General features: G+C 44.5%; 1 protein-coding gene across 2 annotated transcripts; it reads right to left on the bottom strand.

Annotated features, from left to right (window-relative positions):
* Positions 1–2,465: 2,465 nt before the first annotated feature.
* Positions 2,466–109,903, bottom strand: Sertad2 (SERTA domain containing 2). 2 transcript variants are annotated; one of them, XM_021648467.2, is made up of 2 exons: positions 109,330–109,903; positions 2,466–7,664 (listed from the first exon to the last, which is right to left on the bottom strand). In XM_021648467.2, exon 2 carries the CDS (start codon positions 7,658–7,660, stop codon positions 6,710–6,712), a length of 951 nt encoding a protein of 316 aa, XP_021504142.1. In that variant the 5' UTR covers positions 7,661–7,664; positions 109,330–109,903; the 3' UTR covers positions 2,466–6,709. The 2 variants fall into 2 exon arrangements, with proteins under 2 accessions (XP_021504142.1, XP_021504141.1); XM_021648466.2 differs by lacking the exon at positions 109,330–109,903 and adding an exon at positions 23,152–23,455.
* Positions 109,904–144,179: the final 34,276 nt, after the last annotated feature.

Consider the following 144,179-nt stretch of genomic DNA (forward strand, 5'->3'; position numbering starts at 1 on the left):
CCTTCTGTAAGGCTTCCTCCTCCCCAGCTCTCTGTGCACTGGTTCCCTGGGTACTGGAGCCAACTATCTTTTTAGAGGCACATGTCCTTACTGAAAGCCCTGAGCCCGTCTTGTCTGCCACTGACACACTCTTAAGGATTGTGTGGGTTGCAAATATCAGACGTTGGCAATGTGTTTCTGTAGAGGGCCAAATGGCAACTCTTTTGAACTTTGAGTCAATGCAACTGTACCTGCTCAGCTGTGCTGTGGAGGAAGACACCAGCCCTAGGTGACACAGCTAAAGAAGACATGACCGTATGTAGGACCATGTTACCACTTACTGAAACAGGCAGTGTGTGGCCTGTGGGGTGAGGTGTGCCAGACACCTGGTGAAGAACTCTCTGCGTTTCTGTTCTTCAGAACTGCAGTGTCCCAGAGAAAGGCTGCATGCAGCTCAGCTGAAACCTGGGCGGGATTTGCCAGGGGCCTTTGCAAAGCCTGGAGGGAGCCCTACAGGAGCTGAACAGGAGACTAGCTTTCATGAGGGGGATGCGGAGATGGATTCGTAGACAAGCATCTGAGGCTGTTCTGCAGATGGAAACAAGGGCACCAAGGTGGGGTGTGCTGGTGTGTGCCAGATATGGAGCTATGCAGGTGACGGGCAGGAGCCCTGGAGCAAGCAAAGTGGATGAGGAGGGTGGGTCATTTGAGTCGGCAGAGTGAATAGCCCGCCCTGCCCCACCGCCTTCCCCACCCTGTTTTCTCTCTGTTTTTAAAGACAAGGTCTCATGAATCCAAGGTGGAACTCAAATCTTGAACTTCCCATCAACCCTGCCACTTCTTGGGGGCTGGGATTTACGGGTGCATACTACCATACCCAGTTCAAGTGGTGCTGGGGACAGAACCAAAGGCTTCCTGTACTCTTCCCAGTGAGTGGTGGCCCAGCTTCTCCGGGGACCACATGCTGGGAATAGTTCTGGGCACAAAGGGCCCTTAAGACATTCTTACCTTGCTCTGGTCCTGCCAGTATCTTCAAAGGGCTTTAGGGGCTGCGGCTGATCTTGTCCTTGTAAACCTGGAGGTCGAATGGCTTACCAAAGTTGCACCGCCAATAAACAGCAAATGCTAACCATCTCAGGTTTGAAAAAGAGACCGTGGTTTCCAGCTGCCTTGAGAGGTCTCCACTGAACCTCCCTGTCTGCCAGGGAGGGCTTCCAGGACAAGGACCCAACCCAGGCAGCCTCAACATGAGCAGCTATTTTTCTGGAGGTTAGAAATCCAAGATCAGGATGGGAGCAGGTTATTCCTGTGAAGGCTTTAAGGAAGGCTTCCTGCATCATCTCTAGTGGCTTGCTGGCCACCTCCACTATTCCTTAGTTTGAAGAAATACCGCCTCATCTCGGCCTGTCTTCCACAGCATCTCCGTGTCTGCACAGCTGCCGAGGCAAGCTTTCTAATCTCACTCATCTGTAAGACTGTTACTGAAGGAAGCACATTCTGGGGTCCTGGAACTTAACCTCTGCAGAGAACAATTCAACCTACGGCCCTCCCCGCACTCTCCATGTCCAGAGCCGACTTAATGGAATAGCTATTTTTCAGGTCTCTCATATCCACCTCTGTGGCCTCACCGGCTAGCAGCGACCCAGTTGTCAAGGAGTGTCTGGATATACCCACTCCAATTAGCCCCCGAGGATGGTAGGGTGGTCCAGACTAGCCTTAACACATGATACCGAAACAGGAAGATCAGTGACAAATGATAGCAGCAATAGTTGCGGGTGACAGAAGGTACGGGGTCAGAGAGCTGGAGAGACAGGAAGGTGTCAGGGGCAACAAAGAGGCTAGAATTGAGGCAAAGGCTTACTGTTTGCTTTTTGAGACAGGGTTTCTCTGTGCCACAGCCCTGGCTGTCCTGGAATTCTCTTTGTAGACAAGGTTGGCTTCAAACTCAGAGATCTGCCAGCTTCTGCCTCCCAAGTGCTGGGATTAGAGGTGTGTGTGCCTGGCTGGGGCAGTCTTACTGCCTGGGAGCTGAGCTAAACCTGAGAGGGAGGGGCCAAGTGGCCTATTGGAGAAGGCCAGGTCCCACAGAGAATGGCTGACAGAGAGAGGCCCAGTGCTGAGACAACAAGTTCCGGTAGCCCTAGAATTTCAATGGAAGCCCAACAGTTGGAAGAGATAGGGGCTAGCCACAAGTTTTCAAGTCCTGAGTGTGGGTGGGAGATCATCTCAGGTTAATAGTAAAAGCTCTGGAAAAATCCTGATAAAAATGATGTCTGGTGAGAGCTGGGTCAGAGAAGGAAAAGTGGGCCAAGAAGGGATGGAGAAGCGGGGGAGCAGGAGGGCACGGTGGTCTCGGAGACTAAGAAGGCTCGGGAGACCTACAGGACTTGCGTGGAGCACACTGGGGCTGCAGCCACCATGGTGGGACCAAACAGTGACAACACAAGCCTGCGGTACTCTCGTCAGAAGAAAACTGTAGACACGTCTCATCTTTTAACTGTTTATTGTATAATATAAAACTACAAAAGACTGCTCATTTCCATGTACATTTAATCTGTCCAATTGTTTAGAATACAGCCTGAATGAACCTACATTGAACACAGCCCTCTGGGTTCTGATGTGACATCTGTAATATTGCATAGAAAAGGCACAGCTCTCAGGTCTGTGGGGAAAGGTCACACCTCCTTCCAACAAAAAGCCCTCCTCAGATTCCATGCACCCAACATGTCCCCATGTACACTTTCAACACTTTAGTTGTACAGACAGACTACTCTTTTCTCCCAAATTCCCCAAAAGAAGTCCAAAATTTGTATTGGCTTTGTCTGCAAGAGCATTTGATCCTGGCTAACTTTTGAGAACCATGTAGACTCATTCTTGGAAGCACTGGAAACAATCAGGTACACAGGCAGTTGAACGCCCTGCTGGCATCCAGGTGCAGGGCAGCACAGCTAGGATGAGTCAGAGATGCTCTTTCTGCTACTTTCAGAGATGTAAAATAGTCCAATTTGTAAGAGCAAGGTTTCAAAATTAAGACAATTCACAGAGTAGAGGAACGGTTGCTGCACAAACAGTCTTTTTTTTTTTTTTATTTGTCTGTCATTTAAGAAGGCTGCCCTTGCAGTATTCATAATTCATTGTTTACTGCAAAGGCGGTAATAAATTTAAGCTTTAAAAATGATCCGTAAGTTGATACTTTGGCTCTTTGGAGCTTACGTCGTTGATTGACCTCAGGATGGTTGGGGCTATGGCAATAAAAAGCTCAATTGCTAAGAGCGGTGTGGGAGGCTGTGGCCACTTCTCACCCTTTGGTATGAAGGTGGGTGCCTGTGTGTTGCCCCTTCTGTCATCAAGTGAAAAGTGCTACTAAGAAAATTTTAAAAAATTATCAACCCTTTTATGCTTGATTTTCTTAAAAATTTGGAGGTATTAAAACATTCCTCATCCACACCTTTTGCATATTTTAAATAGACCCATATTGGAGATGACAGTAAAAATGAATGTGGACTGTGTATCTGATGAAAAGACAGGGTGGGGGCTGGCTTGGCCCCCCTTTTAATACAGATTTACATTCCTACAAGAAATACATTCCTACCATACATCCTGCACCATACCACCCAGATGTTATTAGAGTGCCACAGTAAAATAAATATATTCACACAGAAAAAAAAAGAATAAATAACTTATGGGGAAACCATTACTTGAAGTCTCTCAGGATCCTGTTCTCACCTTGTCAGGCCATTGCACATCACTGCCCATAACTAGCTCTTCAGGCCTGGGCACCGCAAGCTTCTGCCTGGCCATGCACGCCACAGACTGTCTTTGTGAAGGTGAGACACTCCTGTCAGGAAGTGCCTAGAAACACACCCCACACTCAAACTGGGACTCAGGCACCTCACTCCGGCTCCAGCGCTTCCCTGTTGGGACACTGCTTCACAAGAGTAGGACACAAAGATAGTCTTAACTCTTGATGGGCTTGCTCTCCCTGAAATGCGCCATTAGCTGGCCATGCATGTTTCAAGAATAAGTACTTGCCGGCGTTGCTGGAAGTGGGTGTTTTGGTTTTGAAGCCCAGCCTTACAAATGCACTAGAGTCAGAGAACCAAGTTTGGGCAATGTTTCTCTGTGCTTATTTGAACTGTTGCCCAACATATGGGATTGTTTAAACACACGATTTGCTAATCCAACAACAGTACAGTTGTTCTAAGTTACTGTAAATCAGTTTTTGACAATGGCAATCAACTGCTTTGTGCCATTCTCACTGGGAATAATCAACACTACTGTATATGCCCACGGATGCAGATGTGTGTGGCATGTGGCCAGTTCACAGGTCCTCCAGTTCTAAAACACAAAGCACGGGCAGACAGACCTGCTCTCTACAAGAAAGAAAAGTTCTTAGAGTGGACAGGCACAATGACACCTGGAGCATCTGCACAACCCTCACCTCTTCATATGGTCCCTGGTCCTACATCAAAGGAAACACACACGTGTAGCGGTGAGAGGTGTGTGCGGAGGTGCCTGAGGGAGAACACGTACAGATGGACCAGCTTCTTCTCACTGCTCTACAGAGCTGACAATCAGCCTTTCAAACATTCAAGTGGGGAAAGGGTAATAGAATATAAAAAGATATTAGTCACACCATACATACATCTTTTGCTTGGATGAGCAGCTCCTTCATCACACACACATTTGCTTGCCATGCGCATTATAAAAATAAAACTATCTATGGCTTGTTTAAAGTGCCATTTATAAACTTATCTTCTTAATTGGCCAGAAAGACCCAGTTTTATCCATGGCAAGAAGTGAGCAGAACTGGTGACTGTATACTGACAAATGACCAACAAAGACAACAAAAACAAAATCCCATAATTTAAAGTTTTTAAATAAATATAAACGTTCTATCTAAAGAAGCCATCTGCACACCAATATACGATGTAACCTGCACTCAGCAGCTGAAGTACCGCTGCAGGGAAGAAAAAGCTGAACCAGAAAGGCCACCTCAGCAACGGCCAGGATACGCTGAAACTATTACCACGGGCGGGGTGGGGAAGGATGACTGGAAATAATGAGCTGCTTAAGGGGCTGAGCGACAGGGGAGGGACAGAGACATGTACAGAAATTCCTGTCTATGTATTTGGGAATAACAACTCGGTGAAGTGTAGTTAAATTAGCAGTTAATTAAGGAAAGCGACCATACTGGACACCGTGCCATCAGGTGGCAGACTGAGGCTCTGGCCACAGATGTTGGGAGAATGCATCCCGGCTGGCTGAGGTGAGCAGAGCTCACTGTGGTGATCATGAAGATGCCATTTGCAGCTCTTAGCAACAGAGGGAACAAAAGCCCCAGGGAAAGGACACTGGGAAGGGCAGTTCTGCAACATGATGGATGCTTTCTGGAGAGTTTCTTCTTTATGAACCCTAAGCTCTAAAGCAGGGCTCAGCTCCATGAAGAGGTCAGTTGCTTGTTGTAAAATTTTGTTATGTAAAATTGTGGTCTCATCACAAAAGCTATGCCCAAAGGGAAAGACTTGGGTTTTCATTAAAAAAAATAAAATAAAATAAAAACAATGAAAAGAGCAAACTTGGCATAAATACAGTCTTTTTTTTTTTTTCTTTCTTTCTTTCTTTTTTTAATCCACCCCTACCTTGAGAAAGGGTTCTTACTGTATAGCTCTGGCTGGACTGGAACTCACAAAAATCCACTGCCCCTGCCTCCCAAGCGCTGGAATTACAGGGGTACGGCACCACAGCCGGCCATGAGTGATTCAGCCTCTGCTCAAAAGAGGGAGCTGAGGAGCCAGGCCACACCAACAGCCATCTCCTGGCCAACTGCTTAATGCGAGTTTGATGAGCACACAGGGCTCTAGCTTTGGGAGTCACGGTGCTGGCTGCCGGCAGGTGACTGTGCCAGGGGCTGGTGCTTGTGAAATTTGGGTGTCAGATCACCTGGCCCTTTATTAAAGCGCTGTGTGTATTTGCATTTGGGGGCATCAACTGCAGATGGATTTGATCCAATTTTCTCTTGCACCATACACATATAAAACATTACAACTCTATAAAAGTACAAGTACAACTTGTACATCTTACGTTTGCAGGAACTATGTGAGCAAATCCTATCAAAATAGCTATCTCATATGTATAAACAGCATTTGTTTTTAGAAAAACAATATCATAAACTGCAGAATCTGTACAAAAATATAAAATAAATTTGGGCAGCAGTTTTCTAAACAGCCATGTAAATGCAACACTTACGAGTAGTTAATGCCTCTAAAAAGGCTGAATTGCCAAGTCAACTTACATAGGGCAAAACGCCAGAAAAGGTACTGAGATTATCCAAATAATAGAGATATAGATTCTTTTTTTTTACCTCTTGCAATAAAACTTATAGAAAAAAATAGACAAATATGCACATGCAATTTACAGCTTTTCCAACTTAATCCCTTGTGCTTCACTTGAACTGTTCATGTTCACCTTTTAACATTAGCAACACAGTCTTCAAATGTCTTCTCTCCTACACCAGGGCAGTAGGTCTCTGAGGAACCTACCCAGAAGAGTGTATTAAAAGTGGTCATACTCAAATGAAGGCACTCCAACTCTGCTTGAAGAAAATACTAGTGTGATACTTTTGTAAAGTGTTCTTCTCTGAAAAAGGCAAGCAAGGGTACATGCACAGTGCGGAAAAAGTGTCTGTCAGGGTGGCCGGGGTGCTTGCGCAGTCACGGGGTCCCAGGTCTTAGGATCCAACAAGCACCTCCATGATGTGGTCTAGCTCTGTGAGATCCATTTTGAAAGGCTGACTTGGGGCGACAGGCTGATTGCTGTAGGGAGCTAGGGTCTTGAGGAGGTCATCAGCTGACACAGGGGCCATTTTTGAGGCTGTCCCCGATGCAGATGTGCAGGGGTCAAAATCATACATGGATGTGTCAATGTCAGCAAATAAGATGTCGTCCAGGGTCAAGTCTGTCAGGAAACCCGTGGACGTGGTTATTTCAAAATTCCCAGGCAGAGAGTCCATAAATCTTGAGTCATCGGTGCGGCTTTCCTGGGGCCCCTCAGGTTTTTGGGTGCTGGACTCGCTGGAGGGTCCTTTGGAGCCATCAGGTGCTGCAGCGGCCGCCGCGGCCTCCGTGGAGGTAGATGTGGGACAGAGCTCCTCGATCTCGTCCAAGGCGGAGGAGAAGCTGTCCTTTTCTGGTGGGAGGGCTGGAGAAGAGAGTCTGGTAGGAGCTGCAGGGTGCACAGCCTGCAAAGTGCAAAAAGTGTCATCGTCATCCTCTAGCAGGGAGGCAGGGGTGAGGCAGGCCTCCAAGGGTGTAGTGCTTCCTAGGTCACAAGGGTGAGCAGGAGCCGAGGCCAGGTGGGTGAAGGCAGGTGGGGCCTCCCGGTAGCTATCGCTCATCGAGTCACTGGGCTGGGAAGAGGGGCTGAATGCAGGCCTCAGGCTGCCTTCCTGCTTGAGTTCCTCCTGGATCCGCCTCAGCATGTTGTTAATTAAGACAGTCTTGTGCAAGCTGGGCTCTGTCAGGGGCCTGTGGTTATACAGTTTCATAAGGGAAATGTTGAAGATAGTCTGGCGCTGTAAGGTGTAAGACACCCTGGACGGACCATCGGAGGGGGACACGATTTTGCCTTCCAGCCCATCTTCATGCTCATCAAACTTCCGTTTTCCTCCTTTCCCCAACATATATCTACAAGGGAGAAGACAGGAAATAGCATGAATCGCACGAAGGCTAATTTTCCCCATGAGAATGCTGACTTGGGTTGGGCCTTGTCAGCCTAGTCTCTAACCAGAGTTACTGGGGAAGACCCTGTAGGCAGACAAGTAGGACATCTACCCTTGTGTGCCTGCAGAGCAATTTTTGCCACTAGGTAATCCTGGCCAATGCACTGTGTGAGTAATGCGTACAACATGACACGGGGAAGTTAGGAGTTACCATGGCAACCATGATTTTTACTTTCTCAGCTCATGTGCTTGCGTTCGCATGCCTAATGTTATCACACAGGTTCAATTTCCCTCCCCCAAATGGATGTATTTTTAAAGCTCAAGAACAGACAACGGCACGACCTCAACAGGCAGAGGTGTCATAGATTACAGCTCCAGCACAACTCAGACAATCGAAGGCATCAAGTTGGAGATGGGAGCACACATCATTTTGGTAGAACCGCGTGTGCTTTCAAAATGTTTTCTTCTTGCTCATTATGCACAAAGCCTTCCTTCCTGCCTCCGGTGCGCATGGCTGAAGCACTGTGCTAAGTGACCTCGGGGACTGAGCTGCCACTGCCTTTCATTCTAGACTAAGTGGTGGAATGCACGTTTCCCAGCCTGGGCTTCTGCATGGCTCCATTTCCCAGCACACACCTGTGTATGGATGTGGTTGCTCTCAAGGGAGCCCGGCTACTAGGCACTGGAGTCATGTCCTAACAGCCACCTACAGTGTGACTCCAGAGATCCCTGGGTATGTGAAAGATATAAGGGCTCTCCCCCAGACCTGGAGACTCTGGTCCCTTTGTGAGCACTGCTGTCTGGCTGGTGGCCCTTCCTAGTCCCCGCACTCACTCAATCACCGACTTTCAGAGCTTCTGCTATGGATAAAGCACGCAGGACCAGCCTTTGCCCACAACGTTTATTTGTTTTTGTTTTACCCTTCCAGGCAGGCTTTCAATATGAATTTTGGATTGCGTTACTGGATGGAACTCAAAATCCACACACCTCAGCCAACCAGGTGCTGGTTTACAGCCACACACCACTATGCCCAGCGCAAACCGGCTCTCCAGTTTCCAGCAGAGGGAAGAGCTCTCCTTCGGCTGTCCTGTGCAGTTCTCAGTAAGCCAGGACCACTGCTCACTCCTCTCTGTGAGTCTCAGCCCTGGACCCACGTGAGCCCTCTCCAAAGGCTTGGTAGTCACTCCATTTCTCCTCTCACTGCTTATAGCACCTCTTCATCCCTTCACTAATGCACACTCCACATCCTCAGTCCCAGGTGGGAAGGGTCACCACATGAATTTCCTCCTGTGTGGCACGGCACGAGCCTTTTAAATTTCAAACCTGATCCTAAGGGAAGGAACTGATACCCTTCACTGAAGTTCCCTTCAATACTCTGTTTAAAGGAAAGCCATGTTGTCCACCCCACAAAGCAGACATACAGGAGGTGAGTCTGGCGCATGACGAATGCCTGACTTCTGCTGCAGCCTATCCATGCCAGCTTCTGAAGAATGTGGAATTACTTGTATGAAATCGTAAGCATTAACAAGGTGGGTATCAATCGTAAGGACCCAAGACCAGTCTTGTGAGCAGCATAGTTGTTCTGTGAGACAGGAGGGTCTATAATCAACGGGCTTCTCTCTCGCCTCTCAGTGCTCCTACTGTTCAGTGGGCCTCAATTTAGGTCTACTCAGCATCAGACATTTCCTATTTGGAGTATCTGTACTTGTTAAAACTTGATAAAGTGAGAGAAGTAGGTTTTGTTTTGCTTTGTTTTGTTTTTGAGACAGGGTTTCTCTGTATAGCCCTGGCTGTCCTGGACTTGCTTTGGAGACTAGGCTGGCCTCTGCCTCCCTGAGTGCTAGTATTATAGGCGTGTGACACTGCGCCCAGCTGAGAAGAGGTAGTTTTATTTCACTCTGCAAAACACAATACATCAGAAGCATTACCAGACACTGGATTTTGAAGAGATACACAATTACGTGTGTATCTGCTTACAATTTGAGCATATATACTCCCAGGGGGAAAAATGTTTCTTTGGCTGAAGAGCTTGTAAGTGCGTTTAATTTGCACACAATATTATCTGATCTATGCTATGTTATCCTGTGATCAGGCCACTTAAATGTAAGTTCACAAATATGTACATGCACACCCTAGACCAGCATTTCTCACACTATGGTCCACAGGTGGGGCTGGCCTGTGAACTAGTACCCATTCAGATGAGGTCAGCAAAGACACTGGATTACTTAGGGAGTTTTACGGCAAAACTGAAAAGTAACTGTTAGGTCTGCAAATCTAATCCTAACAAGCCCAGCTTTTACAGGAGCTCTTTCTCATTCTTTAACTTTATTTTTCAAATAATTGTGGGTTTTTTTGTTTGTTTGTTTACTGAAATTCACAAAGGACTGGTGTGATATCAAGACAACCTATCAACACAGAAGTTTGAGAAACACTAACATACAGCTAAAATCAAATAAAAAAACATATCGCCACTTAACACTTCTACTGATTTTCTAAACAAAGATAACCTTAGGTGACACCAGAGTGACTTCCAGTCACTAATGTAGCACTGAGAAAAGGCTTGTCACCAGAGTGAAATGGTATCTCCTACAGTTTCTGTTGTCTCCTCCCCCCCCTTTTTTTCTTTCTCTCCATGTATTTTTTTTTTTTTAAATGAGATCTCTGCTGACTGGTCTAAACCTCTAGACCTAGTAATCTGCCTTTCCTAGCCTCTTAAGTCGCTGAGTTACAGAAATGCACCACCATAGTACTTTTTCAATAACATACTTCTTTTGAAAAGAATTTAAAATTAATTATTATGCTGGATGAAGTGGTACATGCCTTTGATCTCAGCACTCAGCGAGTCAGATGTGGGCAGATCTGTGAGTTGCTGGCTAGCCAGGGCTCCTTGGTGAGACCGTGAGTTGTGTGTGTGTGTGTGTGTGTCTGTGTATGTGCATATGTGGAGGAGGGGATAACCTGGTGAACTGAGTTCTATCTTGCCACCATGGCTCTCTCAGAAAGTACTCCTGTGCCTTCTTGTTGGCTTAATAACACATTTCTTTTGGAAATAATTGCCACTTCCACAGAAGTGATCACACCTAAGGGCTGGAGAGATGACTCAGGGTTAAGAGCACTTGTTACTGCTGAGACCCAGGGTTCAGCTCCTAGCACCTCCATGGTGACACACTTCCTGGCATTCAGCGGAAGTCCCACAGCTGGCAACATATGTGGAGAGAACTTCAGACACTCCAACATGAGTAGCAGCTAACTTACAACCAGAATGAGCCATCTGGTCAGAGCTGCATGCTCACCCCGTGGTTCAGGAAAACCTGTGGAGAGGTTTCCGTAATGCTGCCTGGAATTGGAGGGTGCAGAGCCCCTGTAAGCAAAGTCTAGCAACAGGACTAGGTAGACAAGTTGAATACTGGGTCTTCTTCATGTGTGTAAATAGGAACCTTTGACTTACTTTCATTTTTTCTGTTTTCTGTTGAAGCAAACAAAATTGGCTCCACACACCTAATGAGATTGCAAAATGCACACAATGTAGTTAAGTCATAAAGAAAAATAGAAATGCAACAAAGCCAAAATGAAGAGTCCCATAACTCTGGTTAACACAAGGTAAGAGCCTTGCAACAGTCCTTTCACTCACAGGGCTTTGTATAACCAGGACCTCCTTAAACACAACATGATGCAAAGGTAAGGCACGCACTCACGCATGCACGCCCTCAAGAACTAGGCAGCACGCAGCCGGGCGCATGGTCCTTTCTGGCCACTGCGCCTGGCTAAGGCCAGACTAGGCCAGGGTAGCCAGCTCCTCAGAAGCCTTTTTCAGACACTCTGAAAAAATAACAATGCTTTTTAAGTGCTGTTGGAGAGGCACGTGACCTCTCAAAGGCCTCACAAGGGGGCAGCCTGCAGAAGCAGTAGCCAGAGCTCATTAAGGGATTCCTGGGTGAAGGGCTCCAGAGTCACGGCCCTCTAGAGACTGCTTCCCGGGCTCCCTGGGCTTCAGGGTTTCATGCTGTCAGAGATCGCAAAGACCCAAATCCAAGAGCCAAATCTTCTAGTCAAAGACACAAAGAGCTGCCAGGGGTCAAGGCTAGAGGCACCTACAGGGTAATCAGGTGCGCGGCTCCTTCCTTTTCTCCCATTACCCAGGCCTAAACACTCTCAACACTGCTCTTCTACTGAACATCCGTTGACTCCTCTGTAAGGCTGAGATAAAATGTGGACCCTTCCAAATTGTTAGGAGCAAATTCCTGACATTCTGCACTCAAATCGAGGCCTGGGCTCAAACTCAGCCTCTCTCATGCTGGGCATGTGCTCAGACACTGAGCTACGCCCTCAACCCAGTCAGTACTTTGTAAGATTGATGAGGCACACTAAAATTTAAAAAAAGAAAAGAACAAATACACTGGTAAGAGAGCAAACAGAAATGACCTGTGTGTGCACCAGACTTGGCCTCTAACGTGCAGCTTCTCACCCAGAAAGAACCCTAAGGCCCAAAGCTACGTTCTGCTTAATTAACCCCAGCACCAGGAGGCAGGAGCAAGTGCACCTAGGTCTCAAATAACAACAACAAACAGCAACAGAAAAAGGACTATGTTTTGTTGAGGCCGATGTCCCAAAGTAACAAGTGTCAGTACAACTTTCCTCAAAGGACGAAGGTCTAGACTCTAGAGGGTCAGAAAACTCTCACCTGCTACCCTGCTACCCAGGGCCCATCATTCCAGCTCCTCCATAACTTGCTCGGCAGGGATGCGAGAGACCTCTGCAACAGGCCTTGTGGTCCCATTTGCATGCCTGTCAGCTACCTCCAGACTCAAGGCCCCCAGAGGCACAAGACAGCCTTCTTCACCTCAGGACTCTCCGTTTAGGGGCCCTTCCTGACATCAACATAGTCCTCAATAAGTGAACAGTACGTGGAACAAATGAAAAGAAAGGTCTGTGTGTGGACATCTGTGACTAGAGCCTATCAGGGAAAAACAATGGACCTGAGAGCAGAGTGGGACCGAGCTCTAGCCTGCAGACCCCACTTGTGACCCCCTCACATTTACCCTCCCTCCCACTGAGGTGAATACCAGCTGTGGGCCTCCACAGGTGCTGGAGTTTCCAGGTGAGGCTGGACTGAGGCTCTCTGAGGAGCAGTTTCCTCTGGTCCTCACCAGGCCACCGTGTGTGTGTGTGTGTGTGTGTGTGTGTGTGTGTGTGTGTGTGTGCCATCTCTTAGAAGAGGAAATGCAGATCATGGGTCAGTTGTCCACAGAAAGTGCTGATGATGGTTTTTGTCCTTGCTTAAACACACACACACACACACACACACACTTTTAACCTCTGAACAATCTCTTCAGGCCCATCACATGGCTTTTCAAAAGTCAATTGCAGTGCCAAACTAAACCATGAGGTCTTCAGGTGGACCAAAGAAGTTACAAGCGGGGCTTGTAGCTCTTGGGGAGCTGGCCACATACTCTGACACATTCCTTATTTCCCTGCACAGGACCAACTCATGTGACTACAGGTGCTGACCCCTGCCCCAGGCCTCTATACCAACTTACTACATTGCATTATTTTTTTATTGTGTACGGATATTTTTGCCTGCATGTGGGTCTGTGCACCATGTGCCTGCCAGGTGCCCAGGAATGCCCAGAAGAGAACATTAGATCCCTTGGAACTAGAATTATGGACAGCTGTGAACCACCATGTGAGTGCTGGAAACTGAACCCAGGTCCTTTAGGAGAGTAACCAGTGTTCTTCAGTGATTTCTTTTTTCTTTTTTAAAGATTTATTTATTATGTATACAATGTTCAGTCTGCATGTACACCAGAAGAGGGCACCAGATCTCATTAGAGATGGTCATGAGCCACCGTGTGGTTGATGGGAATTGAACTAAAGACCTCTGGAAGAGCAGCCAGTGCTCTTAACCTCTGAGTCATCCCTCTAGCCCCAGGACCCCAAATTTACAACTTTTGAAGAAAAAAGGGAGTCAAGGGGAAAGAGAAGGTTCCCACAAGAACGTCAGAGACTTCTCATCTGCTTCTGGTGCTGCCAGAGCTTTAGGCTCTTGACTTGGAAACCATTTCTCTTGGGTCAGTGGTAGGGAAAGGATGCTCCTAACTCAGCCGCAGAGACGGTGGAGATGGCAGGAGAGGCCTGGTAAGGGGAGATTCCTCTGGCAAGAGAATACAATCTCTACCGTAGTAGAGTGGGACCTAATATCCCGTTGTGTCTGGCCAATCACCAGGTCCAGGGACTACTACTAGGAAGGTTAACTCACACCTTTAATACCAACACTGTCTTGTCTACATAGGTAGTTCCTGGCTGGCCAGGGTTACTTGCCTGTTGAGACCCTGTCTAAAACAAATGAACAGCCAAAGATATAGATAGAATTTTTTTTTTTTTTAATGAGATACTGCACTTTTCTTTGCCATTCCCTTCCCCCTAGCCTAGTCCTGGCCACCATGAGGTCACTGGGTCTGCCACCATTTCTGAGGCCCAAGGCAGAAAGGCAGAAAGGTACTTCCTCCCCACCCCCTTCTCTTCCATTCTCCTCCTGTGGGTAGCTGCTGACATTTACAGCTTTTCTGCACTTAAACTATTAAGTGTCCCTGAGCTTCTGGCCAACTCATTCTTACATTCTTTTACTAATGAGTCTAAGACCCCACGGCTGGGGAGGGGGAAACACTCCTATTAAAGTTGGACAAGAAATTGTTCAAAAACAACTTTTAAAACAGAATCCTCTCAGTTCCTCGTCTTCACTGGCCTTTGAGGTGAGCTTCTGTCTCCAGCAGAAAACTTCTACAGCCTGGCCTTCCCTGCAGTGTGTCAGTGTTGTGATGGCAGCAGCTGGCAGTGAGGAAACGTCCCATCCTGCTTCAATGGGAAACCACACTCACCGGCTTCGACAGCACCCCACAGCTAACATGCTACCCATCCCTGAAGAACACGCCACACTAAGAGACCTTCTAACACCCTGCTTCCCTTCAAGGCACAACAAAGCAGCCAGAACAAAAAGAGCTCCCTGCTAGGCGAGTGGTGGTCAGGGAAGCTGGCAGAGTCAGACCAGCTCCAGGTCCTGGGCTGTGGTTAGGCGTGGGGGGGGGGGGTCCATGATGGGTGGGACTGGCATCCAGCAGTCTTCAGACACCAGTGACAGCCCCTAGCCCGGGGGGGGGGGGCAAAGGCAACAGTGACAACAGTTCAACAGGGAAAGAGGCTCTGCCACTCACAGCAAGAGAAAGACAACAGCACCCCCACCCTCTCCGCCCATGCTAGTGACAAACTGATGCCGCCGGGATCCGGAAGATCTTATTTTTAAACTAAAGCCTACCCAGGGCTTCAGGTCTCTGCAGTAACATCCATGCTAATTGGTAAGTAAGACAAAGCCTCCCTAACAAATCAGCGAAGTAATTATAAAGCCACTCACTAGATCAGCCAGTTCCCCCGTGCTCGCTCGGGCTGCTGTAAGCCGACACCCGCCCGAGTCCCGTAGGCCAGCCCTGCCCACCCAGCCCGCTGGCTGCAAGCTCCCAGGCCTCCTGAGGGTTGCCACAGGCCAGGACCTAAGCTGAACTGGCCAGGAGGCCAGCCTCCATGCACATTTAGACAACTTTACCATGTGGGGTTGCTTTCTAATGTCCACATTTTAACAAATTTTAGCTTTCCTCTTAGGATTCTCATGTCTCTGTTAAATTGGACACAATTTCCAATGCTGGTTTATCAAATATAATCTTTTCACCTGAAAACAAATGGAATTTTATCAGGTGACAAGCAATTACACTGAGTAAACAAGAGTCAAATTCTAGGAGTGAATGCTTCTTTAGAATAAAGAAAAGAGATATGGCAGAATAAAGTATGCTTTGTTGGTAAAAATCTGGAAAGCAAAAATGGCTTTTAGAACATGTCAATAGTAGAACATGTTTCTGATGCCCTGACTCACTGGTTTTCTGCCCCCTGGAAATTTTAGGTTGCTACGCCAACCCTAGTGAACGGAGGGTACCAGTTATCTTCTAAGAATGAGGACCCTAACAATTCCTCTATTTCACCCAATAATTCTGGCCAAAGGCAACTTCTGAACTTACAGTTTCATAGACACACACCCAACATAATTTCAGGCCTCAGTTTGACTAGAAAAAACTCCAGAAGCAACAACAACAGCAACAGCAACAACAACAACAACAAAACGGTCATGTAGATAAAGCAAATCAACAGTGTTGACACCTTCAGTGCTGATAAGGAGCACAGCACTGTACTTTGACTTCTAAGTCTGTCTGGAATTTTCCATACAATACATCGGTACATGTTAAAAATAAAAACTCTACAAGTAAAAAAAAAAAAAATTAAATAAGCACACCAAATTTCTTATATGAAAATTACACTAATTCTATTGGCAGGTTTGCCCAGATGAATGTTTTATGTAAACAAGCATGCCCAAGGCAAACTGGAATCCTATAAATGCTGACAGACAGCACCACATCCACCCACAAGGGGGCGCCACAGAGCAGTAAGGAACCTTCCACCTCCATCTCAGTTCCTACCTACACATTTCTCCAAGAATTTCTATTTCCAAATTCCATCTCCTATTCAGGTGTCCTCGGCAAGCTAAAAGCCTTGCCAAGCCCAAACTAAATTATATTATGCAATGGTTTAACCTTTTATTGCCTATATATAAGTAACATCAGTGTTTCAAAAACCATGATTAGGATCCCTGGAGGATTACTGAAGTCAGAACAAACACAAAAACAAGCATGAATCCAAGTCATGAAGTGTGGACTAGGAAGAGGCAACAGTTCAGATTTCTAGTGGGCTTCTGAGGTTGGCTTCCAACCACACAAAAAATCTTCCACATTTACAACTAAGAATTTTATAGTAGAGCCACTTTCAATAATGCCATTGCATCTTAATCACAGAAAATTAGTTCCACAGACACACTTGAACAGACAATGGTCCAGGTAGTTGTTGGAGAAAACCCTTCACCAGGAGCATGGAGCAGAAGCCATTTAACTGCAAAGTGTAATGCAGTTAACTCAGGTCACACTGAGGCAAGGTACTTTGTGATAGTTGGGATTCTCTCCAGAGTACAAACTCAGGGGCGTGTTCAGTAATAATGCTCCTAACAGACGAACTAGTCTCTTTCTTCCAACCGAAAACCAGTACTCAGAACCATATATATTATAATTATTCACACCATAAAGCTTCTTCATAATCATTTGGTATCCAGGGGACATCTTCAGCATCCCAAGTCTAGCATCTCATGGCATTAAGGAACCCTCAGCTTTGACTTTCCCCATAGGACAGCATGCCAGGGAAGCTGATCCAACTCTGCACCCTCCCCCATTCCCAGGCACAATGAAAATATTTTTTTTCTCCTGTATTTATAATTGCTTAGATGGGATTCTGGTTTCAATCCTCTTGTAGCATCTTTTCCCCAAAGATACCTTGTTTTTCCCTCACATAAGTGATCCTTAATAACAATGTCAAGGGAAAATTAAAAAAACCTGAGTAGAAACCAAACGATTTGTCAAAAAGCATGTAGAAAAAAAAAAAAAAAAGTGACCAGGTGTATAAAACAGCCACATCAACACAATAAATAACTTTACAGCCAATTCAGTGAAAATTAAAACTCTATGTTAGTAAAAACCAAAGGTTGCTTTCCAGGTTAGCTAACTACCTTATCATTAAACAACACTGAATAACAGAACCTAAAAATGCAACCTCAAGAAATGGTTTTCATAGGACTGTTTCTTAAGAGTTGAAAGATTAAACTGGGAGAATAGAGGATGAATGAGGCCATGCAAGTATCCTACCTATTCAGAATATTTACTGTAATTGCTTTACAAATTAGGTTGACAGGAGCTAGAGAGACGGCTCAGCAGTTAAGAGCACTAGATGCTCTTCCGGAGGCCCTGGGTTTGATTCTCAGCACCCATACAGTGGCTCACAACTATCTGTGAATCCAGTTCCAGGGAATCTGACATTATCTTCTGGCCTCTTTGGGTACTCGGTATCCATGTGGTACACAGACATACACACAAGCAAAACACCCGTACACATAAAATAACGAAATCACTTCAAATGGAAGAATTAGGTTGGTAAGGTTTTACAAAGACAATTTAAATTTTGTATCATATACTTGAATAGTTCACTCAGTACAAAAAGGTAATGAAAATACAAACTAAGCTGGGTGATGGTGGTGGTGCATGGATTTAATCACAGCACTTGAGAGGCAGATGCAGGAGGATCTCTGTGAGTTCGAGGCCAGCCTGGACTACAAAGAGAGTTCAGGACAGCCAGGACTGTTACACAGAAACCCTGCCTCTAAAAACAAAACAAAACAAAGGAAGTGAAAGAAAGAAAATACAAACTAAAAGGTAGTGAATACTTTGTAGATATAGTGGCCATCAATACAGTAGTCATTTTTTTTTCCAGGCTGTTTTGAGATAAAAAAAAAAAAAACTCCACCCCAGGACCTTGGATATTCATAATAACTTAACTGAATTTTAAGCAAAGCCATTTAGCTAAATACAATCAAAATAATCAAGGTGTCATATGCCATATTAAGTGTAGGAAATATTTATTTCTAAAGAAAATACTTGAGAGGCTAGAGAGATGGCTTAGCAGTAAAGAGGCTGACTGCTTTTCCAGATGACAGAGGTTCAATTCCCAGCACCCATATAGCATCTCACAACCATCTATAACTCCAAGTTCTGACACCCAGATATACATGCAGGCAGAACACCAATGCACGTAAGTAAAAATAAATTAACAATTTAAAGAAAATACTTAACATCACACACACACACACACACACACACACACAAATCACTTAATAGTTTGTCTAGGGTCCAGGGGTAGAACACTTTCCTGGCATGCCTAAGTTCTATCCCCAGCACTGAGGAAGAGTGACAAACACATACAATTTCAGAAAAGCTCACCAGACATCTCACCAGCACTGAGAGTAAAAAAAAAATCTGCTGAAGTCACAGTACCCAAAATTTGCCAGATAGGCTTCTAGGAAAGTAAAGAAAGACCCAAAGACAAAGAAAGACATATGTAAGCACAAAATGTTGCAAATGTCCTCTTCAAAAAGCAAGAGGATTCTGAAGAGCTAGTGTGACACAGCTCCCACCTGAATGCTAGGATTGCACGCAAACCTGTTCTGGGTGCAGGGGCGACCTTGGGACTTTCCGATTCTCTGCGCCTATCTTGGGCAATGCCTCTCCACACGGGGCGGGGTGCTCCAGCACTTTACTCCAGGTTCGGGAGCAGCATGGGCTGAGGTGATAAGCAGCCAGAGGAGAGCAAAGGGCTGAAAGGCAGAGCTGCAGGAGGACTTTCACTGTGTTCTGTGTGTACTCTACTGAGCCCATCCGGTTGAGAGAGCCCACTGCAGGCACAAGAATGAGTCAGAGTCAGAATCCCTTTGCCTTCACTATTCTAAGTAAAACCTTAGGAGAGAGAGGAAAAAAAAAAGTGTGGTTTAGTGGCTTCTATTCAGTTAGTCACTTATGAAGAGTTTTAAAGGTAAAAAAGAAAAGCTTAGATAAATTAGGAAACCGGCAAAACTACAGGGTTTTGTTTTTTGGGTGGTTTTGTTTTGTTTGCAAAGACAACGGTAGTATTGCAGATGCTGAGTTAAGAACTCGAGTTTGCTGCTACTTGGAGTTACTGGAGAAACAAAGCTGCCTTTGGGCACCTTAAACTAGTCAGACTGGCTGTAGCAGTTGCACAGCCTGCTGCTGTGTCCTCCGCCCTCTCCCTCCAGCCCCCACCCCCACGGACCCACAGTTCAGTCCACTCTGGAGGCACCAGCCCCACCTCACTCGTCCCTGTGGCCGCCATCCCTGCTGGCAGGCAAGGCCAGCTCCACACGGCAGTACTGGGAGGGAGAGGTCCGGCAACTCCATTCTGAACTGAACGCTGACTGCCATGCGGGCAGAATGCAGCTTAGGCGACAGATTTCTAAGACAGATCTATAAAGCTGTGGGGCTTCCTTGCAATATACCATGTGCTTTCGGCTGAGTTCAGACGGGCAGAGGATCCCAAGAGGAAAACAAATGAGTCTTGCCAGCTTGTAGGACCCTCAGACTACTAACAGCCAGGTTTCCAGAAGCAAGTTTGTAGGGTCCAAGAACGTATTCGTTTTGTCCTATTAAAAATCATGTATTTAAAAAGATACATTGCTGTTTTTATCTTGAAATGTAATTTATACATTTTCAAAGAAAATTTTTAGACAGCCAAACATGTTTTTGTCTCATGATCTTGGGGGGGGGGGGGCGCACCAACAAAGAGTCTATTTACTACCCAGAATAGGAATGCCGTCTTATTAGGCTGACATATGCCATTCACAGATTCATACAAAGGATGAACTGCTAGGCAGTGCTAATGGAGAAAGACACAGCTTCACACAATGAGTGATGGACGCTCCGGGAACAGTTTTGTTCAGAAGGGTTTCCCAGTATCTGTGCAGGAAAGAACTTAGCCTTCAATACTAACTACATTGGCTATTTAAGACAACATTTTTTTTTTTCCTTTAAAAAGCAACCCAAGTTTGGTCAGTCATTTCTTTCCAAAATATTAAAATCTAATTAAATACCCAGGCACTTGTTAAACAAAAGTCACACACAGCCTGTTAAGTTTCTACCAAATGTTTAATAAGTACTTATTAGCGACAAGGTAGAAAATGCATTACTTGTGCACAAACAATGGCCACAGCACTTTTAAACCTTCAAGTGTTTCTAATCAGAATTAACCAATAGCTCAGATGGTAAAGGCACTTGCCACTCAAGCATGGAGACCAGAGTTCAATCCCCAGAGCCCATGGAAAAGCTGGATTGCAAACTGATTCCACAAAGTTGTCCTCTGACCCTACATAAATCTCCCCCATATACACACACTAAACTTACAACAAAAAACAAAAAACCTACTAGGAAGATGTCTGACAGGCCATTTTCACTTAAACTGAAGCTTGCCCTCTGGTATCTTTAGCACAGGTGTGATCTTTGGACTCAACCATCAAATACACCCCCACCTCCTGCAGCTAGAGCGCTCTCTCTATAATACCCAAAGACAATAAAGAAAAATATCCACAACTGCTAAGTTTAGGACATATTCTAAGTATACTAAGTTCACCCTTCTCAACACTGCACTTAGCTGTCTGTAAATTATAGTGGCTAAGCAGTCTTCATTTTGGAAACATAAATAAAATTAGAACAAATCTCATACTTTGGCTGGGTGGTGGTGGCACACACCTTTGATAGCAACACTTGAGAGGTACAGGTAGGCAGACCTCTGAGCTTGAGGCCACCCTGGTCTACAGAGTGAGTTCCAGGACAACTGGGGCTACACAGAGAAACTGTCTCAAATTTCTAAAAACAAAAACCCTTATACTTTTACTCTAGTGTTTTTTAATAAGAAACCACAGCAAAACAAACCTGTAAAAATGAAGCTTTTCCCTTTCTTAGCTTCTAGAGTGTAACATATTTTAAGTAAGGACACTCTTGAACCATGTAACTTTTATTTTGCCATGCCAGTACTGTTTAAAATAGTGGCAGCCATAAATATCAGCCATTACAAGTAAATTTAAGTGACTTAAAAACAGAAAACTCCATGTTGTTTACTATGCTCATTGATAATAATTTAATCTTAGTAACTGGGTAAAATTTGCATTTCTGTTCCTTAATTAAAATTTTAGGATAACTCAGCAACGAGAGTGGAAAGATTCTCTAAATCTGAGTCAAAACTCTTCTCGGTTCTTTACCAGAAGATGGTCTGAGCAGCTGTTACCTACAAGTCCGTGACACTTGCCTGACAGTAAAAACTGTTCCTAGGACACCTCCTGCCACCCAGGGGATTGTCATAAAATGTGAGTCCCCTCCCCTACCTGTTGAAAGAAAGTAAGGAACAGAGTTGAGTGGAGAGGGGGAGGGGAAGCTCTCAAGTTCATTTCCCAAGATTTCTGACCTGAGTGCACACATGGCTGGACTATTTTATTTGGAGAGGAAAGACACCTTAAAGAACATCTAACCTGTGCACAACACACACACTCGCTGGCCAGAACATACTGTGTAGACCACGCTGGTCTTGAACCCCTCCAGATCTACCAGTGCTGGGAGGAAAGGCTTGCACCACCACATCCAGGCTCTCCTACACGAAGACACATTTATCAAGTTTTACAAAGTTGTCAGCAAAGGAAGGATCCACAAATATTCTCGCTCATGCCAGAGTTGGGGTCTTAGTATCTTCACCCTCAAATCGGAATACAGGATTTGATAGGGGTGGGGTGGGGTGGGGAAGGAGCCACTAGGTGAGGTCAGCAACTCCCCCACGGCAGAACCCGGGGCTCTCCAGCGCTCTCCAGTGTGGAGACCTCCAGGGCTTAAGCGGGCCCCGGCCCACCTCTCTCCTGTCAGTAACAAAAACTACAAAAAGCAATTTTGAACAGTTAGGGCCTTGAAAACCCTAATGGTGACTACGACTTCCAGGCTCTTTACAAGGGTTCTGAACACTCCTTAACCTATACTGGGAAATCAAGAGCATGTTTCAAGAACAAAGCTTGAAAACATGAAAACCCTGACTCTCCCGTAGGGTTTGACCAACTCTACTCAAGTGAAAGCTGATTCTGAGGATGAGCGTCTTAACCTGCTGACTGCCCTTCTCTAGTCAGTGCCTGTAAAACCGACTCTCCACTCCTCAGACTACCTAGATGTAAGCAAAAAGTTATTCTAAAATAGACCTTCTTAGCCCTTTGCGAAACTTAAACACTCAACTCTCAACTCTATTCCTTGCTACTATTTCTGCTAAAGCTAACACAATTTATGGTTAAGAAAAAATAGGAACAATTCAGTACTTTCTTTCTACGCAATGGTCCTCTGAAGGGTGCCCAGTGTCAATGGTACAAAGTCTACGCGCAGGGACAGCTGGCTCCCCTCAGCGCCGCCTGCCCCCCCCCCCCCCCCCGTCATAGGCGGTTACAACCAAGATGACTTGTAGATTTCTAATTTAAAAACCAGGGAGGCGTTAAGTTTAATATACATTTGGGTCCAAAATCAATTCACTTGGGCACGGAAGAGGGTGAAGAGAGCTGTTTTAAGGCAAAACCACCGGGAAACTCTCAAAACACAATAAAGCAAGTTGGATGCAAACCCAGACACGGAACTCAAAAGTGAGGCAGCCTCCCAGCCTGCAACCCGAATCTTACAGGGAAAAAAAAAAAGTCTCGCACGTTCTCAGCACCACAACCACCACAGCGAGCACACACACCCCCGGCTGTGACGGCGACAGCTCCCGGCCCGGGCCGCCCCGCTCCCGGCCCGGGTCCTGACAGCCCCGGGGTCCCAGGCGGCCGGCGGGTGCGCCCCAACCTGCCCGGCCCGGCCTCCTCCGCCTTGGGCTCCCGCCTGGCCCAGCCCAGCACCGCCCCGCGCCCGCCGGAGCCCAACCCGGGGGAGCCTCCAGCTCGGCCGGGAACTCACCACAGGCAGGTCCGCCCGGAGCTAGCGCATCGGAGGGGTTTCCGCCCACCCCTCAAGCTACGCCCGCTCCATGCGGGGCACCCCGCCGCGGGGCCGACGGTGGCTGGGCGCGCGCGGCGAGGCCGGAGCTACGACTCCGGCGTCCTTTGCCTGCGCGTCGGGAACATTATACAATGGTGGAGGAGGCGGCGGGCAGCCGGGAGGAAGCAGGAGGCGGGCGGAGGGGGACGCCCGGGCCGAGCGAGCTGCGGCTCGTGCTCCAGCACCAGCCGTGCAGGAGTGACGTCCGTCTGCGAGCCTCCAGCGAGCTCCGGCCAGGCCCCGCAGGCCCCACCCTCGCCTGGCCGGGCCCCGCCCTGCCGGCCCCGCCCCCGGCGCGCGGGCCCCACCCTGCCCCCGCCCACCCCAAACCGCAGGCCCCGCCTCGTCCCCGCTCCACAGGTCCGGGACCCCGCAGGCCCCGCCCCCAGCGGGTCCGGACCCGCCTCAGGGTCGCAGGCCCCGCCCCAAACACGCCCTCCACGGGCGGTGCCATAAATGCAGATTGCCGAACGGTGAACGCTCAGGAAGGGGCAGGCGGGCGCCAAGCTTCGCAGCCTCCACTGTGGACTAAAGGGTGAAATAGAAGAGGAAGAAACAGGGCGCCCAAGCCGGAGGGCTACTGCTACCACTACCAACCCACACACAAACTGGAGAACAGGCGGATGACGGAGCGGGTGGTGACAAAGGCAGCGGCGCCCGTACAGTCCGGTCCGTAGAGGAGCGCAACCACAAATATGACAGGAATTCGAGCTATTCGGCCACTTGGGCTGGTTGGCGGGAGGGTAGGGTCCACCAATGGCCCTTGGAGATGTCGGAATGGGGAGGAGGGGTCAAGGGCTTCATCTGGAGCTGGCTACAGAAAAAGTTCGGCCTACGAAATGGGTCACCAAGGAGTACCTTTGGAGCCCGACAGACCTGAGTTGCGTCCTGTATGGAGACCAGCAGCCAACAGGAAGGAAACAGGCTTGGAGAAGATGGAGAACCAGAGGCGTCGTCCTCTGCCCCCAAGTTTCACGATTATAGCCTTATCTTTCCCTTAAACATAAACAAAACAAACAACAAAAAAATAAACAAAACCCCGCACAAACCCAATGTTTGTAACTCCTCAAAGTTAGGGAGCTTTATATTGTCCTTAGTATTAGCATGAGTGCATTTGTCTAAGTTGTTCGAATTTAGGAGCACTAAGGAGCCAGGGACATTTATGGTTGCCTTAAAAACCACATGTACATTCTGCATGAAGATATTACAGACGTAGTTCTGGCACCTTAAAGTTTTGGCTGCCACCCCAATCAATAATTTCTCCTTGGACCACTTTGCTGTTTAATGGTCCACTACACTAGTTGTATCTAAGGATAATAAAGCTTTAAGACCTAACATAAAGGTCTTAAACATCAAGACAGACTTAGACCAACTCAAATCATATTGTAATGATTTGTTACCAATCAAGTTGATGATCTTATCAAAATTAAACATGAGCTAGTACCAGGTGTAGGATCCCTACACTAGGTAGGCAAAGGCAGGCATATTTCTTAGTTCAAGGCCAGCCTGGTCTACATAGACAGTTCTAAGGCCAGCCAGGAGGACTTCTCAGTGACCACTTGTCTCTAATGATTGTAATAATAATGTAGGCTTAAAATGCTAAAGGACAATGTCAGGCTCTATCAATAAGAAAAGTAAAAAGGTTTTTTTGTTTTGTTTTGTTTTGTTTTAGTGAACCCTTGGCATTATCAAACTCTTATACAGATTTTCCATGAGTTATCACCAATATCAAAAGCTAATTATATATCTCTTTGGCAAGTCATTATAATAGCATTTAAAATTTTCATCACATAAAGCACGCTCATGGCCCTATGAGGTCTTGCTCAGTTTATCCCTGGATGGCATAAAATTCTCAAATACCTTGCTAGAGAGCCAAGATCATTTTCCTTTCTAGAGCTCTGCATTTGGAGACAACACTAACTACTCACAGCTCCCTAACCGCCCACTCACTTATACTTTCAGTGCTCACTTTAAGAAACAGCCATTGAAACAGAAGCTGCAATAATCTCTTCCTGTGATGTCTTTGTGGGAGGCCAGAGGTATTTAGTTCTGTTGAATTTAAAATGAATTGAAACTGTTATTCATGAATTGAAGTTAACAAAAAAGATACAGGATTTTATGACACTTGGATATTTCCTAACAAATGACCTCCCAAATACAGTGTTCCTGTATGAAAGAAAAAAGCCAAAATGAAAGCGACATCTTTGTGTGTCCACAGCACATGGTTGCCTGAAGTCTATGCTGTGTGTATGCTCAGTAAAATTTTGAGTCTGGAAAGCAGCCCAAGGTTACTTCTGGGGTGAGCCGCTCTCCAGTCATATTTTTGAAGGCTATTAAGCTCATCAGTGCACGAATTACACTTTCACTTTCCTAGATTTTAAAGCCTGGTGTATTTGCCCAATTAGTCCAAGTGTGAAGTGGCAGCTTCAACAGCTGCCAGTGTGCCCCAGCATCAGGTCTGTCTATCTGCTCCTTCTCCCCAGGCTAGGTTCTATGTAGGCAGGCACAGCAATCCAGCTAATTCTGCCTAGTCCCAGACATTTAAAGATAAAGGAAGGTTCTCCTGTACTTAAAAACAAAACCGAAAATCTTATGAGTAAACCATGTGTATGCCCTGGTCCTGTGGAGGCTGGAAAATGGTGTTGGATTCTCTGGAACCCGAGTAACAGAAAATTGTGAGCTGCTGTGGTGCTGGGAACCAAATTGGAGTCCTCCACAGAATTAACAAGTGCTCTTAACTGTTGCGGCATCTCTTTAGGGGCCCTTCCCTGAACTTTTGAAGTATACAGGCTGACTGAAGCTTTTGTTTTTGTTTGCTTGTTTGTTCCTTGAGACGGGGTCTCTAACTAGCCTTGCTAATCTTGGAACTATGTAGACCAGGTTGGCCTCAAACTCAAAGAGATTTGCCTGCCTCTGCTGGGATTAAAAGTTGTACGCAACCATTCTGGGTCTGGTGTTTTTCTTTTTTTAAAGAAAAATATTAGTTATTTCTATAGAATGATCAAGAAATGCTAAGTGAACCTATAAGTTTGGTTTATATATTTAAAAAGTCCACTGAAAATAATCTCAATCTTAGGGCTTTATCAAGTATTCACAATTTCCCCATCACAATTTAGTCACATTTAACTATTAGGAACATATCTGTTGGGGGAAGAGGAAAAGCATTCCTTTTCCTCAGTGCAGAACTGCGACAGCAAATTTTGAAAGCTGTGAAATGCTGAGCTCTTCGAGAGAGGCCCTTCTCTCACAGCAGAGCCAGGGGTAATAGTTTACAGTCCCTGCTTCTCCTTCGAAACTCTTGTGACCTTATGTTCTACAAAAGTACTGCACAGACTGAAGGGTGCTCTCAGCACTTAATTAGCATGGCCAAAGAAACAACGCATTAATCAGATACATGAACTATGGAACAAAGACTATTTATTTATTTGTTTGTATCTATGCCTGAGGTTCTGTGTGGAGATGGGATGCTTGGGCTCACCTTGGGCATGCACTCAGACCACTGAGCTATAACCCCATTCTGAGGAAGAAAGACAGGCTTCAAAAATTTTACTCAGTTTTTCTTTCAACTTAATTCTACTCTAGATTTGATGCTGAAATACTGGCAATCATTCATCTATCAACATTCTTAGTCTTGGTTTTAAAGTCAAAAAGGACAAATGTTTCCATTATTAAACCACTGTATAGAATATACTGGTAAAAGATGAGACATCAACTGTAGACTTACCATACTAACAGAAAACTTGGGATAGATTTTGAAAATAGAATTCTGAAGTCACATCCCTTCTGTGGCCAGCAGGGAATTCATATGGGATGTGAAGCTGGCAAACAGCAAATCTCACAGACCACACAAACTAATCTACACTTGCAAACTTCACTCTGCCTCTTCTACCTTGTCAGGCCTTTCCCTGCTCCTCCCTCAAGCCTCAATTCACACAGCAGAGCTACAGTCCCAAGGTAGGTTCTTCTCTAAAGGTTACCACATTGCTATAAACTGAGGTGTGATGGCCACCAGTTACGTTCACATGCACTTCTATTGTTTTTTATGGTTTGTTTGGTTTGGTTTGTTTTTTCGAGACAGGGTTTCTTTGTGTAGCCTTGGCCGTCCTGGACTCACTTTGCAGACCACACTGGCCTCGAACTCCTACCTCTGTCTCCCTGGGTGCTGGGATCACAGGTGTGTACCACCAAGCCCTGCTCGGCATTTCATTTTTTAATTAGAGACCTTAGGCCTTTTTCTTTTCTAAAAGTCTGACAGTGTTTTAAATCCTAACAGAGAACACAGTCTTAAAGATAACATTTGAGAAAATAACAACAACAACAAAACCAAAACATTACCCATTTCTTAATGTAGCAATGGCTGCTGGTCTCCACTCACTGGCTCCATATTGGGGGGAGGGGGCTGGGTACAACGCACCGGATCCTTAGTAGGTAACTCTCTTCTCACCTGCTCAGAACATTTGGATTCCACAGAATACCAACGAATGTCAGAAGGGGCCAGCCTCAGGCCCTTTCTTGTCCTGGCTGAGAGGGAGCTTCTTTTTTTTTTTTTTTTTTAATTTATTTATTATTTATACAGTATTCTGCCTGCATGTGTGCCTCCTGCAGGGCAGAAGAGGGCACCCTATCTCATTATAGATGGTTTGTGAGTCACCATATGGTTGCTGGGAATTGAACTCAGGACCACTTAGGAAGAGCAGCCAGTGCTCTTACCCTCTGAGCCATCTCTCCAGCCCTAGAGGGAGCTTCTTTACAGAGAGTCTGAAGATGTACAACTTCATCCCTGAGCTACTACTGATTCATGACTTAAAAATTTAGTATGTGTGTGAGGCACACATATATGGCCCACATGTGGAGGTCAGAGGACAACTTCTGGAAGTCTGTTTTCTCCTTTCACCGTGGGATCGTGTGGTCAAACTCAGATGTCCCAGGCTTGTCCAGCTAATACACCTACGCACTGAGCCATGTAGCCTAAAGCCCCATCTGTGACTTTTGGGTCTTGCTCTATTGTGCTATGGATCTCAGATCATGCACTCTGCTTTCTATCCAACGATTCTGGGTCTAGCTCCTTGGGCCCAGCACTGGGAGGCAGAATCAGATCCCTTGACATCGCTGAGCCTGCTTTTGCACCTGGCAAGAGTAGTACCTTGGACTCAAGTTTCTGGGGCTAGGAGTCTCAAAGGAAAATTCATCCTCGTTACACTGGTGGAGGAATTTTAGGGCTGAAAATGAGATTAAGAAAGTGCTCGGCTTGTCTAGAAGAAAAATTTAAAAAGCCCATATTTACATGGTTATAAATGGAAGTAGAAATAGAAATGGTAATAATGTGTTCTCTTCAGTAGCACATGTTCCTCAATCCTTTTCATGTCCAGATGATGACTCAGGCCATCGTCTGGGTTCAAAGTCTGGAGAACAGCAGGACATCTTCCAAGGCCTCTGACATGGACCCTTGACTCCACAGCACACTGCTGAGCCAGAAACTGCAGCCCAGCCTAGCCTTATTTTAACCCACAGAATAAACAACCCCAAGCCACAGAACAAAAAAAGAAATAGTATCATCACACCTTCCAGCCTTCAGCTCACCTCCACTATGCTCATAAACCTCCATCAGCCTCCAGGACGGCGTATGGCATGGGAAGTGGTCACTAAGTGTGCTTGCTAAGTGCTAGAGGGACGAGCGGAGAAACGCAGGGGTAAACCTTTATAAGTACACATTTATTAACAAGTGGATTCCAATATGTTACACAGCCTAGTCTCAAACTTGTGGATTCATGTATTCCTGCCACCTCAACCTCCCAAATAAGGAACTACGGCCCCATGCCACCGTGGCTGATTCTTGCTATTTTCTCATTGTGTATCTATAAGTGTGTGTGTGTGTGTGTGTGTGTGTGTGTGCGCGCACGCGCGTGTGAACAAAATACTCATGCAATTTTTTTGAACTTTCAAAACCACAGATCACCAGTAGTATACTACTGTATTTATAATTACATTTTAGCATTTCTCTACTATACCATTCAACTCTATGAACCTAGTTAAAAGAACTAACTGGCACTTACAAAGTACTTTGAAAGTTCACCTATGCAGACTTTATGTGTGGGGAATGACCTTACCAATAAACACCAATTTCCTCTACCAGTTCTACCACTCTGTACTTCCGTATGACGATTTTTCTCTCCAACTTACTCTAAGAGTGCCAATAAGTCTTTCTTTATAAAGGATTACCCCCCACCCCCAAACACACACACACCGGGCAGGCGCAGCTCTCCATGTCTCCACTGGGAGGAAAGGCACTCAGAAGGGCCTGATACCCAACTCTTCAACAGCTGACACCAGGGACAGAGATGACCTCAGGACTGCCCAGCCTACCCTTCACAGCTGGTCTCTGGAAGGCAGAGGTGCTGAGCACCTCTGGTTTCTCCTCAGAAAGGAAAGCCAGAGTTAGGCATGGGGATCAACAGGGGAATGGCATGTGCCAGAGACTGCATATCCCTTAGACCCAACCATAGCTATTAAATTTCTACTTTGCGAGGCTGAAAATTCAAGTCTTTAATGGAACGGTCTGCGGAAAAAAAACATGCACAGGTAATATACGGCCCCATCCATTTTTATGTCTCGCTGGGACAGAAGCTGGGGTCTCACATGCTCACAAGACAAGTCTCCTCCACTGAGATATAGTCCCTGCTCACTACTATCCTGTCTTTTGGTTTTAGATGTAGAATTGTTGTTGGTGACACAGGCCTTCAGCCAGCACCCACATTAATCCCAGCATTCTTTGTCCCAGCACTTGGCGGGAGCTACAGCAGGAGCATCTTCGTAAGTTTGTGGTCTATGGGGTAAATGTAGGCTGGTCTGAGCTGTACAGAAACCCTATCTCAAAAATAACCACCACCTGTAAAACAAAACAAAACAAAACAAAACAAAACAACAACAACAACAAAAACCCCAATAACAATAAAAAAACCATACTGCCAGAATGAAGGAGACTGTTTCAAAATTATCCAACATCTAGGCTTGGTAGCACACACCTGTAATCCCAGCACTCTGGAGGCAGAAATAGGATGATCTGGAGGTCAAACCATCCTCAGCTATGAATTCAGGACCAGTTTGGGTTGGCTACATCAGACCCTGTCTCCAAATAAAATAAAATGGGAACTCTTTTGCTTGAAATTGCACGTTTTTAATTTATAGGGGTTTTCTTGTGTTTTGTTTTTATTCCTTTGAACTCCAGAAACACATAAAATCAACTAGAGAGAAAGCAAAGCTTATAAGTCAGACACCAATACCATATTATGGTCACCGAATAGCGGGACACTTTTTACATGTATGTTTTAAATAGTGAGCAAAAAATTTAATCATGATAAAGAGTACCTGTTTCAAAACTGTTTTTGTTTGTTTTAGAAATTTTGCTTAAATGGAAAATTATCAGAAAAACTCTTTAAAGTTTCTCCGGTGATCTATATGCAGCTTTAACTCTTAGAAAGAAGTTGAAAGGGAAACAAACGGCAGCAAACCCTGAGGCCTCCGTCCACAGCACCGTTGCTGCTGGCACGCCGCACACAGACACACGCTGTCCCCCTGCACTTGTTACTTTCATAGAGGTCAACAATGGATAGCCTGGTCAAACTCAAAGCCGTGTTAACTTTTCTATTTCACTCGTTTTGAGTGGGCACTTGCAGAGGGCAGAGGAGAGCTTCTGAGGGTCAGTGCTGCCCTCCCACCACGTGGACTCTGGGCTTGACAAGTTCCTTTACCTGCTGCGCCACCTCCCTGGCCCAAATGCAAAGCTTCTTGATGTAAGACATACATAGAACTGTTCCACTAACAAGCAAAGTATACTCAAAACCTCTCTAGGTGGATATGTAATTTTTAAGTGTGTCACTGTCCACTAGGTCAGCTCCAATAAAGCACAAAATGAAGAAAAAAAGAAAGGAAGTTAGTTGGTTGGCTGGTTAAGTCAAAAAGTTCACTTATAAGTCACACACACACAATTTTCTTGAGAGGCCAGGATTCAGCTGGGTTAATGTCAATGGCGGTGCAAGCTTGCAATCCCAGCAGTGAGGAGAGTGAGGCAGGAGGACTGAAAGTTCGAGACCAGTCTGGGAAAGTAGCATTTGTGAGACTAACCTTGTTAAGTTCAACACCATTTCCATTTCTGTTTACCTTCTTCAAGAAATTAAGGCCAGGCCAGGTGATGGTTCACACTTTAGATCCCAGCACTTGGAAGGCAGAGTCAGAGACCTCTGCATTTGAAGTCAGCCTGCTTTACACATTGAGTTCCAGGCCAGCCAGAGCTATACGGTGAGATCCTGTCTGTCTTTATTTGGTTTTTGTTTTTTCTGAAACAAAAGTTTCTCTTTGTGTAGCCCCTGCTGCTATCTTGCTTTGTAGACCAGGCTGGCCTTGAACTAAGAGATCCACCTGCCTCTGCCTCCCAAGTGCTGGGATCAAAGGTGTACGCCACCATGATCTGGTGAGATCCCATCTTCAAAAACTTTTTAAAAAAGGAAATTAAAGCCTAAATTACAGAGAATATTAGAAAAATCTTTAATAATCTAGTATTCATCTTTAATCTACTCTGGACATTATGTTTTCTAGTTTTAATGATGAAAATTAACAGCTATGATGATAAAAAAAACTAGATTTACTATTTTTTCATATTATAGCCAGAAATGAAAAGTTAAGAGAAAAGAATGCCTTTCCCAAATTATCAGAAGAAAAGACCCATAAGGTAGACCCATGCCATTTAATGGACCTTACCCTATATAAATGCTAATGCTCCCCTAAGCCCACGAGAACGATAAATTCAACACCAATTTAACCCCCAGTTTGCAGCCTGAGGGGCTGGCGTAACCTGTGAGGCCCTGGGCTTATTATACCTAGCACCAAACACTAAATTTTTGTTTGCAAGTTTGCATTGGAATGTGGCTCAGTGGGTAGAGCACTTACTTAACAGGAAGCCAAGAGCTGCTTTGCAACTGGACTCAGTGAAGAAGTTCGCAGGAGGTCACTGGGTCACAAGGAGAAAGACCTGACTACTCCCCTTCAGCCTCTGCTGGGCCTGGCTGGTACCAACCGCCTCTCCACCACCACAGCCGCGTTTGTGTGGCCTTCCATCAGGCTGCCAGCTCCCACAGTTTTCTGGAGGCTCTACCCCAGCAGCACCATTTCCTCCCTGCTTCCACTTTGGACATAAGGCCAGGGACCGTTTCCTGTTATCACTGATGTTCCACATCTCCACTGCCCTGTCTCTGTAAAGTCCCTTCATTAACAGGAGCTACTCAAAGCACAAACTAAAGAGAAAATAACCAACAAATGCAATTACACTGAAAGTTAAGTGTCTGTTAAACAAAAGATAACTCTTAACAAAGTAAAGGCAAGCTAAAGATGATCAAATAATATGTGAGGGCCCCACTTTCAACAAAGGTTACTTAGAAACTATAAGGAATTCTTGAATTAGCTCATTTGTTTATTTGTTTTGTTTTGTTGAGATAAGGTCTCCCCCAGCTGTCATGGAACTTACTATGGAGACCAGCTGGCTTTGAATGCAGAAAACCACCTGCATCTGCCTCCCTAGTGCTGGCCTTAAAAAAATAAAAGAAAAAAAAAAAAAAAAAAGAAAAATGGATAAAACAGAAAATAAAATGTCTAATAAACACGTGAAAGTTATCAGCTCCAATAAAATGACAATGCAAATTATAAAATATGTCTTAGCTTTAAAATTGGTAAAAACCTAATCTGATAAACGATTGAGGGGGAAAAAAAAAGAAATCTCAGAACTGAGGAGACCACTCAGAGGGGAAAGCACAGACTTGTGTTCATATTCCCAAAATATCCTGGTGTGAAGATACCCTCTGTTTCCTGTAGCCCCAGCACTGGGGAGCCTCTAGACATGAGGGTCTCCAGGTCCCAGAGGGCCAGCTAGTTTAGACAAAACTGAGCTCCCGGTTCAGCGTGGAACTTTCTCAAGAAATAAGGTGGAGCCAGGCGTGGTGGCAGGCTCCCTTAATCCCAGCACTCTGGAGGCAGAGGCAGATGGATCTCTATGAGTCCGAGGCCAGTCTGGCCTACATCGTGAGCTCCAAGACAGCCAGGGCTACCAAGTGAGACCCTGGCTTAAAAGAAAAAGAAAAAGAAAAAAAAAAAGAAAAAGAAAAAGTTGAGGGGTGTGGGGAGGCGAGCTGGTAGGTAAAGCACTTGCTACACAGTGTGAGGAGCAGGGTTTGGGCCCCCGGAACCCACACAGAATCTGAGCAGGTGTCACAGTCACCTACGCCCCAGCGCTCCAAGGCCGAGGTGGCGGCTGTCCAGGGCAAGCTGCTAGCTAGAACAGTTAGACCGGAAAGCTTTGAGGTGTGTGGCAGGCCCTGTCTCAATGTAAAGATTAGAAAGTGATCGAGCAAGAGAGGAAATATCAACTTCAGGTCTCCACGTGCCCACACATGCACCCCCACACGTGAACATGCACACACAGATGCACACCACACATACATATGCACATAAATAAATATGGTAGAGATGGGACTGAGGACATTCTAGTGTTAACCTGCACACACACGCACACACACACACTTTAAGGAGGAGCTCTAACAAATCCTTAACGAGTTCAAAAGTGGGCATGGTTATTTTGGAAGCAATTTGAAATGACCCAGTTATAAGCTGAGGGGCACACTCACACCTACCTACAAGCAAGCCTTTCTTACCTGGGTTCAACAGAAAAATAAGTCCTATAGAAAATGATTTAGAAATCATACCCTCAGGTCTCCAGAGGATGGTACAAAACCTGAGATGTTCTAGCAAATATTTAGCTACAAGATCCATACCATGATGGATCCCTTATGGTATTGGGGCTTACTTCTCTTGAATTCTAGACAGAAGGACTGTCAGAGTCCCTCACCATGGACCCACAGAGAAAGAATGGTACACTGTTTATAATGGCAAACACCTGAAACAACAGTAAGGCTCCTCAAGATGAGGACAAATCAATACACCTGAAAACTACAATAGTTTCAAAGAACTAATATATTAACTAATATATTAACATACAGGCAATTGGCAAAAATAGCTCAAGCATGTTGTAAGACACAACGATATAACAGCACTTATATAAAAGATTGTAAAACAAGCAGGAGTGTTGGTACATGCCTTTAGTCCAAACACTGGGGAGGTGAGGCACATGAGTGTCTGTGAGCTCAAGGCCAGTCTGGTACACACAGTGAGTTCCAGGCCAGCCAGGGATACAATGAGACCCTGTCTCAAAACTATGCATGCGAAGCATGTTATACATTGTTTTACAAGTACATTTATGGGAACCATACAAGCTACAGGACAGATAATAAAGTTCATGAAAGCAGCATTCACTGTAAGGAGAGGAGCATGATGGAATTGCGAAGAGAGACAAGCTAGAGAGTTTAGTTTCTTACAAAAACATCAAAACCAAATAAGTGCGTCATAAGTTTAAAGAAAATCTAATTTACTGTTTCAGAATTTACCAGGTAAAAAAATAAATTTTCTTTGCTTTCTTCCTTACGAATCCCATGATGCAGAACATTTTTATCTCCAATGTCTGTTTTTATCTCCAATGTCTGTTAAAAACAAACAAACAATGGGACATGGGGCTAGAGAGAAGCCTTGGGGTTAAGAGCACGAGTTACTGTCACAGAAGAGCCAGGCTCAGTTCCAAGCATCCACGTGATACTTCACAATTACCTTTAACTCCAGTTCCAGGGGACCCAATGCCCTTTCTGACCTCCAGACGCACCAGGCACACGTGTCGTGCACAGACACACGTGCGCGCAAACATGCACGCATGTCAAATAAATAAGAAATACTGGACATATGTACAGTATGCCCCATGACTTCAGTAGCAATTTATTCGCTTATTGCCTACATTGAAAGTATAATTATATTCCTAACAAAGGGCTGAGCAGGAGGCATGGTATCATGTGTTCACAATCTGAGAACCTCAGAGTTAGAGACAAAAGGGTGCCAAGTTCAAGTCTGGCTCCATCACGAGGCCCTGAATCAAACTGAGTAACTGCAAAGCTCAATGGCAAGCTAAAGTAACCCAAGGCTCTTAAGAAGGCTGTATGGCCACGCTCACAGCTGTTTGGGCTATTTCTTGATTGCTAGCTGAGGTCTACCATGCCAAAAAGATTACAAGCTTCCTCACAAAATATGAAGGCCATTTGCTTACCTCCTCAAAATGCCAAAGAACTTATTTAGTACATACATTTATTATTGTTATTATTTGTTGTTGTTGTTATTTTTTGGTCCTGCAACTGGACGAGGGGCCATATAAATGCTAGGCAAGCACTTCACCTGCTGGGCCATACCTTGGTCACCTCTATCTTTTAAACCGTAGTATGGAGACAGTCTTGCCAAACTGTCCAGGCTGGCCTATCCTCTTGCCTCGGACTCTAGACTCTAGAGTGGCTGGGATTACAGGTACGAAGCACTAGATCCAATTTCTTGTTTTAAATGGAAACTAACTTTCCCTCTACCTCCACCCCCACCCCAAAATATCTTTCCCAGAGATGTTCAGGTGGCCACAGACCACAATACCAGACTCTGGCTTCTTCTTGGCGCACGTTGCTAACTGATCTTGCTGTTTGTGGACACCATATTGTCACAGGGAATGAGTAGTGTGACTCCTCTTTCAAAGAGGCTGTCTTAAAGCAAGACTACGCTTTAAGCACACACTTCTCCGCAAGCTAGCAGGCGCTCTGAAGCTAGGTGGTTCCAAATAAAGAACTCTAGTCAACAACAGGAAATAACCCCCACAGAAGAAGGGGCAGAGCACAAACTCTCACCAACTCTTGCACACAGCTCACAACAGCCTTTTGTTCGTTGCACATTATGCCTGAAATCACGACTTTTCAGAGCGCGTTGAGGCCTTTGCAGAGCTACTAGACATTTCTTATTCTCTTGCTGGTGTCCTTGGTTTCTTCCCTCTGAGGAGGTGAACTTAGAAAAATTTCTGTGAGACAACAGGCCAGAAAGCACAGTGATGTTCTGTCTCATGTTGTTGCTTTGTCATAATGGGGCTTCTCAAGAGATTTTTTTGCTTTTCTTTTTCCTTAAAAATTCACTTTTCACCAGGCATAGTGGTATACACTTTTTGCTGGCTAATTTTGTCTCAACTTGACACAAGTCAGAGTCACCTAAGTGGAAGACCTTATTGAGAAAATGCCTCCATATGATCAGGCTGTACACAAGCCTGTAGGACAGTTTTTAAATTAGTGATCCATGGGGGAGGGTCCAGCCCATGGTGGGTGGAGCCATCCCTAGGCTGGTGGTCCTGGGTTCTGTAAGAGAGAGGCTGGGCAAGCAGGGAGTTATCGGAGCCAGTAAGCAGCCTCTGCACCGGCTCCTGCCTCCAGGTTCCTGCCCTGTTTGAGTCCCTGTCCTGGCTTCCTCCAGTGATGGACTATGCTGTGGAAGTGTAAGGCAAATAAACCCTTTACTCCCCTCCTGTTTTTTGGGTCATGGTGTTTCATGGCTACAATAGGAACTATAACTATGATACACTTGTGATCCTATGGCCTGGGAAGCTGAGGCAGGAGGATCAGGAGTTCAGGCCCAGCTAGGCCTACAAGTGGAGAAAATGTCTCAAAACCTACCAACAAACAGCAAAACCGTCTATTTCCCATCCAATATATATGACAACACACACACACACACACACACACACACACGTTTTAAGGGAACACATTAACCTGAAGCATTTGTTTCTATCTTTCTAATAAAGACACATCATTTATCAGCCCATAAAAATATAGTTTGATGGATTATAAGCATTTTTATCACTGACATTTCAACAAAGCAATGCAACTAGAAGACACTTTAATATTCTTTCCAAGGTGTCTATCCTCAGACTTAAGTGAAAGAGGAAAAACTCAGATTTCAAACAGAAATACACCTAGATAGTGCTTTTTTCTTTTTCTTTTCCTTCTGGCATCAAACTGTGATGCTCAACCACAATATGAGCCCCTCCCTCCTGAATGGTAGCTAATGCAGACTGGCATTTCTTACGGCCCTTGAACACTCAGTCTCGCCCTCTTCTACTAGCCCCTTCTAGCAGCCAACAAATGTTGTATTCAGCGGGGCTCTATCTTCTCTTAAAACAAGGAGGAGTCCTCTCCCACATTCATGTTGTACCTCGATGGGCACAGGTGGCTCTTCCTATCTTTACCTACAGAGCTTTATTCTGTCTCCTGCTCCAAAACAACTGTCTTTGCCACCTTAGAAACAGAGTCAAGGTATCTTTTAAATGTCATGACACCTTCTCATCTGCAGCTGCTGCCACTGCCCACCTCCCACTGGCTGTTGAACTGTAGTCTCCCAGCTCTTCCCCCTTCGCCTACCTGCAGTTTGCTTTGCTGTTTCCTCTTCCTCCAGCTTTCCCATACACCTACAGCTCTAGACATTTCCCCCTGGGCTGCAGTTCAAACCCAGGCCACTGTGCACACTGGGCAAATGCTCTACCTCTGAGCTATCTACCCCAACACCTAGAATTAAAGCAAAACAAAATCACCCCCCGCCCCATCATCTCTGGCTGCAGTCTGGGGTCAGAAGGCAGCGTGTGCTGGGAGTGGGAGTAAGTGGTAGAGATGGTTGGCCAGGCCACCTCTGTGTAAGGAAAACCGTCACCAGGCAGTGTGCTCAATCTCAGGGCACTCATATACTAACCTCTGAGCCGTAGGTTTGTCTTTCTTTTTTAATGTGGGAAGAGCACACAAACATCCCAGTTCATTCCTGGCATATGCTTACTAACCTGCCATAATTATTAATAGCATCCTGTTCCAATCTCAAAAGGGTGCTGCTCCTTTGAATGGTAACAGTATATAATGTCCCTATTGATATTCCCTCCCATACTGGATATCTCCACTGGTTCTCATGAAGACATCCCCAAATCAGCACATCTCAAATTGGCCAGGGAGATGGTAAGATGACTCAGGAGGTTAAAAGGTGCTTACCACCAAGCCTGATGGCCACAGTTCAATCCCTGAGATCCCACAAGTTGTCCTCTGATCTCTAAATACACAAATACACACACACACACACACACACACACACACACACACACACACCATGCATGCAATTGCCTTGCTCCCATTCCCAATTAAATAAGTGCTAACTAAATGAAACTGGCCTAGTCATCTCCTCCTTAAATTTGTCTCTTTTTATGTCCCACAAACAGCTAAGCCAGCAATAACCACTTGGTTTCTGTGGAAATTGGGATTTCGGAGAATCACCCTCTCCTCCTCACACTCACCCAGGCACAAATTTCTGTCAAAGTTTTCTCTTTCTGTTTTCCAAAGATGCCCTAGTTCTTGCATCACAACCTCAGTCAAGCCCCAAATTTGTCTTTCACGTTGGTCACTGCAACAATCTATTTCCAAATTTCTAGTCTTGAATATTTTCCTCTAATCCATTCATATAAAAAAACTATCTGACGGTAGCATGGTAGCTACTAGACCTGTGGAAAGAAGGGGAGAACTGAGGATACAAGTCAGCAGAAAGGCTCTTGACTGAGGCCTGGGGTTTAATTCCCAGTACTACAAGCAGGACAACCAACTGATGCTTCTGCATGGCTCTCAGAGAAGACTAACCCTCAGTGATACAGTAGGTCACGTGGTGACTGAAACATGTACAAGTTAACAATCAGCACAAACCAGAGGCCACAAAGCCGGGGACAGTGAGGAAGCACACACTGAGAAGGCAATCAATTTTAGGGCAGTCAGCCAAGGGCACTGATCAAGGTCACTACAGGCAGATGAAGCAGCTTGAGCAAAGACAGGTTAAAAAGCAACAATACAGGATGCTGGCGTGTACTTGTGTGGTTAAATTCCAGGAGAGAATGGAGATGCAGAAGATCAAAGAGAACAGTAGAAGGCCTTGGGGAGTCAGAAAGAGATTTTCTATGGAAGAATGGCAAGAGGGCATTAAATCTATAACTATTCCTAAACTTGACAGAATGATCTTAAGAGTTTATTTAGAGCCAACACATGAGGGAGAAATCTATGTTTCTCAGCCATGTAGCTCCGGCTGTCCTGGAATTTAACGTGTAGACCAGTCTGGTGTAGCGCTCACAGCAATCCTCCTGCCTCTGCCTCTGTAGTGCTGGGATTACAGGCATGCGCCATCACACCTGCTTTGAAATAACTAAAAACATTTTTTAAAATTTATTTATTGTGATTTTCTGTGTATGAGTTTTTGGCCTGCATGTGCACCCTGAGTTTGTGCCTGGTGCCCGCAGAGGTCAGAAGAAGGCATCAGATCCCCTAGAACTGCAGTGACAGTGGTAGAGAGCTAGCATGTAGGTGCTGGGAACGGAACCCAGAACAGCAAATGCTCTTAACTGCTGAGTCATCTCTCCAGCTTCTTAAAAACTTTTTTTTTAAAGGAGTCCAAATCATATTTTAAAACTACAATATTTAAGGGTTGGGTTCTAGCGTCTAAAAAAAAAAAAAAAGAATTTTTATTGAATACTTGAATCAGCCCTATCAACAAGAGTCTTAGTATTTTCAAGAAGGTGCTACTGATGGCACGACGAACACTGTAGCCAAAGGAGGAACCTGAATGTGGCCTTCTGTTCCACACAGCAAGCAACACTCCACAAACTGACTAACATTAAAAAAATCACAAGCATAAGAAAAACCAAAAGATACCACAGATGAATAGTTCATTTTAGAACTACTGACTACAATAGTTAAAATGACCACAATAAAAAAAAATTAAATTTATAGTTGGGCACATCACACACCTTTGATCCCAGCATTCAGGAGGCAGAGGCAGACAGATCTCAGTGAGTTGAAGGCCAGCCTGGTCTACAAAGCAAGTCCAGGACAGCCAAGGCTATATACAGAGAAGTCCTGTTTCGAAAAACAAATAAAAAATTTCATTTAAACAATTACAAGAAAAACTGAAAAAAAATTACAAACTTGGAATAATATTTGTAACAGAGACAAAAAAAAAAAAGAATAGCCTACAGTTTCTATAAATTATTTAGAAAAACATCAGCACTAAATTAGAAAAACATTGAAATCAGGTTGCCATTAGAAGAACAGAAGCTAAATATCATAATAACACAAATGCTTCTAATAAAAGCCATACAAATCTAAAATAAATAGAATTTCCATAAACCAAGCTGGCTGAGGTTGTTTATAATCGGTGAGGATTCTTCACCAACTGTAAAAGAGGACAGGCAAAATAGGGCTTTGGTCATGTGTATCAAGACCTTTTTAAATGTTTGTATCTGTAATGCAGGCATTTCACTTCTAGCAATTCGTCCTACTATATTAATCAGATCTCTGCATATACTCAACCAATATGTATTTAATGCCCACTCTATGTCCTAGGTCATAGAAGCCAGGGACGTGAAAAAACTAGAATAAAGCTAAAACAAAGGGCATTTGAGTCAGGACGTACAGGCCATGAACTCTCAGGCAGAAGGGTTTGAAGAGAGAACAGCAAATGTAAGCTGGACTTGTGAACAGGAGTATATGGAGATGGAAGTGAGGGTGCTAGGTTTGGTTAATGTGGGAGGAGGGGAGGGCCTGGGAAGTGCAGAGCTTCCCAGAAGCTGTGGAGGACCCCGAAAGTCAATGAAATCACTGCCTTTTACCCCCCAGGTCACGTGTGAAACAATTCTTGCAATAACCTATCACTTACCTATGTGTTCTCAATACAGGGTCTAGTGATCCTAGGACACAGACTTACTCTCTTTAGTTCTGGAGGCCAGACGTCTAAAATTAAGGTGTTAAGAAGGCAGCCTGTCTTCTATTTCCTTGTCTTTTCTAACACTGAGAGGCTGCCTGCATTCCTAGGCTCCCGTCCACTTCCTGCAGCTTCAAAGCTCATTGCTCCAACCACTACTTATTGCATTTCCTCTGCCTTCTCTTTACAAATACCCTCATGACTACAAATGCACACTTAGATAATCTACAAACAGTGCCTTGTCTCAAGAACTGTAACCTAATCGCACTGGGTAGGTTCCTTTCCATGCACAGTAACACAAGGAGTATTGCTCCAACCATCATACCAGCCAATTATGAGACCACTGAATCCTTCGTCTAAGGCGCCGTTTACCAGTGGTCAGAAAAGCTTAGCTAGGTGACCCCCAGTGAAAGCAGAGGTGACAATAGAAAAATGCGAAGGAAGGTCTGGGAAAGCGATGATCTTTTCCAAATATATACCTTTCTGTATCCTGCCCGGACCACAGAATTAGGATATTGAGGCATAGGTACCAGGCACATACGGGTGGGCAAAACCTCCCTAGGGGCTCTGTAACCTCTAAGATTCAACTACGCCTTAGTTTTCTTATCTCAAAGTATCATAATAAATGTCCCACCAATCTCTCAGGATCATGAGAAATCAAAGTAAGTGATATATGTGGAAACATTTTATGAAGGATATATATCACTGTTGATCATTAAAAGAAACTGAGGCAGACAGGAAATAGCAGAGGGGGACAAACAGTTCATTCTGAGACTCACGGCTCTCAGAACTTGCAAAGCACAACAATACTCTTGAGAAAGAAAAGCATCACAATGCCCCATGTTCCGCTCCATGCACAAGCGTGTATTCCCCGCCCAGTTACTCTGAATTTTCTTTCCTTTTTTTTTTCTTGAAACTCACTCTGTAGACCAGGCTGGCCTCGAACTCAGAGATCCACCTGCCTCTGCCTCCCAAGTGCTGGGACTGAAGGTGTGCACCTACATCAAATGGCTTTAAATTTTCAGTATATTTGGCTTTTTTTTGTAAACGCAAGTTTAAAAGGAAGTATGAAATAGGAAAGAAAGAATGAACCAACAAGAGCAGCTAACTACAAGGAGTACTTATTTACTTAGGTTTCAGAGACAAGGTTTCTCTGTGCAGCCCTGGCTGTCCTGGAACTCGCCCTGTAGCCCAGGCTGGCCTCGACCTCAGTGGTTGGCCTCTGCCTCCCAAGTGCTGGGATTGAAGGTGTGCCCCACTACACCCGGATAAGGAGGGTTTTAAATACTGACTACAGTGGTTCCTTAGATGTCCTGATTTGGGATGGTTTAAAGCTCTTATTCCAACAGGATACCTAAGCCTTCTAATGATCCCCAGTCATGAAAAGAGAAAGCACCAGTGCTGCGTGGGAAGAGCATAGTCACACTGATAAGAACAGTATATTCATAAAACGCATTTATTTATTATTTATACAGTATTTTTGTCTGCATGTGTGCCTGCAGGCAAGAAGAGGGCACCAAATCTCATCATAGATGGTTATGAGTCACCATGTGGTTTCTTGGAATTGAACTCAGGACCTTTGAAAGAACAGCCAGTGCTCTTAACCTCTGAGCCACCTTCTCCAGGCCATAAAGAGAGATTTTCATAGGACATCCTGTGTTAAGCAAGTCTGATAAACGTAGAGATAACTTTAAGCTCTCTATAGAACTCAAGGGTTCAGAACACCAGTTTGTTATATAAATGGGAAGTCCCATATGAACTACGGTTGCAAATCTACACATGCTCTGTTGATGCAAAAGAAACCCCCCCCTCCAAGAACTCAATGAATCTGTGCTGCTCAGGACAGCACTGAGACACTGTTATCTCTATGGATGAGGATGGTGATGGCCCATCTGCTGCTGTGGGGGATGTGACAGCAATTCCACACCTTTAAAACTGGTAACTACTTTGTAAATTTCGTAGCATGTGCAGATGACAGCACAACCTTCGAGAGCCTGCGATTGCTCGGCTATCTACCTGGAAACTAGGGCTCAGTCTGGGCAGCAGAGCCCACACTGGGAGTTTGCATTATTGCAAATTTACAGTATTACTTTGGTTAAATGTCAAATGAAGGCTCTTTGCCAAAGCACATTTCTAAAAACAAACTCAGATGAGAGCTACAAGTGGTGATCTGTCTGTCTGCCTACCTATCTAGCAGCATGAATCAGAAAAACTTTAACATATCGTTTTAAAAATATAGCCTATCTTTTTTCTTGTTAGCATGCCCACACACCAGCTAGTTTCTATAAACAGCTTTAGCTTAGAGTGAAATTTTACAACTAATCTTAGACACTTAAATAAAAAAACTTTAAGTTGGTTTTAGCTAGTGAAAGCATTAGCTGTAGACAGAAAGCCTCAAGTGTACAGATTTCACAAGCATTTGTGCTATATGAAAGGCCACAGGCAGCCCAATGTTTACTTTGCTGTTATTTATATTTTCAAAGGATTGCTACTATGCTTCCGTGCTGCTCCAGCCCACAGACGCAGAGCCTAGGATGCCGAGATGACCCATCGGGTGGGGCCTGAAGCTCTTCACAACGTCTGTTCACACTCCTCTGCCCCCACCACGCAATGGGTGCTGCGTGATTCCACACAGCCCAACCCACCCTCCCACCCCAGACAGCATGCAATGCATTAAAGGCACCCTGAGTCGCACATCATCCTGACTTCCTGACTCTGTCAACAGAAGTTCTTCACTGAATTTGGCCACTGTTAGGCCATTACACTTTGGCTCTTTTGTAAGGAAAACATGCAGAGCATTTTGAGGTTATTTATAATGAAGTGTAACTTAGAGCAAGCTATCGTCAATATATCTGACATTTCTAGGAACACTGACTTTGAAGACAACTATTCTTAACAGGGACATACGGGGTTTCAAGTTTCAGCTTGATCCTGCACTGGCCTTAATCTCCTCATCTGTAAAAAAGAGGATAGAGGCAGGTTACGGCGGCACACTCGGGAGGCTGAGGCAGGAGAATCATGAGCTTAAAGACAAGCAAGGCCACATATCAAGACCATGCTTCAAAAGGGAGGCGGAGGGCAGGAGCCACAGCTGGGGCTGGTTATGTGAGGAAAGTGATGAAGCCTAAGAACGAAGAATGACGGCAGAGGCTACAGCTAGTAATCATAGCGTAATGTCCCGAGTGCCCCCCTGGGGGTCTCCGGTGCTGGAGGGCCCTGCCCATGCCCAGCATGCCTGGTCAGCACTGCTGTGGCAGGGCTTACGTAAGGACCTCTGACAACACTGTCCTGCCTGAGACAGGAGACGCAGCTCCACTGTGGTATTAGGTCAGCCTGGAGGACAGGAGAAGCCACTTTTACTGAATAAATCTCAAAATGCTCTCTGCCACGGAGAGTCAATAGAAAATCAATCCCACTATTTTTGTCTAACAATATCTGAATGTACTAATGTAATTATGTAGATAATGTATACAATGTAATATAATTATGAGGTCCTAGGCAAAGCTTAACCAAGACTGACTCACAAATCACCAAGAGAAAAGACTGTCTCTCAACTGGTCTACTGTTGTTGTTTTGGTTTAGTTTGCGGGGATTTGTTGTTTTCAGATAAGGTCTCAGTACATCTCACTACCTGTGTTATGACTTTGAATTCCTGACCCACTTTCCTACATCCTCCACAGGCTGGGATTATAGGCATGCTCCACCATGTCCAGCTAAACTCCGCATTGCTCATTAACAATCTTGTCCCTTTGCTTTAGTTATACTCTGAAAGAAAAACATAACGAAGACCAGGAAGGTTCAGCTACTTTCTTCAAAGGCATTTAAAATGCAAAAGCTGGGGCTGGAGATGGCTCAGCAGTTAAAAGTACACTGTTCTTCCTAAGGTCCTGAGTTCAAGAAGCCAGAAGCCACATGGCAGCTGTCTGATGCTGTCTTCTGGTATGCAGATGTACATGCAGACAAAGTACCCGTGTACATAAAATACATAATAAATAAATCTTTAAAATGCAAGAGCCGGGTAGTTGTGGCACACGCCTTTCATCCCGGAGGCACAGGCAGGTGGATCTCTGAATTTGAGGCCAGCCTTGTCTACAAAACCAGTTCCAGGACAGCCAGGGCTACACAAAGAAACCCTGTCTTGAGAAGCAATCAAACAAATAAAAATGCAAGTAACAGGAACTTGCCAAGTGAGCCCTAAGAAACAGAGAACACATATAAAAATATGGAGAGCTGTAAGCTCTTCGTGGAGTAGACAACCCATCCTTCTTGAGAGGGTCCCATTCTGCTGGTACTTGTCACAGACATGGATACTTCCTGACCCAGGACTGAGAGCCTAATGAGTGCCAGTGGTACACTGACAATCATCAGTCTAAATGACTTCATTATAAGGCTAAGGACTGCGAAACAGTTCAAGGTACATCTACCTGTCCTTAGTGTCCCCACAAGGCTGCTGCTACCCATTAGGCATTTCATCTACATTCTAGGTGTGAATAAAGTTAGATCTGTTGCTTTTTACGAGGCTTTGTGCTTTTATTAAAATATATACACAATATATATTATTTCTACAGTGCATAGTATATTTTATATTGTATTTGTTATAAATATAAATATGTATTTTATATAGATATATGTAATTATATATTATGTATACACATACACACACATATATGTTCACACACACACACCCTTTAGGGACTCCTACTCATACCTCTCAGGCCTGAACACCATGACTCTAGATAGCTCAGCTATGCCAGTCTAAGATATTAGCTATTCTACTTTAGTACAATACTACCAAAAAAACCACCAGGCTTCCTGCCAGGCGTGAGGGCACATGGAACTGGAGTTACAGATGACTGTGAGATGCCATGTGGGTGCTAGGAATCTAGCCTGCGCCCTCTAGAAAAGCAGCCAGGGCTCTTACCTGCTGAGGCACCTCTCCAGCACCAATATTACTCCTTTTAATTCAGGTATAAATTCACAGATGAGAGCTTTGCTCTGAGAAAAACTCCAGAGAACATATAAGTGATATAAGACAATTAATCCCAGAATGCATCCAAACTGAGAAAGATATCATATAGCTATTTGCTAACATTATAATTTATTCTTGAACATACAGACTTTCTAACTCAGAGTTTATTTCAAAATCTTTAATCATTTTGTAGACTAAAAAAATAAAGTATTACTAAGTAAAATATTTTTTAAAAAATGCTGAAGTACAACAGAAGCCATTCTTCTCCAAAAACAAATGGTTTCACTGAGGAGGAAATGAATTAAAGTTTCAACTGTTAAAAGAGTTGAAGACACACAGACCTGAAGAAAAATACTCTGCAATGCCTCAGAGCCATGATATGTGAGGCATTCCTAAGACTAAAAGAAAGGCAGGGGCTACTATAGGCTCAGTTCTCAAATATGTATGTGTCCAACCAATTAGCAATTTGTGCTCCTTTTAATGAACAAAATTACCCTACATGAAATGGTTGCATCACTGACACATTAGGTCACAGCTCTCTTAGAACAGCAAAGGCAGTTTAACAAGTTCTAAAAAAAAACACTAAATAAAGGCTCCCTTTCAGGCAACAAAACATATGCACAGAAGTCAAGCTTGGTGTCTGGAGTCGGTGTCATAACTACTTATGACCCCACAAATAGTTAGAGCAAAGATCTTTTATTAGAACTTTTTTAAGTTCACAACTATGTGGCTGGGCATGTAGTTTTCAACACTAAGTATGCGGATCACGTGGCCTCAAAAACACACACGCTTTCTCTCTTTGTGCGCTCCTGTCCTTTGTTTGTCTGTTTGTTTGTGGAGAGCGGACCTGATGGTGGTAGTCAGGATCAACATTAAGGCTGAAAAAGGCCTGGGAAGTTCATCTACGACTTTCACTTAAAATAGTCATTGGTTCCATTTACTGAGGAATGCCTGCCTGGCTGTGATAATACACTTCTTTTAAAAAGGTGTGTGTGTTAGGGAGATTGAAACGATTTTTTTATTGCAAACTACCCATATGGGTTTAATGAACTTCTTTTTGTGATAAAACTAACAAATGAACAAACAAACAAACAAACAAACAAAAACAAAACAAAAGTAAAAGTAAAATTTTCTTCTCTAAGTGGACAAAGACTTGGGCCCTCTAATAGCTTCACATGCATTGTTTTTTATAACTTGGAAACTGATTGGGTGACATTCAATCTCCCAGATTAAAATCACTTAGTGAATACTGTATTGCTGCACTGCTCTCACTGTCATTTTGGCATGTGGGGCCCACACTGCTGCTTCTGCTGGTGTACTCACCAGCTAATGAAACCTAGCCGGAGCAGCTGCCTGAATCTATGTCAAACTGCATCTGGCACCCATCTATCTTCCAACCATCGAAATTCACCCCTGAAATCATCCAAAGCAGTGAGAGCTCGCTCCTGGCCACGGCAACACACCAGCCTTTGTTTCATCAAGACTGAGATGCAATTTTAGACTCCTGTTTTGTTATTTTATTTTAAACTTGCTACATGTTTTAGAATGGCGGCTTTTGAGAGGAATAGGGGCGAGTTGTTTTTAATGCACCCTGTAAACATTTCCTAGCCCATCGCCAGCCGGCTTTGGCTGAAGGAGGATGTGGAAGGGTCTGCCAGCAGACCCAACGCTGCCGACACGTCCCAGGCAAGGAGGCGGGCTGCTTACAATTCTTCAGTTGTCACGGTTGTTAAATACGCCGTGCCACAAAACCTCCCAGTCCTCAAGGCTTCTCCCTATCAGCTCTGTGGCATTAGCAGAAATGCTGTTTTAGCAAGAAAATTACTGGCATGTGCTTGAGACAATTTTCAAGAACCATTATTTGAGAGAAGTTTTCCTTAGTGTACACACACATTATTTTTAAACATAGTATGTAAATGATGTGCTCCTGGGAACATGGTAGCAACAGAGCACTAAGGAAGGAGAGGCAAGAAGAGCTCAAGCTCAAGGCCAGCCTGTGCTACTACACAGTGAGATTCTGTCCCGAAACAAAGAGATGTACTCTTGCACACTCTGGCTGGCTCACTTCTTAACAACTGGCTCTCTCCTGCTCTTCTGATGATAATGCCCTGTATCTACAAGGGTATTATTTTCTTTACTTGCCATGACTACAACATGAGCTGTAAAAGGAATGTAGGTAACACGTACCAAGGGATCTACAAGGAAGCTCTAGATGATGCCTAAAACAGACTGAGATCAGAAATAATAGAAAAAAGTTTTTTTAGTTTAGTGATTTTAGTTCTAAGACAGGAAGACACACAAAAATACCTTACACTTTAAAACTAGGTACTGGGGACTAAATCCACATCCTGGGATAATGCCATCAAGGGCTCTACGGCTAAGCCATACCTCCAGCCCAGCCCTGTGGTAACTGCATGTACTATTTCAAGCTTTTTGTTAGTATATGATTCAGTGACAGAAATGTCTCATACACTAGTGTTCAACTAATGTTACATTATCCATTTCTGGAGCTTTTATGAAGCAAAACAAAAATATCTATACTAACTGAATAATTACTCTCCCTCCTTTCCTGCCCCAGCCCTGGCATCGTGCTTTTCTTAACTGTCTCTATGGGCGACACTATCTTAGGTGCCTCACATGCCAACAGGTAATATTTGTCCTTTCATGTCTGGTCTCTCACTTGGTATGTTTTCCAGATTCATAAATGTTGTGCCACTTATATTTTTTCGGTTTGTGTTTTGAGACAGGGTCTCATTCCATAACCCAGGCTGGCCTTCAAAACTCCTGGTGATCCTCCTGCCTCAGCCTTCCAAAAGCTAGAATTATGAGCCTAGAGATTCCTCATTCCCAATCTTACATTGTAGGGTCATCCCACATTTTATTTACCTACTCAATTCTAGATGAACATCTGGAATTTCTACCCTCTGATTATTGTGAATGATGCTGCTACAAATACTGTCACACACGTTACAGATACTGTCACATGCATATCTGTATGAACTGTGTGACCCCCCCCCATCTGGGGGGCATATACATAGACTTGGAATGGAACTGTTGGATTACATACGCTTTACCTTTCTCAAGAACCAAATGATGGCTTTTAAAAACAAATCTTTTGAAGCCTCATTTTGTCCTTGGAATGATCCTAAGTCAGGGCAGTACACCCTCTGTGATGTGGGAGCCACTGCTTCTCAGAGCCGCCTGACCTGACCTACACGGCTCACCACTCCCTCCTTCAGGAACACGGACTGTACACGCCTGGTTTTCTCCCCTTTCCCTGGGCTGCACTTCTCAGTTTCTCCCAGCATGCTCCTTTCCCTGGCCTCTAAAACTCTAGAGTATCCCAGTGGCTCAGTTTTTGGGTCTCTTCACTAAGCTTTGTTCATTTAGTTTCAGCACTTTAAATGAAACTTTCAGATATGTATTTCCAGCCTGTATTTATACCTGTAACTCCAGATTTGAATTTCCAATTAAAAATGTGGACATCGAGAATGCAACATCTTTTTTCCCAACTTCTCAGAGCTGTATTATTGCTACTTTTCCTTCTCAGCTAATGACAGTGCTCATTCAAGTCCACAGCTCCAAAAGCCTAGCATTGCCATCATCCACCTTAGGTAATCCTGTTCTCCATCTCCCATCCTGTCCGCCTCACCCCATCCCTCCATCCTCCTGTCTGTCTATCTATCCATACACCCACCCATCCCCCATCCACCCACTCATCCCCCCATGCACCCAGCCATCCCAGGGCTGGGACATATATTTAGCACACACAAAGCCCAGGCTCCAGCCCACAACCAACACACAACACAACAACCTGAACGTGGAAAGGCACGGATTAACCACAGCTCTAGCACCGTCAGCCTCTCTGAGTCATGCCACCTCTCATGCCAAGGGCACTGACACAGCTTCTGAAGGCTCTACTTTCCTTTTTCCCCAAGGTGCATTTTATTTTTAATTGTGTGTATGTAATTGTGAGAATGTGCTTGTGAATGCCCACAGATGCCAGGAGAGAGTTCAGATCCCCTGGGGTTAAGATCACAGGCAGTTAAAAGCCACCCATTGTGGGTCCTAGGAATCAAACTCAGGTTCTCTGCAACACTAGCTTGCAATCTTAACTGCAGAGCCATCTCTCCAGCCTAGGTTGTAACTCTTCCCTCTTACCATTGGTCCTCAGCTGCCTCATCTCCAACATAGCCAGAATGATCCTTTTCATTTTACTTTTTAGATTTTGTGTTTGAGTGTTTTGCCTTCATGAAGGTATGGGTAGTACCGTGTGTGTGTGTGTGTGTGTGTGTGTGTGTCAAAAGAGGGGACTGGATGTCTGGGAACTGGAGTTATAGAGAATTGTGAACCACCATGTTGTGCTGGGAACTGAACTCAAGTTCTCTGCTACAGAACTTTAAAAATGTAGGTTGGATAATGCCATTCTTCTACTCCAAATCCAACAATGACCTCCCATTTCAATTGCTCAAAGCTAAAAGGCTCAACACCTCTCTTAAAGTCCCTGGAACCTCATCACAAATTGCTCCCCTTGCTCATTGTCACCAACCCTTCTTTTCCTTGCCAGTCCTCACAAGTTTATGTGGACAGGTTACTCCTCCTGCAGCTTTCTTCCTCCAGGCCTACGTGGCTGTATTAGTCAGGATTTCCTAGAATAACAAAACTTACAGACTCTCTCTCTCTCTCTCTCTCTATATATATATATATATACATATATATACACACACACATATGTATGCACATATACACATTCATAGTTCATCCCAGATGTAGTCACTGACAACCAGGAACAGCCATCACAAATCTATCCCTTGTCAACTTGACACACAGTTGTATCTCCTATGTCATAATTCATTTTCAAGTGAAAACAACAACCAGGTCATAGTAATGCCTAAACACAACACAAAATTATCCTACATAGGATATTAAAACATTATATATTTAACCAGGTCACAATTACACCTAAGGATCTAACTGTCCCTCCTACAGCTACAAATGAATTATAAATTTAGAATAGGTGGCAATGTCCCTTGGGGGAAATTCCTTTAGTATCTCAAACTTAAATATGATAAGCATTGATAATCTCTTAAGTGATGTTATGTCACAATGGCCATCTCTCTCATTTCCTTCAGGACTTGGTACAAATGCTCCTGCTGTCTTCAAAGCCTAAATTTGTCACTCACTGCTACTGTAGTCCTTTCCTATCTTTAGCCCCTAAACATCGCTTTAATTTTTCCCCAGAGAACTTATCCTCTCCTAGCAATTAATGGATTAAGGTTATCATTTTCTGCTTCCATTAAACTATAGACTCCATGGAAACAGGGAGGTTTCCCTCAGATTTTTTAGTTTTATTTATGTTGGTTTTGACTCAAAGTACAGTAGATAATCTTGTCATTTTACATTGTTTCCTGCTGAAATTTTATACATAAAACAAAATATTTCCCTAAAATATTTATTTATTCATTTACTGATTCTATGTGTATGAGTGTTTTGCCTGCGGAGGTCAAAAGAGGTTAGGTCCCTGGAACTGGAGTTACAAAGAGCTGTGAGCTCCCACAGGGGTGCTGAGGACTGAACTGGTGTCCTCCTCAAGACCAAGTGCTTCTAAGTTCTGAGCTATCTCTCCAGGCCCTCCTTCAGACTGTTCTTTTAATTAATATGTTTCTAGTTACTGGGTCAGCCCTGTTCTGGGATGCTTGCAGAAAGGGTCCGTGCAGACCCCTGCTTCTGCTCCCTGAGCAACATGTGAACTTCTCCAGGCATCTTCTACTCAGGCACTAGACTAGCTGCTGGGAATGCAGATCCCGCTACTCACCCACTACCCTATCCTCAGAGTTCACAGCCCCACAGAGTTCTAAAGAGCTTATAATGTTTAAGTTGTATTTCATTTTGAGATTGTATTCCACATGTACTTGTAAGAAAACAATCCTGAGAGACCCATTACCTCTACCCAGTTTCCTCCAAGGTAATTAACAACTTGCACATCTACAGCACAGGATTTTAACACTGATGTAAGACACATAGCTTTGCCATTGTCACACAAATCTTTTGAACAGCCATTTTACAATCATGACCACTGCCTTTCTTTACACTTCCCTAACCCCTGGAATCTAATCTGTCATCCATTTCTGTGATTCTGTCATTTGGAAAATGCTATATACATGCGGAATAACACAGTATGTAACTTCTCAGGATTGGCTTGTTTCCCTCAGCGTAGTTCATCTAGCTGCGGGGAGCTCCCTTTTATCACTGAGCAGAATTAAATGACTTAAGCTTCGGTGATTTATTCAATGAAGGGATTCTGCCATGTTTCCACATTGTGAAATCACCATGGATATTGTGTACACTTTTTTTAAAAAGATTTATTTTATTTATTATTGATACAGTATTCTGCCCACAAGTATGCTTGCAGGCCAGAAGAGGGCACCAGATCTCATTATGGATGGTTGTGAGCCATGATGTGCTTGCTGGGAATTGAACTCAGGACCTCTGGAAGAACAGTCAGTGCTCTTAACCTCTGAGCCATCTCTCCAGCTCGTGTACAGGTTCTTGTTGTAAACCCCCAGGTGTGCGACTGAGTTGTGTGGCAGTGGCATATTTAGTTGTTTAAAAAGAATCATCATCTGTGGCGGCATTTTCTAGAACACCTACACATTTTACATTCCCCAGCAGCCCAGCGTGGCCTGTGACAGTTTCTTTGCATCCATGCCAGCATTTAACATTTTCACATTTTTTTTTTTATCCCAGCCAATTTCACAGCCTAAAATAAAAGGCTCATGTGCCAAAAGACTGGCCTCTAAGTGTTGGGTCTAACTAAGAAGTGACTGGATCATGAAGGCTCTTACCTAAGCAACAGTTCCATCATCTGATGGCAATATTGGGAAGTGAGACCCTTTTAGGTGGTACCTAGTTAGAGGAAACAGTCATGGGGGACTTGCCTTGAATGGTACGTTATCCCAGGCTCTTCTTTCTCTCTACTCTGTGGCCAATACAAGGCACAAAAGTCTCTCCATGATGAGACCTGATAAGCTAGGGTCAGATGGAAGGGGAGGAGGACCTCCCCTATAAGAAGACTTAGAGAGGGGCAGGGAGGAGATGAGAGAGGTTGGGATTGGAAGGGAATGAGAGAGGGGGCTACAGCTGGGACACAAAGTAAATAAACTCTAATTAATATAAAAAATAAAAAAGAAATTATAAAAAAATGAAATAAAGATTAAAAAAAAAGTCTCTCTCTGAGGTTTGACCTTGCCAACACTCAGACACAACAGAGGAAGCCTTCAAAGATCCTCCATTTCTCTCCTCAGGTCCCGTGTCACAACAATGAAGGCCCTGACTCATCTATGTATATTCCTCTCTCCTAAATCTGTGTCTTCCTAATGATGTTATGTGCCACCTCTTTGATGAAGAGGCTTTTTCTTTACGGCTTTTACTGTTTTTTATTGTGTTCTTTCCCCTAACATTTAGTTTTTATTGTTGCTTTGCTTTTTTATGTTTCAGGTGGGCCTGGGAATTCATGCTAAGTAAGAGCTCTACCACTGAACTACACCCCCCAGGCCCAGTGATGATTTCTGACAATTCTTTAGGTTTCCTAAATACCAGACCATAGACAGATGTTTCTAAATATTTTGCCATCTGTAGACTTTCTTAATCCCCTAATAAAGTCTTTCATACAGTAAACTTTAAAACTTTGATGGACTAAGTTATTTTGTAGTAGTTTTTCTATTATGGATGGTATTTCACATGTGTGATAGAATTTATCTTGTGATGGACCTGAATCTTAAGTGAGGGCTCACCAGAGGTATAAATGGGAAAGAATACTCAAGGTTAACATTTGCAAAACTAATTAGCATGCAGGCGGACTCAAACAGGAGAACTAGAAAGCACGGTGATAATCATATCTTCAACAACACTTTCTGTACAACCAAAAACAATTCTGTTCCCTATAGGATGACAAGGTGCAACTCAGATAACTGCTCTGTGCTTACAATCTGTAATGTTTGAGATTAACAAATATAAACCTACTAGTATGTTTTACGAAACAGACATGTTGTCTAAATATCCTAGCCTTGGCTAGAAGAGTAGTGCCTGCACTGAGCAGTGGGTAATGCAGAGGCTTACAACTAACTGCCTAAAGTGCTGAGAGTAAATTACTGTTGAGTGTCCATTTCTAAATGTAGCACCTATACCAAGCCCCTGCAAGGCTCACGAACATCCTGAAAGAGGAGGCAAAAAGAGCAGAAAAGCAGGAGGATGGAAGGAGTGCTGCAAAATGCTGTCTTCTGAACATGACATGGTTACCTACACAAGATCAAGCCAGCCAGATAAGCTGACATCCAGCAGGCAGCTAGACTCAGTGGTCCACCCCTCCCCAAAAAAAGAGCAGACAAGAAGGTGAAAAGGTGACATGTGGGGAGGGGCATTTGGAGGGAGTATGGGGAGAAGGTGAAGTAGGTATGATCAAGATACATGAATGCGTGATCTAAAAAAGAAAATAACTTTATTTATGGCTATAAAACTTTGAAAGTTGCTCAAATAATTAAATTTATTTTAATCTTTTGAACCAAGGTTTGCACTTCAAAGTAATAGCCTATATTTTACAATCAAAGAGATTTCATATTCTTTCCAACCAAAATAATGCTGCTTTATTTTTATAGAAAAAGAGTATGAAATCTGTGAGAGTTACAAAATGCCCTAAAATTCATGAGTGGAATAAATAACAACTACATTTCTAAATGCTTCAGATTTGAAGAATGTTTAAACACTGACACATTGAATATCTGTATCTTCATTCTCCTTGCGATTCCTACCTTTAGACACTTACAGAGAGTGACCAGCTCTCCCCATTCCTCTGTGTGTGTGTATGTTTCTTCAGACTGATTTCTTTAAAGCTCAAATGATTAGAGAAGAATTTTTAAGTAGAAAGAATTTGCATACTGTACAGTCCATCCACAGGACTCATCCAACCAAGCTCACGGGCTCTCAAATTATTGGCAGGGTTGAAAATCTTTGCACTTGATGTTTAGACAGGATATGATAGAAAGAAGCCAAAGTGGGGGTGGGGTACTGTTACAGAACCCTTTTCATAGGTAAAAATCTATCTTCTGAAAATAACCTGCAGAGTTTCCCCCTGGAGTCCTTCTTGGTCTTTATATCCAAATGGCTGCCCTTTAGCCCTGCACCTTCCTCAGTCCTTAGAAAGAAGGAACTCTAAAAAGCACACCAGATTACCATGGAAACTCTGTGCCATGTGCAAAGTGCCAGAAGGGAAACAAGTGTGCAGAGACGGTGGCCCGCCAGGGCCCCTGGCAATGGAAACTTCTGCGGGGGGCCTATTGAGGGCTCCCGCTTTGGAATTTCCTGTCACAACACAGAGGAAGTTGTGAGACCCTGTTGTGGTTTCGCTGATCCAGTGAAGAAGTGTATCTTGATACCAGAATAATGTTCCAATTATTCTGCTAAGTGAAAGGGCAATGTAAGCGTTTCTTACAATCCAGAAAGGCAGAGCCATAACTTACAGCGCATGTGCAGTCTGCTCTGTGGTGTAGGCTGGACACTAAGAGAGCAAACTTCCAGGCCTGGCTAGAGAAACCAGCACAAGTGAAGGAGGACACGGCTGCCTATAGGTAGCTCTGTCAGGTGGAGGACAATTCCTACCGTGCTCACCACCACATTCCGACACTCCCCACCCTCCTCTCAGGCAATGTGATCCAGGAGTAAACCTTTGTCTCCGCGGATCACTAAGCCACACTGAAAATGTGTTCTTCATATACCTGCAGGATCTGTGGCTGCTCTCGGTGGACTCCAATAATGTGAAATTTCTTAGTTCTACATTAAACGTGAGTGCTGGAATTGATTTCACTACTTATGGCCCAGTACGACACAAAGGTATTTTACTGGAAATTTTACTGATTTCACAAAATTCAACTGAAAGATGCCATCTGTCAAATAAGCTTTGATAAGAAAATTATGGCCATACACTCCCCTTCCCCCCCCCCCATGGAAGCTTAGTACTGCCAAGAAAAATTCAAGCAGCACTGAGCTCGGAGACCTTTAAGACTAATGTAACAAGGCAGGTGAAGGGGTGGGGAGGGTGAGGCACATATTAAGAATGACCTGAGAATGGAAAAATTCAGTATTGTAAAAATCAAGAAGCCCCAAACTTCCACCAGTATGAATGGCTCAGTGGGGAACACCCAAATTGGAAGTTACAGCACCTTTCTTTAAAGATGTTTTTACTTTTTTTAACTATGTGTATGTGTGCATAAGCGTGTGCAGGTGCCGAAGGCAGCCAGAGGCATCACAGATCATCCTGGATCCATAAGAGCTGGAGTTGCAGTAGTTGCTAACCACCCAACATGGGTGCTGTAACACCCGCAACAGGTCTAGGTGCTCCTAGCTGCTGAGCCATCTCCCCAGCTCCTGGCACAGCATCTGTAACTCTTCCTTGTCAGCTACAAAGTCCAGTCCATACTCAAGGACAGAATTTTACTTCTTAAAAAAAAGTGTAAAACAATCTAAGGACATTTTTTTTTAAATGTATTTTTCTGGGCAGAGTGCTGGGGATCTTATGAAAGAAGGGGGAGATAGAAAGACCTGGAAGGGACAGGAGCTCCACAAGATGAGCAACAGAACCAAAATATCTGGGCACAAGGGTCTTTTCTGAGACTGATACTCCAACCAAGGTCCATTCGTGGAGATAACCTAGAACACTTAACACAGATGTAGCCCATGGCAGCTCAGTGTCCAAATGGGTTCCCTACTAAGGGGAACAGGGACTATCTCTGACATGAACTCAATGGCCAGCTCTTTGACCATCGCCCCCTGAGGGGGGTACAGCTTTGCCAGGCCACAGAGGAAGACAAGGTAGCCAGTCCTGATGAGACCTGATAGACGAGGGTCAGAGGGAAGGGGAGGAGGACCTCCCCTATCAGTGGACTGGGGGAGGGGACAAGGGAGGAGAAGAGGGAGGGAGAGTGGGATTGGGAGGGGACAGGGAGGGGGCTACCACTGAGATACAAAGTGAATAAACTGTAATTAATAAAAAATTAATATAAAAAATACAACATAATCATTTAAAAAATTATTCTTCTCTCATACATTACTTCCAGACTACAGTTTTCACTCCCCCCTCTCCTTCCAGTCCTGCCCCCCCCCCGCCATCTACTCCTCCTCCATTTCCCTTCAGAAAAGGGCAGGCTTCCTAGGGATATCAATCAAACATGGCATACCAACTTGCAATAAGATTAGACACCTCCCCCATATTAAAGCTGGAAGACAACCCAGGAGGAGGAAAAGGACCCCCAAAGCAGGCAACAGAGTCAGAGACAGTCCCCCGCCAATGTCAGGAGTCCCACATGAAGGCCAAGCTACACAACCAAAACATGTATGAAAAGGGCCTAGCTCAGGCCCATGCAGGCTCCTGGTTGTCAATTCAGTCTCTGTGAGTCGCTATGAAACCTGCTTAGTCGATTCTGTGGGTTTCTTGTGGTGTCCTTGACCTCTCTGGCTTCCTCCCCCTCTTCTGCAGGACTCTCTGAGCTCTGCCTAATGTTTGGCTGTGGGTCCCTGCATCTGTTTCCATCAATTGCTGGGTGAAGCCTCTCTGATGATGATTATCCTAGGCTTGAAGACATATTCTTAAAGTACCATAATTATTATAAAGTGTCTTTTTTATTCCTGGTAATATTTCCTATTCTAAATCTACTTTCTCTACATTGCTAAAGTCATCCGTTTCTTTCTGATTAGTATATATAGTTTACTTTTCTCTATTTTTGTAACTTTTAACCTGTCTTTCTATGATAAATGCAGAGATAACATAATTGTAGATGTATTCACTTGGGCCTTGCTTATAGGTAAGCAAGTGAGTCTGGCTTCCCCATCCCCCAGGCTGGCTCCTTCAAGCCATCTGTAGTTAATGTAACCTTTGGTATGGGTTGATTCAAGTCTAGCATCCTGCTAGTTACTTTCTTCTTTCTTTCTTTTTGGAAGGAACAATAACAAAATTGTCTTTTTTTTTCCCCTCTCTCTTTGACTGTATTTTATTTTTCAGTTTGCATACATTATCTTTATTAGTGTAAAATGGAAGTTTTGGTTTCTTTAAAAACTCTGTTATGTTGTGTAAATATGTTTTTGTTTTAATCCCAAGTGTGGTATTTTAGTTTGGGCTTTAGTTTGTCCACAGCCGGTAATTGCCTCCTGTGGGGCGTGGTCTTTGCCAGCTGGTAATGGCTTGCCTCCTGCAGCACAGAGAGGGGCGTGGTCTAGGGTTCTGAGAGCTATAAGTATGACAGCCTGGAAAGAGAAGGTGGTGTCAGTTTGCAGAGGTCAGAGACAGACAGAAGCGATTCAATGCAGAGGCTTGGAGGAGACTGCTGGCTGCATTTGCTGTTGACAGAGGCTGGTACAGCCCATCAACCCTAAACAGCCGGGAGAAGTAAAGGGGCCTGCACCTGCTCTCCCCATTAGCCTTCTCTCTCTTACCTAGGGTTAAAGGGTTGGTGGAAGAGAAGCAGAGGCATAAACACCCCAAATAAAATAGAGCTGAAAAACAAGTGCAACATTAGTGCTTACAATATACATTTTTATTTTTAAATTTTACTTTTAGGGGCTAGAGAGATGGCTCAGTGGTTAAAAGCACTTTTTCTTGCAGAGAACCAAGGTTTAACTCTCAGCACCCACATGGTGGCTCACAACCATCTGTAACTCTAGTTCCAGGGAACCTAACACCATCTTCTGGCCTCTTCAGGCACCAGATACACACAGGATACACATACATGCAGGCAAAACACTCATAAAATAAAGTAAATAAGTATTAAAAATATTTTTATTGTATTTGTGTGTATGTGAGAGAGACAGAGACAGAGAATGGCATGTGCGTATGAGTACCCACAGAGGCCAGCAGAGGGCACTGGATCCCTAGGGGCTGGAGTGACCGAAGTTGTAAGCCACTTGATATGGATGCTGGGAACTGAATCCAAGGTGCCTGTAAGAGTGGGAACACAACCGCCGAGCACCTCTTCAGTCCCACACACCTTATTTAAACTGAGGACATAACTTCCAGTGCTATTGTTCTTTGTATACAAGTATGTCTCCACCTTGGCTCTTAAAATACTTCCCTTACACTTCTTGATATTCAGGTCAGCTGGTCATGAGCTTGCTCAGCTTTTGAGTTGAAATAATTTTAGTTTATTTTCCTTTTTGAGGGGTTTCACCTGATAATGGTTTCACATTGACTCTTTTTTCCTTCAACATGTTAAACACGTAATTCTATAGTTTTCTGCTTCATGGTTCCTGATACAAAGTAGGTGGATCTCATATTTGTTTCTCCATATGAAGCTTTTTCATGCTTTTTTAAAACATTTCTGTCAATATCATGGTTTGTTATGTTTTGCTTCTTAAAGCAAATGTGGTTTGTTTTTTGTTTGTTTGTTTTTGTTGTTGTTTTTCAAGACAGGGTTTCTCTGTGTAGCCCTGGCTGTCCTGGAACTCACTCTGTAGGCCAGGCTGGCCTCAAACTCAGAGATCCACCTGCCTCTTTCTCCTAAGTGCAGGGATCAAAGGCCTGAGCCACAACCGCCCAGCGCATTAACAAATGCGGTTAAGATGTAGTTTTGTGTTATCCTCTTTAAACTCACAGCGCTTCTGGATTTCATCAACTTTGGATAATTTGAATCTTATTTTATTCATTTCTTTTTGCTCTTTGCCCTTAGAATGTATAATGGGTCACTTAATAAGGCCTTCCCTGTCACTAAGATTCTCTGTCCATTTCTTTTACAGTCATGTTTTCCCACATGTACCAACAAGTTCACTGATATTTAACTACAAATTCATCTGCTGTGATACCGTTTCAGTGATGTTTTCATTGCAGATGCTGCATATTCAGCTCTAGAAATTCTGGTTTAGGGACTGGAGACATGGCTCAGTGGTTAAGAGCACTGGTTGCTCTTCCAGAGGACCCAAGTTCAATTCCCAGCACCCACATAGCAGCTCACAACTGTCTGTAACTTCAGTTCCAGAGGATACAACATCCTTACACAAACAAATGCAGGCAAAACACAAATGCACATAAAATAGTTAAATAAAAAATGTTAGAAAAAGAAATTCCAATTTAAATGAATTTTCCATTTTAATACTTAATATATGTTCATGTCTTTTTTTTAATTTTTTTTTCTTCGTGTCTACCTTAAATCCTTGATCATATATTGATGACAGTGGTCTGGTATTTTTATCTTCTTAGTCATTTCATAGACCAGCATTTTCCTCCTGGCTGTAGGTCATATACCTTGCTTCTTCACAGACCCAGTGGCTTCTAATTGGTTCTCTGACATTATAAATGTTGCATTGTTTAGTGTCTATTGACTTCCTTTAAAATGCCTAGATTTGAGGTTCACTGTAGAGTAGGGTATCCAGACCCGATACTGGAAACCTTTTAAACACTCATGGCAGGGAGGTTAGAGGCCTGCAGAGGACTTAATTCTATTGTTTAGACAAACTGACAGGGTCCGATACACACACACACACACACACACACACACACACACACCACCCAGCAAGCTTCTCTCTTTTTCCTCCCTTCCTCTAGGAATGCACGAATGTGTGTGTTTGTGTATTTATATCACAAACAATTACCACCCTCAACATTTTCTTTTTCCCCGGTTTTTCGAGACAGAGTTTTCTCTGTGTAGCCTTGGTTGTCCTGAACTCACTTTGCAGACCAGGCTGGCCTCGAACTCACAGTGACCTGCCTGTCTCTGCCTCCCTGAGTGCTGGGATTACAGACGTGCACCACCATGCCCGGCTACCACTTTCAACCTCAATCAGAGAAGCCTCTTTCCAATGAACTGTTACAGAGACTCATGGTGCAGAGTGCTAAGAATAAATCATGGATGGGTGCTCAATCCTAAACAAAGTATTTGTTACATCCAACTTCAGGCTTCCTTGACTTTTCTCTCTAGACTATGGGAGCTTAGAGGTAGAGAGAAGGGGTGCAAATGTTATCTTCTGGAAATACATAGCCATTGCCTTAAAAACTCCACAACTAGAGATGCAGTGGGCCCATTAACAGACTACCAGGAATGGAGGAGGGCCAGTGTAACAACACAGTCCTTTAATCCCAGCACTCACAGGGCAAAGCCAGGTGGAACTCTGTGAGTTTGAAGCCAGATTGGCCTATGGAGCAAGCTCCATGACTAGCCAAGTGAGACTGTATCTACGAATAGACAAACACCCCAAGTAAATAAAAAGAATGAAGAAGGCACTCAAGGGGCCCTACTCCTCCCTGCTGAACTACTTCCACCGGTAGATTAAAAAAACTGTGGGGGGGGGGGGCGGCGTCATTGTCTTCAGCTGTTAAACCAACAGGAGCCGCTCCAGCCTCCAGTGGATGGATAATCCTAATCCAGTGATTATACTGATGGCCCTACTTAAGCCAAATGGGTCCTAAAACAAAAGCAAAAGTCACAAATCTGGGAATGGGAGATATAGGGAGGGTAGGAGGTTGACAGGGGTGGGAGGGAAATGAGAGGTTAGGAGAGAGTAACCAGAATACCTTAAACACACACACACACACACACACACAAAATTATCGAAGAACTAACAGATTTTTTAAAGTTGACTAGCATTTTAAGTCATTTGCACATTAATTTGATCTCTTGCAGACCTGTTCCTAAATTCTGTTAGTCTAGATCAGGGCTTGTCAACTTTGGGTCTACTGACATCTGAGGCCACAACATTCATGGGGGCTATTCTGTGGAATGCAGCTGTTTCACAGCATTCCTGGCTTCTAGCCCACATGTCAGCAGCAACTCCTGGTTGTGACAATAGAGAAGGTCTCCAGAAATTGCCAAATGTCCCCTGAAGATTCTCCTAGTTCCTTGCCCAGTTTGTAGAATAGAATTAACACAGCAGGACTGCCCCTACTAAAAGCCCCGACACCAAGGCTCTCAAAAGCTTCGCTAGTGGACAGCGTCTCCATACATACATGTTGTCACAACTCGTTGCTAAGGAAATTAAGTGTATCTGTATCCTGTGTGATGTCACTGGGAGCAGATTCTTACAATCTTATGCCTTTTCTCTTTGCTAACTTTTCGCTTTGTGTTTTTCCACTGTAATAAATCTTACGCCTAAGTGTGTTAAGTGTTAAGTGTTAGGTCCTGTGAATTCTCCCAGCAGATGACTAAACTCAGGGTGCTGGGACCCACCAGCACCCTTTATACAAGTTTAACTGAAGACTCAGGTAGGTAAGTGTTTTCCCTATGCATATGTGTGGGGCTCTTTCTCTGCACGGTTCCTTCCTCTCTGGCATGTGGTCTCACAAACACCAATCGCACTGAACTACAACTCTCTTTTTCACTGTGGGCACACTACAGATGTGCAGTGCTCCAGCAGAAACCAATGATGACCTGGGAACAGAATCTATCAGACATCAGGGTCCACACTACCTGCTATCTAGCATATGAAACAGTTTCTTCAAATATATCTGCCCAGTTTTCTAGTTATATAAGATATTTACTCTATGGTGATGGACAACACACACACACACACACACACACACACACACACACACCATGAAAATCCTCATTCTAATATATTTTTGGACCAGTGAAGACAGCTCAGTAAGGGACTTGCCATGCACACCTGATGACCTGAGTGTGGTCCCTGGAGCCTACATAAGGGAGGAGAGAGAGTGCCAACTTTATAGCACTGTCCTCCATTACATACCAGGACACATTAGCAATGCATGTAGTAATAAACATTTTAAATATTTTTAAATACTTATCTTCAATTATGTATCTCTGTGTGGGTGTGTGCATATGATGAGTGCTGGTGCTCAAGGAGGCCAGGAGGTCAGGTCTCCTGGAGCTGGAGTTATAGGTGGTGGTAAGCCACCTGATGAGGGATAAGGGGACTTAAACCTGGATCCTCTGCAAAAGCACTTTGAAACTCTGAACCATCTCTCTATATCCTAAAATACAATGTTAATTTTGGTAATAAGCTAATCTGAGGTAATAAGTTTGTGTTCTTAATTTAGCAGCATTCCAATTCAAGAAACATCTACAAAGGACCAGCACACCCGTGGTTACTGACAGAGATTATCCTGGTGTTATGGTCATCAGTGTTTCTTCTTACTCAATCTTTTTGTTTTGTTTTTTGAGACTGGGTCCCTTTGCGTCGCCCTGGCTGTCCTGGTACTCACTCTGTAGATGAGGCTGGCCTCGAACTCACAGAGATCCATCCAACTGCCTTTGCCTTCCGAGGGCTGGGATTAAAGGTGTCCACAAGCACTGCCCAGCTTCAATCTATTTCTTAAAGATTTGGGTGGTTTTGACTTCTGGGAGGTTTTGTTGTTTATTCTTTGTTCCTTTGTATTTCTCTGGGACACACTTTCAGCACATAGCACTGGCTGGCCTGTAAAAGGGGCCCCAGCCACCCCAGATCTCTGTGTGTCTTAGTGTCCCTCTCTCTCGCCCTCCCCATCCCTGTCTCTGTCTCTGTCTCTCTCTCTCCCTGTCTCCCTGCCTCTATCTAGACTGCCTTGCACTGTCCCCTCCTTACACCCGATCTGTTGCGTGACATTTCTTAGGGCACCTTGGCACCGGCTCGCCAAAGGTACCCTGCGCCTTGCCACATTTATATCCTATCACTCCTTACCCACATCTCTTTCCTCTCTCATGGGCCTCTATGTCTGGATTTCATTTGTTCTAACAGATTTAATCAGCACTACTAGAGGGCAGCCTGGTAGTGTGGTGGTACAGTGCCTGAGATCAAAATGTTCCTCCTTTCACCAGCTCTGTGACCAGAGACAAGTACTTAAACTCGCCATGCCTCAGTTTACCGTCAATTAATAGATAAAATGGTTCCTCGGTCATGTAAGCCCTGTGACAACATCTGAGGGAGGTGACACTAATAACGTTGATTCAGTGTCTGACATACAGAAAGACCTCTAGAGTGCTCACGACAACACTGACACACACACAGGAGGCCCTTCAGAGAATGTGTGATAATGCCGATAGAGTACCAAACCTCACCACAGACGCTGGACAAGAATCAATACGACATTTTAAAGTCACTTACTAGTCACTCAGCCAGCACAGAGCTGGGATGTGAACCCAGGTAGCACATTTCCAGAGCAAGGGTTTTACGTCGCACAGTTGTTAAGGGCATGAACCCCGGAGTCACAAAGGGCAACTCTAAAGACTGTGCCTAGTGAGGCCAAGAAGGCGAGAACATTTAGACTGTGCCAATTTCACCATACAGAAACAGGGAGAGGCAGAGAACTGATCGTCAAGACCAAGAATGAAATGGCAACATGTATTTAGGAGACTGAGACTTTTCTGATGTGACTGTCAGGTGGTAGTGATGAAACCAGGAGGCATTGGTGGGGTTCGTGAGGGTCCATGCGTTATCTTGCAGAGTGTAAATTCCAAACTTCTCCGCACCATAGCATACAGACAAAATGGAATCTGCACACTAGCTTGTAGTAGACAAATGTCCCTACTTTTTACTGCTGGGTAAGATACCTGAAGCCTGGACCTACCTGCCCCCAATCCCAAAAGTTCAGGGGGTTGGCTGTGAAGAGAGGAAGAGGGGAGGGAGGGAGGCTGAAGAGGGATTCCAGTCCAGACGACTTCAGGACAGAGGGCAATGTAGGGAGGAGAAAGAGAATTCAGGAAAGGAAGGTAGGGGCCAAGGGAGAAACAAGTTTGTCGGCCATGCTGAGTCATCTGAACACCAGACCTTCTCAAGACTATTTTGCAACACCCTGCCTTGCTGGAGGTCTGGAGGAAGACCTACCAGTTATCTGACTCATCAACCCAAATCCTTGTTTTCTTACCGTAATTAATCATTATCTTTAGGGTTGTTTTCAAGCCCTGCCCAATGTCTTTCAGATACGTGAAAGTTATATATAGTTTAGAGAAACGGGCCTATTGGTTTGAGGAGGAAGCAGAAAGGTTAGAAGAACTTAGAGTAATGTTTATCAGATCTTTGGAAGCCATGACAACGCGCTCCTGCTACACTCTCAGGGAGCAGCTGGTGAAGGTAGAAGGGCACAGGTGGGGATCACCCCTGGGTTTGCTAGGAACTCAGAAAGGTGGGGCACAATCGTGCAACATCGAGTTTGCTCAGACCATAAGATTAAGTAGCTAAATGTACACAACACTTCCTACTGCCTAAAACAGAAAAGAAAAAAAAGTCTCTTTTCCTGAGCTTTAAAGCAAAACTTCCATCACAGCGACTTTCAGTTCTTTTGTTACTAATTCTGAATGTGACCAACTACAAGGAAGTAGTACAAGAGAGAAAACATGACACCTAAAAGGCAGGTACATTAAAGAAAATTCTTGTAGCGATCTCAAGAGTTTGATACATTAACATCTGTGGCTCTGTGAGAAGCCATGCGGAGAATATACCAATGTTTAGATTATGTTTTCACAAGTGCACGCTGACTATCCTGTAATTAAACTATACAGAACACTCTAGCCAACGAGCCTTACCCTGTTGGACATTACAGGAGGGTGAGAGACACTTGCTAGTAACTACCATAAAGGGCACAGATGAGTAAGAGCAGAGAGGATGTATGACTAAAAAGTCCCTCCATGTTTTGTTTTGTTTTTAACTCCCTGAAGAACTAGGCATGCCAAATGTGGTCTGTCATAAAATTATTCACTGCTAAACTCTGTACTTTTAGACAAAAAATACATGTTTGCCTAAGGACTAAAGTCTTCGTATAAATCATTCAATTGCAAAGAGCCAAAATAATTAAGACCATCAATAAAAGTGCTAGTCAAACTGCACTAGCTGGGTTGGAATGGGTTAACTCATTCAGTTAACCGTGAGTTCAGGAGGCAGAGACCAGGGACTAGGAACTGGGCGCTCGGGGCCACTGCTGCTCTGCCACATACCAGAACACATTCATAGTGCCCATCTCAGGGAACCGCAGACACTGGGAAAACCCTGCCAGCCCCTCACAGACTGCCTCCCTCAATCAGCCTTTTGTACCCAGATAAGCTTCTACCACAGCTATCCGCACAACTGCAGCCATCAAAGGACCCAGATCTGGGGCCTCAGCTCAGTGCAGAGCTTTCGTCTATTACCAAACAAAGCCCAGCATTAGATCCTGATACCCCAAATTAAATAAATCCTAATCCATGGTTGAAAATGCAACCTGGCTTGTTTACTTGCTTAGTTTAAACAACAACAACTGTTTATGAATATGCCAGACTACATAAAGGGTATTCTAAGGAAACAGTACTTTCTTCCCAATAACAACTCCAAACTATTATAATAGTTACTATTGCTATTTAAACATTTGCCCTTAAACTTTGACCTAGTTAACACATCATTTCCCCCACAGGAAGATACACTCAAGATCCATGTCTGTTTCATGACAGTACCTTTTTTTTTTCTTGATATTTCTCTGCTTCTTATGGTACATTATTGACATTCAGGGAGAAAATACGTTGAGCAAGTGGTGACTCAGATCAGGGAATGGCTTCAGATGGCTGTAGGACTACCTCAGAACACACACAGAAGTGACTTTTTATGGCTTGTGACTGAGGTTGGGACTTTTTTCCCCAGCTTTCTATTTTGGCTGAGCTATCGTGTATGCTACTATCTAGACCTCTAACCATGTCTACGTTAGATACTGTACATATACAGTTTTAGTAAAATACACATCTTTACCATATATGACTATTGATCATTAAGAATCCATGCTCCCTGTATATAATAAAAAGGCAGCTTTCTTTCATCTATGAGAGCCCAGGCTGCCCTCAAACCCCTGGTCATCCTACTCTGCATCTTCGGCACACCCTACTAGCATTCGCCACTGCAACTGGCTCCTCTGTTATAATTAATCGTAGACAGTGAGACTTACTTTGCTAATTGGCATTTTATTGACTGATTGGTTGGCATTGATTTTTTTTAAAGAAATTCTCTCATGTAGCCTTATTGGCATTTTAGTCTCCTTCCTCCTAGTGACTGATATATAGTAAGAAAAAGACAGATTAAATGAATATGCTTTAATTTTCTGAATCAATCGTGTTATAAAAGTAGCAAACCTGCAAAGGTCACAGCACACCACCGAGAACACTGGCCACTTCTGCTGTACCTGGTTCCTTCCTCCCATAAGCACTCCCTATTTTGTGAAAGTCCTGTTCCTTTTTTATTCCAGTTGACTCCATCCTCAATACCAGGGATGGCCATATGACCCTGGCCTGGTCAAGCAAAGCATTTCATACCCTTGCCATAATGACTGGTTCACTGAAGCTTACATACCCCAAACAAGCCAAGAGACAGAACACCAAGGTGTTTGCACACCTCCTGGCTGGGATGTACCCTCTTTCTACATGGAATATTAAGAAAATGAAACTTGGCTTTGGCTGTTTTTGCTACCACAGCGGGCAGTGTACCACAGGGTAAAACACTGAGGAAAAGTAAGAACACACATTGACCTCCACTATTATTAGAGCAGCAACAGATTCAGGGCCCATCTCTGTCACAGCCTTCCTCTGGTGCAGGCCCACAGCTTTGTGGATTCTTCATTTCCAGCCTTCTTAACTGCTGGCAACGAGCAAAAGAAACTTATTCTAAGTACTACCATCTCTTTTTCAGACTCCATTTAATCATAGGGAGAAACTAAGTTCAAGGTCCCAGGCCCTAAGGGCTGGGGACTTCCCAATAGCCAAACAGCTTCTGCGGTAAGGAAACAGTTGTCCGAGTCCAGCTATCTCAGGGACAACTTGTAAGGAAACAAGTATCTGAGTACAACCATTTCAAGGACAACTTCTCCATCTTGCTGGCAGGGTTAAGTAAGCTCATGTTCCCAGGCCTATTTTTGCTACATGTGTTGCGGGCAGAAGGTGTACCTGCCACAGTGTATGTGTGGGGCAGGGGCATACATGCTATTGGGGGGCGGGTTAGACACTCCAGTTCTGGGGCAGGGGCAGAAGTATACATTGCAATGTGTGAGGGTTAAGGACAATTGTCAGGAGTTTTGGTTTTCTTTCCACTCTCCGGGTCACAGGAATTGAACTTAGGTTGCCAGCCTTGTTTGTAAGCACCTTTACCTGCTGAGCTATCCATTCTTACAAGACTTAGCAGCAAGCAAGAAAACAAATACAGAAAAATTAAAGTTTTTCAAAATAAAAAAGCAAAAAGAAAAAAAGAGTATCTAAACTGTTTGTCATTGAGACTCCAACATCCAGCACATAGGATTCAGAAAGTTACTAAAAGAACAGTTTAGTCAAAATCAGGAAAGGTGCTACTGCAGAGGTGACACAGACCTCCTCATGCATTGTTAAGGGAAGTATGCACCAATGTAGCACCCCGGAGCAAACTGACATCACAAAATATTCTAACTATGTTGTCCTAGAGTCACGAAGCCCGCACCTACAGACGCATCCTATGGAGGAAAATGGAAGCAGGCAAAGACAGAAGCGTATGTATTTCCAGAATGATGCTGCTTAAAGAGTGAAGGGAACAGATACCTGACAATGTGGCTTGCGGAGTAAGATCTATCAATGCCAGAAAACTATCTGCGATGTAAAGAGACAGTTTGTAGTACCAGAAGAGCCTCCTGAGGGGAAAAATGAGTAAAAACAAGAACAGTATCCACAGACTTGACAGCACTGACAGAGTTTATTCATATGTTTATCTATTTGTGTGTATACCCTAGGGAAGAATGGAGTTTAGAGGTTGGTTTAGGATTAGTTTAGTTTAGGATTTTGCTTTTGTTGTTTTGGTATGGGTTTTGTTTTGTTGTTTTTTTTTTTTTCTCAACATTCTGCCAGGAGACTCTTCGCAAAGAGACTGGAGGAAATATACTTTAATGGCTTGGCTTTCTTGAGCAAACATGTATTATCCTTGTAAGCAGGTGAGTAACAAAATACACACAAGCATGTGTACCGCACACATACAGAACTAGTGCAATTGCCAAAGGAGTAAACTTTAATATGGAGCTGGCTAAATTAAAAGAATTTTCATCTATTCCCATGATAGTGAAGGCTTAAAGACTTATCACATCCTCCAACAAGGAGCAAAACCACACACTTTAAGCCTCTGTAACTCCCACACAGAACTAGAGGACCATGATCCGAAGCCAGCCTGGGCTACATGGCAGAGCCTGTTTCCAAATGCCAAATTAAGAGAAGCCTCCTTTTTCCTTTTAGAGGGCAGGCCTGGATCATCTACCAAAGTAGGCAGAAAAGCAGCCTGTTTTATCTTGCTTTCTGAATCACGCACAGCAAGCTAAAGCAGCTAAGGAACTCCGAGGGAAGAAGCGGGCCGGCAGGACAAGCTTAGAGGGCGGCTGCGTCTCCTAGGAGCATCCGGGCTCATCTAGCACCTGACGACATTGTTCACAGCCACTCACCTTACCACTATGGCACATGCATATAATTCCAGTACACGTGAGGTAGAGGCAGGAAGAACAGAAATTCAAAGTTATACTTGGGTATACAGCAAATTAAAAGCCAGGCTGGGCTACATGACAGCCTGTGTCAAAACATACACACACTATATACACCACCATGACCCCCACCCCACAAACCAGAAATACAAATACAGTGAGTGGTGCACTACCATAAATGTAATTATCAAATTCAATTACATATGCTCAAATTACAAAAGAAAATGGGAAAATAACAATTTAGGTAGTACTGTCATCCCTTGGTGTTTCACTGTGTGCCTGAGACATGAGAGGAAACTGACTCCAGTTCTTAAGAACCCTTCCTCAGTAGCCTGAGTACTTGTCTTTAATGACAATATTCCTGGCCAGCAAGGCCACCCTGTGGCTTTGCAGCCTCTTGTATTCCATACAGCATTAGTTCATTTTCTCAAGTCTTATATGAAGTCTCAAAAACACATGAGCTCCAGCTGACAACACGCTCACTTGGGGAGAAGCCTGGAGAGCACGTGGCGCCTATGGTCTCCATTGACTTCACTGGCACAAGACAGTCTGCACCAGCCTCTCCTGCTACCAACTAAAACAATCCAGTCCTCCTTATTGATCTGCACGCTCCCAAATCACCAAGGGTTCATTTGCGGGGTCCAATCACAGACAGTCTGTGTGTGTCCCTTCTCCACTACTACAAATTTGAAGCTCCCAGTAAGAAGGAACTCTGGAGCCAGGTCCCCACTCTCGGGTTCCAATATCACTGTTATTGAAGGGAGAGGTGAGGCACTTGCTTCAAGTGCTCCTGATGTACAGTTGTGGACATCAACTTCCTTGCTAACTCATGCCTCTTCTTTGAACCTCTGGGTTGCCATGACCTTATCCTCACTGGGTACTTCTATCTCCTAGCTGCTGGCTGTTCATTCTCTACCAAGCCACTAATTTAGAGGTTCTAGTGACCAGTCTCCACCTAGTCTTGAGCTCAAGTCCCAGCTCCACACCTCTGCCTCACACCAACATTGCTCTCTAGAGTTCAAATTCCATTGTGTTCCCAAATACCCTGCTCTGAGTAGTGTGCTTTCCTTTTCACTCCGTACTATTTCAAACATTCTTCCTCTTCCCCAGACCCCGTCCCTTGTTTACAACAGAAATATTTTCTCCTGGGGCAACAAGATGGTTATCAGGTGACGCACCTGCTGCCTAACCCTGATGACCTGAGCTGGATCCCCAGAACCCACATAAGGTAGGAGAAGAACCAACTCCACAAAACTACCCTCTAAACGCCACTGTTTGTCATGGCATGCATGCCTAAATAACACTCCTTCCCCACAAATAATTTTAATTGTTTTTCTCTAATTCAAAAAAGAAAACAGAAGCCATCATAATCTCTGATCTTCTAGCCTGCCCCATAACCCACACATCCACCTCCTCCACACTCCTACCCATCTAAGATCTTGTTTCACCTTTCACTAAACCCAGGGCCTATTATTTCCTTTACCTCTTTCATTTGAGAGGGGTTTGCTTGGGTGTTTTGCTTGTTGGTTTTAGTTTTGTTTTTTTTCCAGACAGGGGTTCTCTGTGTAGTCCTTGCTGTCCTGGACTCACTTTGTAGACCAGGCTGGCCTTGAACTCACAGAGATCCTGCCTCTGCCTCCCAAGTCCTGGGATTAAAAGCGTGCACCGCCACCATTGCTCGGCTGGTTTTAGTTGTTTTGAGGCAGGGGTGCCTGGGGTAGCTCTATGTTGCCCAGGCTGGTCCCAGTCTTTCAATCGTCTGCCTAGCCTCCCAAATCATGGGATTACAGGCATGAACTGCTATACCCAGCCAGAATTCTTAAAATGACCACATTAAGTTTTTCTGCTTCTCAATCTCTTGGGGCTCTACTCCATCAGACGTTCCTCTGGCTGCCTTCTGTATCATGTCACCTAAATACTCTTCCTGTGTAACTTCCAAGTGTCAACTGTGGACTCTGCTGGTGGCTCAGAAGTCTATCGCCACCTTGCTCTTTAATGAGACTCAGAGTTACAAATCCTAATACCTGACTCTACATATCCTTTGAGAATCTTACTGGTATTTTAAGTTCAGTGGGTCCAAGGCTGAACCTCTTTCCCAGCTTCCTCTCCCGTCAGCAAAAGGTACCAAGCCAAGAAGAAGCACACACTGGAAGAAAATGGGCACAACAGCTGTCCTCTACCGACCACACCGGCGCCGGCGTTATTTAGTGTGTGTGTGTGTTGTGTGTGTGTGTGTGTAACTTTTAAGAGGATTCCACTGCTACTTTTACTGTACTTGCATTAATCTATAGACCATTTGTTGGGTGTGCAGGGTCCCATCTAAGAATAAAAGTTTTTTCTATGTATTTTCCCTTCAACAAAAGTTATGTCTTATAGAATTATTACCAAGATTCCCCCTCAGGTAATTTATACTTTCAATGGATATGGTGACTAGGACTTTTAAAATTGCATTTCAAAGTGATCCTTAATGATTTACAGGAAAGCTACCCAACTGTGAACTTAGGCTCCGTCTGACCACTCCGCGGTGCTGTGCCTGTGCTAACTAACAGCTAGTACTCCAGGAGACAGAAGGTATCGGGTTCCACAGGAAAGAAAAAAAACAAAGCAGCGAAAGCAGGTTTGTGCATAGCACAAAGAGGCCTATTTAAGAGAGTCTGAGCTTAAAGTGACAAACCACACTTGTCAACAATGTCTTCAAAGTACACAGAACTTCAGAACTCCAGCCAGGGGGAGAGGTCAAGACTGGACAAGATGGCGGAGTTATACGTATCAGGTAAGAGTTGAAAATGATTTTTAGGGACAAAGCTGATGCCAGGAGTAATGAAGAGAAAAATGTTTCACCCCTCTAACATCTGCTGAGTAAAACAGAAAGACAAGTTATACTGGCTGGTAGTGTCATGTTACAGTTGCAGCACACAGACCCCTTAAATGTACTTTTCCAAAAAGCATTTCAGGAGTCCAGGGTGGGGTCTCCTGACTGTAGCTCTGGCTACCACACAACTGCCCTGGGATTCAAGTGAAAAAAAAAAAAAAAAAGTCCCAATGATCAAAAGTGAAGGCAGGAAACGGGTGGAGGGAAGAGGAAATGCTGAACTACAAGGTCATGGTCAGGAAACCAATTTGGCAAGGCATATGGAAAAGCACGGCATATAGAACCAAGTACCACATACAGCAATGCACAGCCCAAAGGCAGCTTTGTTTTCAGCAGTAGGACTCCAATGTCAGGGGGAAGGCCAGCGCCTGCCATCCACAGAGGAAACTACCTCAAAACTCTCCCCCACCCGGATTCTTTTTCCTTCCAGTTATTCTTCTGCCTGAGACAGAATCCAAAATGGAGTTTGCATACAAGCCTGTGTAGGTCCTAAGGAACATGTAGGTAATAATTGTGACTGTCAGAAAGGTACATAAATTCTACTTTCTTTTTCCTCCCATTATGTTTTAAAACCAGTCAAGAACAATACTTTTAATTCATACAATGGGATAACATTAAGATACGGTATGTATAGTTGGTACCTAACTTTATAATGGTGCTTATTAATTAAATAAACACAAGAAGTACATTTATCAAAATGTTAAAAGTGATTATCACTAAATGGCAAAATAAAGCATAGTTTTTATTTTTATTTTTTTAACAAATTCTTTTCTGCACTTTTAGCTTCCTTTAATGTTTTACTTACTGTTCTATTGCTGGGAGGTGACACCATGAGAAAGGCAATTTATAAAATGAATCACTTAACTGGGGGCTTGCTTATAGTTTCAAGGGCTTATTAGTCCCTGGTCCTCATGGCAGGAAGCATACATGGTGCTGGAACAGTAGCTGAGAGCTTTATATCCTGATCCACAGGCAGAGACACACAGGCAGACAGACAGACTGACAGACAGAGACTGATTCTGGGCCTGGCATGGGCTTCTGAAATTTCAAAGCCCACTCCCAGTGACATACTTCCTCCAACAAGGCCACACTTCCTAATCCTTCTTAAACAGTTCCACTAATGGGAGACTACATATTCAAATATCTGTGCCTACAGGGGCCATTCTTATTCTAACTACTACATGTAATGAACATATACTGCTGTGGTAACAAAGAAGTACTGTAAGAAGCAATACTCAAAATATTAATATCAAAGCAAAGCAATGACCACTTTAATACAGGATTTCAGATTACTCAGGGAGAGTTCTGATCAAATCTCTTAATTTTTAGATAGCACAGGAAGACTACAGCCCTAATTTTTTCCTGAATACTAACATAAAGTGGGCTTTCAAGAAATGAGTGCAAAATCCAGAGAAGCCAGTGTGGCAGCTTGATAGGAGAGCATGATGGCACTCTCTCTCTCTGCTGTGATGCAGCGCCAGAGCAGAAGCGGCTGGAGAAGGCAGGAGGCTGAAAAAGGACAGCATCAACATGATGATGTCATAGCTCCAGGAGCTTCCTCCCAGCTCACCACAGGGTACGGGCAGCAGGGAGCAGGGCCAGCTCTTTCTCTGCCTGGCCTCTCCCCATCAGAGCCCTCTAGATGTCTTGTACTTCCAGAGAACCTACCAAGTCCCATCCCTCCTCAAAAACAAAGACTTCTCTGTAAGACGAGGCTCCTGAAAATTGCTAAGTGAACAAATGAAACAATTCCGAATTGAGGCTGGAGATGGACTGCAGTGGACAGCTGCCCAGTAAGGTTAGGTGCCCACAGAGCACTCCCACCCAGATGTCAGAAGTGGACAGGTTCGTTATGCTCGGCCAAACACATATTTGCCGATGTCTTCTAGGCAGGACATACTTGTTAGGTGGTATAGGGAGTACAGAGCCAATGATACAGTACAAAGCAACAAAGAGACATCACACAGTAGGCAGGTATCAGCCTGAAGACTGAGTCCCAAATCCTGGGCTTTAGCTGTGTTACCCTTGGCAAGTCACATAACTTCCCCACATCTTAGTTTTTCCTCTGGGAAATATTATCAGTGGTAGGGCAGACAGGCTGCACAGCTAAACACAGAGATCTTAGAACTCTGCCGAACACACACTAAATATCTGCTGTAACGTGCCTACTAATCAGCAATGCGCTGACATTTTGTGTCTTACTGCATAAGGTATCCATATTATCATGCCTATTTGTAGATCAGGACAGGAGAATACAGCAACTTGGAGAAGGTCAAGAAAGAGGAGGGACAGAGCTGTAGTTAAGAGTCCATCTGCCAGAGCACAAAGCTTGTGATGGTGTTTTTACTCTGCCTCACTAACATTTACTTAGCACTTGTCCTGTGCCCATGATTGGTGTATGCACAACTGAAGCTACTCTCACCAGGCACGAGGACCCATCTTCAGGGCAGAAGCCCACCCACCAAGAGGCCTTCCCATGCTGAAAGCACTGAGCTGTTGGTGCAAAGCCAGTATAAGAGTGTCTCTAGAGCCACAGCTCATCGCCCTTACTCGTGGAGCTTCAGCTGGCTAACTTTAAAGAGAGTGAGGTTTTAGCCAGGAAGGTCTGGACGAGGAAGGAGCTGCATGGCACTTCTTGGGCCGTTTTCACGATTGGCAAAGGCATGTTTCACTGGAGTTCTAAACGGCAAGGTGAAAAGTGTATCTTAGCGTATGTACAAGTGGAGAGTCAGCTAAGGTGTGCCAAAAGGCCGTGCGTTCGCAAAGTGAATCTGGGAGTGATGACTAGGTAGACAGGCTGCTAGGGACAGAAAGTGGGGCAGGCTACCCTGTCCACCCAGCAGCTCAGCCAGGGTTAGGGTGGAATAGGGCCCCAACAGCTCTGAGACCCATATCACAGGGGCCACTGGCTGAGAACAGAGAGGCAGGAAAATGAGGGAGCAAGGCCACATGCCCCAGAAGTCTCTAACAGTTGCTCAGGCCCAGACCTGAAGCCTGGGCTGCCAGTTGGGCTCTATCTTTGCTCCATAGCCTGGTTCAGGACCTCTCTGTGTGGACCATGGGGTGTCCAATCTACCTGAAAGCAAGATAACTTGCAGCTCATTTTGAAACTATTTTATTTGGGGTCCCTCCCAACCCCAACTGTAGGTAGGAGGAGAGAGAAGGTTAGTGGGGAGAAGGGGTGCAGACTTCTTCACTTCTCCCAGCTGTTCAGGGTCAAAGGGTTCTTCTAAGGCTATAATAGGCAACAGCAGACACAGCCAGCAGGCCCCCCCAAGCTGCTGTCTTCAGGTAGCCACACCGCCCATTTCTGTCTCTCCAAATTGCCACTCCCCACACGCCACCACCGAATGCCACCACCACACGCCAGAGCTTTCTGGGCTCTCATATTTATATCCTCAGAGCCCTAGACCATGCCCTTTTCCAAGCCACACAAGGCAGGCCGTTACCAGCTGCAAAAGCCACACCCTGAACAAGACAATTATCAACTCCAGACAAACTAAAGCCCAAACTAAAATCCCATGCTTAGGATTAAGACAAAAACATATAACATAACTGAGTTTTTAATGAAACCCAAACTTCCATGACTGTAATACAACTGGACTGGTCCATCCTGTCCATCTTTCCCTCCTACACACAAGGTCTCATTCTATAGCCCAACCTGATATTGAATTCATGGCAATTCTTCTGCCTTGACCTCCCAAGAGCTGGATTTACCAACATAAGCTACCACATCAAACTTTGGAAATTTCAAAACATGCTAAATGTATAAATATGACTGAGCCAACATGATACAGTATAAAGAAAACTTTTAATTTTACACAAATTTAGAGTTTTAATAACAGTGCTATAAACCTGAAAACATTGAAGAACAGGAAAGATAATATACATGGTTTTATAAACATAATAAAGTCGCAGCTCACTTAAACAGTTTTAGATTGATGAACTGATATTTACTTTAACTTCTGACTGTTGATGAATTTTTAAGATGCTCAGTTTTAAGCCTAGAGCTGCAGCTCAGCACTAGAGCTGCCTCAAATACATGAAGCCCTAGGTTCAATCTCTTTCATGAAAAAAAGAAAAAGCAGTTTAATTTTTTAAAATTAATGCATCAATACTTTGTCAATTTGAGATTTAAAAACTAATATCAAAATTATAGCAAAATAAGAAAAATTCATACTTTCTAGGTGGATTGCCATTAAGTGTTGACCAGATAGTCTTTATTTTCAGAAAAAAAAAAAACAAAAAAACCTGTGACAAGCAACATAATATTATACCCTTTGAATCAATAAATCCACTCATATAAATCTATTCTAGAGAAATAACTGAGTAAAAGCCAGAAGGCACACATAGAAGACACACATGGCCATGTTTAAGATCTAGAAATAAATAATACCTAACATGAGCGATGGCTTGATTGACTCTTAAGTTAAAAGGACAATAAAATTAGTCATAACATTAACTTCTATTGTAAAAACGATCTTAAAATACAATAAGATGATTATTATAATCTCCAGTGCACATACTGGGATACAGCACATTATTACCTGTATTATTAAACACACACATATACAAGGGGGCAAACCGCATAGACACAGTGATTTAATGCTGACTGGGGAACTTCTTTAATGTTCTACTGTCTTTTATTGTCACCGTACGGATTTTTCAACTTCTCTGAAGCAGGGAAAGCTTCCTAGAGAAAGCCACCTTCCTATCCCCATCTTCCCAATTACAGACTCTACTGTAGAGTCTGTAGGGTTCTGCCTAATTAGGGTCATGTCTAAGGCAGCACAGCCAGCTCATCCTTCATCCTGCATGGGAGTCACGGACATCACCACACCTTCCCGTGACTGGGGCCAGGACCAGCCAGGCAACACACACCCACGCTCCTTCCTGCCTCCCGAGAGATGCCGGTCGTGCCACTGCATGCATGGGCTCAAAACAAAACTCTTCCTACTTATAAATAAAGCATTCTCTGCTCCTCCATGGCATTGCGTCCACAGTCTCACAAAGGGTTCCTTTCCTCTGGACTATCACATAAAGAACGTCTGATAATTAGAGAATGCGAGTGAAAGGTGAGCTCAGACCACCTTCCAGAAAGGTTACAGAAATAATCTAGCAGGAACCAGGAGTTACAAACAGACTGAAATGACAACACCTAATCTTGAATGCCTTTTTCTAGGCTCAGTGATAGTTTTCAATTTTTTTCTAATCTTTGGTACCTTTGTATCTTTGGCCCCAAGTGGTCATTGAATCTGGCCAGCCAGCGTAGATATTGCACAGTAACACTGAACTGTCATGTGGGTGTTACTGGGAACCACACCTGGGACCTCTGCAGGAGCAGCAAGTACTCTTTACCACTGATCCATCTCTCCAGCCCTAAGCTACAAATCTTCAACTCAGGTCATAGCAAAACTCTTGACTCTATGGAAAAAGTACACAGCTAGTCAGCTTCTCTGTGGTCAATGACCATGAAAGGTTTAAAATTATTGAGAGAAACCAACTTTTCCTCAGGAAAAGTTATGATAGTCCTTTATGACACTGTGCAAGGGTGGATGGAATACAATAATGAGTTCTCTGTCCTATGACCCAACACATATTCTCATCCAGTTATATGCACAGCATCCCAACTACCACTATCCACAGCTCACCACACCGTCCACCTTCCCTGACACCGTCCACAGCTCACCACACTGTCCACCTTCCCTGACACCGTCCACAGCTCACACCGTCCACAGCTCACACGTCCACCACCTTCCCTGACACCATCCACAGCTCACACGTCCACCTTCCCTGACACCGTCCACAGCTCACTACACTCCGTTCCATCACTCTTTCACAGTCACTGCTCAAGGCCCCCACATGCAATGACTCACACACCGAATTCCAGCCCACCTGCACATAGCCTGTTCTCCTCAGGAAAGGTATGTCTATGGAAGCCGGCCTGCTTCCTGTGTTCTGTTTACAGAAACACACCCCCTCTTGCTCCACTCATCATCCTCCTCTTCTGCACCTGCACCAACTTGCCAAATTCCTGCACAGCAGCCTCAAGGCTCCCCTTACCTGCTTCACCTGTTTCATTTTGTTTTAACCCCCTTTAAACCCTCTTCCCTAAACACCACCCAGAACCAATTACATCATCTGGAGGTGTACCCTCCCCCAAGCTTTCTCTAACACCTTATCCCTCTATGAAATGCCACTCCCTTCTCATCCCTGTAACCCTAGATGCTGTCCCAGCTGGACTTTAACTCGCTATGTAGACCAAACTGGCCTTGACCTCCTGGAGATGACTTGTCTCTGCCTCCAGAATGCAGAAATTAAAGTCATAGATACCACTACTCTGGGCCCTGTTTTGCTTTTGTGTTTCAAGACAAGGTTTTATTATGTAGCGGAGGCTGACCTCCTGCCTAAGGCTTTCTAGTGCTGAAATTACAGGTAGACAACACCAACTTCCTTAAAATCCAGTTCAACAGGTATGTGCTTCAAAAGGACTTCCTCGCTGGCGCTAACTGGATGTTCTGCATTGGCATTCTAATGATAAAACCCCTACTTGGCATGCATGGTACCTTGGACATCTTGTAGCCACTTGCAGCATCTCTTCTGCATCCCTCACAGTTATGGTGAAGGCAGACCATGCACATGTGGAAAGGGGGTGGGGGCTCTCTGTGTAGAGATCAAAACAGGCAAGTTCTAGGCTGCCCTACAAATATCCTTACTCTGCCCTGTGCACATTTCAGAAGCAACCCAGCTCTGACTGGTCTACTGGATCTCACCAATCTCACTTTAGAAGTGGAGGAAAGAGGATCAAGTTTAAGGTCAGTCTGGCTACATATTGAGTTCAAGGCTAGTCTACTATGTGAGGCCCTATGGAGGAGAAAATGATTCAGACTGGCATATTAAAAGGGCCAAGCATGGTGATTTGTTTTATTTTTAATGTCTCTGGTTGATTAAGTGTGTAGTCAATGTGCAGAATGGTACTCACTAATAGTTCAGGTCCTGGCAACAATGAGCATAGGATACAGTGCAAGCAAAACATCTACTCCCACCTTTATAATGTCCTGGCCCCCAATTCTCCAGTTCTACAAAATGATCTGGCTGAGCATCCCATCTCAATCTACATGCTAAACACTTCCTACCGCCTTCTCTATGTCAGGTGCTCCAGAGAGCAGACTCGGCGAGATACTTGGAACAAAGAATTGTCTGAGAATCATCTGCACTGCACAGACTATTATCAAGTTTTCTTTTGCTCTGCAATATCGTTAAGGGTTATCACCTAGTGAGAGTTCACTATGTCCTTGGTATAGGATGATATAAGCTGAATGGTAATTCTGAGAGGCAGGTACAAAAATTCCTATTCATAGAATGTAGAAGAGATTTAATGTGGAAGATGAAGCAACCTGTCCAAAGGTCACAGGGCTGGGAAGTGGTATATCCCAACTTCCTGTCTCATGTTACATAATCAAACCTCTTTGCTATATGTTAAAGACTTGTGTTAGCCTGGGCACAGCAGTATATATGTAAATAATCTCAGCACCTAGGAAGCTGAGGCAAGACTTGTTTGGAGTTGGAGGCCAACCTAGGCAGCACAGCAAGACCTTGCCTCAAAATATAAAAACAAAACCAAACAAGAACAGAAAAGCAAAGATTCATGTTGCTCCAAAGTTGCCATTCAGTTTAGTAGCATAAGACAAGGGTAAATTGGGAAAACAGAAACACTCTTCTTAGTACTGAGCAAGAGGGCAGGAATGCACTGTGAGAACCCACAGTCCTCTCCTGAGTCCACGCCCCTGGTAACTGTTTCACCAAAGCTGTCTCCCTTCCTCCACACCCACTCTGGTTCTCCGTGAGCACCACAGTGACTTCTGCAGCTGCAGCCCAGGGCCTGGCTAGAAGGGGAAACTGGGGCAAGAGCCACAGCCATTTGCAAGGAGGGGCTGCTTATAATTAGAGATTGCCCTATTTGAAATGCATCAGGAAGAGCACAATTAGCAGATTCATTTAGATTTGTTATATTTAACTTGTGAAACACTCGGACTAAGACCATATGCTTACAAATAATATCACGGCTGGGGCTGATAGGGAAAGCACTCACTGAATCCGGATCCTGGTTGTAAAATAAAGGGCCTATTCCAGCCTCGAATGCTATTTATTCATGGATGTTCCCATTCACGCATGACACATGGCCAGAGCCAATGTCAGGTGTTTTCATCAAGCACAGTGCTCTCCACTAAATCTGGGGCTCATTAATTTGGCTAGAATGGCTAGATGGTAAACCCTGGGATCCTCCTGTCTCTGCCTTCCTGGGACTAGAATTTCAAATATTTCAAATATGCACTGCCATGCCTGGCTTTTTAGGCAGATGCTAGGGACCTGAACTTAGGACCTCACGCTTATACAAAACTCCCACCCCTAACAAAAGCAATTCTTAGTTTTAAAACAAAACAAACATGAGTGTGGAGGCTTATATTTGTAAGACTAGCACTGAGTTCAAGGTCAGTCTGTGCTATACAGTAAAGAAGAAAAAAAAGCCCACAAAGACTCACTACATTGAAGCTTGCTAAGGCCATGCATGGCCTTCAGTATGCATCCAGGTGCATAAGGAAAGGGGGTTTAAAGGCTAGCCTGGTCTACAGAGTGAATTCCAGGGCAGGTAGGGCTACACAGAGAACCCCTGCCTTGAAACCACCACCACCACCCCCTGCCAAAAAAAGAAGAAGAAAAGAAAAAGAAAAAATAAAAGAATGAATGTGCTCTCTTCCCTTGGTGTTGGTTCAGGGTTTGGGTACAAGAGTGTATGGACTAAAAGGATTGTCCCAGTGGAGCTGCAAGCTGGGCAAGATGGAGTGCTGGAGTGACTGGTTTAGTTTATATGGGTAGCCTTCACCAGACTGCCAAGCATCCCCGACACCAGAGCAAGAAAATAAAAATAATAATAATAATAAAGTTCTTTACAGTTTGCCTACTCCAAACCATGTTTCTTCCATGAGAAGACACACAACATCAGCAGAACCCTAACAGGCGCCCTCCAGCCATGTATTCAGTGCTGCATGGACCCACCTAGTCCATGGGGATCCCAGGCACAGGAGCTGTGCAGGCTTTAGGGCAGGGGTTCTCAAAGCAGCATCCTGAGGGTGAGACAGGATCCTGCTAGCTCCTCACACTCTTTTGAGGGTGCAGTCAAGACTATTAGAATTCTGATGTACTCTCTTTCCCAGCTGGAATTGTAAATAGGTACAAGGGCTGGTGCTGACACACAGGCGAAGGCTGCACGAGCCACAACCACACATCCCTCATGCCCACACATCTGAGTGACACTTCAAATGCCCAGGTAACAAGAGCATCGTTTTACTAATCCTCCCTTCAAGCACATATCCTGACTATCCGTGTGGTAAACAAGAAAACAGAGCAGGCGCCAGAGTCAGCCAAGGTCCACGGGTGCCTGCACAAGGCCCTGCCCTTTTCTGCTTCTGAGCAGACAGAGCGGCCAGGCCACCCCTGCTCACCAGCATGGCAGTCACAAGCACTATGGTTATTTACACTTGAAGGCAGATAATTTGGGTGGCAGCAATAAAATTCAGGGCTGCAAATGCAAATGAGAATTTGGGACAATCTGCATTTGCCACCCTAAACATGACACCTTAGTGCTTTTCTGCTGAATTCAGTGGTGAAGTTGACAATTTTAATGCTGTGCAATGAAAAGATGGCAGCTACGGAAAAGTCGGCATAACTCAGCAAATCACTACTTTCCAAATAACCAATGGGTGGTATTCCCTGGTCATGTGGAAGTAAAAGCCTATTCAGTACTCAATGTAACAAATAAGAGTTCAGGGACCTGGTTTTAGGTCTTGCACTGCACCAACTTTTCAAGTTTTAATTGAGTGTAAAAGAACATCCATAATTATCTGAAAAGGTTATTTAAATACTCCTCCTTTCCCCAAGCACTTTCCCCAACCTCTGTGTAAAACTGCATTTTCACTACATACTTCAACCCAAAACTGCTTGAATGGAAAAGCATGTACGATTATCTAGCTGTCCTCTATGAGGGAGACATTGAATAGACTCGTCACAGCACAACAGCATGATTCTCACAGCAATGGTGGGTGGCACACACCTTTAGTCCCAGTACTCAGATGCAAAGGCAGGTGAATCTCTGAGTTTGAGGCCAGCCTGGTCAACACAGCAAGTTCCAGGTTGGCAAGGTGAGCCTATCTTTAAGAAAACAAAAACAACTCTCCATTAGTATTTTTGTCTTAGTAAACTTTGCTATTTCTTAAAAACACAAAGCAACAGTAACAAAAGCCCATGCCATTTGTGATGTGGCTCGGTGGTAAAATACTAGCTAATATGTTCAAAGTCCTGGGCTAGATCCTAAGTACCAAACAAAACAAAATGCTGTTTATGTCAACATCTTATTTTCTTGGTTGTGGTGTTTTGACTGGCTTTTCCATCAAGGCACGAAGCCCAGGGCCTTGAACATGCTGGGCAAGCCTCTCCTCGAAGCTACATTCCTAAACCCATAATGTATTTGTTTGTTTGTTTGGGTTTTTTGAGACAGGGTTTCTTTGCGTAGCCTTGGTTATCCTAGAATTCACTCTAAAGACTAGGCTGACCTCCAACTCACAGAGATCCACCTTCCTCTGCCTTCCTGAGTAGGTCCATGATTTTTTTTAATAAAAAAAAAATTAACTTTTTATTTGTTAAAATGGTAGATAACAGATATAATTCACATTTAAGTTCTTTAGGGTCCTCAGTAATAAATTTTAAATATGAAATGATATCAGAGGGAAGAGAAACTACAGTTTAAGGATCATACCCAGGAGAGTAGGCCAACCTTTATCCATACATGGTGGGGACACTCTCATCAGCAGTTCTTTAAATATTCTGAATACATATTATATGGGTTCAAATACTTTCTCCAATCTGTCTTTCAGTGAATAAAAATTAGTCAATAGTAGCCACATTTATCAATCTTTCCTGTTCTGACCAACGCTTGCTATGTTCTGCTCGGGAAACCTTGCCCTCTTCCTAACTGTATTGTGCAGACAGTCTAAATGCTTGGTTAGAACCACAAGCTCTGACTGTCAGCAGCAAGAAATGACCTCTTTTCCCTGCATCCTCCTACTTGTCCCACAGTTACGAGTGCCAAGCTTCCATTTCACTTTGTCAGTACACCTAAGGAGATGGAAGGCTATGGATCCAAATACTTCCGCAGAAGATAAACCAGGCTATCTGCTCGCAGCACAGCCGTGATCAGGAAGGTGGCTCTCACTCTTGCTGCCATTCCAAGAAAGTTGTGCTGATGTTTAAGCAAGGACAGAAAGCAGCTGGAGAAAGGTGAGTGCCAACCCTGCTTCTCAGTAAGCGGGGAGGCTGGCAGCACAGGACACTTGTTTCACTTGGGGGTGAAGGGAGAGAACACTTGTTGCTCTTGCGGAGAGCTGGGATTTGGTTCCCAACACCCTCAAGTGACTCACAGGTGCCTGTAACTCCAGCTCCAGGCGACCAGATGCCTTGTTTTGGCTTCCTCTAAGGGCACATGGTGCACACACTGTGTACAGACAGACAGACAGACAGACAAAACACTCAGACCCAAAAATAAAATCTAAAACAAAGTTTAGAGGGTAGCGTTAGAACACTCCTCAATAGGAAAGGTGCTGTCGCCTCCACTAAAGGAACTGGGAAGGACAATCGTGTCACACATCACTCCCTGATAAGCTAGCATCTTTACAGAGCAGTAATTTCTTCACCTCAGAAATGCCCACAACAGAGAACCAGCTGAACACGAATTTGACTTCTGCTCTTAATGTCCAGCACAGAAATTTTCAAACTACAGACCATGATCCATAAATGAGTTGTGAAATCAGTACAGCAGGTTACAATCACCATTATTTCCACCGTGGAAGAGTATGAAAGAGAACCAGAATGCCTAGAACGCAGTGGGGGGGGTACTGATTTGCACATTTTTTTCTTTTCAGTCAAACTTGTGTGTATATAAATGTCTCAATGCAAAATGCATTATTTACTACAAGTCTCTGTTTAACATCTGAGAGGCATGAGAACCTGCCAAGTTGTTGTGACGTATCTGTAGGGGGATTTTCCTCCTGCCCATCGACTCTTATCCAGGGAAACGCCTACCCACTTAATAGCCATATGGCTGCAAACACGTTACCATGGCTCTACATAACTTTCACCTCTCCCTAGTCCAGTGGAGCTCAACCTTCCCAATGCTGTGACCCTTTAACAGAGTTACTCATGTTGTAGTGAGCCCACAAAATTACTTTTTGTTGCTACTTCATAACTGTAATTTTGCTGTTATGAATCATAATGTAAATACCTAATATGCAGGGTACCTGATTTGCAACCCTCAAAAAGTTTGCAACACACAGGTTGAGAACCACTGCCCTAGCCCTTGATGAATAACCAACAAAAATGGGCATTTGCCCATGTCTCTTACAAGTTCCTTGACCATAATTTTTAACTTGGTACACAGTACATTTGAGTGACAGAAGCTACAGGGCAGACTGCTAGCGGCCATGTTCCCAGGCACATAAGGAAATGGTTTGCCATGAGGACTGAAACGCACATGCAGAAAGAGGGAGAGAAGAAATTCCAGAAGCACTGGCCATAATGAGGTGGCTATGTTATTACCCTTTGTCTTAGTCACTGTCCAATCGCTATGAAGACACACCATGACACCCAGGCAACTCTTACAATAATTGCTTACAATTTTAGAGGGTGAGCCCATCATCATCATGATGGAGAGCATGGCAGTACACAAGCATACATGGTGCTGGGAGCAGCAGCTAAGAGCTACAACCTGATCTGTAGGCAGAGAAAGAGAGACCTCAAAACCACCACCAGTGATACACTTCCTCCAAGAAGGCCACACCTACTAATCCTTAGTCCTAATCCTTTCAAACAGTTTTACTCCCAGGTGACTAAGCATTCAAGTACGTAAGCCTATGGGGCCATTCTTAGTCAAACCTCTTACCATTCTTGCATGGGAAGGGATTTGATTCTCAGCACCCCACTGGTTGCCTTACACGTGTCTGTAATTGTTCTAGCGGGGTCTCACACCCTCTTGTGGCCTCTGCTGGCTCTGCATGCTTATGGTGCCCAGACATACACGCAGGCAAAACACTCACGCACCTAAGATCAAAAATAAAGCTTAAAAATAGTTTATTGGAATTTGTGGTGGTTTCACAATGGCCTCCATAGGCCCATAGGAAATGGCACTACTAGGAGGTGTGGCCTTGCTGAAGGTATGGTCTTGTTGATGGAAGTGTCTCATTGAGGTTGGGCTTTGAGGTCTTAGAAGTTCAAATCTGGCCAGTGTGTCTCAGTCTTCCTTTCTGCTGCCTGTGGATCAAGATGTAGAACTCTCAGCTTCTCCAGGACCATGTCTGCCATGCTTCCCACCATGAGACTAATGGACTAAACCTCTGAAACTCTTAGTCAGTCCCAATTAAATGTTTTCCTTTATAAGAGTAGTCATGGTCATGGCGTCTCTTCAACAGCAATAGAAACCCAAACTTAAGACAAAACTCTGTTCTGGTCTTCACTAATAAGATGAAAGAAAAGACACCTGAAGGTAAACTTGGTTAGTGAAGGCAGGAACTTTAAAGTCTCTTCAGCAAGGTTCATGATTATGTACACCATTCATAGCAGTCTTTTTCTGTCTCTGTACTGATTAAAAGCCAGTGAGATCCATGGTAGCAGAAGGGTACTGCAGGGACCATTGTCAAAGAATATCTGGGGTTTTGTTTTTGTTTCTTTATGCAAAACCCAAAGTACTCTTAAGTCCCACAGAACCTGGAGAGGGCAGCACCACTGGATTATGCCTGAGTTCTACTGAGGCATTTGCAGCTCAGGGAGCCGCAATGGTTGGGGGCAGAAATGTGAGAGAACAAAAGCACGTTGGGGTGTAGAGCAGAAACCAAGACAGAGTTGAGCATAACCTAATCCATGAGGCTCGGAAACTTAATGCTGGTTTCCAAACGAGAGAGAAATCCTTCTTCCTCTCAGCATATAACAAGCTTCCTCCTTCACCTGTTCCACTGGACGCTAGACTGTCTTCCAGATGTGTATATCTGAACATGTTGTGCAGTGTACTGCACTGACTGGCCTTTTCCACAGTGGCTTGTTCCCTCTGGAGAAATCTACCAAGAAGCACAGGGTAGGGTTCTGTGGGGTTCTGTGAGGATATTGGCAAAGTGTTCCCTTGTACAATGAAACTCGTAATTACTCTTAATCTGTTCCTCATTCTCCATCAGGTCAGTGTACCTCGGAGGCCACTCAAACGAACAGTGGCAAATCCGGAGGCTCACTGGGGCTCCTGGATAGCCATGGACCATGCAGCTCACCTGACATTGGTTCTTTGAAAACCTAGAGGTTAGAGGCTAATATCAGAATCTTGATAACAAAGGCTGAAGAGCAGTGGCACGCACAGCACTCAGGAGGTAAAGACCAGAGGCTCAAGGCCAGGTTCAGCTGCAGAGTCAGTTCCATCAGTCAGCAGCCTAGACCTTACAAGGTGGCTCAAACTGACCTCAAACTCATGATCCTCCTGCCTCAGCACCAAGGGCCAAAATTAGACTACAACACTAAGCAACAAAGGGCAGCATCCTACGTGTCTTCTGAGGCTTTCAAATGGTGGAACACTCAGCACATTTCCCCATAAGATCCTAAACTCGACACAGCAGGTTGCACACGTTTCACAGGAAAGCCTGCTGGAAGCTCAAGTAAAATTTGCTCCTAGGACGAGAACTGCAGCCTCCACTAGAGAAAGGGCATGCAGCCTGGTCTGAAGGAGTGGGCCCACCATAGCCCACGCACTTAACTGCAGCTTTTCTTCTCTCTCACACACACAATTAAAAATAAAATCAGGGTTAAAGACAGAGCTCAGTGGTTAAGAGTATTTATTATGCTTACAAGCCCAGAGTTTGATTCCCAGCAACCATCTGACAACTCCCAACTGTTTGTAACTCCAGTTCCAGGGGATCCTACAACCTCTTCTGGCTCTTCCAAGTACCAGGCATACATGTGGTGCACAGACATACATGCAGGCAAAACACTCACACACATAAAATAAAAATAAATGTTAAAACTCTCTTAAGTGGAAGGGTAACGTGGATGGGTATCAGTAGCAGAAGACCTGCCCAACAGCTCCCAGGTCCTGTCCCTAGAACTAAAAAGAAACGTTGGTTGGTTTTCAAGATGAGGTCCCGAACTCGCTCTGTAGACCAGGTTGGCCTCAAACTCACAGCAATCCTCTACCCCTGCATCCCTGAGAGCTGGGATTAAAGGCCTGGGCCACCACTGGCTTTCTTTTAATTTTTTGAGACAGGGTTACTCTGTATAGTCCTGGCTGTCTTGAAACTCACTTTGTAGACCAGGCTGGCCTCAAACTCAGAGATCCACCTGCCTCTGCCTCCCATGTGTTGGGACTGAAGGCATATGCCACCATGCTGGCCAACATAAGAACTTTTAACGTTCCTCACTGTTTACTCTAAGAAACCCCACGTGCCCTCTATTTATTCAATTATTAAGATCAAAGTTTAACCGAGAAGTTGCTACTTGACAGGCATGTACTTTCTGTGAGCAACATGAAATGGTCACTGGGGGTGCAGAAGGGAGCTGTGGTTTTCCGTGATGGTGGCGAGGACCAGGAAGCCAGGTCATCCAAGTGCTGGTTCCCAGCAGAGCAGAGGGGACACTAGAGCAGGGTGGCTCTGGACCAGCTGTAATTCAGACCCCTAGAATCTCTTCTCTAAGATGGCAGGCGATGCTTCCTAAGGCAGCTGCTGCTGGAGCATTACACAGGTGAAAGCTCATGAGGGCACTTAAAAACTGTAAGGCTGTGGTGGGGCCTGGGAGGTGGCTGGTGGATAAGGGCGCCTGTTGCACAGGCTTGACAGCCAGAGTGCAGTCCGAGAACCCACACGACAGAAAGAGAGCTGTGCTATGACCTCCGTGCACGTACTGGGGCACGCACACGTCCCTTCCCTCTTACGTCCCTTCCCTCTTAATGAGAAAAGAATGCAAAACCACTCAAATCTCACGGCATTACTTCTAACATTTGCTCAAAAATAGTACTTTCGACAAACTTTTTATTTTAAGATAATATTTTAATGTAGGGTTAAAATCAAAAGTCTCTGTGTGCTACTGTGGAACAGACAGCAGGATCATTTGCTTTACACATTATAGTGGAAGCATGATTTGGCTCTCAACCGAATGCAGTTATCTAAACTGGCTTCTGCCCGGAACTGTTATTTGCTTACAACTACAACAATCGCATACAGAGCTGAAAATGTCCACTGCTTTAAAATAATAAGCTAGTACATTTCAAGACTCCCCCACCCCCTTCTTTGTCTTTAAAAATAACAAAACAAACAAAAACTTAAAGCTGGCTGGAGCTGATCCTGGCTGCTGGTCGTATGAGCACAAGTGTGGGGTCTCCTACCGGGATCAGGTGCTTTTCACAACGCACAGGGCTGCTCCTCGCTGCATGGTCACGCCCCTCACAGCAACTCGGGCCGCCCCACCCGCACTCTGCAGGCCAGCCAGCCTGCAGCAGCCCCACGCTGTCACCAGGCTCTGCTGAAATGAGGCTTTCGATGGCAGCTGTTACTTGCTCCTTTTCTTTGTCATCAGAGAGAAAAGTAAGATGGTGAGAGTGACTTGTATTCTTTGTCTGGGCCAGATTCATGTGCTTCGACTCTATTCTTTTAACCCAATACGGATGTAAAAACTGGCAGTATCATCTTTCAGAGCACAACTTTTTCCCCCCATAAAATGAAATAAAATGCAAAATGAACAGTTCTTTTGGTTCTGGTAAACTTATTTAGTAAGACATGTTTCCTTTACTCCCCAATTCGCTTTTGTTCCTTGAATACATTGTCAATTACTGTACAGATTCTAGTTGCAATCACTAATAAATTATGATAGCTTTATTTAAATGCATTTGAGTTCCTACTGCATGTCAAAGTTAATTTTTAAAAGTGATTTTTAGATCAATAATGTTTGCATTTTTTCTTTTTTGAGAAAGGGTCTCAGGTAGCAGAGGTTGGCCTCAAACTCACTATGCCTTGAACTTCTGATGCCCCTCCCTCCACCTCACTAGTGCTCTGATTACAAGCATGTGTCACCATCCTGTTTTGTGTGGCATGGGGGATGGAGCCCAGGGCTTGTGTGTGCTAGGAAAACACTCCTTAACAACAGAGCCCTATATTGCATTTTTAATGGATGGGATTTAAAACATCTTGTTAGGGATAAGTGAAAATCAACATTAATTTATATTCCCTAAACATATGTCTCAAAATCAAGGAAGCCGGAGGCCCCAGCTTTCTTGTTAAGAGCTGCACAGTTTACCGTGGATAATCAACACCTTTCCCGACACTTCTTCTGTTTATTCTGCTTTTGTTTTCAGTTGTGTTTTTCTGAGCCAGGGTCTCTCTTGGGCCTGGAGCTCATTAGGAAGACACACTGGCAGCCCATGCATACTGCAGGGACCTACCTATCTCCCTCACCACACCAGGGGCCACTTTCTTTGGAATGTGGGATCTGGGGAGCTAGAGAGATGGATCAGTGGCCAAGAGCCCTTACTGCTCATCCACAGAGTTCACTTGGAAACACCCATATCAGGCAGCTCACAACTGTCTGTAAGTCCAGCCCCAGGGGCTCACACCTGACTTCTGTGGGTCATGCACATGTTGCACAGAAACCCATGCAGATACACATACACACAAAGTAAAAATTAATTTCTTAAGAAGAAACATGGGTTCTGGAGATCTGAGCTTAGGTCCACTTGCCTGCTGGCAAGCACTTTAATGACCGAACTACCACCCCAGACCAAGCAAGTTCCATCTTAACCAGTGGCCCTTCAGTGTTCTCCTCCAATGAGGAATGCTGATTTCTAAACCTCCGGCTAGCAATACAAGAAATTAAGTTTATCCTCTCAATTTTCATAGCTTTCCAGAGGCCAAATGAGCAGCAGGGCTATCATGTTAATAAGTCTAACTACCTGGTGAGTACAGACTCATGCTAGATGTTTCGGGAAGACTCAAGGGCAGTGAGCAGGCCACCTCACTGTATGTGATTTTAATGCACAGAGGTCTTGACAGGGGCACAGGGGTAAGTGGAGGATGGGGGTGGGGGCAGGGGGTGCGGAGGAGCCTCATAAATCACCTCCATCACAGTTTAAATGGAAGCAACAGCTGAGAACAATGAACAATCACTGTTAATAACTACAGAAGTTATTCAATAAGTGAAAAGCAAGAGATCCCCAAAGTGTGCTATCAGTCACCTGTAATTCCAGCATCAGAAGGCTGAGGCAGGGGACCAGTCGGGCAACAAAGGGAGATCCTATTAAAAGGATGAAAGTGGCTGGGTGGTGGTGGTGCACGCCTTTAATCCCAGCATTCAGAGGCAGAGGGATCTCTGAGTTTGAGGCCAGCCTCAAACTATATAGTGAGCTCCAAGACAGCTAGTGCTACAGAGAAATTATGTCTTAGAAGACCACAAGAAAGAGGAGGAGGAGGAGATGGTGAAGGAGGAGGAGGAGGAGGAGGAGGTGAAGAAGGAAGAGGAGGAGGAAAAAAAAAAGTAGGGAAAAAAAAAGTAGGGTGAGACATCAGGGGTCTGGACCCGAGTTTCTGTCACTGGTGCACTCCTAAAACAACTGTCTAGTTTGCCAAGCTGGGCTGCTGTCTGAACTATGTATGAAAATCCAAGGAAAACTATTGTATCTTTAAAACTTTTAAAGGGCTACCCCCATATTTCTGACATTATCCAAAGCTCAGTGCTACATTTGCCAGAAGAGAACCAGAAGAGAAGAGCCAGAAGAGTGCCAGAAGAGAACCAGAGCCAGGCCCTCCGTGGTTCTGAAGTGGGTCCTATCACATCCTGGGGTGTTGCCAGGCTGCTGTTTACAGGAGAAAGGCGGCCAATTTCCACTGAGCCCAAGATGGCAATCACCAGACTCCCTGGGCTACCCATGAACAAGAATGGACTCTATGCGGCACGAGTGGCACAAATCATATTCAGGAACGCTGAAACACCCAAAGCCTCTTGATGTGTGCTTTCCATACCTAAATTATGTGTCATTAAGACTAAGCAAAATTGACCTAAACACAACTTTCACTTTTATTACTCAGATGTAGAGAGAACTGTCACTCACACTAACTTCATCCTTTATTTAATCCTGGGGACAACATCTTAAAGCAGGAGTTCTGGTCTTTACAGACCCCTCTTCCAGCTCTACGAATATTCACTAACAAGAATTAAGACAAACTTCAAAGCACACGTGTTATGGTCTAACAATCACATTTTTATAACAACTTCATTTGAGGAGTCGTCAGGGCTGCCTTTATAAACAGTCAGGAAGCAATCACTCAAGTACTAACACTCTCTAACTGAATCCACTGAGGGAGATTTTGTTACATTCCTTACTATGAAGGAAAAAATATGGCTTATGAACATTCGCCCATTCATAAAATTCCTTGACAGAAAGTAACTTGTGCTACCAGTGAGGGCAAAAGGAAAACAGTTGCCGAGTCCACAACTTCCTCCAAGACCACTTCTGGGGCAATCAAGAATGGGAGGCAGATCCTGCTCACAACCTGGGATGAGCCTGCTTCAGAGAAATACCTAATCCTAACGCTGACACACTGAAGAGACAAGGCGATGGTATCAGTGGTTGGGGCGCACATTCCTGTCCTCTAAGGGTATCGGAACAGGGGAGAGAGCGCAGCTCAGCAACAAGAGGAAGCCGGGGTAGAGTCCCGAGCTCTGCTCTGACTCTGCGCCTGATAGAGCAAAATAACTGAGGTGATTTATGTTCAGTATCTGAGCAATGGGAGTGACAACAGCAAATGCTATTTTACAGTTTGCAGAAGAGTGCAAAAAAAAACTAACAAGTGCAGGTCTCACACAACGTTACATGACGGGAACTGACACAGAACAGGCGGGGTGCTGCCTGATACTTGCCAGCTCCCCTGAACGCCAGGGAGGAAACCCACTAAATAAGTAGGAAGTGTTATTAGCACCTCCTTCATTTTATAGTTAGACACAGCAGTAGCCTAAAAAACAACATGGCAGCAGTTCAACTTCGCCAGGGTCACTTCCAAAAAGCAAGACCAGCCACTATGCTAAAACACCCCGAGGAACTTGAAGGCCACCGGCCCTGAGTCCCTCCTGAAGAACTCCAGAAACTGATGCCAAGACCTTCACAGAAATATACAGACATAGTTTCAGGCTAAGCACGGCTGTGACCAGCTTCACACCTTCACGTGGTAAAGGACACCTGAATACAGAAGTCAACAATGACACAAAACATGGATGCCAGCATGGTGGCAGGAACACTGAAAATCTTGGGAACAAAGCAATGACCACAGTGCAGAGATTCATCTCCAGACGCAGCAGGAAGTTCGAAAATTTTATCTTATTTATCCACCTATTTATTTTGACAGTAAAAACTTTTTTTTTTAACAAGGTATTGACCCCAAGTATTCTGCATGCTAGGCAAGCAGTCTATCTCTGAGCTATGTCCCAACCATTCATAGATTTTGTTTAAAGCAAACATATTTTTATATAAAGCAAAGCAGTTGACTTGTCTTTGACAGGAATAGGCAAGAAAAGTAACACAACACAAACCAAACCAACGGAGACTCTCGCTCATTTTTAATATTTTTCCTCCCTCACTTAGACTTTTAAAAGAAGGGGACTGAGCGAAGTGCTCCCAGACAGGCACGGCAACCTGAGCATGGTCCCCAGTAGTCACACAAAAAGTCAGCACAATGGCACGTGCCTAAAATCCTAACGTAAAAGGATTTCCAGGCTCTCTAGCCAGCCAGTCTGGCCAATAAGTAACTGCCAGGTTCAGTGAGAGACGGTGGCGAAAGATAAGGTAGAGAGCAATCGTTAAGAGAGACACCTAGATCCTGGTGAGCCAAGTATCCTGCAGCATGTGGCCTAAACTCTAAAGTGCATCTTCAAGAAGACTGGGGAATTATTGTCCTTAGTTTCCTAGTAGGATAACGTTGGAGGACATAGCTTGACCTGTTATCTATCAAAACGGGTTGCAAGGTAATTTGGTTTTACGACAGTAAATAAAGACCTTGTACGACACATGTGCAAGCACACACGCTTCTCTCCTCCGTGCTAGGGCTCGGTGCAGGAACCTGGAGCACGCTAGGTATGTGCTCCACATTGAGCTACAGGACTTAACATTCAGAAACAGGGAGGAAAGGCTAAGGAGCACAAGGCAGGGTCTGGATGGACCGCATCTCTAGGGTAGGGTGACGGACAATTCTTAACCCAAGAAGGATTCTTAAGGCGGTCCACCCATGTAATAGGCAGGAGTTGGTCCCAGTGATGATTGCTGCGTCTGATGTGTGGGCTACTTTTCTCCTATTCCTACAGAGGATAAATTGGCCTTGCCGCCATAATAAAGATCTTTACTTTGCAACAAAAAAAAAAAGAGAGAGAGAGAGAGACCTAGAGTGGGGCGTGGTAGTACACACCTTTAATCCCAAGAGGGAAGGCACAGGCAGGCGGATCTCTGTGAGTTCAAGGGCAGCCTGGTCTACAAAGCAGAACAGCCAAGCCCACACATAGAGACCCTATCTTAAAAAAAAAAAAAGGACACCTAGAATCAAGCTCTAGCCTCTACACATATGTACTAAAACGTGCACACACACACACAAATTCTCAAATTGGCTATCTGGACTTTCTGTTTCCTTTCTGTTTAGCAATTTGACACTCTGCTTATAAAGCAATTAGAGGTATACACAGAAAAAATAGAACATCTGAAGCACAAAAATGTATGATCAGATCAACCAACTTTCTAGTTTCTACTCGACACCCAACGGCTGAATTGGTATACTTCAGCATGCCAGAATATCACCTGCCATTTCTAGGCATGCTGCTTAGGAAGTCACAATGACAGGCCATGACAGCCACCTGGGGATCATGAAGGGTTCCAGGAACTCACTGCATTTACACCCACAGGTGCCTGCAGTGGTGAATCATTTCAACCTCAAAGATATAACAAATACAAGACTCTGTTCCAACTCAGTGGCTGACTCACAGAGAACTCCTTACCCAAACCTTTTTCATAGTCAAAGGAGTAAATATTCAGACTGCATCGTACGTCGTACCAGGAGAGGAGAGATGCTGCTAGCCGGAACGCCAACAATTTACAGTGAAAAACGACTTGAAGGTTTGAAAGTGTAAAACAGCAGTGACGTCTATCAGTGCACAAATGACCAACATAAGACAAAAAAAAAAACCTCCAAATGTGGTACTGCAAGCCTGCAGCTCCAGCTATTCTGTAAGCTGAGGCAGGAGAGCCTTGTGAGCCAACCTGAGCTACATGGTAACACCCTATTTCAGAAACAAAAATACCTTACCAAAGATGCAGCTCAACTCGGTGCTTCCCTAGTATGTATGAAGGCCCAGGTTCAATGCCCAGCACTTTAATGAAGTAAGCACCATGCTACACACCTATAATCTTATCCCTAGGGAAGTAGAGGCAGGAGGATTACAAATTCAGGGTCATCCTCAGCAGCACCTTGGCAACTTTGAGACCAGCCTTGGGATACCTCGGACCCTATCTTAAAAACAAACAAACAAACAAACAAACAAACAAACACCTTTTTACAAAAAAACTTATCCATACAAATAATACTAAAGTCAGAAAGTATGTGAAATGATACAGTTAACAGCACCAAGCAAGCATGGTGGCAATGAGCACCTCTCTTCCAGCATCCAGCAAGACCCTTTGTCCATCTCTGTTGCGTCATGGGTGGGCAGACATCATTGTGGTCACATAGGAGAATGTCCTTGTTCTCAGGAGCTACACTAGGAACTGACTGTAGGATCATCATGTCTGAACTGTCACTTCACACAGGGAAGATCCAAGCATGCAGAGAAAGTGGGAGTGCAGACACTGAAGGCTCCTCTTCTCCAAGTCCAGGAGGTGTACAGAGCTGTTTGCTCAATCATCCTTTCAAGTTTTTTCCACATTTGAGAAGTTTGGTTGTGGGTGTGAGTAATCCCAGGACTTGGGAGCCCAGGAGAGAGACAGGTAGATTTCCAAGAGATAAAGGCCAGCCTGGTCTACATAGAGAGACCCTGTCTCATTAAGACAAAACAAAACAAAAAACAAAAAACAAAACAGTTGTCGTGGGGGGTGGGGAATAGACCTTTCAAGATAGCACTGTAGAGTGTGTCTGTGCACACAAGTTACCTGGGAACTTCCAAAAGCACCAACGCCAGGTGTGTGTCCTGCAAAGAGTAATTCCCCACATGTTGTTAGGATGGCAGAAATGGCATGAGGTGCTAAGGCACAGCTCATTAACACTCTGATAGTCTGAATGCCTGAGTCAAAATTCTGATCATTTTCCTTGACTATTTTTAATCAATGAAAAGTTAACCATTTTTTAAACTTAATGTAGGCATTAAATATAATAATAAAGAAATTCACCCAGAACACACACTGGGTAACTTAAGAAAGACTACATTAATGATAAATCATTACCTGATAAGCTTGTATTAGGTCATCAGTAGTGCAATTACTTAGCAATGGAATGACCCTTACCTCCAAACTTGGCACCATAAAAAAACAAAAACCTTGAAGTAGAAGAATGGAACACATTTACTTCTCCTTTAAGCAAATATATCTAGGAAGTCTATGGCCCAACTTGCAAAATTCAATTTAGACAAATGAAAAGGAGGGGAAAGGAACTACATTTAAGAGACATATCAAGCTATTCAGCCCATTTATAAAAACAGCAGGGGCCAGGGCGATGGCTAGGTGGATAAAGTGCTTGCTGTGTAAGCATGAGGACTAGACCTCAGATCCCCAGCACCCATAAAAGGTAGGCCAGGGCAGCACCTGCCAGTAACCCAGCGTTGGGGGCTGTAAGGGTAGACAGGCAACTCTGGAGGCTGGGAGCACTAACCAGCCAACCTAGCTTAGAAAGCAAGCTCAGTGAGAGACCCCGTCACAAGACAACAAAAAGAGAGCAACAGAGGAGCGCTGGCCTCCACACGAGTTTGTGGGCATACACACCCATGTACACAAAGGCACACCCACAAGACACCCAACCCCAACACACACTGGGTTTTTTTGTTTTGTTTTGGTTTGGTTTTCAAGACAGGGTTTCTCTGTACAGCCATGACTGTTGAACCACTCTGTAGACCAGACTGGCCTTAAATTCAGAGATCCTCCTGCCTCCGCCTCCCTGAGCACTGGCAGTAAAGGCTTGTCCCACCATGGCCCAGTTCTCCAACACACTTTTTATAAAGATTTTTTTGCTTTATTTTATATTTGAGAGTGTTTTGCCTGCATGTATGAATATGTAAAACATGCATGCCTGGTGCCCACGGTAGTCAGGAGGGACAAATGGGTTTACAAATGGTTGTGAGCCTCCATTTGGGTTCTGGGAATCAAACCCAGGTCCTCTGGAAGAGTACCCAGTGCCCTTAGCTGCTGAACCATCTTTCCAGCCTCCCGCAGAATTCTCGCTATAAAAATAAAAAGCACAGAGAAGCCTTACTAAAATCACATTCTTGCCGCTGTGTCAAAGATGAATCATAATCACTAAGCCTGTAAGGATAGGAGCCCTCGGAGAACACACAACTTCAATTCTCCAATTCAAACTTGTGCAAATTATTTAAAGATACTCCTGTGAGCCTTACATGTGAGGGAAAGCTCTCCAAGGTCTAATACATAACTTTAAACAAGCACCCATTTCTCCATACCTCTTTAGTTCTATTTGTCTTTCTTATTTGAAATGTATGTATGTGACTAAGGTATAAAACATATGTGACTAAAAAATACATAAGACAGAGAAATGAGTATAAGTTACAAACTCAAAAAAACAAACAAAAAAACATACTTCAAAGACGGGTGTGATTGTTCACGGGCATTACTGAGCACTGGAGAAGCTATGGAGGGAAGACACGTACACTTCAAGGCTAGCCTGGGCTACAAAGTAAGACTGCAGCTCCTCACGAGATCTTAGCTGAAAGAGTGATGAGCAATGAGATTCTGCTGGAGAAAGAAAACAAAAACTTCTGGTAACAGAGACTATCATAACAATGCACCTACAACCTGGGTGGCTTTAATAAGTTTTATTGATTATACATTAAGTACACATAAAGTATGAATTTGGTAAAGTTTATTTATCTATGTTGATACAGGGTGGTTGCCATCTTTCCTGGGTTGTTTATTAACTCAATCCTCCCATCTCAGCCTTTCAAGTAACCTGAGTTACAGGCATGCACCACCACGGACTCAATTTGGCAGTGGAACCTGGGACTTCACACATGCCAGGCCGAAGCGTGACCACTGACCCACATGGCAGCCTGTTATTTTTTATTTTGAGACAGGATTTTATAAAGTCCAGGCTAGTTTCAAACTCAGTATGCAGCTGAGGATGACCCTGAAACTCCTGATCCTGTGGCCTCCACTTCCTGAGTGCTGGGATTACAAGCATCATACAATATCATGTTAAGCTACAATCTAGTACATTTTGACACAGATACAAATCCTTGAAATCATTAGCATCAGAAAAAAAATGCACATAGCTGTGCAAGATGGGCTTTTCAGATGGGTAAAAGAGACAATAAACTCTACAGGAAAAGAAACTCTTCATGCATTATTTTAAGTCTCCACAAAAATGTCTAAATACTTTAACACAAAAACTGTGAGATTTTGGACTTTTATCCCCAAATTTAAATCTAAGAGACAGGAATGAATTATATTACCCGATCTCAGATGTAGTTCCAAAGAAACGTGTGAGCTAAAAATACAGAATGTTGCCACTATTTTTTGTTGTTGTTTGTTTTGTTTTTCAAGACAAGGTTTCTCTGTATAGTCTTGGATGTCCTGGACTCGCTTTGTAGACCATGCTGGCCTTGAACTCACAGCAATCCACCTGCCTCTGCCTCCCCAGTGCTGGGATCAAAAGCATGCCGCCATACCTGGCAAGAATGTTAGCATTTCAAAACACTCAGGAAAAAAAAAATTAAACAAAACCACAGTCACACAGTATTGTATCTGAATTCAAATCCAAGGCTAGGACACAGCTCAGTGGAAGAGTGCTTGCCTAGAGGCCTTACGTCCAATTTCCTAATAACCAAATAACAACAGTAAAAATAAAGGCAGCAGGCCTGTCTGCTAATTTCAAAGCAAAATAACTTAGAAAGATTATTTACAAATTATAGCCTTTGTTCAGACTTCTAAGGTTTGCCGAATTAGGCCTAGGTATTCCCACCTGGCAGACAGGGTTGTTCTAGGCAAAACTGGGAAAAAAATATCTTTAGTGACTGCCAAAAGGCTGTGTCCTTGTCCTCAGGGAACCCCCTTGTCTACAGCACCTTCATTGATCTTTCAGGATCCCAGCAGGGGGCTTTTTATTTATTTATCTTTGACTCAGGGATCTAAACTACACCCACACTGCGTCTATACGCTCTATTCACAGGTGGTTCTGCTTCCCAAGGAGATAGTGAGTGTCCTTAAGAGCCAGGGTGCCTGTTCCATATTTTTTTTACTGCTTCCCTACTGTGCAGAAGCTAGAGATGAGACTATCCTTTGTCCGAGACACAAAAGCCTTCTAAACAATGTTCCTTAAATTTAAATGAAGGAAGGATCCCCAAGAAGGCCACCCAGAACTTCTAGAAAACAAGTCACTTGACCTGGGACTTCATTACTGCTACAGCACACACCAGACTTTCTATTATGCTACGTTACACAGGACCCGATATAAGGGATTTAATTTCTTTTTCCCCGTTAATTAATTTACATCCCAACTGAAGCTTCCCCTCCCTCCTCTCCTCCCAGTCCCTCTCTCTCACCTCACCTTCCTCCATAGCCACTCCATGTCTATTTTACCCTCAGAGAAGCAGACACCTTGCATGCATAGAAACAGCCTTGGCAAATCAAGATGCAGTAGCTTTCGGAACATCTTCTACTGAGGCCAGACAAGGCAGCCCAGTCAGAGGAAAACGATCCAAAGGCAGGCAACAGAGTCAGAGACAGCCCCCATTCCAGTTGTTAGGGGTCACATAACGATCAGGCTGCACATCTGCTACATGTGTGGGGAGCCTACGTCTGTTCCATGCATGCTCTCTGGTTGGTGGTTCCCTCTGTGAGCCCCTATGGGCCCAGGTTAGTTGATATTATAGGTTTCTTGTGGTGTCTTTGACCTCTCTGGCTCCTTCAATCCTTTGTCCCCCTTTTCCACACGATTCCCCAAGCTGACACTATTAACCATATTCTGCTAGACTTGCCAATAGGAACCTAGCATAACTGTCCTCTGAGAGGCTTTACCCAGCAATTGATGGAAACAGATGCAAAGTCCCACAGCCAAACGGTAGGGATTCGATTTCTTTACAGGGATCTTTGTCTCTAAGTGGACCATAGGCATGAGTATGGACAGATGCCATCCATGTCTTAATATACTCCCAAGAACTCAGGATATGTATGAAATACTTATAAATAAAAAACAATAATAATTCATGGTGATCACTATATGCTATGTGTAACGTTATTTGTACTTTATAAAACGTAAGTATATTCACTTTGTTATTTGAGATGGAGCTGAGACTAATAGTTTTTTCACTTGTGCAAGAAATTACAGAAGCGTAGTCACTGAAACAAAACCTTAGCTCCCACCCTACACCAGGCAAAGCAAACTTGAGGTTTTCTTGTTAATTGTTTAATATTGCTGGGCTGCTTACATGGCTACATTCCAACTGTGAAACATTCATTGTTTTGTTTTGTTGTTGTTGTTGTTGTTGTTTTTCAGGCTCTGTCACACAAAAAAACAAAAGGAACAGGAGAAAACAACTTAAAAAGTTCAATAAAAATCTAGGAAAAATTCCAAACCATGGTCATCATAGTTTTCCAGGGTTAATAAATAAGAAAGATTCATGAATTCTGGGAGAAATTGACACTGTTGATTTTTGATGTCTCAACTCAAATTCAAATAAAAAAATTTGTTTACTCAAATGGATTTTGTGGTCAGAATTGGGATCCCCTTTATACAAAATCAACGGACGTTAAATCCACATTAAGATTCTTTCCTGTTATCATTTTACTGTTGTACAATGTTTAATTGTGGCTGCTCTAAACAGCAGCTACCAAGCTCTGACCTCCCCCAAACATTGTGGAGCCTCATTTCCAGAGTGGGAATATGCCCTTCCGTTTTTCACTGTAATACCACACTGCCTAGCTGACCCACCTTAGGGACTCCAAACTACAGAGTGTCTAATTTTATTTGAGTTAAGTAAACAACAGGGACTGGAAAAATGCAGTTAAGTGCACTGGCTATTCTTCCAGAGGACCTGTGTTTAAGTCCCAGCACTCATAGGGTGACTCACAACCATTTGTAACCCCAGTTCTAAGGGATTTGATGCTTTCTTCTCGCTTTCACAGGCACCACACACACAAACTGTGCACAAACATACATGCAAGCAAAATACCTATACACATTAAATTAAATTAAAGGTAAATTTAATTAAATTTTACAAGTAGCAACAGATAGTTTTCTAGATCAGAAGGAAGAGCCACGCAGTCTTGTTGGTGCCCATCTCTGGTTCCAGCACTCACCAAGAGCACAGACACAGCAAGATCAGCTGTGAGTCCCAGGTCAGCCTGACGGGAAGTAAGTTCAAGGCCGCCTGGGCAACATACTGTGACCTGCTCAAAAGAAAGGACTATTCTTGACTTAAGGTGTCTGAATAACATCAAGTTTCAGAAATCAGTAAACATTCCCACCAGGTCAAAGACAGTGGGCCTTGGGATTTTTTTTTTCCTCACAAGACTTTTATGGAGATATTTTTTTTGAAAGACGTATTTAGGTCTAGAGGTATAGCTTAATGGTAGGGCATCTGCTATGAATGCCAAGGGCTGATTTTCAGCAGCACAAAGAAAAAAGCATTCATTTTCATGCTCTGATTTCCTAGGTAAAAGAATCCTTAAAACCCAAACAACAGTTAACCCAAAGGGAACATTTCATCTGAGTGAAAGCCAATGAAGACAGTAACACTGACGTGACTTCCGCAGGGACATTAATCATGCAACAATGTGAGTCTGGAAAACGTCACAGTGGACAAGGTCTGATGTCCCGACATGATTTCAAGACTTTAAAACAAACAAACAAAAAGGAGCTGTTCCTCCAGTGCTGTGACATCCTTAGGAGAGTCACCCACAACATGACTGGGACAGTCACCACACAAAAGAAAGCTTATAAACTCACCAATCACTTGGCAGGAAGCAAAGCAAAGCTCGATGTCTGAGACACTTTACAGTAATGTCAATAGGAAGAGAAAAAAGGCTATATGCCTCCCCTCATTAAGACAGATAATAGAAAAACCAGTAAATAACAAAGATGTTAAAATTTTCATGTCTTTAGTACCCTGAGACATGTCTTAGACTTACAGTGTGGTCTTGAAATTTATACAGGTAAGATGATCAATGCTCAATCTTTCCATGAAACAAAGTAAACCCTTCCATAGAAAAGGCTCCTCCATTGGTCTAATAAGGCAGTCTAAAATAAATGAAAGCTTCAACTCTGTATGCCCTACACTGCACAGAATGTTTACAGGAAATACTACTATGATCAAGAAAAAGAACTGCAATAAAACGTGAGAAGAGCAAGCAAAAGAAAGCTGTCACAGGCATGCACATGTACATACACACATGTACATACACACACAAATGAATAAACACTCGTTCAGAAATAGGAAGAAAACTGAAAACAATTTTACCACAAAGGGCTGTGGGAAACAATGCTTAAAAGGTAAGATCCTTTGATGTGTAATATATCAAAAGTAAACATTTGGTGCTATACAGTTACTTATACCATCACATAAATTATCCTACCAGTATGGAATCTAAATTCAAAAGCAGAGAATGAATGAAATTGCTGTTTGAGTTCATAGGCTACTGAACTATTGCACTTTTTGGGTTGTTTGGTTTTTTGTTTGTGTGTTTGTTTAGTTAATTCCTGGGAGCAGACTAGAGAGATGGCTCAGCAGTTAAGGGTAAATTCAGTTCCCAGCACCCATGTGAAGTGGCTCACAACTGCATGTAACTCCAGCCCAGGATCCAAGACTGCTAGCCTTACAGGCACAGCACCCATACACATATGTGCACACGCACATAATTCAAAATAAATGGTAAAACAAAAAGAGTTGCTTCTTTTGTTGGGGGTGGGGCTGTAGCTCAGTGGCAGAGCATATGTTTGGCATGATTCTACCTAGAAAACTCACATTTTCGGGATTACTACTCACAATCCTCAATACTGATTAGACTTCAATACTATTTCTGTGTAGGGCTCACTTGTTTAAATAGGTCCTATTCTGAATGCACTAACATTCCACTTTCACTTTAAAAGGTAAATAATATCATAAGGCTGTGATAACTGCCAATAATTAGAGAAAAGTAAAGCTGAATTCTGACAAATTTATATAACAGGCTAACTCTAAGCCTATTTTTTGAGACAGAATCTCATGATTTCCATAGACCTTGAACACATCAGGTAGCTAGAATCCTGGGATTAAAGGTGTGAGCCACCAACGCCCACTCTTCTAATTTTTAAACACTCCTAAATCCTGTACCCCTGTAATCCCAACATTTGGAAGAAGGTGGCAGGAGGATGAAGAATTCAAACCCAACCTGAGCGACATGAGACCAAGAAAGAAAAGCAAAAAAAGAAAAGAAAGGGGAGGAGAGGGAAGGGGGAAGGGAAAGGGAAGGGACGGGGAAGAGGGGGGAGGAGAGAGGAGGAAGAAAAAAATTTAGAAGGAAGGCAACAGTAGGGCTAGACACATCTAATCACAGCACTCAGGAAGCAGAGGCAGGTGTTTCTCTGAGTTCCAGGACAGCTTGGTCTACAAAGAGAGTTTCCAGACAGCAATGGCTACACAGAGAAAACCCTGTCTGGAAAAACAAAAACAAACAAACAAACAAAGGCAAGGCAGAGAGATCTTTAAAGTGCGGTCTTTTTGCACATTTGTCTCCCTAAATAAAAAGAGAATTAACTGGGATGCAGTAAATCCTTCAAGCCACTCTACTCTGAAGTGTGTGTATTCCAGTGGGTTCAAGTGGTACAATATAAATGAGTGCAAAGAGGGGTCCCAAAGCTGAGTATTCCCTTTGAAAAAAATAACAGAAAAGTTTTTCATTGACTTTCTTTTTAACTTTTTCTCTTTTTGTTTTGAGAAGAACTCTTAAGCCTGGCTCTAATATTAATGTGTGTAATTTATTTTTATTTTATGTTCATTGTGTTTTGCCTAGATGTATGTCTGTGAGTGTCAGAAGCCCTGGAACTGGAGTTAATTCTCAGCCCCAAGCCTGGCTCTATTCTTACAGGTTTTATTTGTTTGTCTTTCTTTTGGGGGCTAGGAGTGATATTAGGGATGGAACTGGGCTGTATACATTTTTTGACTTATTTTTGTTTTCTGTGGAAGTTTTGCCTGCACGTTTGCCTGTGTATCTGCATGAAAAGAGGCCAGAAGAGGACTATGGAGCCCTGAGACCAAGAGTTATAGGTACATGGTTGTGAGTCATTGTGTTGGCATTGTGTTGGTGCTAGAAATTGAACACAGGTCCTCGGGAAGAGCAGTCAGTGATTTTAGTCACGGAGCCATCTCTCCAGTCCCTGTACTTCGTTTACAAAAACGAACAAACAAAAACATATTTTAAACCTGGCAGGGTAGCACACACCCTTAATCCCAGCACTTGGGAGGCAGAGACAGATAGATCTCTGAGTTTGATGCCAGCCTGATCTACAGAAAGAAACCCTGTCTCAAAAAACAAACAAAACAAAACAAAAACCATATTTCCAAACCTGCATGGTGGCCCATGCTTATAACCACAATGTCCTGGAGGCTGAGCCAAGAACTGCCATTAGTTTAAGACAGTGTGGTCTGCAGCATGGGTACCAGGCCAGCCAAAGCTACGCAGAACAGCAGAGAGGAAGGACGTGCAGGAAGAACACGAGAAAAACATACCATGTTAAAATGTGTTCAGGGAAAAATATGAGGCCTTCCATTTTCAAACCTGATACTTAATATATTGTTTCTAAGTGCCTTTAAGTTCTATCTATCTATCTATCTATCTATCTATCTATCTAGTGAGTATGAGTGTGTCTGTGTGTGTGTGTGTGTGTGTGTGTGTGTGTGTGTGTGTGTGTGCATAAGGACAATCTTTGAGAGTCAGTTCTCTCCTACCATGGGGGTCCCAGAGATGCAACTAATCAGAGCTTTTGCCCAATGAGCCATCTCACTGACCCTATAAATTCTTACTAAAAGTATTGTTCACATTAACTGGCTGTATTAGCTCACACCTGTAATCCCAGCACGGGGGAGAGAGCTCCAGACCACCCTGGACCACACAGTTCCTGGCCTGCCAGGGCTCTGAGGCCCCTTTGCCTACTCAAACAGCAGGATATGGGATACATGGCTGCAATCCAAATACTCAGAAAGCCAAAGCCTGGGCTACACATAAGAACTGGTTCTGATTTTAAAAGAAAGACGCTACACATAAGAACTGGTTCTGATTTTAAAAGAAAGACAAGTTTTCTAAAATTTGATTATTTTAGCCAATGAAAACGCAATATTGTCAACTAAACCATGTAGCATTATTTGATTAAACAAAGGACTGTGAACACAGAATTACCTTGTTATAGGCCTATCTCATGAGTCCAAAAAGGTAACAATGTTACAAAACTCGGTCATACTCCTGATTTTGTATAAAGATCCTTCTTTTAATTCATATATTTCACAACTTCAGTGGGCATAGTAACCAAACTACATTTTATTGACAAGTAAAATAAAAAGCTTCTATAAACAATGAAGGAAGTAGGCCCATCAAATTTGGTTTTTTTTAGTGTATTTCCCAATTGTGCAATGCCTATTAAAATGTGGCAAAGTTTGGAAATGTTTTCATTGTTGACTCCACTCTTATTCCTACCACACCATTTCTACAGCCGCCCCAGCAGCTAATTATTATGAGGACTGTTCAAAGGGAAAGTTTTATTCCTGAATGAAAAAAGAAGCAAAGCTTCAGTCTTTGAGGAAGTGATGCCATGTTAGACTCATACATTCTCTTTATTAATTCTGAAGCACAAAATTATATCCTGTCACCATTTGAGACATTCAAAATCTAATTTGTATGGTTCACATTAATGAATAATAGCATTCAATTTAATGACAGAGAGCTTTACAAGTCAGAAAGGGTTATGATTAAAACCTGGACATGTCAGGAAACAAAGGAAGATATTAGATGTGCTTTTTCAGACTATTTCAATTTAGTCTTCAGAATAAAAAATCCGTTAATAAAAATAAGTTAGAAACATCATTTACTCTCTAAGCACTAAAATAAAGTAAACATTCTTTTTTTTCTTTCCCCCCTGAGTACTGGGATTTAAAATGTGAGTCACCATACCTAGCAAATAAAATAAAAATTCAGTTTAACAAGTAACAGTAGTCTCTACAGTATCACACTTAACTTGTACATTCAACTATTCCTAAACTATGTGAAAATAAACTGTTTAATTAATTAATTCCACATGGTTGCTCACTTCTTTATATGCCAGGTACTTTGCTAGGGACCAGCAATGAACTCAGGAATGAAACCCTACTGTTACCTTGACAAATCATGCTTTATGTTTAGTGAAGGAGAAAACCACAGACAACAACAATTACGTGATTTCTATAACAAGGTTATAACTGAGGTAGATACATGCTACTATGCAAATTTAAATAAAAGAATGCCAACAATGGTGTCTCACACTTCTAATCCTAGCACTCAGGAGGCTAAATAAGTGTGAGGTTACCCTGGACTAGAGTGACAGCCTATCTCAAAAAGAAAAAAAAGTGAAAGAGTGTGGATTCAACTCATCCAATAAACCAAAAGACATTTTTCAAAAACAATGTCTCACTATATAATCCCTGATAGCCCTTAATTTCTGGTCATTTTGCAAGCTTCCTGAGTGCCAAGGTTACAGGATTATTACAGTATGTCTTGCCCAATAACTAAGTTTCTTTCCTTCCCTTCTGTGAATGTGTGCATGTTCCTGTGTGCAGGTGTAGGTATGTGCAGATGAACATGTAATGTGCATACCTACAGAAGTCGGAGGACAATCTCAAGTATCACTGCGTAGATACTGTCCACTTGGTTTTTAAGACAACGCCAGTGAGAACTGGGCCGGAACTTGCCAAGCAGGCTACGCCGGCTGGCCGGTGAGCAGCAGCCTGATGATGCTTCTGTAGCCCTGGGCTTGCAAGTGTACTCACCAGACCCAGATTTTCAATGTGGGGTCTCGGGCCCTAACTCAGATCCTCATGCTCATAAGGCAAACTATTTACCAACTAAGCTATCTCTCTAGCCTTTTCAAGGGATTTTGAGACAGGGTCTTGTTATAAAGTCCTGGCTGGCACAGAACTTTATATGTAGACCAAGACGGCTCCAAACTTGCAGAGATCTTCTTGTCTCTGTCTCTGGTGTACTGGCTTACAGGGGTGTGCCACAATATCTGGCTTCTAATAACTGAATTTCTTTAAAGTTTCATATAAACTCTAGTATCAAACATCATGTATATTTTATAAAAGTCTGCTTCTTTCACCAATGGCAATAATTATATATATATATATATATGACATACTACTGAGGCTAAGAATGTAGATCAGTGGTGGAACACTTACTTTCACACAGTCAAGGTCCTTAGTGCAATAAGGAAAACAAAACAGAGAGATACGCTTCTTTTCTAAAATTACCTGTATACAAGAAACATGACAGAGCTAAACTTGGGAAGACACACCAAACACAATTCAAAATCTGTGTACGTATTAATTCACCTGTTCTCATCATAACAGTATGGAGTAGGTACTGCTATCATTCTTTTTATAGATGAAATAGCTAACGCTAACTTGGCCAAGAGCACAGAAATAGCAAAAGGAAATACTGAGACTTGAACCTACAGGACCTGATTCAAGGGGCCTCTCTTTTCATTTTGTTTTAGTTTCTCTGTTTGGTTGTTTTTGTTTTTGTTTTTTGTTTTTTTTTTTTGTTTTTGTTTTTTTTTTTTTGAGAAAAAGTCCCACCATGGTCTGCATCTCCTGGGCTCAGGTCATCCTCCTGCCTCAGCCTCCCTGGCAGAACTCCTGATGAGCATTAGCAGCCTGGTTCCAGAACCCTAGGTCTTTTTTTCCTTGTGTGTATGGTATGTGTGTGTTTATGTGTGTGGAGGTGAAAGGTTGACCTCTGCTTCATTCTTTGTTCATCTTTTCATGAGCTGGGGTCTCTTGCTTGAACCCAGAGCTTGCCAATTTGGCTAGTCTAACTAACTAGTTTTCCCCAAAAGTCCCTGTCACCACCTCCCAGTGCTGCAATTACGGGAAGGCTGCCACATTTTTGTGGGTACTGAGAACCAAATTCAGAAAATGGACAACCAACTGAGCAAGCTCCCAACCCCCACCCTCACTCTTAAATACAGGCACATGTCTTCCAACGATGCTATAATGCTATCATCTATTATAGCCTTCTATTAACCCTGGCGGGGGTAGGTCTTTTATAGAAGAGTCTTTCTGGAAAAATAACCCAAAAAAGCCACTACAGCTCAGGTTATTTGAAATGTGTCCAAGGTCACAGAGCCAGAGAGGGAGAGTGATGGTGGCAAAATTCAAATTCAGCCAGCAGGGTCCCCTGTGCTATGAGACTTCACCCTCATGAAAAAAGTCACATGGCAAATTTATTAAACAATTCAAAAGGCTTTGTGTAAGTCTTCCTGAAACACACTGGAAGGCCTTGGTGCTGGCCACGAGCACTTCTTTAAAGTCACTTTGAAACTTCACCACTTGGGCTGATCATAACCACATTTCTGCTCTTTAAAAAAGAAAGCTTTCTGTAGCAAGTTGGCAGATTTCAGTTCAGGAACAGTCTATTCTTTAAAATTAAATTTAGTAACAACTTATTCTGGTTAGTCTGAAAGAGAAGTAGAAAAATGAACCACCAAGAGGCCTTTGCTGTACTTTAATATTTCAAAACATGTTTGGTTTGGCCTAATTTAAATCTAGTGGACAACTAGTGCAGAACTCGATTTCAAGGGGGTAATATTACTTAAAACTACTGAATTCAAAGTCAGAAACCAATTCGGAGAAACCATTTCTTATCATTCTTTTACCTCAAAATAAAATAATAAAGATCCATACGGTAAGCCTCTCTCATGAAGCAGGTAGGGATTGGTATTTGTAGTTTAGAGGCACTTACGATGGAGAAACCAAATTGAAAATTGAAGGAATTCTGTAGAATGACACTGTTTAAACAGTCAAGAGCACAAAAGATGTGTAGCCAAAGAAACATCTAAACTGCCCCTCGGTCCCTAAAGCTCCACGCTGTGTCCAGAACAGAGAAAACACAAAATCCTGCGCTGTAGTGCCTCCCTAGAGCAGAGGAGAACAGAAGTGGACATTATCATGGTGGATTCCCATCTTACCTTGCTCTTTTCCAACAGGTTTAGACTTCAGAACCTTTAATACTGAATTCACATTTTTCAGAAGAAAACCCATAAAACTGCTTCAAAATAAATGCACCAAGTAATGCCATCGGGCAACCAGTCTTCTCCTCCATCACCAACGCATTCAAATCAAAGAACACCTTTGGCTTTGCCTTTACTGAATGAAAGTTAACTTTGATTTAGAGGAAAATGTGCCCATTAGGCATTCTGCACTTTTTGCAGGGCACTCCGTCTATCAGATCACATAGCTGACTATCACTGCTCACTTAGGCATTCAAAAGACAGAGAGCATGCCAGCACCAATTATTTTACAAGCGGCATAATGCCCCGCTGGTGGAAGTCTGGCAATGCCTACATGTACAGCAAGACGGGAGAAGGAGGTCGTGAAGGGCGGGAGGAGCAGGGGGGTGGGGGAGCGAGCCAGGGAAGGAGGGAGTCGCCTCCTCAAATCCACGCCGGACCGGGAACCCCCAGCCTTGACCTGATCCCTGCCCTTCCCCAAAGTGGCCTGGCATCACAGTTGTTTTTTCTTTTTTTTTGGGGGGGGGGGGTTGTTTGTTTGTTTTTCAGACCACCCCACCCAAAAACCCCTGTACTCTGTACTCACCTTCTGCGAAGACGTGGGCGCCGGGTCCAGCCCCCGGGCGGGTCGCACGGCCACAGGGAAAGGACGTCGGTCGGCGCGTCCCTCGGTGCGGGACGCGGGGATCCCGACGAGTGGGAGCGCGGAGGAACGGGAGGAGGAGCAGGGTGGGGGCGCCCGCTCCTACAGAGCCCGCTGGTTCTCCACCGCTGCCCCGCGGAGGAAGAGCCGACCGAGGGATGGGCTGACCGTCGGGGGAACGGCGGGGACGGGCGAGGCGGGCTAAAGGGGCGAGACCGAGCGCGGACCGGACGGGAGACGGCGAGAAGCGGCTCGGGGTCTAGCCCATGCCGGGGCGGCCTGGGGGCTAAGGCTGGCTGAGGGGAAGTTGCCGGGGCTGGCGAGACGCGGGAGGAGGGCGCACCGGGAGGAGTCCGGCCAGCCAGCCATGGAGAGCGGGGCGCCGAGAGAGCAGGGGCAGCCGGCGGCGGGGAGCACCACCCGCCCGGCTCGCTCAGGACATTTAATTGGACTGATGGGTAGTGCAGTGACTCACAGACTTTAAAGAGTCCTAGGGCAGTCCCCGCCCAGCTGGACCGGGAAGAAGCGGCGGGGCGGGCGGGGTAGAGAGCGCGGAGCGCCGCGAGGGAGGAGGCGGCGGGGCGGGCGCGCGGCGGGGCCGCCCAGTGGCGGGACGCGCCTCTGTGACGGGCGTGCGCGTCGACCAATGACAGCGGGGCTCGCCGGGTGGCTGGCTGCGCCCCTGGCCCAATGAGTCTTCTAAGGACACAGCCGCGCACCGGGCGGGGGGAGCGGTGGGGGTGGGGAGAGGTGGGTGGACGTTGAGCAGGGGGAGGAGAAAAAGAGCCGCGGGAGACCCGCGGAGTCACTCTGCCCTCCTCGTTCTAGAAGTGAGCTTTCCGCCAATCCGAGCGCCACCTGGGGGTGATGGACTCCGGCCTGTGGCCAATGAGGAGGAGAGGCTGGCGGCGGGGAGTGGGCGGGCCCCGCGCTCTCGCTCCCTCCTCCCGCGCGGTCCTCCAGCCCGCCCGGTCCGGGTCGGTCACGCAAGTAACCGTGTGAGAGCCACCGCGGGGCGGGGCGGGGCGGGGCCGCCCCGCACGGGCTGGAGTGGGCACGCGGGCGGGCCTCTGGCGAACCTGCAGACAGACCCTTGTCGCCAAGCCCGCTGGCAGGATCCGACCCCAACTTGATCCGCGTCCGTGCAGTGTCCACTCCTAAAACAGCCCTGATGCACGTGTGCTCTGGGATTCGAGGAGCCAAAGACGCGAGGCGTGGCAAATCGCTTTGGCCCAGGGTTGGCCCGTTTTGTGGGGAAGTCGCCTAGGGTGTGGACAGGTTGAAGCAGCTCCTCGGCACACATGTTCCCTTTTTGGGTGTCTGGAAAAGGCACTTCTCAGCCTGGCGTGGACGGACGGCTCTGTTCGGGCTCTGCAGTACGCGTGTGTCTTAGCTTCTAACGTCCCTCTGCGCTCTCCCACTTCCTTTCCTTGAATCTAAGGCGGTAGGTGCCCCGGTGCATCTCTTCGGTGCTTATTCCCGGGAGCTTTGGCGTGTCTCGATATTTTGGCTGCTGTCCAGTAATCACACCACAGGCTTTAACCCTTCCCATGCACTAGAACGTGAAAGAAGTCCCCCAAAAGCAAACACACTGGCAAAACCCATCTTCTTACCCTACAAAATGCAATGTTTGTTACGGGCGTTGCTGGAGACAGGGTCCAACCAACTAGCCCTCGCCGTCCTGATGCTTGCTGAGTAGCCCAGGCTGGACCTTAAACTTGTTTCATCCCTACTTCCTTGGCTTCTTCAGCTTCCCCGATTCAGAGGTGGTTTGCTGAGGCTTAAAGAATTGCATTCCTATTCAGATCTACTCGAATACCCAAACATCCATTTTTTATTCTAGTCAAATACTAGTGAGACAACGTTGCTTTAGAGTCTTTAATTGATTGAGGTTCCTCCCCACCCCACCCCCAGAGAACTGAAATCTATAATGGTCTGGAAATGATAAAAAACAAAATGAAGACAAGGGTTTACTCTGGTCACATTGGGGCTTTCCTTAATTGTGGGCACTGTAGGATGCAGATCATTCTGGAGTCCAGAATCTGCCAATGAAAATGAGCTGCGCCAGGGACTTCTCATAGCACATGTCTCATATATGCATTTTTCTCAAAGTGTTGAAGCCACTTCGGAGCTACGCAGTGCAAGGAGCCCCGTGTTCTCGCTTTCAGCCTAATGATTGGTAAAAGGTGGATGATGTTAGCCAGATCATCCTAGGAAAAGCTAAAACAACCAGATCCCTCACAGAGGCAAAAACGCTATTTCTAATCTACTAGATTTTATTTTATGCGTGAGTGTTTGCTTGCATGTACTTGCTTAATGTACTTGTGCTACATTAGTGTCTGGTGCCTGTAGAGGCCAAAAGAGGGCATTGGATCCCTTGGAATTGGTGTCAGAGAAGGCTGCTCAGAGCTGTGTGGGTGCTGGGAAACAAACCTGGGTCTTCTGCCAGAGCAGCAAAGTGCTCTGAACTGCTGAGCCATCTCTCCAGCCCTGCTAGTGATATATAAAAAAGCCTTTTTCTTCTATGAACTCATTTTACAGGTAGGTGAATATAATGAATTATTATATACACCACAGTGGTAATGAGAGCAGATTTTGACTGTATGCAAGATCTCCAAATAAGGGTTAGCGTCTCATGATAGAAGAGCTATGGCTTTACCTCCAGTCCTCACCCTGTCACTTTAGAGTTCTGTGCCCTCTCTATTCCAATAGTTCTTAAAATGTGGAAAGCCTACCACATTCCTGGGTCTCCCCTCAGGCCCTCGGGTTATTTGCTGCTTAGGCAAATTGCTCGGGTGACCTGAATATTAACATGCTAACCGCTTCACTAGAAATCTGTTTCTTCCTGTCTTTACTCTTTTTTCCTCTCGCATCTGTCTCTCACAGCTTCTAACTTAAGACCTTTTCTGCAATCACTTATATATTTCCTGTGCACAAGTCTGAAGAGTGTTGTGTGATGCCGTTCTTGGGGATATAGGAACAAATATCTAATTACCCAGGGCAAAGCCAAGTAGCTATCAGGTAAGTCCAGCTTAGAGAAGCAGTGAACTTCTTGGTTATTTACAGAAACATGGGTTACTCACGTTCAGTTATATCACAGAAAGTCCAGCACAGCGTGGGCGACAACTCACCAAAGCTGAGTTCTCTGCACGACCTGCTTTGCAGCTCCTTAAGTCAAGTCTCTCTCCTAGTCTTTACTGCTTTTATAAGCTTGGAAAGGGAGAAGTCTTGTGAATCTGGTGTGTTTCAGGAATTTCTGAGGTTTATGAGTTGTTTACTTCCTCTCTTGGTTTTTTGAGACTGTTTTCTCTGTGTAGCCCCGGCTGTCCTGTAACTCACTCTGTAGGCCAGGCTGACCTTGAATTCAGAGCTCTATCTGCTTCTGCCTCCTACCTAACTCCTACTTTACCCTGGAGTAAGGTCTTGTGTCACCACCAACTGGCTGTCTACTTCGTGTCGTGAAAAGCCTTCCTTTAGAACGTCCTGAACTTGCAGGATCTTTGTTGAAGGTCCATAAGCTGGCAGTGGGGGGGTGTTCACCACAGCAGTGCTTGTAGCAGCACAGTTGGGGAGACCTTACTGATGCTATCGAGATTCACCTCTGGTTCAAATGACCTCGCAGGTCTGTACACGCATGCTCGTGCACGCACGCACATACACACACACACACACACACACACACGCACGCACACACGCGCGACTCTTATGCCTGTATACCCAGTTCCTACTGCAATGGCTTCCCCTTGAGCTCCAAGAGCTCCCTTTCTAAGTTTAGAGGCTGGGGGCAGCTGAGCGGCTGTTCTGATGTGGAGCAGTCTTGTCACTCTGTGGCCCCTCTGCCCACTCCTGTTTACAAGTTAAAAACAGTCAAAAATTCCAGGATTTTAAAAAGCTTCATTTCAAGACCAGCCCAAACGTGTTTACTTATGTGTCTGGTGCACCTCTCACCAAACTGTCGGTGCTGATCATAACACCCGCGATAGGCAATAGCTGCAAGTGTCATATCAGGAGTCAGGAAACAAGCAGTAGACACAACGGCTTAACGGTGGATTAAAAGGAGAGAATTAGCCATGGAGGGTTGGGTTAGACAGCAGGTGCAGCAACTTCTGAAGTCAGGACTGACTGACAAGTGACCGTCACCAAGCTGTTTGGGGATAGATTCAGGATGTGGCTTACTAAGGGCAGAGGGGTGAAGAAAACGTTCCTTAAATGTTTCCCTACCACTATTAGGTGATGTCTATCTCCTCCACAGGCAAGTTGAAAACAGTTATTTCCCACAAAGGAACACCCAGAACAATCCCTGCTGCTTATGGATCCTGCTGCTTTAAAAGCATGTCTCTGCTGAATCTATCCTTAATGGCTCATTACTGCCAGGCTGAACTCTGACCTTTAGTAATGGCTGCAGCTTTATGGCCCTCAGACAGTCATATGCTAGAGCGGGCCTGGCTGTTTGGCAGGAAGATGCCTGGTATGACTGAGCCCTGCTGCCTGCACCAGCTATGGGTCCCCTAAATCTGCAGAGTGGGAAGATGTAGCGATGGAGGTTTTCAGAAGCACCTTTCTCAGGGTCCCCAATGTCCAGTACGGGGGCACCCACATTCATAAATACAACCTGAAGGACCAAGGTCTGTGCCTTGCTGCCCCAGGAGCTATGTAAACGTAGCATTCTGTGTCTGTCCAGTCATTACCGCATCTGCGCATAGACCAGGGGATGGCTTTGCTATTCCCCAAGTCTGACCTGAGCAAGGCTGTGCCATCCCCTCGGCTCTGAGGCACTGGGGACCTTGACTCATGTGGACAACAGGCTTCACTCAGCTCTTCATCTGCTCCACCTCTGAGAGGTGTGAAAATAAAGTCAGGGTAGGATTTAAACCAAGTGTGTGGCCTTCCTATAATCCTAAATTTGTGAGAGAAAAAAAATCACAAAGAAAAAAAATTACCTATAACTCTATTTTCCAGAAATAGCTATCAAATATTTGGTCTATATGTGATTTAAAATATATTTAAATATATCATAAATATTTCTCTTTCCACCAAATGTGATTTTAGAAAAAAATTGTTGGCCTCCAAATCACTCTCATAACTGAGAAGACATGTGCCACCATACTCAGCTTCTAGAAAATGATCATTAGTTCAGCTTTGCTTTCGGTACCTGGGAATGAAACCATGACCATGCTAACCAAACACTCCCCACTAAGCTGCACCTTGGCCCTCAACTTTGGTTTTGGTTTTGGTCTTGGGTTTGGTTTTGGTTTTGGTTTTGGTTTTTTGAGACAGGGTTTCTCTGTATAGCCTTGGCTGTTCCTGTACTGGCTTTGTAGACCAGGCTGACCTCAAACTCATAGAGATCCACCTGCCTCTGCCTTCCAAGTACTGAGATTACAGGCGTGCACTACCACTTTAGGTTTTATATATGTATATATAATATATTATATATTTTAATACACTATATATGAATATAAAATTTTAAGTTTTTAAAAAGGAAGTAAGAAGGTATATTGGCTGGTTTTGTGTGTCAATTTGACACAAGCTAGAGTCATCAGAGAGAAAGGAGCCTCACTTGAGGAAATGCCTCATGAGATCCAGCTACAAGTGAGGGCCCAGCCCCTTGTGGGTGGTACCATTGCTGGGCTGGTGGTGCTGGGTTCTGTAAGAAGGCGGGCTGAGCAAGCCAGTAAGCAGCACCCCTCCACGGCCTCTGCATCAGCTCCTGCCTCCAGGTTTCTGCCCTGCTGGAGTTTCCGATCTGACTTCCTTTGATGATGAACAGTAATGTAGAAGTATAAGCCAAATAAACTCTTTCCTCCCCAACTTGCTTTTTGGTCATAGTGTTTTGTCGGAGCAAGAAAAGCCCTAATTAAGACAGAAGGGGCAGAGAGGGAAATATCTCCATCAGTAGAGTGTTGGTTGCTATGCTTGCCTTGCAAGCTCAAGGACCTGATTTTGACCCCCAGTTTGTTTGTTTGTTTGTTGTTGTTTTTAAAAGTTTGGGCAAAGTGGCACCTATTTGTTAATGCCAGTGCTGGTCTAGTTAGAGAGAGGTAGATCCCTATGGATTGCTGCTTAGTGAGTTCTAGGCTGGTGAGAGTCCCTATTGCAAGAAAAAAAAAAAAAAAAAAAAAAACAGGAAGAAAAGAGAAAATGGTACTCAATAATTGAATAATTGAAGTTGACCTTTGGCCTCTGCATGTACATGCATATATATGAACATGCATATACATGAAAAAAAACTGACAAGAAAAAAAAAAGATGTCAGTTTGTTTGGCACACGCCTTTAATCCCAACACTTGGGAGGCAGAGTCAGGTGGATCTCTTGAGTTTGAGGCCAGCCTGGTCTACAGAGTGAGTTCCAGGACAGCCAAGGGTATACAGAGAAACTTTTACTTGAAAAAAGAAAAAGATAAAAAGAAAATGGTGATAGAGTGCTCATCTGCAATGAGGAGGGCCTGGATTTCATCCCAACTTTAAAAAATAAAACAAAATAAATCGGGGAAAAAAACCTCTGGACACCGAACAAGGAGAAACATTTTTAAATGATGATTACAGTGGCTTCTAGGGGCTGATAGAGCTCTAGTCATTAAAATGGATGGTAGACACATGAGTATCACTTTACGATGTTAAATGTACACCTTGCTTTTATATATTCCTTGGCATGCTCCATAAAACATACACTTAGGGCTGGAGAGATGGCTCAGAGGTTAAGAGCACTGGCTGCTCTTCCATAGGTCCTGAGTTCCATTCCTAGCAACCACATGGTGGCTCATCCATAATGAGTTCTGGATGCAGGTGTCCATGCAGGCAGAACACTGTATACATAACAAATAAATAAATCTTAAAAAAACACCACACACACATATATTTTAGGCCAGTTGAAAGAAACAAGGCTGCCTCACCGTCTTGTACCCTGAGCTTTTGCAGACCTATAGAAGCAGCTCTTCCTCGGAAAGCACTCACAGTCACCGCTCACAGAACTTGCTGCTCTTAAGCAGCTGGCGAGAGTCCATCCATCCTTAACGTGGTTTCTCTGAGACAGGCAGCAACGCCAGAGCCACTGAGTGGGGTTCACCAACACGCACAGAAGTGCAGCAGGGCTAAGCATGCGCTTCTAGCCTTCAGGGACGTTTCCTCGAGGCCAGGATGCTGAAGAAAAGCAGGGCCAAGTACCTCCTGGGCCTCAGGCTGTCTGAATTATGAGGTGAGGCTGCCCACCGAAATATCTGCTTTTCCCAAATCACAAAATCCATGTGCAATGGTCTCTGGGGAAATGGATAGGGCAGTAGGTGGTGTCACTCAGTGTCTCAAACAGCATGAAACCCAAGAGACCATCTTAAACCTCTCCAGATCCCAATAATAATTCCATTTTGAACTATTTTTTTCTGCCAGACTCTGAAAAAAAAATGCTGTATACACATTACCCATACATTGGTGAACCCAAAACATTTGTTTGTTCATAGATATGTCTCACCCTCTTTAATCTTCATTATGATGATGATCTTCCCAAAAGAATTCACCTGAACGATGTCTGCCCTCACCCATGCTTGCTGTGCTGACCAGAAACAGGCTAATACCAACCTAAGTACCAAATGTCTGCAGTGGAATGGCCTGGCCAATGCTTTCAACCAGCTCAACATGTGCGCATTTTCATTTTTACAGCAAAAGTAGGAGCACTCTGTGCACATTACCTCACTGGAGTATTTTGAAATCTCACCGCTTGATCTACACAGCATAGAAAGCCGTTGTGGGAAATATATTTCTGATGAACAGTCCATCGTTTTAAATGTGCAGCAATGAAAAATGGATGATTATTTAAAAATTAGTTATAATGGATACTCTCATCCACAACATCCGTGTAAGAGAGAGAGAGCGAGAAACTATAACAAAAAAACTGCACAACAGCTCTTTTGAAGTGCTCATAACATAATTCTAGCAACCTTTCTGCAAAGCCCTTCTAAGGTCATAGAGGGAGGGTCCAGCTAGGTAAAAGACACTGAGGACAAGAATGTAGTTCTTTGTGGTTTCACAGTAAACTTGCCCAAAATAACAATACTCAGCACAGAGCTTACACAGACCCTGAATATCTGCAGTGTATTTATTCTGAGGGCTTCACAAAAAGAGCAATGCAAAGATTTGCCTCCAAAGATTAACATGTCTGTAAGTTAAAGAGAGGACCTAGCATGTGTAGGTGGACTTAAGAAAGGAATTATAAAGTACTTTTAGTTTAAATTTCTATAGATGCTCATGAAATGCATTTCAGAAATAGAAAAGGACAGATAATAGAAAATAAGTTTCTTTCCCACCCTATCCCTCCCCCCTTTAGTTACCTACCAGGAGACAAACACTTTAGCCAGTTTCACATACAAGAATTATATTGAAAGTAACATATACACGAGTGTTTATCTTTCTAATGTAAACGATAGTGTATATTGTTTCTGTTCTCTCTCTCCTGCATGCCTGAGTGTGTGTGTGTGTGTAAGATAAGGTTTCTCTCTGCAGTCCAGGATAGCCTTAAGCCTGTCATTAAAAAAAAAAAAAAAAAAAAAGTTAAGGTACTGACTGCTCTTCCAGAGGACCCAGGTTCAAATCCCAGCACCTACATGGCAGCTCACAACTCCAATATCTGATCTGACACTCTCACATAGATATACGTGCAGGCAAAACACCAATGCACATAAAAAAAAAGGTAAATCAATTAAATTTTATTTATTTATTTATTTATTTATTTATTAATGCTGAGAGGTGGTGACACATGCCTTTATTCCCAGCACCCAGGAGATCTGAGGCTAGCCTGATTTATGGAGCAAGTTCCAGGTCAGCCAGGGCTATACAGAGAAACCCTGTCGGGGGGGGGAGGTCAATTTTTTTTTTCTTTCTTTTTCCCCCCAACAGAGTTTAATTGTGTTAACCAAGCTAGTCTGGAATGCCTGGGCTCTAGTGTTCTTCTGTCTGCCTCTGGACTACCTGAGACCACAGATATGTCAGTGCCAGGCTGTTTCTGTACTTTTCTTAATACCATATATGGTATTTATAATACTTAGTCCTGTGTCTTGGAGTCTCTTACCTGTTATTACCAAAGGAGTGGTTTTACTTGTCCACCTACAGAACAGATCACAATATGGATGTGCCACAGTATAGAATGTATTGCTTCCAGCCAGTTCCTCGGACAGGCACTGCAGCACCTGTGACTTCACAGCTAGCCGCTCTGCTTTGGAAGACTGCAGTGGAGTTTCTGCTCCGGGCATACGTGCTTTTTAAAAAACATTGCTGTTTTTGATGTGTATGAGTGTTTTGCTTGTACGTATGTATGTGTATTACATGCATGCCATTGCCTAGTGAAACCAGAAGAGGATGTCAGAGACCCTAGAATGGAAACTATAGATGTGACCACATGGTTGCTGGGAACTGAACCAGGGTCCTCTGCAAGAGCAGCTGGTGCTCCGAACCACTGAGCCATCCCTTCAGCTCCACGTCCATATTTTAAAATGTGATAGGCATTGCAAATCGGCTGGAACAGGTCCTGCCATTAAAAGGCTGTTTTATAATGCATGTAACAATTATTGCGGTGGTCTTTTTAAAGTTCTTCCATGGTACTGTTCACAGTACCCCATAGCTCTGTTATCACTGACCTCCATGCAATACTTTCACAGCCTGCATGATAACAAGAACAGCACATTGCACGTTTCTCTGCTTGTGTTTTGAGGTCATAGATCTGCCCTCGTAGGGATTAAACTGTAGTTTGCTATGCATTTTTAAAACAACCTGTAACTGGGATGTCTCTCCAGGCCTTTTTCTTAAATCTAAAGGACAGTCTACTCTGGAATTTCTGGTGTTGAGAAAGTGAAACTGACTGGATGCCAAGATGAAAGCCAATGGCCAGCCTTCCTCTTTAGATTGACGGGAGAAAACAGCCGAATTATGAGAAATAAATTACAGCCCTAAAAATTCGGTTCTAGTTACTGCAAACTTTAATGTGACGAGGTAGGAATTATGTCTAGCCACTAATAATTACGCGAATAGTGCACATGTAAAAGTATAAAACCAGTATCTAACAGGCACAACTAAAAAAAAAGTTTGAAATGTATAACATTGTTCCTTTATTTTAGCAGATTCAGAAAACCAGCCAGAAACATCTTTTCCCAGAATTCGGCCAGTTTAGGTCTTGCTTGGCTTGGTTAAATTCTTGGAGACGATTTCATGAACTCACAAGAGATGAATCAAATTCACTAGACACGTTTTGGACGCACGTAAAAATAAAGTTGCGTGGGTTTAAAGCTTTAGGAGATCAGGGATTCCCTGCGCCGGAGAAACCCTTAGGCCCAGAGAGTTGCTAGTTGGAACTAGAAGAACACGTTGCGTGGGATTCCTCGCTGCTGTAGGTTGGAATATTGGGTCCTCGGTGAGATTTTTCACGTAAGACGAGGAAGCCAGGGCAAGCTAGGTTTGCGGTCGGAGGCTTGGCTATAAATAGAAGGTGATGTGTTCCTCTGCCAGGAGGGCGCGTCACAAGGTCCCTCCCTTAGCTCAGGAGCCCAGGGAAGGCACGGAGCAGCTCTGCTCTGCCCAAGCCAGCAAGGGCTTAGACAGCAGCGGGAGTGGGCAGGAGGGGCCAGGCTGCCGGGGCTGTGGGCGGGAGAAGTGAGGGCTGCAGGGGGCGCTCGCTGCAGGGGGCCCGGGCCGCAGGGTCAGGGGCTGAAATGGCACAGGCAAGAGGGGCGCCGACCCCTCCAACGGAGCCTCGTCCTAGCAAAGCACAGGCGGCCTCACCCGATCCCACACGGCCGGAGCTGCAGTGGACACGAACGTCCTGGGCCCCGGCGAGCCCGTCTCCGCCAAGCAGTTAGGTTCCGTGAAGCGTGCAGTCTCTCTGCTTCAGACGGAAGAATTCCCTCTAGCCTAGACAAAACACACACCACAGTGAGTGTGCGTGGAGCCGCTGTCGGAATTTCCACAGGCAGTTTTGTAAATGGCTTGTTTTGGGATTCCCCCGCCCAGGCGCCTCTTTTCACTCCGCCTGTTCCTGCAACTTGACCCTAAGTCTCTCTTCCGTCTCTGTCTGTCTGTCTGCCTTTGTCTCTCTTTCACACACACACACACACACACACACACAGTCTCTTCCGTCTCTGTCTTTGTCTCTCTCTCTCTCTCTCTCTCTCTCTCTCTCTCTCTCTCTCACACACACACACACACACACACACACACCCGCGGTCTGTGGCTTTGCCCGTTGCTGCACCATTTGTTTCCCTCTCCCTCCCTCCACCCTGCGGTTCTTTCTCCAATCTGACTGATGGCTTTGGTCCCCTTGCCCTTTTCCACGTGTGTTATTTCTGTGTCTCTTCACTTAGTCTGTCCTTTTTTTTTTTTTTTTTTTTTTTTTCTGTTACAACTAACCACATCTGTATAACCTTTTCTTTCTTCTGTCCTAAGTCCTGGAGAACGCAAGGATTCCTGGAAACAACCCAAAATTTTATATCATTTTGCCTCAGCAAAGGATGCTGAATGCCATCTGCAAAGATTATACTCAGGCCGTGCCCTTGTCCCTGGGGACGGCACAGCCTTCTGAACTGTTTGGCATATTTGCTTACAATAAAAAGGGGGTGCGGGCTTTTTTGTTTGTTTGTTTGTTTGATTGGTTGGTTGGTTGGTTTGGTTTGATTTTTCAAGACAGTTCCTCTGTGTAACCCTGGCGGTTCTGGAACTCATTCTGTAGACCAGGCTGGCCTCCAACTCTGAGATCTGCCTGCCTCTGCCTCCTGAGTGCTGGGATTAAGGGCCTGCACTACTACCACGGGGCTGTCTTCAAGTTAAGATTTTATAACCTCCATTTTTTTTAAACAAAACAAAAACATTTTTCTTGGTTTTAAAATTTTGTTTCATTACATTTTCATCCTTTTTTTTTTCTTACTCTCCCACTGAATTTGAGGACCAAAGCCAGAGCCTTGTGCTCACTAGGTAAATGCTTTAACACTAAGTTAAATTCCTAGTCCCTGTTTTAGTTCTTTTGTGTGTACAGACATACCTGTATGTGGATTCAGCTGTGTGAGTGTGGATACGGGCATGCCAGAGAAGAGCCTCTGCTGTCAGTCCCTACCTTCCGCCTTGTTTGAAACAGGGTCTCTTTGGTGTTCACACTTGCATACAGGAGGTTATCCCTGCATCAAGGGGCTTACTGTAGGAGCACTGTGATTAAAGACCTTAGAGAGCTTGCCTGGGCTTATATAGTTCCTGGGGGTTTAAACTGAGGCCTGCCTGCCTATGAGACCTAGAACATTGTTTTAAATTAGATTTATTCATTCATTTTATTCTATGTGAACATTTTGTAAGGCCGTATGTATGTATGCGCACCAGTTTATGCCTGGTGCCCTTGGATGTCAGGAGAAGTCATTAGATCCCCTGAAAATGAAGTTATCGAAGGCTATGACCCACCCTGTGCATTCTGGGAATTGAACCCAGGTCTTCTGCAGCAGAAACAAATGCTCTTAACCAGTGAATTACCTCCTCAGCCCCTAGTACATTTTTTAAAAAAGAATTATGCATGTATATATGTGATATCCCAAGAGTAAATTTTGTTTGTTTTGTTTTTCGAGACAGGGTTTGTCTGTGTAGCCCTGGCTGTCCTGGAAATCACTTTGTAGACCAGGCTGGCCTCAGAGATCCTCCGCCTCGAAAGTGCTGTACTAAAGGTGTGTGCCACCCAAGAGCCAATTTTCGATCATACAAAGTGTGAAGTTAGGACAAGGGCTTCTTTCATCTTTCTTTCACTTGTTTACATCTGTGGAGATAACTGGTTACTTTGTAGCGTGGCCTAGATTCCCAGGGTCACAACAATGCACATCGAGAGAGCTCCTGCGGACTAGAGAGTTGGCCCAGTAGTTAGGATCACTTGTTTCTCCGCAGGGCACCCAGGTTCACTTCCTAGCAGCCACATGGTAGCTCCCAACCATTCAATAACTCCAGCTCCAGCAGATCCAAGACTCTTCTCACTTCTGTGTGTACTGAGCTTGCATGTGGCTATGTACATACGTACAGGCAAAACACTCATACACATAAAATAAAATTTAAAAAATCTAAAAAAATTAAAAGAAGAGAAATAACCAGGTAGTGGTGACACATCTTTAATTTCAACACTTGGGGAAGCAGACACAGGTGGACCTCTGAGTTCCACACCAGCCTCTCTACAAAGAGAGTTCTAGGACAGCCAGGGCTGCACAGAGAAACCCTGTCTCAACTTCTCCCCACCTCCCAAAAGCCCCCTGGCAAGTTTTCCTCGGATCCTAACTTGTGTACCATGGTACAAGAACACCTCAACATGTACAAACAGGCGTGTTAATAAATGTATGAAAGTATTTTTAAAGCGTTCTTTTTTTATAAATTTTATTTTATGTGCATTAGTGTGAAGGTGTCAGATCCCAAGGAACTGAGGTTACAGACAGTTGTGAGCTGCCATGTGGGTGCTGGGAATTGAACCCGAGTTTTTTAGGAAGAGCAATTAGTGCTGTTAACCACTGAGCCCTCTCTCCAGCCCCATAAGAAAATATTTTAAAGAAATTCAAATAGGCAACAAATAGTTAAAATTTTAGCAGCCAGGTAAGGTCCTGCACCCTTGGAATCCCAGTGCTTGGGAGATGGGGAGGGAGGGATAAATCAGGGGTTTGAGGTCAGTCTGTATTACCCGAGAAACTGTCTCAAAAATAAAACTTTAACAAAAAGCAGGCCTTTTGTGGCAAAAATATTTAGAAGGAATTTGAACGATCAGCCAGAAAATTAGGGGAGAGTTGAGCATTTCCAGGAAGCACTTCGCTTTGTCAGGGCTGATCCCGGTGGGCGTGGTATGGGACAGAAAGCACACACATTTCTTTGCAGGTAATGCTGGATGGAAATGCAGTGCCACAGCCATGATGGGGAAAGAGGGAGTTAGCCATAACAGCATGCCGAGAAGAATGGCCTGCTGTAAAAGCAAGCAACTGCCAGGTTCCATCTGGTAGGAACCAGCTGAGGATGGAGCCTTTATCCTGTCTCTGTTTCCACCTGCATTTCTAAGCCATCAAACTCACTCTCCCCAGACAAGGCCTTAGATGGAGGGGGCATCAGTAGCAATCTATGGGTCATGCTTACTCCCAGGAGCCAACTCATGCCCTTCAGAAAACTGTAAAGCTTTGGGAGCCCAAAGGTCAAATTCTCAGATGCTAGTTGGGACTCTGAGACAATAATGATCATTTGCTGAAATTTACTGCATGCCAGTTGTGTTGCTATGAGCTTTAACACATTCATTTAATCTTTACAAGGCTGAGAAACCCAGGTTCAGAGTAGCAACTAAGAGCTTCTTTGCCCAAGCACTACCATTGAGCTATGTCCCAGCCCTTATCCAGGGCCCAAAGCACAAAGCCATGAGTGATATGGCAGCTCTGGACTTTCCTGTCCATCAATTACAGGTGCCCAGTAAGACTTAAAAATGTTTGGTCCCTCCTTGGATCACAGGTTAGGGAGCCAACTTGACATGGGGCTAACAGTTTGCAGCTTCTGGGGTGGTGGTGCTGACAAGAAGGCTCCAGCCTTAAAGGCCGGAACCCTCAGCTGTGCTCTGTGCAGGGACACAGCAAGATGATGGAATCCAAGGAAAAGTGAAGGTCCACATGAGTGCCAACGAAGTGGCCACACAGTAGAGAGGACACAAAGCCGTACATGGGGAAACTTGGGTTGGATGATCAGAGGACCACGTTGTGCCATTTCTAGAGGTCGTTAGTACATGCCTGCCTTCTCAGTAAGAGAGACAAGCCTGTGTTTAGTTGGCAGTTAAGACAAAATTTAGATATAGTATTCTAATTGAAGACAAAAGACAAATCACAGGAAAAACTTAAAAATATTATTTTATCTTCCACTTGAAACCAGTCAATGACTTCTTGTCTCTTTATTTCTAGTGAAGCCACAGCCCTTACAGCAAGGAAAGCCACCCCACCCCCTCTGTGTCCCCTTTCCCTGCTCAGCTGATCATAGCACCTTGCACACTGGTCCCTGCTTCTAGGCACTAGATAATGCTCTCTTCCCTACCTCATCCCCACACTGCTTCAGGGCCTTCCTCCATATTCACCTCTGCAGGCATTCTTCTTGGGCGACTGTTCAGAAAGGTCCCCAAACTCCTGTTCTCTTCCTTTTTTTCATTTGCTCCTCTTCACTCTATCACTGTCTGGCACGAAGAACATTGGAGTTATTTTCTCCCTGCCCCTTGGGGAATAAACTCTCTGGGGACAGAGATTTTCGGTCTGTTTCTGTCACTGCTCTATTCTGGACCCAGGGCTGGCCTATATTGAACAGTTGTTGGCTGACTGATTTTTATGATTGTTTTCTGAATAAGACCACAAGTACTTTGGACACTTAGATTACTTCATGCCCTGTAAAGGACCTAGCAAGAGGCAGGTGTGTAGCTGATGACCAGGTTCTCTGTGAGGAGGTGATCTTTCTGTTTGTTTGTTTGTTTGGTTGGTTGGTTGGTTGGTTTGTACTATTCAACTACCCCCTGAGCTCATCTGGAATACTATGGAATCCTGCTATTAGGGTCAAAGCCTAGGGTTTCCAGAGAGCCTCTGAGCTTGTTACAAGGTGAAGGACTCCCTTTCTCGGTTGTTCCTTCCCCGCCTGACCTGGGGAACTCCAGGTCTTCTAAGAAGCATCACATTGCCCGCAGGGAGATTACAGGCCCAACCCTTTCCTGATAAGGAACTCATTCTTCGAGCACGTGGGGATTCCTGGAGATATCCACCCTATGCTAATGAGATGTCTTCTTTGGTGTCTTTGCTTTCAATGGATGACCTTTAACTGTACCTGGAGTTCTTCCCTCCCCCCTTCCCCCCATCCATAGGGTAATTAAGTATTGTGTTCCCCCTCTTATGATAGGACTGTATTACTGTATGTAAATCAAGTATCTCTGGCACCTTTAGCCCAGCAAATCAAGCACATTCACCTCACAACCCCTCCCACTGCTGAAGGTTTATAAATCCCTGCTTCAGAGGAAGTAAATAAAGAGGGTCAGCAAAGCCTCATCTATTTCACCACAACCAGCTGAGGCTCATCATTTATTCTGGGGAAGGAAGGGCTCTCCTCCTCCCTAAAATTCTGATGCTGGATTCCCAGGGCTTGGCTGCTGGCCAGCCTGGCCATAGCTGTCACTGCTGGAGCCTGCCCAACCGATGAGAACTCAGTGCTAACCGCCAGTGAAGCACCCCCCACCCCAAGCCTGGACATGCCTTCTGGCTTGCCAGGCCTGCACCTCACCAGGTCTGCTAACTAGGCATGGGCTTCTGCCCATACCTGTTAATACAGGTATTAATACAGCGGCTTAACCAAAGGCCTATAACACTTCAGTATCATCACGGAGTTACCACCACCATCTGATAACAGCAATCTTCAAAGAGCCAACTGTAATACCCAATTGTAAACTCATTTCCACCCTCCCTCCCCCGTCCACCCCTATAAGCCCAAGAGCTTGACTAGTGCACAGGCCTCACCCTGAGCGCTCTAGCTATTCCTGAGAGAAACAGAACCTTTGATCTCCAGGTTCCTCTGTTCCCACCCCAAAGCCAACAGTGCCTGGACCATCCCGCTGGAGAAATGTACTTCCTGAATGGTGCTCAGCCCAGCAGCAGCAGCAGCAGCAGCAGCAGGTGATCTTTCTGTTTGTTTGTTTGTTTGGTTGGTTGGTTGGTTTGTTGGTTTGTACTATTCAACTACCCCCCTGAGCTCATCTGGAATACTATGGAATCCTGCTATTAGGGTCAAAGCAGGACAGAATACAATTTGAATAGGTGGCCAGCTCATCCTGTGGAGAATGATCATAATTCAGTGAGGACATTGCCTTTAGGTAGCTGAACAGGCAAAGAGTAATGGCAGCTGGGGTGGTGAAGCACAGTGAAATCTCAGCACTCTGGCGGCTAGAGGATCTCAGGTTCAAGGCCAGTATGAGAATATAGTGAGACATGGTCTCAAAAGAAATTTACTGTACCTAAATGTCAGGACACTTGCCTAGCATATAGGGGCACAAGGCCCAGGGTTTGATCCAGCACAAGAGAAAGACAAATAGGCAGATAGGCACTTGTGAGGCCAAGATCAGTCTAGAGTTCCTTCATGAAAGAGGCTGGTTAAACCTACTATGCAAGGTTGTTAGAAGGATCAGGCAAAGTGCCCATGGCAACACTGAGCATGGAGTGTACTTGTTAAGTGGTAACTATTAGATGCTCAGCCTCTGCCCATTCAGTAGGACACCTTGCTGACAATGAATATGCCACCCATTAGAAATCCCAAGGCCACTCAGCCACCTTACCTGACACAGGTTGTGAAGTCACAGGTTCTAAAAACATGTCAGGCTGTACCAAGACCCACTCAGGCATTTCCCAGAGTTCATTTCCAGCTTTGTCCATTGGAAGGATACCTATGTCATGCTTCAAAACTGATTAGGCACATGTGTAGAACCAACATCAAAAGAATTCCCCCATCGCCAGATACCAGGTGCCACTACACACTGTTCTGACACCACAGTTAGACAAGAGGGGTGCTGTATATTTTCTGGCAGTGAATATTTTCCAAAGATATATAGAGAAAAATGGTCTAAAGTGAGTGAAGTTTGTGCTCTGATCAACCTGCTTTTCCTCTGAACATTTTCCTTTCCCTTTCCCCAGAGCTCCCCTCAGGTTACCGCTTCCTCTCAGCTCCCCCTGCCTCCCCCCCCATTATTTATTTACATTTCTGTTTGCTCCACACCCCTGCTCTCATCTTTTCCTGGCATACTTTGATGATTGATGATTTGGTGACTTTGATAATTGAGTGAATTTCTTCCACACCTTCCTGCCCAAAAGTCCTTCCCAGTGTGATCCTAAGTTCCTAACTATCTTTTCCACTCTCTGCAGCACTTCTGGCCTTCACATGCAGCCTCAGGGTCTGGAGAAATGCCTGAGTCGTTAGTTAAGAGCACTGGCTGTTCTTCCAGGGGACCCAGGTTTGATTCCCAGTCCTCAACTTTCTTTAACTCCAGTCGCAGAGGATCTGAGACCCTCTTCCAGCCTCTGCAGGCATTACACACATGTGGTGCACAAACATGTAGGGGAAACACCCATACCCACAAAAATAAATGCAGTCCCAGCTCCACTGGCTGAGAATGCTCACGTCCTCCCCTTTCACCAAATCATTCAGCTTGAAAGTTGCTTTGCTTCCTTCCAAACTAGCGGAGGGGAAAGGCAAGCTTAGTGGGAGCCAGACCCTTATAGCTTGAAAAAGTTAATATGCAAACAGCACTTTTACAGACTTAGGAGAAACTGAAATACTCAGAAAACCCTGGTTTTTGTGTGAGTTGCTGTGTCCTTGTAACAGCAGTCAGGCTGAGAGTACTGAAACCATGGCAGGTGTCTTTAGACCACCCAGGGAAGTCAGGGGATCCACTGACCTCAGGAATCCATTCTGAAGTTTGTAGGAAGACCCTGTACTTCAGGAATGACTCCTCAAGTTCCCAAGTCCTCTTATTTGGTCCCACCCCTTTGCCAGTGCAGTACAGTAGAGAAAGCCAGACCTTAGCCTTCTTTTTCTCCCTTGCCAACCAGCTGCCAGAACACCCGCTTCTCATTGTCCTCTGAGCCATGTGACTTTTCCCTGGGGGAGGGAGGGGCTATAGCCAATGTTTGCCTTGTTATTCGTTGCCTCCTCCCTTTTCTGACAGCTTCTGGCTGGACTATGGGAAGGGTCCCAGGAGCCTGGAAGCCCACTCCTGCCAGTACAGGTTCACCCTTGAGGCAGACAAGGAGGAAGCTCCACGTGGACAACTTAGAGCTCTGATTCTTTTAGCTTTGTCTGCCTTTGGTTGGCATAAACACTTCTGAAAAATGGGCTGCAGCTGAAACCTTTCCTTTAGCTCCCTTTAACAAGGGTTTATAAAACGACTCACTATGCAGAACACATGTTCTAAGTATAGAATTACTTGGTGGACTGAAACAGTGTGGAGGGATGTCAGACACATGTTTAAAATGTTCTTAAAATGCATAATTGTGTCGTGGGCCAATCAGGTACATAATGCATATTTGGGTGCCCCATTTAATTGCTGCTTCCCTAGGGGCAGGAGCCTTTGTGGTCTCCTAGGCTAAACTGCAGATTTTTCGAAACTGTTCAAGCACATATTTACTTGATTCATTCTGGTCTCTTGGGCGATGAATCCTTTGCCAAAGAAAGGGGTTTACATGCAAAACAAGACAATTAAATGCATGAGATGGTGGCAGTGGTGGCTGCCCATGTAAAGAGAAGGACTCCGGCTCTCATAATTCAGAGAAAAACACCCTGTAGCTGGAGACAACCCCAAAGTTTTAAAAAGAACCCACAGTAGTAATCACTGGGCCTACTTTTCCAGACATCTTCATTCAGTCTTGTAGGGAAGAGAGAAGTAAAGTATCATTCTAGCGTGTTTGTTTTTTTCGTTTTGCTTTTTTTTGGGGGGGTTTGTTTGTTTGTTTGTTTGTTTGTTTGTTTTTGAAGCAGGGTTTCTCAGTGTGGCCTTGGCTGTCCAGGACTTGAGCTGTAGACCAGGCTGGCCTTAAACTCACAGTGATCCACCTGCCTCTGCCTCCCTGAATGCTGGGATTAAGGGAATGTGCCATCGTGCCCTGCTTCATTCTGGAGTTTTTTAAGAGGATCACAGGGAGATAAGGCTGGATGTTTCTACCTCTAGAATCTAGAGTTCTGGGAAATGCCTGCTCAGCCTCCTGGAAAGCCCTGCTTCTCCTCCCCTACAGCACCCATCTCACAAAGCCCACCAACATCCACACAGTACTCATCCTGCATGCCTTCCTCACTCATCAAGCCAATCAGGGACTATGTGGGCACATGATTCACTCCTCAGTCTCCTCAAGGCAAAGTACTGCAAGACCCCAGACCAGATAAGGTTGGTTACATAGGTTTGTAGTGTCATGTGACTAGCCAAGCACACAGCAGGTCCGCTGTCTTCTCGGATCGGCTCCATAGTAAATGTCTTCAGAAACCCGCTCACCTTCCAGGCCAGGCATGGTGGCAATGCCCATTAGCCCAGCACACCAGAGGCAGAAGCAAGAAGATTGTTGTGAGTTCAGGCTACCCAAGGCTGCGTAACAACAAGCAAGAGAAATCGCTTCACCTCTCCCGGCTGCTAACACCAGTGCTGCGATTCAGGCCGTTGCTGAATTCTCGCCTGTTCCTGTGACCTCCCAGGGCTGACCTCCCAGGCTGACCCTTTCTGACTCCCCAGCCCCATTCCAATCTTATTAAACTATACTTTATTTTATTTTTACCAAGTCCAAGCCCGCTGCTCCTACGCCTGGAAGTCTTCCACTGTTCAAAGGCAAAGCCCAGCTTTTAGAACAGCTTCCGAGGCCATTAGTGACCAGCCCCTGGCTCACATTCCAGCTCTGTCTGTATCCTAGAAGGTTGTATTGAACTAAGTCTGACTTCAGCAGGATCAGATCAAAGGTATTCAATCCCATGGGGCATCAGGCCGCCCGGTCACCTCCACTTCTGGGAACAAGTGGAGGTTCTTGACACAGTGCTATCAAGTCAGTTGAAGAACCATCCTCCCCACACCCCGCCCTGTCCAAAGACTGCAGTTTGTGTTTAGTTCCCCTGGCCTCTTCAGACAATAGTATCCCCTGAAGAGGCTTCTTCCCGGCCTATTTCTGGCAGGCACCAGGCTTCTCATGACAGAATATAGAAGAGTCAGAGCTGGTGTGGCTTCTCCAGGCATTCTGGAAGCTTAGTCATGCTTTCTGCCAGTGTAGGCACCATGGGTGAGACCCCCATACTGAAGCCCTAGGCTCTTTGTTGTCTACCGCCCCTGCTCTTGTTTACCTCTGCCACAGAGTGAAATGAGGCTCTCCCGGTTGTAGGTAAGCCAGCCTCTCCATGTAGATTAAATTGTTTGAGGGCTCTGAGGGCTGTTGGTAGTTGTCAGCGTGACACTTGACTACATCTAGAATTTACTAAGACCCAAGTGTCTGGGTACACCTTTGAGGGATTTTTTTTTCTTAATTAAATCATTTGAAGTGGGAAGAAACATTTTTAATCTAGATCTTTTGAGGTAGGAAGATCTGGTGGCAGCCTACATAAGGACATGGAAGAAAGAAGCTCTCTCTCTCTTTGCCTCTTGCTCTCACCCTCATCAGCCAGTCCATTTCTTCACTGGCATTGGAGCCTGCTTCTTTAGGATTTCAGTGTATACTGCAGACCAGCTGAAACATCCAGCTTTGTGAATAAGATTCTTAAACTTTCCGTTCATAGCCAGCCTTGTTAGATTAGCTGGACCACAGTCTGTAAACCATTCTAATAAATGATTATATATTAATATATAATGAATACGTGAATATATTATGACATATGAATATACAGTAATATATAAATATACATAGTAATATAATGAATATACATATATTCATTCTGTAAGTTCTATTCCTCCAGGGATCCCTAATTCAGGGACTAAGGCTTCAGATCAGCAATAGAATGTTCATGTAACAACATGCCAAGGCCCTGGGTGCAACTCCTGATAGCCGAAGAAGAAAAAAATGGAGAAAAATTACTGGGGTTTATTAAAGCACTTCTTCATTGTGTGCATGTCCCAGACCTGTGCTTCAGAGCTTGGTGGAGAGTCCTCTAATCTATGATCACCTGGGGTTGTTTCACCTTCTAGGCCTGAGTGTTCTAAAGCTCTCTCTGTAGAGGTATTGTACTTCCTTGGTTAGGTTTGTGCCAAGGTCGTTTGTTGTTGGTTTTGGTTTTGGTGGCAGTCGTGAATGGGAGTGTCTCTCTGATTTCTTCCTCAGCATGTTTATCATTGGCATATTGGAGAACCTCCATATACAAATGTTATATGTATCTGGCCACTTTGCTGACTGCTGTGGAGGTTTTGGTTTATGATATGTAAACATGTTTTTGTTTTAATCCCAGGTATGAGATATGAGACTGATTCAAGCAGTCCACAGCAGCAAACTACTTGCCTTGTGTGGGCTCTGAGAGGGGCTCTTTGCCAGCTGCAGATAGTTTAAATCTGAGGACCCTGAAGAAGGAATAAATGCTAGAGCCCAGAGAGAGAAAGAGAACTCCAAGAAAGGAGAAGGTTGCCGGTGCCCCTCCCCCCTCCTGTTCCTCCTTTCTGTTGATATAGTTGGATAAGAAGAAATTGGAGATATCCTGACATGAGGATTGATTGGACTTGCCCCAAGGAATCTGACAACCCTAACCAGCAGGAAGTAGCCTAAAAGAACTATGTCCCCTCTCCCCACTAACCTCTTTTCTCTCCTACCTGGTATTGGGGTTGGATAAGGAAGTAAGAAATGTTAAGAAATGAAAATAAAATAGATTTTAAAAGTACACATAACAGCTGACAGTGTTTACCATACCTAATAATTTTCTGGTAATTTTTTTTAGGGTCTCTTACATATAAAATTGTATCATCATTGTAGATATACAAGGATACTCTGACTTTTTCCTTTTACGTTTCTCTCTCTTTGATTTGCTTTTCTTGTCTTACTGGTCCAACAAAGACTTGCACCACCATACTGAAGAGAGTGTGATCACCCCTGGCCCTGTTCCTTAGTTTAGTGGGAATGTTTCTTGCAGTTCTGGAAGCCGAGAAGCACAGAAACAAGGAGCCAGTAGATGCTAGGCCAGCATGTCCTCATGTGGTGACAGAGATGGGGTCTTTCTCTGACCTTGTCATAAGCGCGCTGATCTGATTCATGAATCCCAACCTGCCACCTAGTCACCCTCCAAGACCCTATCTGCTGCGCTAGGATTCCAGTACACGAATGAGTGAGGTACACAGGCATTCAGACCATAGCATAGGTTTCCTCCCTTGATGGCCTTTGCCCCACAGGCTATAACTTCAGTGTTGCACTCACTAGTAAGTCAGCTGTGACCAGCGGCCGAGACTATCTAAAGCAGTAATCCTGGATGCAAGGTGGAAGCTGTATGCAGAGGGTGGGTTCTCAGGTCCCCAGAGAACCTCACGGAGCTGAGAGCATCCTTCCTGTTTTGTAATTGTTGCATGAATGCAGAAAAAAAAAATCTGTATTACCTAGGCTACTCTGTATTAGGCCTTTTTGTTGCTGCAGCTAGCTTATATGCTAGCAGGTTACCTGGGTCTCCAACTATTTACTTTTTGAGTCTGGGTCCTAGATGGTGCTAATCCACCACTATGTTTCAGATTCCCACCCCCTCCCGAGACAGGGTTTCTGTGTGTAGACCTGACTGTCTTGGAACTAGCTCTATAGACCAGGCTGGCCTTGAACTCACAGATATACAATTCACAGAGCTCCGACTAGGTGCTGGGATTAGGTATGCGCCACCATCGACAGGCATCTGTCAGACTTCTAAATGGCATGATAGTGTGTAAGTTTTTCCTGGAGATATATGAACAAATGTCTCTCCACCCTACACAGGGCACCAACCACAGACCAAAGAGATGATGTCACCCCAATGTAGTTTGATGAGTCAGTGAGTTTATTGGAGATACAAGAGCATGGATGAGTTAAAGGCATGCGAGAGGACCATCCCAGCAGAGTACGAGTTCATGAAATCTTTGTCACCCTGATGGACAACCACAGAGTCTGCCCACACCACCTTTGCTTTACTGCTTCCACTGAGGAGCGCCTTTTGGGTATCTGACTTTCTGAGCTTCATGGTTCCCTAGCTTCCTGAGTCCACGGAGCTGCTCTCCTTCAGCCATCGGAGGCTACAGTGCCCAACTCAGAGCTCCTGCTCAGAGTGCCATTCACTGCCTGTCAGTGAAGCAGGAGAAACTCAGAGGAGGAAAATTGATGCTATAACAGATTTACTCATAGCCTTGCTTAGGAAATAAATTTATACAAAGTAGAAGTTACCTGAGAGAGTGCTGCCTCCAAGATGACTTGAGGATGAGTGTGCTAACCAGGCCTGTCAGAAAGTGTAGGATTGAGCATTCACGTTAAACGTTTCTGCTGATGTTTATTCACCAACGTTTACCCTAATTAGGCTCCATTCCCAGAGCAAAAGGAAACAATCCTGACAACTAGCCTTCAGGCCTCTCCCCAACAAGCACGCCTCTGAGAGGCAGCTGGAGCAGGCAGTGCAGGGTCCTGGTCTGCCTGTGCTTTTACCAGGAGAAGCATATCTGCCTGGTGGGCAAGATGTCACAACTATTCAAAAAGAACAACAGGGGTGTATTTAACAAATAACTCTGCCAGTGCTTTGCAGCCTCTTGTCTCTGTTTAAATTGTTCAAAGTGTAACCTGGGCCTGGCCCTGATGGATTAGTGGATGACAGTGCACTCAGAATTCATAAGCCTAAGGCCTAAGTAGGTTGGTAAATTTTTCTGTTTGAGGTTGGTTCCCTTTTGTGCATTAACCTGAACCAGTCACACACTGTTATTAAAGAGCTTTCCATTGTATTTAAGGTCTAAGTGTGAGGAGTGATTTCTACATTAGGACACTTCCATTGCTCTGAGTGACTCTGCCTCCTGATGGTCACTGGCACCACAGACAGTGCCTGAAACTGCAGGCCAGATGCTAAGCCTTCCTGCTGCCTTCATCCTCTTGGAGTCTCCCCTCTGTAGACTGACAACCTGCTTTGCAGCCCTGATTCCTCCTTGTCCATCTGTAGCAGACCTGGCAGAAATTAAGATGTTCTAAAGAGACACTGATGTCTCTCAGTCTATCAGACCGTTGTAACAAAAGACTCCAAAGAAATGGGCTTTCTTCAGGAATCTCATGCTGAGAGAAGGAAAGGGTATCAGCCCAAAAGGAAACTTTCTCCCAGGAAGAACTTTCAAAAGTTCTAAACAAGTTGTTAAACTGTCTTTCAGGATGAAGCTGAAACCGAAATAATGATGATTACTGGTGGGTGTGACCACACATCCAGAACTGCTTAGATGTGCCTTGGCTAGCCCTCTATTTAATTTTTTTTTTCCTGGTTTTTGAGACATGATTTCTCTATGTAGGCTGGGCTGTCCTGGACTCACTTTGTAGACCAGGCTGGCCTCAAACCTCTATTTAAAGTTTGATCTCACTTCAGGCCCCATGAAGGCAGACTCTGGATCCTTTGTCCCTCTTCCCAGTATAGCCACACTGAATAATCTTTTTTTTCCCCCTCTACTTTCCAGTATTCATTTGTTTCTTTTTATTGGCTTATTGAAGATGGTGGTCAGACCTGACTTGGGGCACAGTTGGTGACCACCCCAAGTTTGATACATCTTGTTTTCTGACAGTTGATCAAGCCATACTTGGATTTGCCCTGAGTTTGTAGGGAAACTTTGCCTGACTCTTCACAAAAAAACACATCACAGGAACACAAAGCCCCCAACACATTAACCTTCCCTACCTGGCCTTGGAGGGGACTTGAGTTTCTGTCTGCAGGCTCAAGCCTTCCCCGAGGACTTGGATGATGGAGATACAGTTCACTATTTGATGACTCACACTTACTTTGTTTTCCTTCTTCAGACTTTAATACTGGCCACATGCATCAGAGATGTCTTCCTAGAGACATGCAGAGCTGCAGGAATACAGTTCCATACTTGGAACATGCATAGGTTTAGATTCAGATAAAGGGTTATCTAGGCTTAGGAAGAGAAATGTTTCAACACTGGCATTTGGCAGGGACCGCACTGGTTCAGGCAGCTACTATTTATTTATTCAATACAATAAGACGAAGTCATTAAAGCCCCCATTGCTGGTAACTGTCTCAGAAATTGCATTCCTTACCCTCACAATTGGTTTGATACAAAGCAGGGAGACATTTGGGTTAATAACCTTGAGTTTTTATGACTCAATCAATGTTTTGGTTGCTGCAGGCTGCTTTGCTATTGTAAATTTTGAGTACAGTGCTTGTGAGTGTATAAATATTTAGCTAGCCATTGAAGCACCAACTAATGAAATCATTTCTTTAATTTAGAAGACACCATTGGCAGCGCATCACTATGAGGTATTTATGCTACTTGCTTTCATAGGCTGGCAAACTGGATTCCTGCTGTGCAATCCAGGGTATATCATCTGGCTTGACTTTGTGCCACTTTACAGCTCCTCACAGCAAACATTTCTTGTAGATTAATCACCTTCAGATAGAGCTGAGTAACTGGGCGGAATGCCACAGATGGTTTGGCCTTGATTTTAACTTTATAACCACGCTTCTTTGTCTGTTTAAGATTTGCAGTACTTAAGCAAGTGCTTGTTAATCTTGCAGATGAACTGAGAATCACAGCTGCGAATGACTGCTCCATCTTTCTTTTTAGAGTGGGATACTGTCAAAGGAGAAGAAGAAGGAAGAGGAGGAGAAGAAGAAGATGACAACAGAAGAAAAGAAAAGCCTGCATAGTCAGAATCCTGCAGTGTGGTTCTCAAATACAAAAGCACCATGTACAGTGACACTTTCTCTTAACTGGATATTTTTATTTTCTTCTTAAAAGTTGATTTTGGAGTCAGACATGGTGGTACATGCCTTTAATCCTAGAACTGAGGAGGCAGAGGCAGGCAGATTTCTCTGAGTGTGAGGCCAGCCTGATCTACACAGCAAGTTCCAGGTTATCCAGGGCTACATAGTAAGACTTTGTCCAGGAAAAAGACAGAAAAAAAAAAAAAAAAGGTTTGGGGGCCTAGGGAGATGAACTGGTGGTCAAAGTGCCTGCTGTGTAAACAGGAGAGCCAGGGTTTGGAATCCTAGATCCCATATAAGTGCTAGTTGGGCATGGCAGTTGACTGTTATTGAAGCCATGGCAGGCTGGAGTCCCCAGAGTAGGCTGGCTAGATTAGTCATATTGGCAAGCTCCAGGGTTAACTGAGAGATTTGATGCAATGAATAAAGTGGAAAAGCAATCAAGGATGCTTCCTAACACAACCCTAGTACACTAAATACATACTCACAAGCATATGCCTATACACGAGCAAAACATTATACATGCTTGCATACTACACACATATAAAAATGGGGGGGGAATAGCTCTGGGCTTTTGAGGTGTGGTCTAAGGTCTATTAGGCTGGTCTTGAGCTCCTGAATCTTCTGCTTCCTTCCTCTGAGCACAGGGATTAAAGGTATGTAGCAACACAGCCAGTTTTCAATTGGTCGTTCTAAATCAAAGTTCCTCAAAGTATGCTCCTGGGAATATGTTTCCCAGGGTTGCTAAAAGGATTCTACTTTGTTTCTATTTGGGAAGTCAATTAGAAGAAGAAGGAGGAGGAGGAGGAGGAGGAGGAGGAGGAGGAGGAGGAGGAGGAGGAGGAGGAGGAGAAGAAGAAGAAAGAAAAAGAAAGAAAGAAAGAAAGAAAGGAAGGAAGGAAGGAAGGAAGGAAGGAAGGAAGGAAGGAAGGAAGACAGACAGAAAGAGGAAGAGGAGGTTCTGTCATCTAGTTATCAGGTCTTCAGGGCATCTTGAGGATAAAGGTGTGTACACACTGTGTCCTACATTTTCTGGTCTGAAGTACTGGGAGGATTTTAACTCTAGCTATGTCCTAGAAAGGAGTTACCTTAATGTAAGTTGTTCTGATACGTAAGTTCTTGGTATTGTCACTTTGGTCTTTAAACAGTCATAAACATGAAATATAAACGGTTAATTTTATACATACTAAAAGCCAAGTGTAGTGTTTCATGCCTTTAATCCAGTTACATGAGAAGCTTAGTCTAGAGGATTGAATATTTGAGCTAGCCTGGGCCATGTAGCAATACTATATTTCAGGATGCTGAAATATAGCTCAGTCGGTGAAGTGCTGGCATTACAAGCATGGAGATCTAAAACCCACATTAAAAAGCTGGTCGTGGGGCTGGAGAGATGGCTCAGCAGTTAAGAGCAATGTCTGCTCTTCTAGAGGTCCTGAGTTCAATTCCCAGCAACCACATGGTGGCTCACAACCATCTATAATGTGATCTGAAGCCTTCTTCTCACATCCAGGCATACATCCAGATAGAATACTCACATATACAAAATAAATGAATAAATATTTAAAAAAAGAAAAACAAGGCACACACACACATATAGAAAGAGAGCTGGTAATCCAAGCATAGGGAAGGTAGAGACTGTGTAAACAAACAGAAGGTTGCTGGAGCAACACACAAGGAAGAACAAGGTTCCTCTTGCCAATACACAACCAAGCACATGAGTGCATGCACACTAAAACACACTCACCATACACTCACCACACACTGTGTGTGTGACAGTGCACACACACAAAAAAGAAAATAAAAATTTCCATCATTTTTGATCATGCATACCAAAGTACACACAGATAAAATCACATATTTAAAATTTCCTTCAAAATACCCCAGTATCCTGTGGTCTGCTGGGGTTCAGCCTGGCAGGTACAGGGGAGAATCTGGGATGGAATGCAGAATCCAGCATTTGCTTTATCTCTTAGGTCTCTGATGCCTCAGGTAACTGATCATGACAGACTATTGAAAGAACAAGAAAAGGGGAGGGAGCCCAGGACTCCCTCTCTAGGGACTCAGGACTGGCTGTACCCTGGCTAAGGAGGAAAACTTAACCCGACCACTTTTTTTTGCAGCCAGGGCTGTGAAAAGTATCTTCTAGCCCCAAACTGCGGCTGGGGGGGGGGGGAATTGTAAAAGGAGGAGGAGGCTCTTTGATCTGCAGATAGTCCTCTTTGCAGAGATCTCTGGTAGGCTAAAGTATGCCTGCTATCTGAGAGGGCTGATGGCGAGCCCTGAGTCTGTTAACTTATTTGTGAATCTACAGGGGAGTAAGAAATATGAGAGAGATAGAAAATAGACCACTCTCACACACAAGCATTCAAAAGGAAAAGGTACAACTTCAACCCCATTTATTGTCTGGTCACAATTTCTATATTTCTGAGACAAACCTCTCTATGTCCAAAAAATAATTACCTAATAGCAAAAAAGGCAAGCAATCACAAAAAACAGATAAATTTGAAAATACAACAGGTTATCTTTTTTTCATCAAAACTAAACATTTCTTATCTATATATCCATTATGTAAGTTCATATGAGTTCAGAATGACAAAGGTTGACAAGGCCTAAAGGTTAACAGGGTCCAAGAAGTTACAAGAATATATGTCTTTTCAATTAGGACTGACCTGGCTACATATTTTCCAGCTATCTCTAGAATTTATGTAGTGGGTTATAGTGGGTTCAGGACAATAATTTTATTTGTCTTTCATCCCAAGATAAAAAGTAAATTTAGAATGGCAGTATTTTATGCCATAAATTGACAAGATATAAGAAATTACAATGAAACAGTTTGTATTAATTGACATCAAGATTTGTATTGTACTTATTTTAGACATTTCTTGGTAGTCTCATTAATTTTTGTGATTCGTGGGAAGTTTAAACCAACTTATCTATATTTATGGTATATACAAGGATTTGTGGTGCCATCTCGAGTGAATGCTAATCTGAAGCCACAGATCTGTCTCAAGCCTGTCTCCTAGAGAGGCATCTGGAGGACCACAAAAGTATTTATTGCAGCTATAAACTTCTAAAATTGTTTTAGAAGTTCTAAAATAATTTAACTTCTAAAATTGTTTGAATCAAATCAGGAATTCCATAATCAGGAATTAATTCATCTGAACTGAAGTGCGTCTTCATAAAAATCCTATAGGAAGTTTGTTCAATCAGAACGGGCTAATACCCAGAAAGTGAGGGTAGAAAGGGTTTGAAACAGAACAAATTCAACTTAATGATCCCAAGAGAGAACATCACCCCATGAGCACCCCGGAAGAAGATGTTTGGGAGCTGTGTGTGTGTGTGTGTGTGTGTGTGTGTGTGTGTGTGTGTGTGTGTGTAGGGGGGTCACCTTAACACCCCAGATTATGCTTTGCTAGCCCTGGCTCTGAGCTTGCACCTCAAGGGTGAGGAAGCAGTCACCCTGGCTTGCCAACCTTTTTTTTTTTTTTTTTATGTCTTTTACTGTGGCATGGTGGCGACACTTCCAACGCTGGGAAACAAAACGCTGTGAGTGAACGAGCATCCACTAGAAGCCCTGGAGGACATGAAAGCTCGTTGCCACCCGCTTTCCTTTTCGGCAGGAACAGGCCCTAACTGTTCAGCTGGCTGTGCAGCATTACTTGTATCAGGCGCCTCAGCAGGCGAAGGGTAGTTGCACCCTAGGCAGCGGCTCCAGCTACAAATATGAAATATAAAATAACAGGAAATGTGGGCGCTGAGAGTCCACCGGAGAGAGGAGTCCTGCGTCGGCGGCCACTCGGTGTTCAGAGAAAGAGATGGCCCATAGCAAAGAGAAAATTCTGCCACCAGACTAAAAGAAAGCGCTGCTTGTCCTACTTCTAGATGGGCTCACACTTAAAGCCATCTTTCTTTTCTCTAAGAGACAAGGGGTTGAAAATGAAAGCCAGATGGAACTACAGCAAGATTTGAGGTTTATAAAAAAAAAAAAAAAAGAAGAAGAAGAAGAAAGAAAAAAAAATCTGGATTTCTTAATTTTCCAGGATGACCTCCCAGGATTGCTGGCTTTAACCCCCCTCAACCATCTACTCCCTCCCCACCCCCTATCTTGCTTCTCAATAGAACACTGGCTACACATCAGTCTTCAGTTTTTTCCCTGTAGGTACATTGTTATTAAGACGAACTCAAAACGTCTGGGGGATACTGGCACCAGATTAGGATCTCTGTACTATGCAGAAGGGTAAGCCAACATCCGTGGCACGGCTGAGGCAACCCCAAATGATCAGGCGTGCTGGCACGTGTACAGACTTGAGTACCAAGAACGGTATGTGCACACTTGAATCCCAGTAGCCCAGTCCCACAGTCTACGTTGACTGAACTGCTGAGAATTTTTTTTTTTTTTTTTTTTTACTGGAATTGGTGTTTGCAGTGTACGGGGGAGGAGCAGAGAGGGGGAACAGACACCCAGGATCAGCCTTCAAGCAGCCCAGACAGCACAGTGTAGGAGGTGAGGCCTCACCCTGAGAGCGGAGTTAGTGCACGTGACGTCCCCTGTGGGACAGGATAGAGAAGGAAGGCGGTGTGCCCAAGAAAAGGGGCCCACGGTCGACCAACCTCACCCAACTAGGCTTAGAAACGTTAGGTGTTCTTGTGTTTCTGGCTTAAGCAGGTGTTTGAAAGATCCCTAAGACATCCTTGGAAAAGGGATCTCTGGAAGAGCAAGGATGCCTGTGATCTAACATTCTTGAATTCTAGAAGCATCTGTGAGTGTGCTCAGAGCAGAGTTTGTTTCCATGGACTTACCACTTTGCTTTGCTGGGAGGGTCACTCAGCCTGTGTCCCTTGGAGAGGTCACATGGCAGGGAGATGTAGCCCAGCCCTAGGAGGAGAAATGTTCTCTCCCCAGGCCGACATCAGTTGAGGTCAACCTGTCCTCAAGCGTGATGCATGTTTAATATCTGAGCTGATGGAGAAGTGGGCTAAGTCAATCAGTTATTTGGGCTAACAGGAATATTCAAATGCCCTTTGTAGCCAGCTTCGGTTGCTGTGGGACTCAGGCAGTCTATGGCCACACAGAGTTCAGGGCTGGGAATCTCTAGGGCCCTGGGTCTCAGGCCGTGGCTGGGAGCAACAGTGATCTCTTGGAAAAGAGGCATGAGTTGGTCAGGTGTCTCCAGTTGTGGAGAAGCCATGGTAGGCCTGTTGTTTCAAATGGAGAATTTGAAAGCCAGACAAGCGTGGTTCTGGAGTTTACAGTGAAAGTGGTCCCCTTGGCTTCTGAGACCAGGGGCAGTCTCCAGTTTCCACTCCCCATCATCTTCTGCGCACTTTGATGCCTGCGGTTTCTCATTCTCGCTATAGGAAACTTTTATTTCACTTCGTTGTGGGGACAGATGGTTGAACCAGGAGGCCTTGCACATGCTCCACCACGATGCTTTCCCCACCCTGCCATCGCTGTTTATTTGCTGTTGTAGTAAAGAAAGAATGGTGTTGGGCTAAATAACATTTAGTATTAGTCCTGCAATTATTGCTTCAGTATTATTCAACCCGCTATCACAAATAATAAGACACAGACACCTGTTAGATTTTATAATTGCTTTATTACCTCAGGCAGAGCAGATATTTCTACCTACACTGTCTCAATAACCTCACCATCCATCTCCCAGCCCCCATCCAATGCCATCCACCTTTATCACTCCCATCTGGGCTACCTTCCATCCATAATCCCAAGATACGAGCTTGTATTCTTTATCTGAGCCTTCTCACACAATTATTGAAGTCCTCACTCCTGACCCACGTGGTTTCTTCCCCATGCTAACCCATCATTGTGTCCTCCTTCTTCCTCTCTTCCCATCTGCCTCTTTCCCAAGATTCTCCTGTCCTCTAAAGCCCCAGAACCTTTGCCACACCTACCCCATTCTGCCCTGCCTAGGTATAGGCCATTTAATTAGCTAATCAGATATGTTTACACAACAAGGATAGGGGTGCCCAGGGAATAACCAGCATCAATAAACAAGCATCAGAACAACCCCCAACAGTTTGTTTCGAGGCAGTATGTCATTATATACAAGGTTAGGCTTGAAATCACGATGCTTCTGTGTTAGCCTCCTAAATGCTGAGATTACAAGCATGCCCCAGCACACCTAGCTTCAATAACCTTGGTGCTAAAGGTCAAGACTGGAAAGAAACACAATCTCTGGGCCCACAGAGCATTCATTTCAGCTGGATAAACATGATATCAGAACCAATCGAGGAGTCAGATGCCAATAGTAAGGTGCACAGTGGCAGGAATGTCCCCCTGTCCTGCTGTTTAGGAGAGAACTGTAGAGGCAGAGGCTAAAGGCAGTCCTGTTAACTCCCAAGAGTCCCGGAGCTGGGCCAGTGGCTAAAGTCTGAAAGTGTCAGATGGAAAGAAGCATTTTAAGGGAAGAATATTTTTGCTCACGGTTTCAGGGGTCTCAGTCCATGGTCAGCTGACACCATTGTTTCTGTGCCAGTGGTGAGGCACGGCATCATGGCAGAAGGGCATAAGACCAGAACTAGTCACTCAGACAGCAGCCGAGAGACAGAGGGAGTACTGGGCTAGGGCTAGGGCCTTCCTGTTTCTTCTCCTGTAATTTCACCCAGGACCCCAGCCTGTTGGACAGTGTCCTGGCATTCACCATGAGACACGCCTAGGTACTTCTCAGTCCAATCAAGTTGACAAGACAAACCACCTGGAAATGGCTTTGATTCCCTTCTGCTGGATCCCTCCTCCGATCTGAAGGGCAGATCCGCCCACTTTTCTTAGCATTGGAGAAAAATTAGCCCCCAAATCTCAAATCCCCTGCTGGCTCCACCTCAACCAAACACCCAGCTGTCTCATTCAATTTAAAGCTTTTTTTCCCTTTACCAACCTTGGCGATCGCCTTTCCTCACCCTTTTCTCTTGTTTTTGTAGTCCCAGGCCCACAAACCCAGGACCTTGCAAATGTTAGGCCAGTGTTTTATCCCTGAGAGATGCCGCAGCCTACCCATCCTTCTATCCCTCCTGTCTTTTACTCCAGGGTGAGGTAGGAGGAATAAGATGGCTGAAGGGCAGAAACTTTACCTGAGTGGGATCACTGAGAGCTATTGTTAGGTGGTACGAGTGACTCCTCAAACTTTGCTGCGTTTTCTAAGACCAGTGGGCTTACCAAGGCCTGGGTCCCTGCAGCTCACTACTTACACCCCACGGTAGCTCCTGCTTGTTGCTAAGACACAAGTTCCTACCCTGTATGCCACTCAGCCTCCCAACTCTGTAGCCGTCCATCCTCGCAGGGGAGGCTCTTCTCTTGCCCTCACCAGGAATGTGCAGAAGACTCTTCTGCACCCCTCAGGAGGAGAGACCCCCAAGGCCCCGCAGCCTCGAACCAGCTGTCAGGAGAAGGGGTGACCAGATCCCTCTTAAAACCTCAGTTTTCGGGTAGCTCATGCGAGAGGTTCTAGGTGTGTCTGTGTCCTCCCAGGTGGCCTTAGGGAACAGCGGACACTCAAGTGCCACAGAATTCTCCTTTCCGTATCTTCACTTGCCACTTTTAGACTGAATTGCTTAAAGGCAAGTGTTGAGTTCAGAAAAAAAAGAATCTTGCTTTGTTTGTTTGTTCATTTGTTTGGGTTTTACAAGATATGGTCTCATGTAGCCCAGGACAACTCAGACCAATCTTGATCTTGCTATGTAGCCACGGCTGGCCTTGAACTCCTGAACTTCCTTTCTCAACCTTCTGAGTGCTGAGTGTATACCACCAAACCTGGCAGAACTGTGCAGGTTGCTTCTTTTTTAAAACTCTCTTTCTTTTATTTTTTCCTTGCTCCTCATTGTTTGTTTGTTTGTTTTCAGCCTTTCTATGTTCCCAGGCAGGCTTTGAAGATCCTCCTGTCTCAGCATTCTGAGTGACTAGGATTCATGTGCTGTTCTTCTTCTTAGCTGTCATTCCAGACAAGGTCTTGCTCCGTAGACCAGGCTGGCCTTTCTGTATAGACCAGACTGGCCTTGAGCTCACAGTGATCTTCCTGCCTCTTGTTTCACGAGCACTGGTTACAAGGATTGCAGCACATCTGGCTCTTTTTGTTTTAGTTGTTGAGACAGGGTCTCATTATGTAGCTGGGAACTCACTCTGTAGAACGCACTGGCCTTAAGCTCAAGGAGATCCTCCAGTCTCTGCCTTGGGACAGTTAGGATTAAAGGCAGGTGCCTCCAAGCTTGGACTTTGCTTTTGTTTTCATTCCATGAGACTTGTCCAAAAGTCCCAGAACTGTGTGCGTGGGTGCGTGCTGGGAATGAGACTCACGAAGCTCAGCAGTGGAGCACTTGCTTCACATAGAGGAGGCCCAGGGCTCCATCTCCACCACTACAGGAAGAATGGGCAGGGAGGGGGAACGGGTACATTC

This window comes from Meriones unguiculatus, chromosome 12 (genome assembly GCF_030254825.1).
Source record: "Meriones unguiculatus strain TT.TT164.6M chromosome 12, Bangor_MerUng_6.1, whole genome shotgun sequence".
Taxonomy (NCBI): domain Eukaryota; kingdom Metazoa; phylum Chordata; class Mammalia; order Rodentia; family Muridae; genus Meriones; species Meriones unguiculatus.

Bases quoted from the DNA above. Each gene is read 5' to 3' on its own strand.
- Sertad2 (XM_021648467.2), bottom strand. From the start codon at position 7,660: ATGTTGGGGAAAGGAGGAAAACGGAAGTTTGATGAGCATGAAGATGGG.